The 121,313-nt window shown below is 47.3% G+C and overlaps 9 protein-coding genes and 2 long non-coding RNA genes across 16 annotated transcripts; 5 read left to right on the top strand and 6 right to left on the bottom strand.

Annotated features, from left to right (window-relative positions):
• Positions 1–3,372: 3,372 nt before the first annotated feature.
• On the bottom strand, positions 3,373–15,974 carry LOC120663653 (serine/threonine-protein kinase STY46-like). Its single transcript, XM_039942534.1, has 15 exons — positions 15,552–15,974; positions 14,474–14,588; positions 13,657–13,733; positions 7,296–7,368; positions 6,918–7,028; positions 6,316–6,366; positions 6,029–6,165; positions 5,841–5,948; positions 5,648–5,721; positions 5,212–5,387; positions 4,408–4,503; positions 4,153–4,233; positions 3,992–4,042; positions 3,776–3,916; positions 3,373–3,668 (listed from the first exon to the last, which is right to left on the bottom strand). The coding sequence occupies exons 1-15, from the start codon at positions 15,800–15,802 to the stop codon at positions 3,591–3,593; spliced, it is 1,620 nt and encodes a 539-aa protein (XP_039798468.1). The 5' UTR covers positions 15,803–15,974; the 3' UTR covers positions 3,373–3,590.
• A 13,304-nt stretch (positions 15,975–29,278) lies between these two features.
• On the bottom strand, positions 29,279–34,202 carry LOC120663651 (protein NODULATION SIGNALING PATHWAY 2-like). Its single transcript, XM_039942533.1, has 6 exons — positions 33,456–34,202; positions 33,266–33,308; positions 33,025–33,089; positions 32,050–32,179; positions 31,102–31,201; positions 29,279–30,977 (listed from the first exon to the last, which is right to left on the bottom strand). Exons 5-6 carry the CDS (start codon positions 31,120–31,122, stop codon positions 29,511–29,513), a joined length of 1,488 nt encoding a protein of 495 aa, XP_039798467.1. The 5' UTR covers positions 31,123–31,201; positions 32,050–32,179; positions 33,025–33,089; positions 33,266–33,308; positions 33,456–34,202; the 3' UTR covers positions 29,279–29,510.
• A 1,409-nt stretch (positions 34,203–35,611) lies between these two features.
• Positions 35,612–45,402, bottom strand: LOC120663650 (transcription factor VIP1-like). Its single transcript, XM_039942532.1, has 4 exons — positions 44,766–45,402; positions 44,339–44,471; positions 36,369–36,453; positions 35,612–36,159 (listed from the first exon to the last, which is right to left on the bottom strand). Exons 1-4 carry the CDS (start codon positions 45,266–45,268, stop codon positions 35,888–35,890), a joined length of 993 nt encoding a protein of 330 aa, XP_039798466.1. The 5' UTR covers positions 45,269–45,402; the 3' UTR covers positions 35,612–35,887.
• A 6,316-nt stretch (positions 45,403–51,718) lies between these two features.
• LOC120663649 (calcineurin B-like protein 6) lies at positions 51,719–55,774 on the top strand. The gene is made up of 9 exons (XM_039942531.1): positions 51,719–52,012; positions 52,088–52,253; positions 52,363–52,445; positions 52,559–52,618; positions 53,101–53,209; positions 53,749–53,801; positions 54,171–54,251; positions 54,344–54,456; positions 55,434–55,774. Exons 2-9 carry the CDS (start codon positions 52,139–52,141, stop codon positions 55,489–55,491), a joined length of 672 nt encoding a protein of 223 aa, XP_039798465.1. The 5' UTR covers positions 51,719–52,012; positions 52,088–52,138; the 3' UTR covers positions 55,492–55,774.
• A 1,846-nt stretch (positions 55,775–57,620) lies between these two features.
• LOC120663648 lies at positions 57,621–63,717 on the top strand. The gene is made up of 6 exons (XM_039942530.1): positions 57,621–57,962; positions 59,875–59,960; positions 60,035–61,465; positions 61,552–61,761; positions 61,840–61,964; positions 62,410–63,717. The coding sequence occupies exons 1-6, from the start codon at positions 57,960–57,962 to the stop codon at positions 63,348–63,350; spliced, it is 2,796 nt and encodes a 931-aa protein (XP_039798464.1). The 5' UTR covers positions 57,621–57,959; the 3' UTR covers positions 63,351–63,717.
• A 9,527-nt stretch (positions 63,718–73,244) lies between these two features.
• Positions 73,245–73,903, top strand: LOC120663645. The gene is made up of 2 exons (XR_005670555.1): positions 73,245–73,444; positions 73,511–73,903. It is a non-coding gene; the product is annotated as an uncharacterized LOC120663645 (long non-coding RNA).
• LOC120663644 lies at positions 73,433–74,435 on the bottom strand. Its single transcript, XR_005670554.1, has 2 exons — positions 74,081–74,435; positions 73,433–73,951 (listed from the first exon to the last, which is right to left on the bottom strand). It is a non-coding gene; the product is annotated as an uncharacterized LOC120663644 (long non-coding RNA).
• Positions 74,436–74,480: 45 nt separating this feature from the next.
• Positions 74,481–79,647, top strand: LOC120663643. Its single transcript, XM_039942528.1, has 6 exons — positions 74,481–74,635; positions 75,857–75,942; positions 76,184–77,905; positions 77,990–78,202; positions 78,283–78,407; positions 78,613–79,647. The coding sequence occupies exons 1-6, from the start codon at positions 74,633–74,635 to the stop codon at positions 79,431–79,433; spliced, it is 2,970 nt and encodes a 989-aa protein (XP_039798462.1). The 5' UTR covers positions 74,481–74,632; the 3' UTR covers positions 79,434–79,647.
• Positions 79,648–80,722: 1,075 nt separating this feature from the next.
• On the top strand, positions 80,723–88,763 carry LOC120663642. Of its 4 annotated transcripts, XM_039942526.1 has the most exons (5): positions 86,949–87,069; positions 87,160–87,179; positions 87,257–87,366; positions 87,447–87,571; positions 87,770–88,763. In XM_039942526.1, the coding sequence occupies exons 2-5, from the start codon at positions 87,177–87,179 to the stop codon at positions 88,360–88,362; spliced, it is 831 nt and encodes a 276-aa protein (XP_039798460.1). In that variant the 5' UTR covers positions 86,949–87,069; positions 87,160–87,176; the 3' UTR covers positions 88,363–88,763. The 4 variants fall into 4 exon arrangements, 3 of the variants coding, with proteins under 3 accessions (XP_039798461.1, XP_039798459.1, XP_039798460.1); XM_039942527.1 differs by lacking the exons at positions 86,949–87,069; positions 87,160–87,179 and adding an exon at positions 80,723–81,219; XR_005670553.1 differs by lacking the exon at positions 87,770–88,763 and having other exon boundaries at positions 82,169–87,069; positions 87,447–87,478.
• Positions 88,764–99,589: 10,826 nt separating this feature from the next.
• LOC120663640 (protein FAR1-RELATED SEQUENCE 9-like) lies at positions 99,590–103,782 on the bottom strand. 2 transcript variants are annotated; one of them, XM_039942521.1, is made up of 5 exons: positions 103,405–103,782; positions 100,773–102,950; positions 100,567–100,697; positions 100,401–100,481; positions 99,590–99,922 (listed from the first exon to the last, which is right to left on the bottom strand). In XM_039942521.1, exons 2-5 carry the CDS (start codon positions 102,946–102,948, stop codon positions 99,860–99,862), a joined length of 2,451 nt encoding a protein of 816 aa, XP_039798455.1. In that variant the 5' UTR covers positions 102,949–102,950; positions 103,405–103,782; the 3' UTR covers positions 99,590–99,859. The 2 variants fall into 2 exon arrangements, with proteins under 2 accessions (XP_039798455.1, XP_039798457.1); XM_039942523.1 differs by having other exon boundaries at positions 99,598–99,922; positions 100,773–102,892; positions 103,405–103,735.
• A 993-nt stretch (positions 103,783–104,775) lies between these two features.
• LOC120663639 (transcription factor LHW-like) lies at positions 104,776–117,282 on the bottom strand. 2 transcript variants are annotated; one of them, XM_039942520.1, is made up of 10 exons: positions 116,675–117,278; positions 116,089–116,235; positions 115,901–115,982; positions 115,373–115,414; positions 115,225–115,284; positions 106,240–107,955; positions 105,999–106,100; positions 105,763–105,900; positions 105,555–105,680; positions 104,776–105,378 (listed from the first exon to the last, which is right to left on the bottom strand). In XM_039942520.1, the coding sequence occupies exons 1-10, from the start codon at positions 116,764–116,766 to the stop codon at positions 105,217–105,219; spliced, it is 2,667 nt and encodes an 888-aa protein (XP_039798454.1). In that variant the 5' UTR covers positions 116,767–117,278; the 3' UTR covers positions 104,776–105,216. The 2 variants fall into 2 exon arrangements, 1 of the variants encoding a protein (XP_039798454.1); XR_005670552.1 differs by having other exon boundaries at positions 104,801–105,378; positions 105,999–106,095; positions 116,675–117,282.
• Between the last annotated feature and the right edge of the window lie 4,031 nt (positions 117,283–121,313).

The raw sequence follows: 121,313 nt of genomic DNA, 5'->3' as shown, positions 1-121,313 counted from the left end.
CATGCATGCAGGAAAATAGACTCAGTATGAGGGCAAGAACAACCCCACTCGAAACAACATACATACATTTCAATGGAGTAAAAATTGTTCAATGACTGACATAGACTAGCCAAATGGTGCAAATAATCTCCGAATCAGAATGTAGATTTAGCATAAGTTGCATACATGAAATCCAAAAAAATATCAGTAGGAACACATGAAAATGATAGAATCAGAATGCAAAAATGCTGAAGTAAAATGAATAAATTGCTTGATGATTCAGTGAAAGTTGCCAACATAATGAATCTGAGAGGGTACATGATACTGTCTACCAACATAATTTTCTTCCTTAGACATATGTTGGTTGAGACATGTATCTATTGCTCCTATACAAGATCCAAGCTCCCCACGATCAAGGCTAGCTGAATATTTCAGTATTGCGTTAATATTATTGAGAAAAAAAATATTATTGAGCATCCTAGTTGTAGTCTACACAGTATTGATTCCATTATGATAGCTGCAGAATATTGTTTCCATTATATGGCTTGCTATCCAGTAGTAATATTATTGAGCATCCCAATGGTACCAGTAGTGCAAGAGAAGGACATTTAAAATACTTAATGGGATATAGCTTAAATGCCTATAGGATATTATTGAAATACTTATAGTGATTTGATATTTGGAATTGAAGCGTACACATAGAAACTGAATTTGTTGGCATCCCAGTGTTAACCATCCTGGAGCAAGTGGAATTACGTAAGCAGGGACTCTTACACCACTACCCTCGCCATTCTTAGCATGAGCCTCATCCTCTAGCACCAAAAAACATGAATTGGCTGCATAATCAGATTGCGTGAGCTCCCCCTCTAGCACCAAACACTAAGCATGATTCAAAATCAGCAGAACAAAATGAGATCACAAATTGCTTGTTAATTTAGAAAAGAGTAGTCTACAAAAATGGCAAATCATCGAATACAGAAAAATGCTAAAAGTATAACACAAAAAATGCTGAACTAAAATGAATAAAATTCTTTCTGGTTTAGCATAAGTTGCCTAAGACAATGTTCTTGGTAGGAGTTGTAGGCATATTATAATGAAGTCAGGAGCAACTTAAAACAAATGAGCTGGCAAAAATAATTATTCAATGAAGTTGCCTAATGTAATATATGAATCTACCTTCTGCTGAAACAATTATTGCCTAATTCAGAAACACATAATAGCATGACATGTAAAAATGTTTTAGATATAAAAAATATTCAATGAAATTGCCTAATCTAATGCATGAATTTGCCTATGCTAAGAGGTATTATTGCCTAACAAAATATATGAATTTGCCTTCTGCTAAAAAACCAACATAAAAATGCATGAACATATTGGGGATGCACCAAGGTTGAACTCCGCCTCGTGTCGAGCTCCTCCGCGCCAGCCACCTCGATCATGCGGTCGTTCGCTCTATGGTTGTGCGATTGCTGCCTCACCGGTTCCCCTACCCCCGCACGCTACCGCTGCACGCCTGCACGCCGTCGCGCCGCCGCCTGCACAATATACTTGTCTACTTATTTTAATGAATATATTTGGCTACTTATTTCAATCATGAATAGAGCAGCTAAGGATGATGTTTAGAGCTGATAACAATATACTCGGCTACTTATACTCGCTCAAGAACTGTGTTGTGTCCTCCAACCTGCTTAAGGAAAAGAATCAATACATTCCCGCAAGAAAGAACCGAAACAAAGACTTTACACAAAGAGTGTAGATATTGAGACCTTGACATTGATTTTGAGCGCAACATTTTCCAGATATTGCTTGTTTGGTCTGCTAGCATGCTTTGGCGAGCAACATTAAGATACAAGCACTATGACCCAAGCCACAAATAAAAATATGATTCCAGAGTCATTTCTTGATGTTAGTATCATAAGCATTTTGATTAATGTTCCCTAGGCATTTTAGTAATATCAGTTAAGCATTTCATAAGTAGCATTCCATAAAGGTCTTGCCAGGGCGGAGGCCATGGCCAGCTAAACCCTTTTTGCTTATCTCACAAATAGTGGTACACTGTTAAATAACCCAACCTTGAGGCTTCTCGCTTGCTGAGGCCGGGGTGTCGACGTCCATGGCCTCCGAGGAGGAGGCCAAATTCAGTGAGGTCTCGAGATCGATGGGCTTGGCCGCCTCAGCGGTCTTGTCGGTGAAATCCTTGTGGCCCGTGCGCTTGGTGTGAAGGTCCACCTCCTGCACACATACATACTTGCCGGAATCAGCAAGCATGAGCCCACACACGATCAAAATCAGATCGAGGACACTGCCGAGGTGCGTCGGACTGGATAGGCCACCAAATCCGACAGGGGGAAATCGAGAGAGGAATTGCGGGAGGGCACGAGCTGGATCCTACGGTCTGGGAGAGGCATGGCTTGCCGCGGTCTGAGAAGACGAGGTTCAGGATGGCCTCGGTGGACTCGACGAAGTTGGCGTGGTTGGTGACCTCGGTGTGCGCCTATGCCTCCTCCACGCCGCGTAGCTGTGTGTCGCAACCACCGCACCAGAGCGACAGCCCCGCCTTTGCCGCCGCTGCTCTTATCGGCTCGTGTCTGCGTCCCCAGGCGCCGCCGTGGCCCCGCGCGCCGCGCAACAGGGGAGGGGTGGCGGGGAGAGGAGGGGATGATGCGGCGGCATGGGAGATGGGAGAAGGCTGCGACGGGGAGAGGAGGGTCCGCGCTGCGCCGCCGCATCCCCGCGCGCAAGCTTGCGCCGCCGTAGAGGGAGGCAGGGAGAGGTGGAGGCTTCGTCATCAAAGCAGCAGCGCCTGGGCTTCGAACGCGAGGCGCGGAGGCAGAGGCGGGAGGCGGCCTCGACGGCGAGCCAATGGCAGCAGGCGAGGGAGCAGCGCTTGCGGTCGCCGGAGCCAAGCAGGCCGAAGACGAGGCGACGTGCTCCTTGGGGAGGTCGGCGGTGCGGTCCTCCCCGCCGACGACCTCGGCGATGGAGGCGAGGATCTGCGGTGTCGTCGCGGCGAGGGCCGGCGAAGGGGACGGGCGGGGGCCTGCGGAAGCGCAGGCGTGGAGGGCGCGCAGGCCCTGGTGGCGGCAGCGGATCGGCCAAGGAAGGGGGCAGGAGAATGGAAGAGGCTTGGGTGGGTGGGGCAGTGGCCGGTGGGGAACGGGGAGCCTTCCAATTAAATGCTTCCTTGATGCTGGACGGGCTGAGCCGGCCGTTCCAATCAATAAGAATAGGGCCGTTTACAGAGAAGTCATTACCAAGACGTGGTGCCCTAATCCGTGTCGATGAAAATTGGAATGAACTCCATCTCAATTTATGTGGCTTGAGAAAACCTTTTGGAATCAGACAGACGAATGTCGCCACCAATCGCCACCAAAGGCCAATATAAGCTGGAGATGACGCATCCGAAACATCCAGTCCCATTATAAGCAGGTTGGCGAGCCAATTTCCTCTATATAAGAACAATGAGACCAAAAAAAATAGGCCCCAAGATGCTTGTTCAAATGTACACCAACGCAAAAACCAACCGAAAAAATGATATGCTACAAGCCTACATTCCTCATAATTAGTGACCCGAATCCTAAATACGCCAAATCTCCGAATTGAGAAAAATGTCAGGTATGTGCAGGGGGAGTCAATCTTCTTTTGTTCGAGTCATTAGCTGGATCTTGGACCGTCTTTCCTGAAGCTCCCTGTCCAAGGGGTGGAGAGACATTACAGTGTTACTATGAGTGAACTGGGTCAAGTTTCGTTAGGGTTTCTCTCTCGAGGAGGCAAATGCAAGTGCTTCTGGAGATACCTGAACATGTGACAGAAGATCCTCTAGCTCGGCTAGGATGTCTGGGAAAGCAGGCCGTTTAGATGGATCGGCTTCCCAACATCTCTGCATTAAGTCCAACAGCTTTGGATGTGCCTTTTTGGGGAGTCCTGGGCGCAATCCCTGATATGGCAGTACGTTTAGCAGATTTCACTGTGCACATAGAATGCTATAACAACTACTCCTTTCCTTACCCACCTGTCTAACACCTACAGCCGCCTGGAGCGGGGTCATTGTATCATATGGGATCTGGAAACACCAGAAATAAAAAATAAGAAGATTCAGCAATTGCAATGATAACCGCATCATTTGTGACAGGGAACTATAAGTAGTCATAGAAATAAGTGCAACAACAGTACCTTAGACGTTATCAGCTCCCAAAGAACAATAGCAAAGCTGAACACATCTGCTTTGTTATCATAGGGTTGATGATTTATAACCTAAGCATGTAGAAGATATATCAGAAAGGAATTCTCGAGCTAGGCAACATAGTGCATTTTGATATGAAAAAGCTTCTATCAGCAGCTTGTTTCTGAAACTTAATTCACAAGATCTGAATTTCTCTATCAGGTAAGTTTTAATATACAAAACTGCTCCAGCAAACAGAGCTGTACCTCGGGTGCCATCCATCTGTAAGTTCCAGTTTCAGCTGTCATGATACCTCCTTGATCCTGGAACCGAGCCACACCGAAATCAGCCACTTTAACAACCTAGAGGAACAACCAACAAAATTATTCATCAGTCAGAGTAACTTTATCACAAATTTTGCGATGCATGCACCCCCCCCCTCCCACACACACACACCCACCCACACCCACACAACAACAACATAGCCTTTTTTTCCCAAGCAAGTTGGGGTAGGCTAGAGATGAAACCCGAAAGAAATAAGTTCAAGGTTCAGGCACATTGATAGCTAGTCTCCAAGCGCTCCTATCCAAAGCTATCTCTTTAGAGATATTCCAATCATTAAGGTCTCTCTTAACCAACTCATCCCACATCAGTTTAGGTCTACCTCTACCCTCTTTACATTATCGACCCGCTCAAGAACACCATTACGCACCGGCGCCTCAGGAGGCCTTCGTTGGACATGTCCAAACCATCTCAGCCGATGCTGGGTAACCACACCCACACACACACTTTAAAAAAATGAGACACGGGTATAGGCAATGCCAATAAATCCACAAGTTTAACAACCAGTATTCTTTTCATACCATTTTTCTACCCTAAACATCTCCTTCGCAAATGAAATAGTTAAAAATCCATAGGTTCCAAATTATAAGTCGTTTTGGATTTTCTAGATGTATAGCTTTTGCTATGCACCTAGATATACGCTATGTCTACATGCATAGGGAAAAAATGTGTATCCAAAAAAGCCAAAACACCTATAATTTGGAACAGTAGTAGTTAATGCTACATACTCGATCTTTGTCCATTAGAAGGTTGGCAGTCTTTAAATCTCTATGGATGATACCCCTTTCGTGCAAGTAGCACATCCCTTGGCATACATCAACTGCGAACTTCAAGAGAGTTGTGAGGTTTAGAACATTATGCTGCTTGTGCACAAAGTCATACAGGCTTCCTCCAGACATGTATTCTGCAAGTTAACTAAGGACAGGTTAAAAGAGTATAACCAATTAACCAGAGAAAATTGCTAAAGCCTACAAGGGCATCAGTTAAGAAGCAAGGGTAAAATTTGGTTTCAGCAAGTAACTAGCAATCCTTGAAAACTGCAAGTTATGCTAGGCCAATGCTATGAAAAGGAGGGCTTTGCGTTGCATGTATTCAGGTCAGATTTTCTGTATGACAAACGATGCAGGTTCCAAATACATCCAGTAGATGCTTCATAAATCTCACCTGTAATTATGCAAAATTGCGGTGGTTTTGTGCATGCACCAATGAACCGCACAACATTTGTATGTTGAACTTCTCTGAAAAGTGTGGAAGGTGAAGGCATGACATACATCATTAACTTATTCCAACCAAATAGGACATAGGATATTCAAGTACAACACATAAGTTGTAAGTGGTCCCACGATATGTTAGATACCTTAGAATATATACTTCCTGCATGAACTCATTCCAAACATTCTTATTCAAATGCTCGGCCCTTAGAACTTTAACAGCTACATCCTCACCAAGGTAAGTCCCATGATACCTTCACATAAGCATAACACAATAAAAAGAAAGCACTACCGAATACAGCAACTAATTGTCAGAAGTATAAACTTGACTCACAAGTCCCCACAAGAACCAGAAGCAATCATCCCACCCATCTTAAGAAGTCGTTTGTCAATTTCCCATTCACCACCTTTAAGTTGGAAGGGCAGTGTTCTTTCAGCTGCTGAGGAATGAGATGAACCAGACCATGAACCCTGTGTTCAGAACACAGCACATGTGTTGTTAGCTTTGGACAACGGAACAAAATATATTGACTCCCGCATCAACCACAAGCAAGACAGGACCTGCCTGCCTAATACTGTCAATCATAAATTGTATCTTTATATGAATTGTTCAGAACTTACCTCATTTCTTAAAATGGATGCTTCCAGTGCTTTGTTCAAACCATCAGTGTCCTGATCATAAAATTATGAGTTTAGCATCATTGGAGGCAAATTCAAGTATGACCCCCTCGACTGATTCTGGTTTTGTTTATTTAAAAACTATGTGTACACCATGAGCTATGGAAGTTGGTTAAGTGGCAGATTTCAGATCAAACCCTTGCATCTTGTGCAACAGAACGTAACATGGATGCTAAGATGCTTCTATATGCACATGGATGTTCATAACTTACCTCATTTGTAAGTTGGATGTTGAGAAGGATTAATGCCTCAGGAAGTAATTGAAAAGGTCTAACTGGAAGTTTCATGAGGTTTGTTACTTCACAAAGTGATAATTTTGTATATTCAAAATAAACTATGTGCCAGTTAATGTGCACCAGTGAACATTGCTATGGCAGCCATAACTCAAGATGAATCTTATTACTGGCAGCGGACAGTGCTACCAAGAACAAGAAATCCTTTTAGCCTCAAGCAAGTTGGGGGCTAAGTCTAGGAACAACCCCAATGCATCAATCCCTAAACCCTCAACAATTCAATCATGCCATGATAAGGGCCTAACATGTTACCTCAATAGGCCAACCATCAACCACAAAAACATCAAGAGAATAGCCATCATGAGTTGAGAAAACGTGTGCTTCTCTGATGTTCAGTCCAATGTCAGACAGCAACGCAGAGAGCTGGCAAAACATGTTAGATGCTAAACTGTGAGCAAAATGACCAATCATGAACATCATAGAGTGTACAGTAATACATGGTTGAATGCCAAAAAATGTCCTATAAGATATCTTGAGTGTAAGCATGGATATAAATTAACCAAGTGATCCAACTAGATTCTAGATATCATTTATCAAACAACTAGACCATGTAGATTGATTGAAAAATGCTATTACTTTTAAAAATGTATCACGAGTTGAGGATAGATTAAGAGGTACATAACTGCTGACCTGACTGAGTAGCTTTGGCTTGTCAATTGTGGAGAAAACAATCTCATGAATGTGAGTATATTGTGTGTCTTGCCTGTGAAATATAGACAGTCAAAATTAGTGCATTAGAAAATAAAGTTGTATGTTAAATATGTGTCTTGGTCTCTTGGACATGTCATACTTGTTCATGCAATTGAAAATGCATGAGCAGTTTCAACTTTTCTTTTTGAAGAACTAGGAGCAGTTTTAACTTCAGCTCATTTATCTGACACACAGACTACAGAAGTGAACAAGTATTTTTAAACAAAGGTAAACATCCCTCTGTGTGACTCCAACAGTCAAAGCAAAGACAACTAAAATGCTAATGCACTTGTATTCAAAGGGTTGCAACCTTTAACATGCACTATTTAGAAGGGATGAAAAGAAAATGGATAACTATGTGACACAAAGGTTGCCATTGTAATGCTCATCCTCATCAGACAAAGTTAGCTGTTGTGCAAGGGTTTTTGAGTTGTACCTTTTTTGAGTTGTACCTTTTTACAGAGCTTGTATAATTAACTAAAAATACTTTTCTGTGCACAGACAAAAAAGAAAACAGAAAGTGATGCAGAGAATAATTGCTTGTATTCCTCAAAACCCTAGAAGGGTGGGATATATAGATCATATACATGAGCCTCTAGATGGGCCTCTATACATGGGCTCACATATACACCAACACCCCCCCCCCCCCCCCGGCAGTCTGAACTACCGATACAGCGGTGTTCACGACTGGACAACAAGAAAGCCAACACCCCCCGCAGTCTGAACAACCGGCGCAGCGGTGTTCAAGACTGGACAAGAAGAGAGTACAAAGAGAGTACAAAGAGCTAATACCCCCCGCAGCCACAACTAGCCACCGGCTACGTTGAGGCTGGAGCGAAACTCCGAGAAGGTCGAGGAGGGCAGCCCCTTGGTGAAGATGTCAGTAAACTGGGAGGTAGTCGGGACATGGAGTACCCGAACATCGCCGATGGCGACTCTATCGCGCACGAAGTGCAGGTCAATCTCCACATGCTTCGTCCGCTGATGCTGGACAGGGTTGGTGGAGAGATACACGGCGCTGACGTTGTCGCAGTAGACGAGCGTGCTCTTGGCGAGCGGGCTATGGAGCTCCGCCAAGAGCTGTCGTAGTCAGGACGCCTCCGCCACGCCGTTAGCGACAGCCCGATACTCCGCCTCAGCACTGGAGCGGGAGACAACTGGCTGCCGCTTGGACGACCAGGAGACCAGATTGCCGCCCAGGAAGACGGCGTAGCCAGAGGAGGAGCGACGAGTGTCCGGGCAGCCAGCCCAGTCAGCGTCGGTGTAGACCACCAACTCAGCAGAGGACGAGCGGTGAAGCACCAAGCCGAGGTCCACTGTGCCACGGACGTAGCGGAGGAGACGGTTCAGCGCAGCAAGGTGTGACTCCCGGGTATCATGCATATGGAGACAGACCTGCTGGACAGCGTAGGTAAGGTCCGGCCTGGTGAAGGTGAGGTACTGCAACGCGCCGGGCAGACTCCGGTAGGCAGTAGGATCAGCCAACGGATCACCCAGATCAGCAGACAGCTTCGCATAAGTGTCGACAGGAGTGGAGCAGGGCTTGCAATCAGTCATCCCAGCCCGCTCCAGGATATCAAGTGCGTACTGCCGCTAGTGAAGGAGAAGACCAGACGGGCGAGGCTCAATAGTGACGCCCAAGAAGTGGTGGAGCTGATCAAGATCCTTCATAGCGAACACCTGCTGCAGAGAGGAGATGACACTCTGAAGCAACTGATGACTGGAGGCTATGAGCACAATGTCATCGACATAGAACAGCAGATATGCAGCCTCATACCCACGGCGGTAGACGAAGAAAGACGTGTCAGACTTGGCCTCGGTGAACCCAAATGTCAGCAAGAACGTGGCGAACCGATAGTACCAAGCCCGAGGAGCCTGCTTCAGTCCATAGAGAGACTTGTTGAGCCGGCAGACCATATCCGGACGACTCGAGTCCACAAATCCCGCTGGCTGAGAGCAGTAGACAGTCTCTGACAGAATGCCGTGAAGAAACACATTCTTCATGTCCAGCTGGTGCACAGGCCAAGAGCGCGAGAGCGCAAGCGAGAGGACCGTGCGCACCGTAGCGGGCTTCACGACTGGGCTGAAGGTCTCATCATAGTCCACACCAGGCCGCTGAGTGAACCCCCGGAGAACCCAGCGAGCCTTGTAGCGCTCCAGTGTGCCATCAGCCCAACGCTTATGCGTCCAGATCCACTTGCCAGTCACCACATTGCAACCAGACGGACGCGGCACGAGGTCCCACGTCTGGTTGGCAAGAAGAGCCGTGTACTCCTCTTCCATCGCGCGACCCCAGTGAGGATCCGCCAAGGCGTCGCGGACAGAGGAGGGTACCGGAGAGACCCGAGGCTCTACCTCGATGGCGGAGAGTCGCGGCCTGAGACGCCATCCGCCGAGTCACCATGGGATGGATATGCCGAGGATCCCGATGGATGACTGGCGGGTGGTACACCTCCGGCTCGGCTCGAGAGGGAGCCGGAAGAGGCGACGACAGCGACGGCTCCGGTGTCGGCGTCGCAGGAGCCTCCAGAGCAGGAGGCGGCGCCGGTGTCAACGCCGAACGACGCCGGTACACCTGCACCGGCTCAGCGTACCGCTGCGGCGCCGGGGTCGGCGCCGAGCGACGCCGGTACACCTACACCGGCTGAGCGTACCGCGCAGATGCAGGGGAAGGCACCGGGGCCGCGCGTGGCGTAGCGGGAGACACCGGGTCCGCACGCGGCATGACCGGAGGTCCGGGGGCCGCGCGTGGCGCGACCGCGGCCACCGGGGCCGCGCTCGGCGCAGCAGGGATCACCGGAAGCGGTGCCGGTGTGCCGGGAAAACCTGCAGGAAAAGGACAGACAGGTAACGATGGCTGAACCACCGGGTCAGTCGGAAACATTTCCGACTCCAGCTCAGGGTCAGGAGAAGGTGTGGAGGAGGTGGAGTAGAGGAAATCCGACTCGTCAAAGACGACGTGTCGGGAGATCAGAACGCGGCGAGAGGTGAGGTCAAAGCATCGGTACCCCTTGTGGTCAGGGGAGTACCCGAGGAACACACGAGTCGAGCGCGGCGCCAGCTTGTGAGAAACGGTGGCGGAGGTGTTAGGGTAACATGCACACTCGAAGACCCGAAGGTGGTCATAGCGAGAAGGGGTACCGAAGAGAGCGTGGTGTGGAGTGGGAGCAGGAAAAGCAGTGGACGGAAGTCGGTTGAGCAGGTAGGTGGCAGTGTGGAGGCTCTCAGCCCAGAAGCGCGGGGGCAGAGAAGCCTGGATCAGAAGGGTGCGCATGACGTCGTTCGTCGTGCGAATCATCCGCTCAGCCTTGCCGTTCTGAGGAGAGGTATACGGACAAGACATACGCAGCTGAACACCCCGAGACAGGAAGAAGGACCGGGAGGTGGAGTTATCGAACTCCCGCCCGTTGTCACACTGGACGGCCTTAACGGTGAGGCCGAACTGAGTGGACACCCAAACAAAGAAGTGGAGGAGGGTGGGGAAGGTCTCAGACTTGGCGCGCAAAGGGAAAGTCCAAGAGTAATGAGAAAAATCATCAACAATGACCAGATAATATTTATAGCTAAACATGCTGAGTACAGGAAATGTCCACAGGTCACAGTGAATCAGATCAAAAGCATGCGCAGCATGCGAAGAAAAAGAAAACGAAAGTCTAACACGACGACCTAACTGGCACGCATGACAGAGGTGCTTAGCAGGAGCCCTAGTACATGGAACATCGGTACTACGGCTGAGCTGAGCCAAAACATCGCGGCCGGGGTGACCAAGCCGGCGGTGCCAGGTGGTGGAAGAAGGCGTCACGGCAAAAGCAGTAGACGAAGAAGCCGAAGGCGAGGCAGCGGAAGCAGGAAGCCGAAGAGTGTAAAGGGGCCCCGGGCTGTCACATCGGAGGAGCGGACGCCGGGAAGCCGAATACTTCACAGTAAGACCAGAGGAGTCAAATTCGATAGAACACGAGTTGTCAGCAGTAAACTGGCGAATAGAAAGAAGGTTGTGAACCATTTGAGGAGCAACAAAAACATTAGGAAGACGAGGAGCAGACCCCACGGCGGTGACAGGAAGGCAAGACCCATCACCAACCATGATAGAAGAAGGACAATAGGGGTGTGGGGGTCGGACAGAAGAGAGGATACCGGCATCAGGAGTGGTGTGGAACGAGGCACCCGAGTCGGCAATCCACTCGGTGCTGGTCGGCGGCGTCAGTCCCATGGTGCTGAAGGACTGCACCAGAGCGGCCTGGTCCCACCCCCCAGGCCAGGTCGGCTGCTGGCTGGGCTGAGCGGGCGGGGTCCAGGACGGCGCGAAGAGTAGAGCAGCGCCAGTGAACATGGCCGCCGGCTGGAGCTGAGGACGAGGCCCCCCGCCCGGACCCTGGAACGGCCACATCGAGTGCGCCCTGACCATGGGTTGCTGAAGGATGGCCAGAGCGTACCTCCAGGGGCAGGGGCAGGAGCGGGAGCCGGAGCCGGAGTCGGCGCGCCCCGACGGCCCCCACCGGTACCGGTACTCCCAGAAGCAGGGCCACCAGCGCGGTACTTGGCGTTGCCGAGGAACTGCCCCTCGAGCGCCACCCAGGCCTGCCGCGCGGTGCCGCCGTGGGTCCTGACGAGATCCTGAAAATCTAGGGAGATGGTCCCGAAGATCCAGGACATGGCGACGCTGTCGAGGCGCAACCACACCACGTCCAGCGCCTCGATCGGCGAGTCGACGAGGACGTGGTCGTCGAGGGCGTAGTGGCGGAGGGTGAGGAGGACCTGGTCCCGCCAGCGGCAGTAGGAGGACGCGGGGTCGAGGAGGACGGAGACCAGGGCCCTGATGTTCTGGACGCCGGCGGCCTGGAGGTGGAGCTGGGCGACCATGGGGTCGGTCGGGTCGTACCGGGCTCCAGATCCGGCGGGCGGGGCCTGGTGGGAGGAAGACGCGCCGTGCTCGGGGTCGACAGGCTGGCCGGAGGAAGCGCTCCGCCTCGGCGACCCGGAGAGCGAGGGCGTCAGCCGTGGCGCGCTCGCGCTCCCAGGCGAGGGCTGCCACGCGGACCCGCTCCTGGGCCGCCGAAGTCTCCGACTTGGTGGGCGAGGAGGGCCGCGGCAAGAGCGGCGTCGGCCTGCTGCCCTCGGAGAGCGGCGGCGGCGAGCGGCGCATCCGCGGGCGCCATCCCAAGTCCGGTCCACGCGGGCGCGGGTGCGGCAGGCTGCTTGCCAGCAGTGACGGCGGCGGCGGCAGCAGCGGCGGTGGCAGCAGCGGCGGGATCGACGGCAGGCGCCTGCAGCAGAGGCAAGGCGGCCGGATCCTGCACCTGCATCAGGGGCTGGGCGGCCGGATCGGCCGGATCGGCGGCGGCCACGGGGACCTGCTGCAGCGGCAGCCCGTGGGAGGAGGCCCAGGGGGCGGCGGTTCGTTGGGCGGCCCGCCAACGGCGCTCGCGGCCCCGCCCGCAGCGGTGGCGGCGGCGGCATCTGGGAGCTGGGCCAACGCCACTAGGGCTGCCGCGGGCAGATCCACGCCCCGCGGCGGCGGCAGCCCCTGCAGCCCTCGCGACGGCGGCGTAGGGCGGCCGAGCGGCCCAGGCGCCGGCGGGAGAGGTGGTCCAAGCGCCGGCCGGAACAGAGGACGCGTCGGCGCCGGATCTGAGCTGCAGAGCAGGGGAGGAGGAGAGGTAGGGGAAGGAGGAGAGGGAAGGGAAGGGAGGCGACGCCGTCTGCCGGCCAGCCATGGTGGCGGCGGCGGCTGGGAGGAGGGAGGAGAGGAGAGGAGAGGAGAGGAGCCTAACCTAGGCTAATGATACCATGATGAAGAGAATAATTGCTTGTATTCCTCCAAACCCTAGAAGGGTGGGATATATAGATCTTATACATGGGCCTCTATACATGGGCTCACATATACACCAACAGAAAAGGCTTTGATCCCTCCATGACATTGGGAACATCAAATTCAATGCAAATATGGAGCCTAACCTATAAGGAAAATTCTTATTTGCACCTCCTATTATTATTTACACATTCTACTTTTTTTTCATTGATTCTTTAGCATGTCTTCTGTTTCTTAGTTTCTTATGCATAGAATTGTCACTCAATAATATAGTGCACTACAATTCTCCAAGGATGTAAAGATACTCTATAAGATGTACAACCACTCAACCAGCATATGGAAGAATCATAAGCTTAGTGAAGACATGCAAGACATTTTTTTAGTACGGATTACAAAAGCAATGAGCCATATGTTACTGTGTTACTAGCCACGTAGCACCCAATTTTGGGATCGTCAAAACATATCGAAGCAGCACATATCATAGGCATCTACCTTACAGAGAGATCATCTCCATCATCATCCCCTTCTTCAGTTGCATCGGAGTCATATGCTTGATCGATATCTTCAATCTTTGATCAAAGTTTAGAGTCAATTCGACAACTCCAATTTCTATTGAGGATACTAAAGACAAGCAATCATTAATGCACTGAAAAAACACTTAGCTTGATAAGAGATAAAATCGCAAGATAACAGACCTCTTCCAAATCCCTAATATACTAGCCTGTGAAGATTCTTATTGTGTAAGCTAAAATCGCATGAAAAAAAGCAGGCAATAGGCTGGGCTCAGCTCAAGGTAGGTTTTGAGCCTGTATGAATATCAGCCAAAGCCAGTCATCCTCTCCCTTGTTCACACTTTGCAAGCAAGTTACATTACAGTTTAGCAGCAACAAAAAAACAAACAAGTTTACTCGGTTACTTATTAACTATCTAATTGTAGTTAATTTTCCACAAAATCATCCACACATAAGTTAACATTGGTAAGTATTGCTTTTTAATCCACTATCCTTCATTATGCATAAAACAACAACATGAATATACATCAAACATTCTATTCCACAAACAAGTTGTACCAAACGGGGAGTTATAGTTACTTCGAAGCAAGAATTCATTTAGCAAAAAATGGCTGCTACAAAGGGTAGTGTGTTTGACTGTTTCATCTAGATGTTCATCTAGAATGAGAAATATGGTTACCATTAACTAGCACATTAGTTTTTCCCAACTAACTTTGGCAGCAATAAATTAATTTGCAACACATATAGTTGCTTGCAGAACTGTCCAAACTCTCAACCAGAATAAGAAAGAGCTTTACCCTCAAGAAACGGACATGGAATGCGGGGCGCCTGTCAGGATCCTTTGCTTCTGCTAAGACGTTCTGGTGGACCAAGACATCGGTTGCTTTGTCAACATTGATATCCAGCTGATAGCTACAGCATGAGTAAACAAAAGAAAAGCCAATGTTAATTTATGATGACACAAACGAGACAATGAAAGGATTAATTGATTGGCTTAACAATGCTAATCCAAAAATGGTGACAGCAGCTATCAGCTTCCTTTGCAGACATGACTATCATAAAAAAGAACAAACCCACAAGCGAAGAATACAAAGGCAAACTACAAGACTAATGGACCAGTTTCTGACTACTGTGCTCAATACAAAGGCAAAGGGTTAGTTTGCAATTGTAGCGCCATGCAGCTCTGGAATCTATAACATTTGCTAATTTCAGAAAATTTTGCTGCCATAGATCTAAAATAGATGATTTCAACTAGCACAAAATTCAGCCAATTATGGCTCAACTCAATCCAAATATTTTCTTACAAAAGGAAAGCCAGAAGGATAATCATTCAATCGGAGGAAGCAAGAAGTAAGTGAAAGACTAATTCAGACAAAGGATCAGCAAGTGAAAGACTAATTCAGACAAAGGATCATATTTTTCCTTTTTGGAACATATGATCCCCCTTGCAAGTGAAATTAACAAAACCGTTCACTCCATTCACTTCCAGCCTTAGCATAATCACAGACCACTCTGGATCAAAATCGAGCAAGGCACAACTGCTAGGCACCATTCCGACACAAAAGTAGTGTAAATCCATCCAGACACCAAGCAAACAGTACCGAGTCAACTCCAATTCCATGGCCCAGTCAAACAACACTCACTTAGCTTATCAAGCACCAGTGGGAGCTAACTCAAAGGTCAAACATGCTACAAATTCACGCTAAGACGAAGCTCACCACTAAGCTTCGCGATGCCCACTTAGAAGCCCAAGCCTAAACGACCACGCTACCCTCCTTGACCGAAACAATGAGCATAGATTTCCACAACCACGAGCTCTAAACCACAGCAAACCTAAGATGCGGCAGCTGAAAGCAGGAGGAACTAATGGATCACCTGTGCGGAAGCCGCCCGAAATGGGCCACGAGCTTGTCTCGGAACTCGGAGTTGGACGCATCCGCGTGGCCGTCGGCGATGAGTCGCTCAAGCACCTGGCCGCAGATGTCGCGGGCACCTCCCCCGCCACCGCTCCCACCGGAGCCGGCAGGAACAGGGGCCGCGTCGCGGGGCGGGGACGAGCTCTCCCCAACGCCCTCCTCGACGCCCCCGCCGAGCCCACCCTCCGCCGCCGTCGCCGCAGCCACCATCCCCGCCTCCTACGCCGCGCTGCACGTCACCTGCCCCGCATCGCCGCCCCCGCCCTCCCCCTTAGCCTCGCCTCGCTGACAGGAGTCTCGCGCGCCCGCCAGCTCGCTCGCTTGTTCCAGAAGGTTCGAGGGGGAGGGGGGGGGGCAGTCGGAGGCGAGAAGGATAGGAGTGCGAGAAGACGAGGAGAGCTCTTAAGACAGGCACGAGGTATGAGGAAGAGAATACGAGGCCGCTGCAGGGGCAAAAGCGTCTTTCCGCGGCGCGCTGCGGCCTGCGGGCCGAGGATGTTGCGAAATGCGCGGCGGCGGGGCAGGATTTGGTTGTGCGCCGTGGGCGTGGTCCTTGCCTTGGAGTTTGAGTGGTCCCGAATGTCAGTCAAAATGAAACGGTGGACGTGGTGTATGGAGTGGTCAGATTGCGCCGACGTGGACGCGGGTTTTCTGAACGTGTGTGCGCTACGTGCACGCCACGAAGTTCTCTTGCAGATTCTGCTGAGCTGACAGGTGGACCCGTGTTCTTTTAGTCTGATGGGCATGTTTGGGTTCTAGAAATTATTTCCTGCTCACCAAATTTTAGCCTAAAATAATCTAAAATTCTCAAACATGATGGCTAGTTCTGTTGGAAATATGCCCTTGAGGCAATCATGTTTCTTTATATTCATGATTAATAAAGTGTTCCTTAAATATTCATGGATGACAACTTGCATTGATTAATGTTTATGTGAAGTATTTATGAAACTCTTTATTTTTATGAATATTCAAAGTGTTCCTAGTCGGAGTTCATGTGAGGATATACATGAATATTAGACTAGCACATGTATTAGTTGATTGACTACGTTTCACAAGTCATGGACATGGTGATGTCAAACTAATAATATGGGCTCATGCGAGACATGAGATTGAACTGACCCAACACGAGATGATGACTTCTCATTACACAATATGTACGATGTGTCCTAAGACCTGAGATCGTCGTATGTACTCAAGATGTGAACCGACTTACTTAGGAGCCATCAAACGCTGCACCGTAACAGGGTAGTCATAAAGGTGGTTTTCGGGTCTGTCAAGAAGCATGCTATGAGACATAGTCGGTCAAGATGAGATTTGCCCCTCTCTACAAGAGAGAGATATCTCTGGGGTCCTCGAGTGATTTGGATCAGGAAATGCATGGCCATGCTGGGGTTAAGAGTTAACCAAGGATTCCGAATCACAAGATCGAGAAAGAGTGGTCGGCTTTAAGCTAGACCAAATATCGTGAGGCAAAGGGAACAGCATGTATATGATATTGTGGCGGCTCGTCTGATATGATCTTTGTGTGCGTATAGGAGTTGACATGTCTTGCTAGAGGCCATTGTCTACTATTGGGCCGAGTAAGAGTACTCGGACTATGTCTATTCGCATGTGAGCCCATAGGGTTACACACTTAAGGAAAAGAAACCTGATAAGGATGAGATCCGAATTAGACTAGTCATAAGTGCACTAATGGGCCTTTTAGGCCCAAAAGGAGGCGCCCAAGGTGAGGCCTAAGGCAGCCCACCTAAGGGGCTATATAAATAGAGGGGGTGCCCAAAAACCCTAACCCTAGCTACTGTTCACGCATGTGAACAGTACCTGCTACAGTAGCCGCCCCCTTTTCTGTCCGCCCCTCCTGTGCGCCAAGCCCTAGGTCGCCCTCGCGGACCTAGCAGTCCGGATTGCGGCGCTTCTTCCCGTACGTGTGGACTTCGTGGAGGTGCTGCGCTTGCTGCACAAGGACGAGCCATTCGTGAGGTGGTTCACGCAACTGCACTGCCGGCTTCCATCTGCACTACACCGACGCGCTACAGAAGTTCCGCAACCGCACGTCTAGTGGTAATCCCGTGATCTATAACTGCAGTAATTCTGGTTTATGCGGTAGAAAATTTTTGTTTTTGCTACCACATATTCCTACAGCGGTATCAAGAGCCAGTGCTGTCTCATTATAGTGCTGTCTCATTATAGATTCGGATATGTGCATATGGGGATATGTGTAGTTTCAGATCGATCTATGACCCAATTTCTTAAACTAGCTGCGAAGTTTGTGCAACGACATACTCCTACCGGTCGGTTTTCCGCCATCGGAGTTAAGTGATGCACATAAACCCGGTCGCTGAGGTTGGAGATCAATGTGATTGGTCGAATCGAAACATTGAGCATAAGCCAGATGCATGAGATGCATAGGGCAGTAGATTGGATCTACTGCGAATTCCGTTTTGTTGCAAAAGCGTGTTTTACAGTAAAATAGTTATAACTTTTGCATACGAACTCGGATTTAGGTGAACTTTATATCGATTTGTATCTACAGAAAAAGTTAGACTTGGTTCAAAACAGACTTGCTGTTTCAGCGAAATTTAGATTTGCGAAATTCGGCCCAGAAGATAGAGTTTTCGGTGTTTTAAGTTCGGACGTCGGAATCACATAACTCTGTTTTGCAGGTTTTGTGATCGGTATGGCCTCTATGTATATGTGATGCATGTGTGTAATTGTTTCATGACCTGTGTGCCGTGATTATAACAATTCGGTGATCGCACTACACCGACGCACTACAGAAGTTCCGCAACCGCGCATCTAGTGGTAATCCCGTGATTTATAACTGCAATAATTCTGGTTTATGCGGTAGAAAATTTTTGTTTTTGCTACTCCATATTCCTATAAGTTCTTGGTTATTTATAAATAGTCTACCTTAAAAAACTATTATCACATTCAAATAGTGGTTATTAGGCTATTTTGAGTGGGACCCACCGCAATAGGAGAGGAAAAGAGGTTCCAATGATTAGAAAATTTTCTAGCCCTTGGATCCAAATATATGAAGAGCTATTTTATTAGATGACTATTTACTTGAGCTAAATAGCTCTAGTCCAAATAACTAAGAGATAGTTCTCCAAACACGCCAATAATGAGACGGGATAAGGACCATTGGAAGGGATCATTATAGTGCCGGCACTCTACTAGTACTTCCAGTACTAATTTAGCAGCAAGTAGATCAATCGACAAATCTCCAAGAGCGTCAGTGTTAGAGACTAAGTCAAGTCATTTTCGTAACCCATTTATTATAACCAAGATTTGTCAGTAACATATTATTTTTTTCTGCGAGGTCGATAATTTATCGTACTGCAAGAACACATTGAGCTGTGGCATCAATGTATTCATGCCTGACATAACCCAATTGAGGCAACCTGTAAGTAATATAAACAATTAACTTTAATTAGCAAGAAACCTAGCTTTCTGTGTAAGAATAAATTGATCGTGGAACCTATAATCACCGAAATTGAATTTAGATGCGGGCAACCAAATTAGAACAGGATATGTCTTAAAGTAGCCCTAAAGCAACTTGATCAAAGGGTCATCTCATGAGTTGCAAATAACCAATAGACTGATGATGAGAGATTACTAATCAACATTATTATAATGGTCTTTTTTTTGGAGTTTATGGGTACCAGGATCTCATCTGTCAAACCATTTTGATGAATGGTCCAGCCAAACATCAACATCTCAACATAAAATTGTTCAAGGATGATCCTAAGCATCATTCTTTGATCCAATCATACAACATTTTACTATTTTTAGGTAATTTAAACAATTTACTATATTGCAATAGTTGTGGAAAAACAACAAATGACACTAGCTACTTGCAACAAATATTTTCTTTTTATAATTGAATACTCAAGCCAAACTGTTCCCTTATTTTATTGAGAAATAACTAAAGTGAGATACATTAAAAAATAGTTGATCCCAATACAATTTGTATGAAAACTGAGATCAAATTATCCATTCAACATAGAAGAATGTGATTTGCATACTTGATTTTAGCAACTCTATCAAATGATTACCTCACATTTTAGATAAAAGGGTTACCAAAAGACTAGGACCATTAGGCCTATATGTTGAATTTTATATGATTAGCCTTTTTTCCATTCACGGGTGTGTCGGTGTTTTAGCACCATCTATCTCAGGATACTCTAAAGTAGAAGATCATTTGGTGAGAAATCGCCGTCTAGAACTTGAAGGTAAAAGCGAAGATATAAGACACGGATTTAGACAGGTTTGGGCTACCATAGTAGCGTAATACCTTATGTTATGTTCGGGCCTTCGGGGTTTTGTATATTTTGTCATGTGTGCTTGGGTGCTGTGTCGCCTTAGTTTAGACTTGAGTTGGATCTAATCTAATCTAATCTACTACAGATATGCCCTCCTTTATATACTCCAAGGGTAGTATACTATTTAGTTACAAGGTAGGAGTTATAGTAGAATTATAAGGGAGAGTCATATTAGAATTCCAACTTCTCCCTTCCTTGTGAGTGTCGGGAGATCTATCTCTAACAGGGTGTTATATGATAAATATTTGAACATTAATTTGGTAGTCTAAGCTAGATGGCCATCTACCACTTCACAACAACAACAACAACAACAACAACAACAACAACAACAACAACAACATAGCCTTTTGTCCCAAGCGAGTTAGGGTAGGCTAGAGATGAAACCCAAAAGACACAAAGGTCACGGTTCAAGCACGTTGATAGCTAGTCTCCAAGCGCTCCTGTCCAAAACTACCTCCTCAGAGATATCCCAATCTTTAAGGTCTATCTTAACCGACTCGTCCGATGTGGCGCGTCGCTAAGAGGGTTACGCCCCCAACGAGTTTCTTATGGGTTTCATATCCATTAGAGTGGCTATTTTTTACACTGGTTCGCCAAACATACCGCAACCCTCCTCCTTTACCCAGGCTTGGGACCGGCTATGTTGAGACAATTCGAGAAAGTCTTCCAGTCAACACGGGCGGAGTTATATTGTGTGTTCCTCGAAGTTGATCCTAAGCACATTCTTTGTTCTTCGAGTTAAGCTTGTAATATAATAGTAGTAAGATAACAACAAATTGGTATCAGCATAGAGGAGCCAAGTCCCAGCATTAGCTTAGTTGCATTGAGGCCCTAGTATATTCCATTTTCTCATGCTACCTTCATCACACACGACATGAAAATGTTCAGATGAAAGGACTAAACTAAGGAGGAGTCCTTAGACAAAGGAGACGTCCTTTCGTTGGTCGATGTGAATTTTGCAAGGAAATGACAAAGATGCCCTTGATGTTGATGGCTCTAAACCTTGTTCTTTGCCTTTATCCAAAATGTGGATTAGAACCGGGCCATAGTAGTGCTGGATGGAATCTGCTTAAAGTGGGAGGGAAGGGGAGAACCTGAGCTGATGGATCTCGCTTTGGGGTCCATGCTTATTCTCATGCAAGCATGTCACATCCCCTGTTCCATTCGTCACCTTAAGTGCACAAAGATTTGCACAAGTTTCAGTGATTCCGTAGATCTGCTTATTCCAACGTTTTCAACGATTATACAAATCTGCTTATTGTCACTTAAAAGGTAGTTAGGTTGCTAATAATTTTAGAGGGAGCTTTTGATCTATCAGTAATGCTTTACGGTGTTCTGCGGTTCATTGTAACTAATTTCTCGGTTCAGTAATACTTAGACAGGGTGCAAAAGACTGTCTCTGTTGAAGTGTTGATTGTAACTTCTTTTTTCTTTTGAGGAAAAGTTCATTGTAACTAGGGATTAGGCGTGCCATTCTTTCCCAATGTATGCATGTGTGGTCTAATTATATTTCTCTGTTAATCCCTCTCGGCATGGATTTGAGGGGATTGCCATCTATCTAAACAATGTCTAATAATGGGCACGGGTGAGGGGGTAGCGTCAATTGCAGCTAGCATGTCACGCGTGGCGGCTATCTATTCCGATCCCTTATTAGTCCTAATGGTGCTTCATTAGCATATGTTCTATTAATTTGATGTGCGGTGACATCATCAAGCATATATACTCTTAGCACCAAAGCAAGATCTCTTTTTGACAAATCGCATCAAAGCAAGATACTATATAGTCCATTACCGAAAGTGATGATTGCAGTTCAATGTGCAACCATCAGCTAATTAAAAAAAGCCAAATCTAATGTTCGTGGTTATCCCTTGCACAAGCACAACATATATAATTAAATAAGCACAAAGTGGAGGGTAGGGCAATAATTGTGACACAAAGTTACCACCTATCGCAAGCAAAGAATTGACTGCTGGGGCACAAAATTACCACCGATCGTTGCACCTGTTTACTCTAGTCTAGCTAGCTAGGTTATGAAGTACTTGCGATGAAGTGAGTGGATTGACTGCTTGGGCATAAAACTTTATTATTGGTACCGATCTCAAGCTGCCGCTTTAGATATGTGTTAGCATTAGCATGTGGTATTTTTTTTCTAGGATACTGTGTGTCGTGTGTGTGTGTGTGTGTGTGTGTGTGTGTGTGTGTGTGTGTGTGTGTGTGTGTGTGTGTGTGTGTGTGTGTGTGTGTGTGTGTGTGTGTGAAAAAGAAAAGTTGTCCTCTGAAGCCAATACAATTGGTCACATAATAAAACAGAGAAAATAATGCAGCATTGGCATCATCTACAGCATGCGGGATAACACCGCATAGATCAAATTTGCCTGGATTGGGGCATCTTTTGACGGGTGAAATTAACCATATTATTACAGAGTGCAGCGCAACATTAGGTCAGGCTTACGGCTGCAGAGAATAGAAATGGATTGGATAGACGCACACATCACGTTGCCGATGAAAATTTGCTCAAAAAAAGAAGAGTAAGCTCGATCGCGAGGTTGCTGATGGCTGGGTAGTAGGCTACGTAAGCCTGGAACTCAAAGGGCACTGCTGTCGGCCATTAGTTGATTCACTTCGTTCCGTTTCCTATTCATTCCTTCCTTTTTAGCCCCTTGGGCAAAAAGGGTGCCACCCTTCTTGGTGTGCACTTGAGGGGCAGCCATTTTCTTGGAGAAGTGGAGTCTTCATACTATTACTTTTTGTAGGGAAAGAGATCTCATATCATGGGAGTAGAAGTAAAAGGATTGGATAGGGAAGTTGAAAACTAGTTCTATTTTTTGTATTTTTCAGCAACCGAAGCGAAACATCGATTACACCTTGCAAAAAGATCAAGAGGTAGCACTATCGTAGTCAATATATATAACTCATTCTCTCGTGCCCAGTGGCGGATCCCCATGGGGGCTGAGGGGGCTTCAGCCCCCCCCCCCCATTTCCATGAAGTCCATGGAGCACCCCCACCCCCCCTCCCCCTACAATTTCCATCCATAATTGAAGCCCCCCCCCATTTCCATGAAGTCCATGGAGCACCCCCCCCCTCCCCCTACAATTTCCATCCATAATTGAAGGGGAGAAGGAAGAAAAGGAGGAAGAAGGAAGGGAAGATAAGCCTCTCTAATATTTAGCTTCTGGATCCGCCCCTCCTCGCCCCCACATATAGAACCGATGCCTAATAGCCTTGTCACAGGGTAGAACCTCAAATGTTTCAAAAAGAGTTTCTTTCAATCTTTCCCTACCAAGGTTCAAAAGACTTTGAATAAAACATCTTCGGTGCAAATTAATAAATATCAGAAATTGTTTGAATTCAAATATTTATTTTTACTTTATTGGACTATTTTCGCACATGTGAATATTGACATCTAATTGTTAGTATCCTTATAAAAAATTTCAACATTCGCATGCGAGCCAATATAATACCCAAAAACCTATAATCTGTGTACTCAGCTCATTTTGATATCCAGATTTTGTTGAACAACATATTGAATCCAACTTGAATGTCTTGGAGTTATCCAAGCTATTCACACCTCTGCATATTATTGCAGAAAACATGTATCCCTCATAGATGGTGAAGTCCAGATCCTCCTTATTTTCGTGGCACATCACATGATGGATATAAAACTTATAAAATATCATATATTAACGGTCAACGGCGCAACGCTGATAATGTTTGGTTATATTTTTCAATGGAAGGTCATGTTAAACGAGGATAAATTAAACAGATGTCTGCAAGAAACTCTTTTGAAAGACATCGTGTTCTTGATAAGGCGGATTGGTATTATAGTATCAACCTTATCCACAAGGTGTAGGAATGCCAAGTACACAAGGGTCTTCTGAGAAATCATCAAAGGAACAGCACGAAGTTCAGACATCATTGCCTTGCCGTAGCTGCAAGGCACTTGCGATGCGAGAAGCTGTGCATGAAAGCTGCTGAATGCTACAAAAGTCTTTCCGAAGCCTTTCCCTTTCATTGGTAAAGGTAAAAGGTTCGGGCATGTGGTTTTGTTGAGTGAGGCAACAGGTGTTGCTGGTACATTTTCAATCTAGTGGAGTGCTGGTCCTACCCGGCGGGTCACAGTATATATATGCAAAGAAATGTGTAGAGCAGAGTGCTTGTCATCCATAGTTATCCATTTGCGCAGAGAAGGCTTAAAAGATTGGGAGTTGGGAAAAGCTTGGAATTTTTAAGGGTTCTTATGGAGATGGAAGTAGCTTTCCAAGGGTTGAGGGGTGTTTGTGTGATGCCTGTTTCCCTCCAGTCAACTTGCATAATCATGGGCAGCCTTTTCTAGTTCTACCCTCCACGTTTTTTGGTCTAATCTTTGGTTGGCCCCAAGAAACACTCTTCCTTTCTGCAAAAATTAATCAAGATCGTACATATGGACCAAAGTTGTTTATGATCCATGATCGAGAAGAAATAATTGTGATCGTACGCTTCCCACTCAGCTTTGCCTATCCCAACTCTTGTTTGGACTACTGGAGCACAAACTCAGTGGTAAATCATTTATTTTTTGCTGATGATTCTCTGATTTTAATGAAAGCTAGGGAGGCTGATGCTCTTTTTCTCAAGCAGATGCTTAGAACATATGAGTTGGCCTCAGGTCAAGTCATTAATAAAGACAAATCATCAGTTTTATTTAGCCCAAATACCAGTAACTACACAAGACAGCAAATGAGAGCAATCCTTTCAATTAATCAAGAAGCAAAGAGCGAGAAATATCTTGGGCTACCAGTGACTGTGGGCAGATCTAGGAAAAAAACTTTTGAATATATCAAGCAAAGGATCTGGGTGCGTATTCAAGGATGGCAGGAGAAGCTACTCTCAAAGGCGGGAAAGGAAATTTTAGTGAAAGCAGTGGCACAAGCTATCCCGACATATGCGATGTCCTGCTTTGACTTGACAAAAGGTTTATGTGATGAGCTGAATTCCATTATTGGCCGATATTGGTGGAGTCAGCAAGACAAAGTGAACAAGATTCATTGGCTTGCCTGGGAGCTGTTAACTAGATCAAAGAAAAAAGGAGGTTGGGGCTTTCGTGATTTGCACCTTTTTAATCTGGCAATGCTTGCTCGTCAGGCTTGGCGGTTGTTAATGGACACAAATAATCTTTGTGCTCAAGTTCTGAAAGCGAAGTATTTTCCAAATTCTAGTATATTGCAATGTAAAGCGCGAGGGGGAATTTCCTACTCTTGGAGGAGCATTTTGAAGGGTGTCCAGCTACTCAAGAAAGGAATAATTTGGCGTATTGGAAGTGGTACTGCTACATATATTTGGAAAGATCCATGGATTCCCCGAGGATATACAAGAAGACCTATTACGCCCAAAGGTTCATCATTGCTAATCAGAGTTTCAGAACTAATTGATCCTGCCACTGGAACATGGGATGAACTGCTGATAAGGGATACTTTCTGGCCGGAGGATGCGGAAGTGATATTGACAATCCCTACAAATGAGGACTTTAAGGATATGCCAGCTTGGCATTTTGATTCCAAAGGAATCTTTTCAGTGAAGTCAGCATACAAGCTTGCGGTGCAAATCCGAGATCAAGAATTAGGCCAAGATGCCTCCCCTTCATCAGTATGTCCTGATGCTATTTTCAAATGCCAAAAAATATGGCAACTGAAGCTTCCTCATAAGATTAATATGTTTATTTGGCGAATGGCTCATAACAGTTTGCCTGTCAAACGGAATATTGTTAGAAGAGGAATAAAGATTGATACGCTTTGTCCTGTGTGCAAACGGTTTGATGAAGATTGTGGCCATTTGTTTTTCAAGTGCAAAAAAGCGAAGGAGTGTTGGCAGGCTATGAATCTAGAGCATGTAAGGGCTGAGCTGGAGCTTTGTAGTTCTGGTGAAGAAACAATCATGAAAATTCTGAACCTCCAACAGAGTGTGCAAAATAGAGTTTTTATTTGGCTCTGGAGATGGTGGTCTGCAAGAAATAAAGCTAATGCTGGTGAGAAGATGGCCACAATAGCTGAAATCAATAGCTCTGTATCCTTCCACCTCATGGAAATAGAGAAGCTGGTCACTACATGCATGAACAATTCAAAAAATACCTCTGTTAAATGGAAGCCTCCACCATCAGAGTTTTACAAGATCAATGTTGATGCCTCTTTTTATGAAAATTCAAACCAGGGTGGATGGGGCTTCGTGGTGCGGGATTGCGATGGAACGTTTCTGGAAGGTGGAGCAGGAAGAATCTTTCGGGCCGCTAGTGCCTTGCAAGCTGAAGCCTTGGGGATTTTGAAGAGCCTTGTGCGTGTTGCTGATCTGGGAATGACTAGGATTATTCTTGAGACAGATTCAACTATTGCCGGGAAGGCTATCACATCTAATGATTTCGACAGAAGTATAAATGGATTTCTGTTTATGCAGATTAGGGAGTTCATGGCATCTAACTTTGTTCATTGTATTGTTAATGTATGCCCTAGATCATGTAATGCTGTAGCGGACAGTTTGGCTGGCTTCGGTTGTACTTTAGAGGGAGATTCATGCATATATATGAGTCACCCTCCAGACTTTGTATCTGTACTGGTTTCCGGTGAACAACCTGAAACCAGGGTTTAATGAATCATGTTATTACCTGGTCAAAAAAAAAAAACTCTTGTTTGGACTGTGCTTACATGCATGTGAATACTGAATAGCATGCATGAGGATAGGATCATATACAGGAAGGACATGCAACTTCTTTCTTAACCATACATACAGCCATACCTAAGTGACTAGTTTACAAGAGGAGGAAAGCTCTACAGTTTGAGTTGTTGCAGCTGAACCACCGGCCACCAATAGATTAGGTTTGTTAGTGGACCACAACCTACCACATATGACCTAACAACAGTGTCATTTCACGTGCTATAATAATCCATCATCCATGTCTATGTCAAGAAATGTTCCAACCTGTCCACGGCTGAGCACAGCACGGGAGGCGTTTGGTTTGAGAAATCAGCTCATCGTGAAAGTGACCATCTACTTACAGTTCATCAAGCTGAAACTGAAATAGGCATCAGCAGGAGGTGTGACTTTCATAAAGGAAGCAGGGTCATGTCGTGGTTGCCATCTAGCACAGATTTCTGTGGAGAAGCGATTTCCGTACAGAAAGCTGAGTAGATGATGCATCAAGGGAGAGATGACTAAAAGCTTGAGAATATGGGAACAAATCGTTGGAAGCACAGATCAGTGTCTGTCAAGAGTCAGGCTGGATTCTGGAAGCCCCAGCAATCTGGGCCCAAAATATGTAGAATAATCTTTTGGTGGTTGGTTTGCTTATGGGCCGACGAATAATCTTTTTTCTTTTTTCTCTCTCTCTTCAAGAGTACCGAGTACTGCTCAGTGCTCACTGTACCAAACAAATTCTGCAAAGATGATTTATTTTTTTATTAAAAAATTGCAAGCTGTGGCATTGGTGTTGCATGGACTCCTGACAGACAGAATAGTAATCTTGTCCTTTTCTCTTGTCAGGAACCTCCCTCCTGCAATTCTACGTGCCACTTGCAACTGCAACGTGTCGATCGACAGATCATATAAAATCATCAGGCCAATACAATTCCATTACAGGTCAGCAGCTGCATATTATGCAGAAAAAGAGTATGCCAGAAGCAAGGAGGGGTTGCCTTTTCGGTATCGCACATGTCGTTTCCTTGTATGCTCTGTTCATGCCACCTGAACGTCACATAGCACTTGCAGGAATTAAAGAACCCCCAAAATACCACCACCGATGACCCATCGGATCCTTTAAAGGGGCCAGAAACGAGAGCTCCAAATCGTATTGGAATCACCTGAAAAACCATGGCTTGGCTTCAAGAAACTTCTGCGTCAGCCGGAGCCTGACAGCCTGACACGTGGCTCAAATCAGAGGAAGACAAACACCAAGATCTGATGCGGCGGTAAAATCATCTTACCTCATGCACGTAACCAGCCGGCTGTGGTTGATTTTTTTTTCTTTTTTGATGAACAATGCCGGCTGTGGTTGATCGAGTCTATGCATCCATGCACGAAACTTTCTCTGGTGAAATTGACGCCTGAAGAAAGTTACAACGGATGCCCAGTCATGGATAGGGAAACAAAGTCTCACTACTGTTTTACTCAAGTGTTTCTTCTAGCCTCCACGACCAAATTTTGGGTACCCGGTCATTGCTCCAACAGTACAATTCGTGAGATGATACTTTCTTCTGTCTTCTCCACTTCTTGCGAGGCTCTACTGTGGTTAAGATTGGAGATTTGTTTGGATTAATTTTGGGTAATGGGAAAAGGTTTAGAGGAATGGTCGAGGTGGCAGCATGGCTAGATTGATCGAGGCAGTGTGTCTGGCTGCAAATTGGAAATGCACGTCATAGTTTGGCGGTGCAAAACAGTTGCAATGTCGGGGGCAATAATAGAGAAGACATGGTGAAGATAATTGGTAAGAGCATCATTCGAGTAGGGCGGTCAGGGAAGAAAGAATGGGAAAAACGGAAAAAGTCTAGTTTACACCTTTGAACTATCGGAAAAGTCCAATTTTCAATCTTAAACTATAAAACCGGATAACTAGACCATCCAACTATCGAAATCGGTAAATTTGGCCTTTAGGTGGTTTTGAAGGTGGTTTTCTATTTTATGAAATTAAAAAATATTCAAATTTAAACTAAAAAATTTATAAGTAATCCATTTTTTTAAAAAAAATAAAGTGGGTATCAAATTTTTTCAAAAAATGTAACCTATCTATTGACACTGTACTTGTCATTTATTTGAGTCCATTTTTTATGTTCATAGTATTTTGTTGTTTGTAGTTCTGCCTATTATTTTTGAATAAATAAGATTCAAATAGAGCAATAATAGATAGATTACATTTTTAGAAATATTTTGATACTAGTTTCATATTTTCCTATTTTAAAATAAATTAATTTTGGTTTTATAGATCTCATTAGAATTTTTTAGTTTTTTCTTAAAAATACAAAACCATCCTAAAGGCCGAATTTGCCTGGTTTCGATAGTTGAATGGTCTATCTTATCTGGTTTTGTAGTTTAAGATTGAAAATCAAAATTTTCCAATACTTCAAGGGTGTAAATTGGATTTTTCTTGGGAAAAAAGATGGTTGTTAGACTTAGATCAAATGGGGAAAAAATTCAGGTGTGGCTATGATGGCCGGTGGCGACCATACCGTCCATGCACCAGGCACCTTCGGTAGCTGACGCCACCTTTATTCATCCAATCATCCTCCACGAACAGACGAACTACTAATTCGGTTGCTTGGTGAGTCATGTGAGTTGGTGCTGACGCCATTCGCTTTGTTCGTTTGGCTTGTCAGCCAACTAGCCAACAATATTGTTCTCTCATACTAAATCAGCACCAGCCACCAACTACCAATCAGTCAGCTGTACTATTCTCTCATAACAAATTAGCACCAGCCACCAGCCACAGCCAAACGAACACATCGTCTTTTGTAAAAATGCCTAGATGTGATGTAGCCACGCAAAAAAAGAAAAATTTATAACAACTCAACTCCAATCCAAGAACGTAACAAAGCACACGCTGACCAAGTGACCAGTGACCGACTCCTATCTTTTGTGTTCACATGGGACTCCAAACAGAGACTGAGGTCAAGGGCCTAGAGTTCCAGCACAGTGCAAGCCTGCCCTCCTCTTGGACGACCCCAAACCCTCTGCTGAAGAGCCCAGCCAACATCTTGCCCTGAGCAAAGTTGAAGCTGCTGAGCTCACGAGCCCTGAAACCCTCCAGCTCAGCACCGGCCCCACCTGCCACAGGCTCATACTGCCTCACGGCGTCCTCTATCATTGGGCCCAGCGTCTCCTTCTCCACGGGCCCCAGGCACGCGCCGTAGCCGCCGTCGCGGAAGCAGCTCTCCAAGGACTCCCGCGTGGCGGCGAAGTGCTGCAGCACTTCGCAGAAGAACTCGGCTAATGGAGCGAGACTCCGGTCGATCCTGAACGGCTCTTGTTCGACTAGGATCACCAGCTTGGGCCGGAGGATCTTGACACTGCCGAGAAGCTGCATCTGCAACCTGATCAGGGAGCTGTAAGGTTTATCCGTCGTGTCGTAGGAGACGATCACTGAGCCGCCGCCGTTGCCGCTCGTGGTGAAGCCACGCAGGTCCTCCTCGCTGCGCAGGTGGAGGGAGCTGTACCGGAAGGGGAGGTTCAGCGACCCCGCGAACTCCGAGAGCCACCGTGCGGCGGCGGCGGGGCCCGCGTCGTCGTCGGCCGTGACTACGGCCGTGAGGTGGAACGGCTTGCCACCATGGCGGGCGAGGTCTGACATGAGTGACGCCCACTGGACGCCCTCGCCGACGTTGAGGTCGACGACGTGGACGCCCGGGTCGTCCGCGGTGGCTTCTAGGATGGCCTGGTTGGCGGTGAAGTGCGCGAACTTGATGAACGGCGACAGCTCTTGCAGCATCCGGTACGCCGGCATCCGGTTCTCCGGTGCTGCTGCTGCAGCCGGATGGCATTCGGCGCGCGCGCCGGAGATCCGGGACCGCAGGCCTCTGGCGAAGTAGCAGGCCAGATGGTCAGATGAGCAGGCCGCTGCATGGTGACAGCTTCTGCAAGGCACACCGGGGATGAGGTCGTCGAGCCTCGACAAGATGGCCGAGGCCCTGATTGAGTCCTGTGCCTCAACCGCCCTGGCGCCGGCGACGAGGAGGTCGCTTAAACTGCTCTCCTCAATGAACTCTTCTTGGACTGCCAACAGGCTGCCATTTTCTTGCCCTTCCAGCCTCTGATCAAAACCGCTCAATAATGGATCACCATTGGAGAGGTCATCTTGAAGCAGCAAGCGGTTGGCTTCTTGGATCATGATGTCCATGAACTCATGATCTTGCTGCTGCTGATCAGGGGAAGGATCGGCATCGCCGTCGCACATGTTGCCATTCTCAAAGGGGATCACTACTTGAGGAGACCACAGGAGATAGCTGCTCTCTTCATGCTGTGTGGGAAAGGGGATGATAGGGGAGCAAGGATATGACATGGTCTCCATCTGGATGATGTCCTCAGAGAGAACGAACTGCCTGCTGGGAACCTGTGGTTTCATTTCATACAGCTTATGTACACAATGAGGAGGCGAGAGGGGCTAGGACCATTTCTCAAGAGGATGGAATTTTATATGTGGACCTTCATGGATTGTGTAAGCTAAATTGTCTTACCTTGGAGCCTCGATTGGGCATTCATCTAGCAGAAGATGTATCATTTTTGTACAGTTCTCTACCAACTTCAGAGGATATGATGTGGCACTGTGTCATTTTCCTGCTCAATCAGAGTTGACAGAAATAAGTGAGAGCATGGCAGAGCATATTCCTGGTGTCAGCATGGCAGCATGTGATCAGGTTCTGAATCATATGGCACAATGCATCCCATGCATCTTTTAACATCCCTGACATGTGGCAATGTTGAAAATTGCACAAGTTGTAATCATAAGAAGAGAATTGTGCTATAGGTAATATCCTTCTATACCGTTGCAGATTTCCTAGCCCCATATCTGCCTAGACCTGTGTCATGACATGTGAGTCTGTAGATGTGCAGGGGTGCAGGCTCATTTGAAAAAAAAAACTAGTGATGAGTATTTAAGGGCATTAATTTGACTTCCTAATTTGCAATGGCATGATTCTGAGCACAGGAGACGGTACAGTAATTCATGGTCTCTTGTGGCTAATTATGTTCTTCATTCAGCTCCAGAATTAGTGTTGGAAGACAACAAATTTACTTAAGACCAGATCTTTAAGAAAAAAATTACTTAAGACCGGGCCAAGTACAGTTACTTTCTTTATTCATCTGTGGCTCTGTGTGCCCAATTTTATAATATAGTATGCGGCTCTGTGTGCCTAATTTTATAATGATTGCCCAATAAGCTTAAGACACGGACCAGCTGCCATCTCCAATTCTTTTATGTGCAATATATTACCAGCCGTACGGTACTAATGTTGCATATGAATATTAAACTCTTTGCAGTTTCATAATGTAGCTGGTACAGCATTGATTCTAACACCACATCAATTTTTAAGAGAGATGCATGAGAGGTAACCAATAGAATGTAACTGGAAGAGAACAATGCTTCTTGTCCGAAGGCGTAGAGTTGATGCAGAAAGGGGACTCACATAGAACAAATGTGGGCCACTGAGATATTCTCGGTTCCAATCGACCTCTTATTTTTCATCTCGACTTGTACTGAGACTCTTCTCTCTGTGGTAATTTAAAATTACAGTTGGCTAAAACAGGATTGAAAATCTGCAATATAATATTGAATAATGTTGAGATCGTGAGAAGTATATTGAAGCAAGATCTTGAATAAAGCAGCTCAGATGGTAAAAAAATCACAAATATTGGCCAAATGTTGAGACCGTGTTTAGATGATTTGATCAAAATTTTTGGAAAGAGAATCTTGCTAATTTGGAGTATTAAATAAAATCTATTTATAAATCTTTTGCACAGATGGGTTGTAAATCGCGAGACGAATTTAATGAGCCTAATTAATTCATGATTAATTTATAATTAGCGGACGGTTACTATAACATCACTGTTGCAACACACATGGATTAAGTAGGCTCATTAGATCATCTCACGATTTACAACCCATTCGTGCAAAAAGTTTTGTAAATAGATTTTATTTAATACTTCATGCATGTATCCAAATATTTGATGTGATGTTTTCAGGTGTAAAATTTTGGAATCTAAACACAGCCATTATGCTTTGATTTATAAGCTTTAAGCAGTAGTAACTGTAAACTGGAACAAATAGAAGAGACAAATTTGTTGATCACTTGCCAAGCGGCACATAAATTATATGGTATTAGAGGACAAGCTTAGATGTCACCATCCACACGCTAACAAGGGGTATCTTGTGATTAGCCCAGTGTCAGTACTCCCATGCAATGTTTACTGCAACTATTAATTTTTGTCGTCATTAACCAAAAAAAAGGGGACATCAAAGTAGAATAAAACAAGCTTGCACAGTTGGAAAGTGAAGTATTTATTCTTTTACAACAAAAGATTCTTGGCAGCTTGGAACACATGCAAGCTACGCACATGAATTCAGAGTTCGTTTTGTCAGCGAAAAGGGGTAAGAAGCCTACCGTGATCATCGCAACCATGAGGCAAACCAGGATGAAATCTATATATATGACACAAGTGGGCAGACCTGTAAATATGAAGGAAACTATAATAGCCACAACTCAAACTTTCATGGTGCCATCATATATAGAGTTTAATTGCAATTATTTTGAAACGAACAAGGAAGTGACCACATAGTCAACATATATAGTATTGTTTGGATGTGTTGTCATGCTTATGGAGGACTCTACCACAATGACGTACATCAAATGAGTCAAGGCCGGCCGATGAAGACCTTGGTGTCATCCTAATCGCACCAGAGAAAGAAGCGAAGCATTACATTAGATAAACAAATCACAAATGCAGCACTGGGCCAATGATTCCATCAGGCCAATGATTCTGGTTGAAAGTCAGGGAATCAGCATATTGAAACAATTCTATAGGACATGCATACCTTAGTTGTTTGTTCTTGGCGGATCTGCCCAAGAGATGTAGGGGGGCTGACGTCTTCTTCCCTCCTCTCTCTATTGTTTTTCTCCTCTCTTCTCTTTCCCTAGCTTCCCCTTGCTTCTAATGAATGTTGTAGCCAGTAGGGGGGCTGAAGCCCCCTCAGCGCCCCTACTGGATCCGCCCCAATTGTTCTCCAGGGTAGGTGTCAACATGATGATCACATAATCAAATAACCATTCTAATACACATTCTAGACTGAAAAAAAACATGACTTGTTTTCGTTCAACTTTTTTTTAAAAAAAAATCGTTCGAAAAGAAACATGACTTGATATGGCTATTCAAGCACTTGTCAAAATGTGAATGGCAGACAATTTTTTTCAGTCGAAAACGTTCAGTTCTTGAGGAGAAATGTAGGATGCGCCTTGTACTTGTAGCTATAGAAGGAAAAAAAGGTGACAGCATACTAATTATTATAATAACCTGCTGTTTTCTATTTGAAATAGCTAGGCAGGCTCGAGTCTAAGGAATATTCCCTCTGTCCCGAGCAACACTTATTTAGTGACGAAGGGAGTACCTACGGCGCTCATCTCCTTGCTAGAACTTCTGTCAAGTGTCAACAGACCAGATTTTGAGCCCTTGGACAGCTTGGTGCCTGTCTCCTTGTTGAGTTAGCACCACAGTTTGCAGTCAATCTCTCAAAACCAGGAAGCCCAAAAGAATACCTGAACCCTAAACAGAAGCATAATGTAGTAACCTGCATGCCAATCTGGCACTGTAAGATATCCGTATCACTGATATGAAGAGGAGGCACTAAAAGACGCAAATTATTGGGTAACAGGTAAGTTGGCGTAGAAAACAGTAGAAGCATAATGAGCTCTGAAAGCGAAAGGTAGCACTAAACACTCCTTATATCCATTTCTATGAACTATACAGCCTACAAGTCGAAAAACTAGCAAGCTGCTGAAAATCTCCCTCTCTCCCTCTCTCTTTTTCTTTTTTTTTAATCGAACCAGAGCAACCTGCTCCTTGTCAAGAAAACACAAGGTGGCAGTGCTAGCGCTATACTTGAATGCTACTCCCTCCGTTCCAAATTATAGGTCATTCCAAGAATCTTGGAGGGTCAAACCATCTCAATATTTGACCAAAATTATAGAGAGAAATACAAAGATTTATGACATCAAATAGGTATACTATGAAAATATTACTAACAAAGAATCTAATGATACTTAATTGTTATCGTAAATGTTATTATTTTGTTGTATAAATTTGGTCAAACTTAAAAAAATTTGACTCTTCAAAATTCTTGGAATGACTTATAATTTGGAACGGAGGGAGTACTAGAGTTGTGGCTTTTTAGTTACTACTTACTAGCTGAGATTAGAACAATCAACAAGTTCTACACGTTCCTCTTAATTTTTTACTATGAAACTTTATGCAAAAACCATCAAAGATTGTCAATGATACTTTTCACACAAAATTAGGTGCAGTCATCAAGCTGAGCACTTTGGCAATGCATGCACCAAAAGCCTTAAACATATATTTATGCTATCTGCAGCAAGTGTTTAGAATCTGGCCCTCTGGGCATGTCCTTTTTATAAAAAACGCAGGTGCCATCAATCTTGTTGAAGCGGATATTTTTGTCCAAATAAATGGTTAATATTAGGTTAAAGGGGTGGGGGGTGGGGGGGGGGGGAGGTGAGATATGATAAGGGTGCATCACCACCTGATTTGCTGCCATCCCCCAGTCTGATTTGTCAAATGACTTGAGAAGTTGAGAGAGACGAACCACCTGCCTGTCTGGCCGGTGAGGTCCAGATAAAGCATGTTCTAGCCTTCAAGGACAGCTAGTAAATCTCAAATTCAAGTAGGTTTATTATCTTGCTTTTGAACTAATATATAGCCTTAAAGGCTTAAACTATATGATGGTTTAGAATGCTCAAAGTTTTTAAAATCTAGTCATCAATAATTTAAAAGGTGATTCAAATGGAGACATAATCTATATGGACTAGCCCAAATTCATAATTTACCAATCACAATACAAAGCTGTTTTGCAGGTAATTCCAGACAACGTGTCTTTTGCCACAATTATTTGATTAAGATCTGAGATGCTAGCGCTCATTTGATGCACATTGACGCCTTGCTAACCAACAGAATGGAGCAGAGCAGAAAACTGACAGATAACTAGATACTTCCACTGGTACGAAAACATGTACAGAAACTGTTAAGGGTAGTTAATTCAGTCTAGCACATTACTCCAGAAACCAACAAAGTTACAAAGATTAAAAAAGAGATTATGTCATACAGGAATTACTTGCTGATTAATGATACAAGAGCTAACTACCCTACCAATGATGCATATGCATACATTGTACATTAGCTATCTTTACAATCCTGAACTGCAGTTGGTATGTGATAACATTTGCCATGATATTGTCCTCAAATGAAATCCATGGAGTCGTTTAGGGACTGACCACTCAGCGACTGGCCCCCATTCGATGGACTCTGGTGATGATGGTTTTGATTGTGATGCTGAGCCTGGTGGCCACCAAAGTACGACATCTGCTGCTGCTGCTGCTGCTGCTGCTGCACGAAATAGGATGATATCTGCTGCTGGAGTCCACCATTGAAGGGGTTCCCGTTCAAGTTCACGGCTTGCCCTGCAGCTATCTTAAGTCGCTGAACTTCTTCTCTCAGGGCTTCGTTCAGAGCTGTAGAGGTACAAAATGGAACATGTCAATGTGCTGATTCCCTAAATAACTAAGAAACTAGAATTGCTCTCTCTCGTTTTACCAACAGATCAATCAATTTGTCAGTAAAATCACAGATGATCTTGTAGCACAGAAAGTTTGTGTTTAAGAACATGCGATGGTTACTACCAGGAGGTCAGAAATAGTTTCAAAGGAAGATCAGAGCATACCATCCCGCAGTTTAGCTTGCTCTTCCATGGACTGCAATCGAAGTTTGAGCTCTCTGTTCTCAGCGGTTAAACCAGTTGTGTCCCTCTGGGTTTGAAGTAAATTGCAATACATCAGACATGAGGAACAAAAGATATTGTTGCATAATAAAATGTTAAACAGCATATTCGCACAAGGGGTGGAAAGGAAAATAAAACTGCTGGCTTAAACCCATTCCACAACAATCCCTATAAAAAATTCTCAGACGTACAAAAAGTAGCAGTGTATTTAATAACAATCAGTATTAAGTAAAGCACATAGTTTATTAAGATAAAACCATGATAACTTCCGTTATTGTGAAAACGTATCTATTATCGGAGGCCCTACCAGTATAGAAATAAAAAAGTTGTTTAGAAGTTTAAGTGGTACATGAAATTGCAAATTACCAAGATGAATTGAACTTAGCCATCTCATCATAAATTATCTTATTTCTTTCTTTAGAGCATAGTGTTACTCCTGGACTGTAGGTTGCCGGCCTTGCCTAACCAAATGGTGGGTTACTACCCAAGTTTTTCTTGACAGCAAAATATTTTCTATCTGTGACCACTTAATCTTCAGCAAAACCATAAACATCTGATTCTATCCACTTCATTCAAATCATAATTGCAATCGAGCATCAGTAGGCCATTTGTAATGACCTATCGGGCCCCTACCTCTAAAAGTACTAGGCACATTGAATCCCACCTAACTCCTTTTCCCATGCCATTTACAATTCCATAGGCAGAACAGTATTGAGTAAAGGAAATAAATGTTTAAGCTCTGACTAGATTTTTAATATCAATATATACACAAGCTGCCCCCATGCACCCCCACTCTAAAACACCGTGCAACTTGTCATACAGGTTCCAGAAAAGATATGAGAATCTTAATAGGAAACCAATTTACCATGTCTTTCTAATTTGCCACGAAGGCACAAACAGATTTAATTTCAGTGCATACTCATGTCACGATTTATTTTCTATCAGCATGTCTATAATTGAAACAGATTCCAGTTTCCCACTGACTACTGTGCCAAACATGTAAAATCCCTTTGTCACAAACAATGCCTAACATTCAAATACTAGGTGCACATGTATATACTGACATACATAAACATTAGCTTTTCACAATATGGAGAAAGTAATATTTTCAGCATGTAACTACATCTGCATTCTTATTGGCTTGGCCAATCATTTAGAAATATTTAATAATTAGGTACACACAGCTGTTCATTTTTCAGTTTGAAAAATCTCACCTCCTAGTGTTTTGCAGCTAAGAGCTCCGTATGCAAACTGAAGGGCTGTGTTATTATCCAAAAAAGTACCAACTGCCCAATCCCAGTGTCAATACACATTACATGGCATGCTAAATTCCTTAAAAACTTCTGGGTTCTGTCGAAAGTGGCAACAATAAGCTACTCCAAATTATTCTTTGGTGAAAAAGTCATTCAGTAGTATATGGATTTGATTCTAAAAATGCAATTATCCTATAGCATAAACCAGCTACTTGACTCCACAGAGCAATAAAAAACTGTAGTCCCACCTGTAGAAGAGAATAATGGTTTGTATTCCTCCAAACTCTAGAAGTGTGGGATATATATATCCTATACATGGGTCTCTAGATGGGCCTCTATACATGGGCTCACATATACACCAACACCCCCCGCAGTCTGAACTACCAGCGCAGCGGTGTTCAAGACTGGACAACAAGAAAGCCAACACCACCCCGCAGTCTGAACTACCGGCGCAGCGGTGTTCAAGACTGGACAAGAAGAGAGTACAAAGGGCAAATACCCCCCCAGCCACAAGTAGCCACCTGCTACGTTGAGGCTGGAGCGAAACTCCGAGAAGGTCGAGGAGGGTAGTCACTTGGTGAAGATGTCAGCAAACTGGAAGGTGGTCGGAACATGGAGTACTCGAACATCGCCGACGGCGACTCTGTCGCGCACGAAGTGCAGGTCGATCTCCACATGCTTCGTCCGCTGATGCTGGACGGGGTTGGTGGAGAGATACACGGCGCTGACGTTGTCGCAGTAGACGAGCGTGCTCTTGGCGAGCGGGCTGTGGAGCTCCGCCAAGAGCTGTCGGAGCCAAAACGCCTCCACCACGCCGTTAACGACAGTCCGGTACTCCGCCTCAGCACTAGAGCGGGAGACAACCGGCTGCCGCTTGGATGACCAGGAGACAAGGTTGCCGCCCAGGAAGACGGCGTAGCCAGAAGTGGAGCAGCGAGTGTCCGGGCAGCCAGCCCAGTCAGCGTCAGTGTAAACCACCAGCTCAGAGGTGGGAGAGCAGTGAAGAACCAAGCCGAAGCCAACAGTGCCACGGACGTAGCGGAGGAGACGCTTCAGTGCAGCAAGGTGAGACTCCCGGAGATCATGCATGTGAAGACAGACCTGCAGAACGGCATAGGTGAGATCCGGCCGGGTGAAGGTCAGGTACTGCAAGGCACCGGCGAAGCTCCGGTAGGCAGTAGGATCAACCACGGGATCACCCAGATCAGCAGACAGCTTCGCCTGAGTATCGACAGGAGTGGAGCATAGCTTGCAATCAGTCATCCCAGCCCGCTCCAGAATGTCGAGTGCATACTACCGCTGGTGAAGGAACAGGCCAGACGGGCGAGTCTCAACAGTAACGCCCAAGAAGTGGTGGAGCTGACCAAGATCCTTCATAGCAAACTCCCGCTGCAGAAAGGAGATGACGCGCTCAAGCAACTGCTGACCGGAGGTGGTGAGCACAATATCATCAACATAGAGCAGCAGGTAGGCAATCTCATCCCCACAGCGGTAGATGAACAGAGAAGGGTCAGCCTTGGCCTCGGTGAACCCCAAAGTCAGCAAGAACGTGGCGAACCGAGAGTACCAAGCCCGAGGAACCTGCTTCAGACCATAGAGGGACTTGTTGAGCCGGCAGACCATATCCGGACGACTCGAGTTCACAAATCCCGCTGGCTGAGAGCAGTAGACAGTCTCTGATATAGTGCCGTGAAGAAACGCATTCTTCACATCCAGCTGGTGCACAGGTCAGGAGCGAGAGAGCGCAAGCGTGCGCATCGTAGCGGGCTTCACCACTGGACTAAAGGTCTCATCATAGTCCACACCAGGCCGCTGGGTGAAACCCCGGAGAACCCAGCGAGCCTTGTAGCGCTCCAGTGTGCCGTCAGCCCAACGCTTATGCGTCCAGATCCACTTGCCTGTGACCACATTGCCACCAGACGGACGCGGCACGAGATCCCACGTCTGGTTGGCGAGAAGAGCCGCGTACTCCTCTTTCATCGCGCGACGCCAGTGAGGGTCCGCCAAGGCGTCGCGGACAGAGGAGGGTACCGGAGAGACCCGCGGCTCCCCCTCGGTGGCGGAGAGAGTCGCGGCTTGAGACGCCATCCGCCGAGTCACCATGAGATGGATATGCCGAGGATCCCGATGGACGACTGACGGGTGGTACACCTCCAGCTCGACTCGAGAGCGAGTCGGCGGAGGCGGCGGCAGCGACGGCGACGGCTCCGGTGTTGGCGTCGCAGGAGCCTCCGGAGCCGGAGGCGGCGCCAGTGTCGGCGTCGAACGACACCAGTACACCTGCACCGGCTGAGCGTACCGCGGCGGCGCCGATGTTGGCGCCGAACGACGCTGGTACACCTACACCGCCTGAGCGTACCGCGCAGGTGCAGGAGGAGGCACCGGGGCCGCGCGTGGCACAGCAGGAGACCCCGGGGCCGCGCACAGCACGACAGAAGGTCCTGGGGCCGCGCGTGGCGCGACGGCGGGCACCAGGGCCGGGCTGGGCGCAGCAGGGATCACCGGAAGCGGTGCCGGTGCACCGGGAAAACCTGCAAGGAAAGGACATACAGGTAAGGTGGCTGAACCACCGGGTCAGTCGAAAACAGCGACTCCAACTCGGGGTCAGGAGAAGATGTGGAGGAGGTGGAGTAGGGGAAGTCCGAATCGTCAAACACGCCGTGTCGGGAGATCAGGACGCGGCGAGAGGTGAGGTCAAAGCACGAGTCGAGCAAGGCGCCAGCTTGTGAGGAGCAGTGACAGAGGTGTTAGGGTAACACACACACCCGAAGACCCGAAGGTGGTCGTAGCGAGGAGGGGTACCGAAGAGAGTGTGGTGTGGAGTGGGAGCAGAAGAAGCAGTGGACGGAAGACGGTTAATCAAGTAGGTGGCGGTGTGGAGGCCCTCGGCCCAGAAGCGCGGGGGCAGAGAGGTCTGGATCAGAAGGGTGCGCACGACGTCGTTCGTCGTGCGAATCATCCACTCAGCCTTGCCGTTCTTGGGAGAGGTATACGGACAAGACATACGCAGCTGAACACCCCGAGAGAGGAAGAAAGAACGGGAGGTGGAGTTGTCGAACTCACGCCCGTTGTCACACTGGACGGCCTTAATGGTGAGGCCGAACTGAGTGGACACCCAGGCAAAGAAGTGGAGGAGGGTAGGGAAGGTCTCAGACTTGGCGCGCAAAGGGAAAGTCCAAGAGTAGTGTGAGAAATCATCGACCACCACCAGATAGTATTTGTAGCCAGAGAGGCTGAGAACAGGAGAGGTCTACAGGTCACAGTGAACAAAATCGAAGGCATGCGTCGCATGCGAAGAAGAAGAGGAAAAAGGAAGCCGAACATGACGACCAAGCTGGCACGCATGGCAGAGGTGCTCAGCAAGAGTCCTAGTACCAGGAACATCGGTACTACAACTGAGCTGAGCTAGAACATCGCGGCCAGGGTGACCAAGACGGCGGTGCCAGGTGGTGGAAGACGGCGTCGCGGCAAAAGCGGCAGACGAAGAAGGCAAGAGTGGTGCAGCGGAAAACGGAAGGCGAAGGGTGTAAAGGGGCCCCGTGCTGTCACACCGGAAGAGCGGACGCCGGGAGGCCGAATCCTTTACAGTGAGGCCAGAAGAGTCAAACTCGATGGAACAAGAGTTGTCAGCTGTAAACTGGCGAATGGAAAGAAGGTTATGAACCATCCGAGGAGAAACAAGGACATTGGGAAGACGAAAAGAACCAGAAACGGAACCGACGGCGGTGACAAGAAGGCAAGACCCATCACCAACCATGATGAAAGTAGGACAAGAGAGGTGTGGGGGTCAGACAGAAGAGAGGATACCGGCATCAGGGGTGGTGTGGAAAGAGGCACCCGAGTCAGCGATCCACTCGGTGCTGACCGGCGGCGTCAGCCCCATGGCGCTGAAGAACTGCGCCAGTGCGGCCGGGTCCCACCCCCAGGCCAAGTCGGCTGCTGGTAGGGGGTAAAGATGGCAACGGGTACGAAATACCCGCAAATCCGCGGATACCCGACCCGCTGGGCGCGGATTCGGGTCTGGATTTGTACCCGCGGGTACGACTCTAAACCCGACGGGTATTTTATAACGGATTTGAAAATTTGATATCCGAACCCGCAAACCCAAAACCCGCTGACATGTGGACCCCATACCCTTTATATATATCAGATCTTTTGGGTTTCATTCATTCCTCCGGACTCCCAGTCCCAGTCCAGTCCCAGGCTCCCAGCGGCCCAGCCGCCATCCCAGCACCCTCCCGAGCCCCTGCCCCCAACCCAGCGCCGCGCCGCCCCCACGACCCAGCGTCGCGAGTCCGCGACCCCCCCCTCCCCCGGCGCGCGGTCGCGCCCCCAGCGGAGCGGCCCCCTCCGAGCGCCGCCAGGGCCGTCCGCTCCCCCAACCCCCTCCTCGACTCCACCGCCGCGAGGGACTCACCGCCCTGGACGGGCAGCCGCCGGGGGGCCTCGCTGCACCTGGACGGGCCGCCGCCGGGGGGGTGGGGTGGGGGGGCTCGCTGCCCCTGGACGGGCCGCCGCCGCGAGGGGGATGGCCATCGGGGGGGAGCGGGGAGGGGCTCGCCGCCCCTGGACCGGCCGCCGCGACGAGGGTACTCGCCGCCCCTGGCGGGCACACGGGCATGCCCGCGGGCAAGGGATGCCCGCGGATAGCAGGCGCGGGCAGAGGATGCCGCCCGTGGCAGGCGGCGGGCGCGGGCACGGGCATGGAATTTTGGTCGCGGGTGCAGGCACGAGACACTGGTATCCGCGGGCATTCTACCCGTTGCCATCTTGAGTAGGGGGGCATACCGAACGCAGGCGCGGGCGCGAGCAGGGGCGCCATGGCCAGCGTGGCCGTCGCGGGCGCAAGCAGGGGCGGCACAGCAGGTGCGTGCACGGGAAGTCTGGCAGCAGGGGCGGCGCCAGGGGACCCAGGGAAGGAGGATCCGGTGGTCAGGGCGGCGGCGGCGCCCTGGGGCAGCCACGCGCCGGGGGCGGCGGCCTGCGCGGCGGCGAGGGAGGCGGCGGCCTGCGCGGCATGCGCCCACGCGGCCTGGACGAGCTTGGCCTTAAGGTCCTGCAGTATCTCTTGCGCGCGCTCGTAGGCCTTGAGGTGCGAGTCGGCGCCGCGCAGGTCGTCGACCGCGGCCCCCGCGCCCTGGGCTGCGGCGACAGCGGCGCGGAGGGCGGCGGCGGATGGCGCCATAGTCACAAAGTCCATGGGTCGACTGGGTCGAGGAACGGGGTCGAGGGTCGTCACTTTTTAAAATTGTGGTACGAAAGGGGTATATATCTATGGAACGATAAATTATTATGTGGAACGCGACCCTGATTCATCGGGGTCGATATCTTCGGATCGTTGTCTTTATAAAGACAAAAACTATATATGTGCTACTAATGAAGAAACTAATCTGCATAAGCATATAAGTAACGTATAAAAGAGTACATTTAGACCATGCTACACGTACTCAGTTCATTGTCTAACAAAAATCATACCAATCCACAGTCCTTAACCTCCTTAGCCCAATTAAATCTGCTAGCAATGGGGCTGCGACCCCTTTCAAACCGGGACACGATCCAACCTTGAATGGAACACTGACCCTCTTCGACCCCGACCCTCGAATCGGAACGGCGTTCCCGGGTCGAGGGACGAGGCATCGACCCCGAATCCTGTGACTATGGATGGCGCGCCCGCGCCTGCGGTCCACACGCCCTTGGCAGCGGCGGCGGCGGTGTCGTTGGGCGCATCGACGGCAGTGGCACCGGGGTTGGGATGGAGGAGGACGGGCCACTCGGGCGGCAGCGACGGTGGAGGTCGCGAGGCAGGGTCGCGCGGGCCGCTTGGGTGCGGAGTCTGGTCGTGGGAGAGGGCGATGCGGCGTTGCGTTGTGCCTGGCCGGTGCTCGTCGGAGTCGGCGTCGCGGGGCTCCTGCGCCACGTCCGCTCCTCCTCCCGCACGACGCGCCTCGGCCTCCGCCTGCGCGCGCAGCTCAGCCCCGTCGCGCCGCACCATGGCCCGCCCGGATCCGGCGGCAGGGGTCGCGGGGCCGGCCGCGCCCACACCTGCACGAGCGGCAGGGGTAGCAGCGGCGTCCTGGGGGCGGATCCGGCGGCGGTGGTCGCAGGGCCCGCCGCGACGACGGCCCCCGCGGGCAGAGGAGCGAGGGCGGCGGCCACAGGGGGCCTGGCCGCGCCCCCCGCGCCAGTCGCGCCTGCGCGGGCGGCCTGGGCCCGCCGGCCGCACCTGCCACGGCGGCGTAGGGTGGCCGGACGGCGGCGCCCTGGGCAGGGAAGAAGGCGGCGGCTCCCAGAACATGGGAGACAGGGGAGGCGGCGCCCAGAGCAGAAACAGAGGAGGAGAAGGGAGGGAAGGAGAGAAGCCCCAGCGGCGGCGGCGGCCAGCCGGCCATGGTGCCGGCGGCGGCGGCTAGAGGAGGAAGAGAAGGCTAGCTGATACAATGTAGGAGAGAATAATGGCTTGTATTCCTCCAAACCCTAGAAGGGTGGGATATATAGATCCTATACATGGGCTTCTAGATGGGCCTCTATACATGGGCTCACATATACACCAACACCACCAAACATAAACCAAGCTACTGTACAGAACCCAGCAACATGTTATTACCCAACATACCAATTCATCAACCAGTTTAACTGATTTTAGCAAATATAACCCTATACCTGGAGAAGAGTGAGCTGCGCTGACAGCGTAGTGGCCTCGGTCTGCAGAGTCTGGACCTTCCTCTCCAGTTCGCTAGTATACTTGATCTTCCTCTCCTTAGACCTTGCTGCTGACTGCCTGTTCGCCAGAATCCTACGCAACAGGACCAGCACAAGCTTAACATAATTTGGTGATAAACTGATCATGATATCTATAACCCTAAAATCTCGCAACTATTGTTACTGAAATGATGCAGACAGCTCAGCTTCCATAACAGATAGCACACTAACACTAGCAGCAAGCCAGCAAATCGCTACTAAACTGAGGACTCAACGTACATACATGCCAAATTACAGTATTGGATAAGAAGGCAACATCCGGATCTGGGAAGCACCAAATATCGATTGACGGGGATAAAAAGGGGGGAGCAGGCCAAAATTTCCCAACCTCTTCGCGCGCTTGGGGTCGAGGAGCGCGAGCTCGGCGATCCTCTCGGCGGGCATGGCCTTCTTGGCGTAGTCCGGCAGGCCGGTCGAGAGCGCCGACTCGCCCTCGAACGACGAGCTGGCCCCATCCATGGACCCGCTCCTCTTGTGTCCAGCCCCACCTCCTCCGCTTCCCGTGCCTTGCAAGGCGAGTCCCTCGAAGAAAGCGGCGTCGAGAGAGAGGCTCCGCGTGTGGGACCCTCCAGGCGGGCGGGGCGCGGGCGCCGGGGCCGCCTGCGGCGGCGGCGGGGGCGGGGTGGGGTCGGAGACGGCCGGGGAGTCGTCGGAGAGCGAGGGGAAGTCGAGGTCGGAGAAGGAGAAGTCGCCGTCCGGGTCGAGGAGGAGGTCCGCGTCGGGGAAGCGGAGGAACGTCTCCGAGTGGGCGCGCCGGTGGTGCCCCCGGGGCGGGGCGCCACCGCCCGAGGACGGCGCCGGCGCGGCCGGCAGCGGGAAGCGCGGGTCCATGTCGGCTGGCGACGGCGTCGAGGTCCTCAGCTAGCTCACACCCTCGCGGCGGCGGCGGCGGCGTTCCAGCGCGTAGCCGGTCTCGCGTGGGGCTGCGAGGGGGGAGAGTTTGTCCGCGTGAGGGCAGTGGGTCGGGTTGGTGGGCTGGCGTACGCGTGAGTAGAAGGGCGGAGGACGCGGGGCTTGCCGCCGCTGCCCACCGCGTGGTCGCGGTTCACGGAGTGGGGGCGCCGTCACACGGATCTCGAGGTGGATGGAACGGTGGAGGCGGCCTGGCCGTGTTTGGTTGCAGTATGTAAAATTTTTGAAAAAACATATTTTTATATTTGAAGTACTAAATATAGACTAATTATAAAAATAATTACAGTACTCGTCTGTAAATCGCGAGACGAATCTAATGAGCCTAATTAATCCGTCATTAGATGTTATTTACTGTAGTATTACTGTAGCAATTTAGCATCTAATTACAGTCTAATTAGGTTCATTAGATTCGTCTCGCCATTTACAGACAGCAGTCGCAATGCGTTTTTTATTTCATCTAGATTTAAGTCTTCATGTAAGTGCCGAAAAAAAATTTGAAATTGGAACTTTGGAACTAAACACGGCCCTGGTCGGTAGGGAGGGTTCAGGGAGCCTGGGGAATCTTGGCGTGGAGTAAAATGGTGCGGACGCGAGGTGTCTGCGGGGTGTACGTGGTCCGGGTCTACGCGAGTCAGGATGCAAGGAGGGTAAAAGCGTCATTCGGCTGGGGGAGAATGCCTTTCCGCGTTGTTCCTACTCCAGCAGCAGACGCGAGCGGGCCCGGGCGACTGTTTGCCGGTGGCCTCCGCAGCCGCTCAATGACGCGTGGGTCCCGAACCGCGTGGTCCCACATGCCCCCCTGTGTCGTGTCAGTTGGATGGCAGTTGGCTCTTGCGGTTTGGAGAGTGTGGGGCCAGCACGTAGAGGTAGGAGGCTGTTGAACTGGTAGAATGAATAGTACGTAGTTGGTAAAATAAATAGTATTGTGTGAGAGAAAATAAATTGAAATAAACCAAACCGCATTGTTGATCAGATCAACTAAACAGGCTCCTGATTGGCTGGGTCCTGCTGGAAAGTGTGGGTGGGGCTGGGGGAGGACGACGACCAGCCAACACGCCGGCAGCACAGTTGGCAAGCCATGGCGGTGGAGCTGTGAGGAAGGTCCATGAACTTGTATCCCAGCGGCCAGCGCCCGTGGGAAGCTTGCTATCTCTATCTGGTGGGTCGTGAAGCTCACAGACTGTTTACCATAGGGCTCCGTGTGTGTGTTATTTTTTTTGAAACGAATAAGAAGTATGTTTCACCCCCTGCTCACCGAAAAAACTCTCCACGATTTGTGTTGAGATTTGCATTTTCACCCATAGTGATCAATGGGCCACGTCGACGAATGCGTTCAAGTGTATGTATAAATCAATAGATAGATGTTTTACGAGATACATGAGATATCACTAAGTTTGTCTGATGATTTGGTCTGATCACTTCAGTAAACCTTGTCGTGGTGTTGTAAACCACGGCCGGGTGGCGGAAGGCACCCGCCCTAGCCCAGAGGGTGTGTACTCAGGGGGTAGCTAGTCTTAGATCGATCTCCCTCCAGAACACAAGAAACACAGCAGGATTTAGAGTGGTTCGGGCCGCCGGAGCGTAATACCCTACATCCACTGTGTGTTGTATTGCCTTCCCACAAGCGTGAGGAGGTGCGAGAGCTTGAGTCTGTATGGATGTGTCCTGTGCACAGCGAGCGCCTCCCTTTTATATCTCAAGGGGGCGCGTACACAGTCGTTGGATCCCCGACAGGTGGGTCCAACGATGTAGTATAACCTAACGCACTGTTCATGCATTATGGCGTCGCAGGCAAAGGAGATCTTTCTCTTGGATTCCCTCGCCTGCTCCCGGAGCCCTTCGTCCATCATGTCCTAGCGTCGTCTTGTCAGGTCGGGCCCGTCGCAGCTAGTGACACCGCCCGTCACATTGCTTAAGCGGGCGGTGTAGCTTGCGGCGTAGGCGGCATGATGGAAAAGTGCCGTGCTGTCGTATCCGTTTAATGCTACAGGCGGGCTCTGCGCGGGCGCGGCTCAGGCGGCTGCACTGTGCTCCTTGGTAATACGCGATCAATAGTGTGGACTGACAAAAGCTGCCCCGTCCCCAGAGGCAGCAGAGCCCACCTCAACCACTCACACTTAATGCGGGTGGGTGAGGGAGCTTCCAGCAGAAGGCTTGCGCCCGCGCCCGCGTGACACGTGGCGACTCCGGACCCCTCCCGAGCAGCTAGCTGAGCCGAGAGCTCACGGGGGTCCGGATAGGCACGTGGAGGTCCAGGACCCATCTGCGGGAGTCCGGATGGCACGTGGAGGTCCCGGACCCACCTACAGGGGTCCGGATGGCACGTGGAGGTCCCGGACCCTCCTGCGGGGGTCCGGGTCCGCGGCCACAGGTACTGAGTATTTCCACCTCTAGGACACGTGGTGACACCGGACCCGTCCCCGAGCGGGAAGCGGGTCCGGGACCGTTGGTCCGGTGAGATGGAGTCGGACCCCAGGGGTCCAGCTGCTCAGCTCCTTAGGGCGTAGTTACGGATAACTACGCGAGTCTTGGCACAGTAGGAGTGGGTACCCCAGTTGCAGGGTACCGACAGAGGCCCCCGGGCCCGCCTCGGGAGAGGCAACGAACCCGCAGGTGGGGCCACTACTGTGAGCAACTTGGCTGCTTCTGGCGCCCAGCGGTGCGCGCCGCAAGGGTCTTGCCCCGCGTCGTCCATCCTTTGGGTCACCTGCTGCATCATCACGTTTGGACCTGCACATGACTCAAGGTAGATGCTTAGTAGCGTGCCCACGGGTCCCAAATCCTGTTGGCTGTAATCCTTTGAGATAGACAGCTAGGTTCAGTGAACGGAGCTCAAGGGGCCGGCCTTTAGGTTAAGAGTAAGTCCGGACCTCCAGGTTCCCAGTCCTAGGTACTACGGCACTCATTCACAGGAGGTGGTGCGTGCAGGCTTAGGGTACGGAACCAGGCTAAGCGGCTACACGGCTCCGGACCTCCCAGGAGAATGAGTGCGCTTCCCTGAACCTCCAGGTTCCCAGGAGTCCGAACCCCTCTCTTCCATGAGGGGTCTCGAGCTAAGTCACTAACTAGCCAACTCAATTCGGACCACAATCACCGCACAAGAGTAAGAAGCCACGTGGGGGTTAGCGCAAACAGAATGCGTAGATCGAAATTGGAATGTAACATCCTTAGAGGCGAACTGAGAATAAACTTTTCCTTTATAACTAGATGTACATGAAATGTGCGATGTAAGCCAGAACACGGGTTTATGAGTCCGGAGCTGTCCGGACCTACGGGCCCCCAGTCTTAGGTACTACGGTACTCACCCTAGGGAGGTAGAGCATGCAGGCTTAGGGTACGGAACTAGGCTAAGCGGCTACACGGCTCCGGACCTCCCCGGAGGGTGAATACGCTTCCCTGAACCTGGTTCGCAGAGGTTCGGACCCCTCCACGGGGGAGGCTCACCGGACTGGACCACACGGAAGTACTACATAGTTACAAAGGAAAAGATTTTATTCCCTGCTGGGCCTCTAAGAGTAGAACTTACAGAGATGTAGAGTCGGGGGTACGACCGGAGTCGGCTTTCCGCTGGAGAGAGCCACTAGAGCCGGCTTTCCGCCGGAGCGGGCTTGGTGCGACCGGAGTCGGCTTTCCGCCGGAGCGGCTTGGTGCGACCGGAGTCGGCTTTCCGCCGGAGCGGGCTTTCTCACATGAGTGAGGTATGCTGCGAGCTGGGATTTGTCGCTCCGCCGCTCGCAGCTTGTGAGGGGGCCCTTGACGGGCGCCCTGACTCTTGCCGATGTGCAGCGCGCGCCGCTGCCGACGGTGGCTGCTCCACGGGCACGGCTGCCCCTGGCGCAGGAAGGCGAGAGGCATGTGGTGCGGATGACGCCACACCCTCCATCATCTCCAAATGTCGTCGTGGTGGGAGTGCTCAACCATCCGAGCCATGGAGATGAGCAAGAGATGAACTAAAACTAGCTAAAGCGCCCCTACCTGGCGCGCCAAATGTCGTGGTGTTGCAAACCACGGCCGGGTGGCGGAAGGCACCCGCCCTAGCCCAGAGGGTGTGTACTCAGGGGGTAGCTAGTCTTAGATCGATCTCCCTCCAGAACACAAGAAACACAGCAGGATTTAGAGTGGTTCGGGCCGCCGGAGCGTAATACCCTACATCCACTGTGTGTTGTATTGCCTTCCCACAAGCGTGAGGAGGTGCGAGAGCTTGAGTCTGTATGGATGTGTCCTGTGCACAGCGAGCGCCTCCCTTTTATATCTCAATGGGGCGCGTACACAGTCGTTGGATCCCCGACAGGTGGGTCCAACGATGTAGTATAACCTAACGCACTGTTCATGCATTATGGCGTCGCAGGCAAAGGAGATCTTTCTCTTGGATTCCCTCGCCTGCTCCCGGAGCCCTTCGTCCATCATGTCCTAGCGTCGTCTTGTCAGGTCGGGCCCGTCGCAGCTAGTGACACCGCCCGTCACATTGCTTAAGCGGGCGGTGTAGCTTGCGGCGTAGGCGGCATGATGGAAAAGTGCCGTGCTGTCGTATCCGTTTAATGCTACAGGCGGGCTCTGCGCGGGCGCGGCTCAGGCGGCTGCACTGTGCTCCTTGGTAATACGCGATCAATAGTGTGGACTGACAAAAGCTGCCCCGTCCCCAGAGGCAGCAGAGCCCACCTCAACCACTCACACTTAATGCGGGTGGGTGAGGGAGCTTCCAGCAGAAGGCTTGCGCCCGCGCCCGCGTGACACGTGGCGACTCCGGACCCCTCCCGAGCAGCTAGCTGAGCCGAGAGCTCACGGGGGTCCGGATAGGCACGTGGAGGTCCAGGACCCATCTGCGGGAGTCCGGATGGCACGTGGAGGTCCCGGACCCACCTACAGGGGTCCGGATGGCACGTGGAGGTCCCGGACCCTCCTGCGGGGGTCCGGGTCCGCGGCCACAGGTACTGAGTATTTCCACCTCTAGGACACGTGGTGACACCGGACCCGTCCCCGAGCGGGAAGCGGGTCCGGGACCGTTGGTCCGGTGAGATGGAGTCGGACCCCAGGGGTCCAGCTGCTCAGCTCCTTAGGGCGTAGTTACGGATAACTACGCGAGTCTTGGCACAGTAGGAGTGGATACCCCAGTTGCAGGGTACCGACAAACCTATAGTATTTCTTGTCTCATATTGAAACAACAATGTTTTTTTGAAGCCTCTCATCTGGATTCATGCAGCTGTACCTCTCATCTGGATTCATGCAGCTGTAGTATCTGTTCGTACATGCTTGTACACACTCATACCGCACCACACACGTACAAACAAACCTACATCTACAATCAGATCAGAAACGCGTCCTTCTTGAAATCACCGGAAGACTCCGTAGACGACGGGCATGTCGCAATACCCTTGTGGCTCCACGCGCGAGAGGCAACGACAGCAAGACGACCAGCAGGCCACCACAACTCCTGTATAAGACCTCACAGACCCGACGCCGGCACCGGAGCACACGCCGACGAAGGAGAGAGAAGTCTGGAGTACCTTATTCCACGAATCCACGAAGACGACGCTGTCTCCCCCCAAACAAGCGCCGTCGGGAAAACAAGCCTTGTGTTGTTGCCGCCGACGATACCGGAGAAGATGAACCCACTCCATCAACCGCCGAGCCCACCGCAGCACAAGAGAACCAGTCTCACCAACAAACCCGGAAGGGCCATCGGGAGCAAAAGAATCCGCCGCAGCCGCTCGCAGAGATAGGAAAACCGCCATGGATGACTTAGAAGGCCGCGCGCGATACTGGATCTGGCCTCTCCGCATCCACGCCGTCGTCTCCTGCAAGAACCGCAGCAGCCACAGACGGCGGGATTACCTAACTTCCAAGGAAAGCCACCTGAGCTCGCGCCATCGACAGCGCCAGCACCGGAACCCGCCTGTTGGAGAAAGAGCAGCCGTGGAAGCCACGCCGTCGCCGCCGCAGCACGGACGACACCGACCTTGCCTCCACCTAAAAAACCTAGACTACTACACAAAAAACTAGCCTATATACAGGACGACGCCCGCATCCCGCACCGATTCCCAACCCTCCCGACGCCGGCGAGGCCGTCGGAGAGGAGGAATCGGCAAGGCCGTCGGAGAGGAGGAATCGCCGCATCCTGTAGCTTGGGGAAAGAGGAAGAGTCGAGAAGTAGACAGCGCGCACGACGACAAACAACAACGTTTTGCTTCGAGATAATGTGCAGATTCAATGATCCGGCTGAGATGGGCCTAGGCCCACTGGGCCATGGCCCAAATAACCTCCTTTTCATCTTCCAACAAGTATTTCTGTAAAGTGGCTGGCCCCTAGGCGTCGGTGGCCCAAACTCCGTTCCCAGCCCAGCAACTCGCCTGTCCCCGTCGACCTGCTTGCGTCCGAGTCGACGACGCGACGAGAGAGAACCAGGGAGGAATCGGCCGCGTCTCCCGTCTCGCCTCTCTGCGCGCCCGACCCGCGACCCCTCCCCTTCGATCGGCGCTCGCCAACCCTAGCTAGCGGCGGCGCGCAGCAGGCAGCCTGAGCCCGCAGCCACCTCCCGGCTCCCGGGGACCTGGATCGACGAATCTCCAAACCGCAAGGCCGGAGGGCGGAGGCGACGCGCCGACGAGACCGGGCCGGCGCCTAGACCTAGAGCTGGACCGCTGCGGTCATGGGGTCCTACACTGGGTCCGCCCCTGCCGTCATCGTAATTGCTCCACTACTGTGGTCGTGGGGTCCTCACCCATTCGTTGGTTTTTGCAGCTGTGAACCGCGTTGATTTGGGGATTTGGATCGCCGTTGGTAGGGAGTGAAATGGTGGACTTTCTGCGGCGCCTTGCTACTGGCCTGCTCAAGTGCTGCGATCTTGACATACCCAATCGGCCAAAGGGCCTTGAGGAGCCCGAGCGTCTGGCCAGGGAGACAGTTTGTATGTTCTCTTTCACTCTTGCTTGCTTCCACGGAATCGGTCTTTATGTTCAGATGCTTGTTTCATATTTGTCGCCTTTTATTCACCAGCAAATATCATGTATTTGCAGTTAATGTAAATGAAATCGAGGCTTTGTACGAGCTGTTCAAGAAGATTAGCAGTGCCGTGGTTGATGATGGCTTGATTAATAAGGTTTGTAAGTCCTGCTAATTTCTTTGAGTGTGAAGTGGCAGCGAATGGTAATTCTGTTACACCTGAACCATGATGCCTGATCTCGCTTGAGGCTTTGACTGTCTTATCTGCAGGAAGAATTCCAATTAGCACTGTTTAAGACAAACAGAAAGGATAGCATGTTTGCTGATCGGGTATGTCCACTGGAACCTTGTACCTCTAGTTAGTGAAAATTTGTCATGAAATGAAAGTTCGCTGTTGCTCAGTTCATCATGGTGTACTGGTGTTCAGTCTATTACTTCTCAATTGTTGTGTCCTTTGCGCTTTGGGTCACTTTTTTTTTTGCATTTGTGTAATTACAAAAAGAATCAATGGTACACCATGTGTTTTGTGAACACTGGCATTATGCCAAGCTATCTAAAACAGTGATAGGATGGCATGAACACTGAGCTTTTTCAACCTTCAATAATGTGCTCATGCGTGGAAATGTATATTTCAATGTCTCTGCTTGTGTAATCACCCACCTGCAATCATCCTGGTGGAGAACCAAGTGTGAACCCTCTGTTTTTTTGGGGGGTTACAATTTTGTTTAATTTCTGAAACTTGCATATGTACACTTCTTTTGGGTTGGCCTGAAATCAACACTAAGGTATCCTGTTTTCAATCATTGACTTAGGTATTTGACTTGTTCGACACCAAGCATAATGGAATTCTTGAATTTGAGGAATTTGCTCGAGCTCTTTCTGTGTTCCATCCGAATGCACCAATTGATGACAAAATTGATTGTAAGCCTTGATGCTTCACTTTATTTATCCATTTATGTATCCTTGATAATGCCACATAAGTGGCCGAGTATCAAGTTAAGTTTTTCTATTTGATAATATTTCATGGTAAAATGTTGAATCATTACTGCTTACTAAATATCCATGAAAAGGCTGTTGGCTGTTGGCTGTTGGATTCCTTGGGATATCCCATGTGTATGTGGACATGATAGGTAGCTGGAACTGCTATGCATATTATGTTCTACAATTTTACTAAAGCTTGAACATTTTTAAAAACGGGACAGACATTCATCCCCCCTTCACAAGTCAAAATGGACTGCCACCAAGTCCTATTTGTTGCAACTGGGAATAGTTTCTTTTGATTTGATTACCTGTTGAGGCTCTGTAGGTAGGGAGATGCTTGTAGAGTATGTTAGTGCAAGGCCTGCATCTTTGTTTCAAAGAATATACCAAATCTTTAGTATTGGAACTTTTCTGTTATGAACTATTTAGAATGACTTTATAAAGTTAACCAATTCAGCTGATTCTACGTGAACTTGCAGTTGCTTTCAAACTGTATGATCTCAAGCAACAAGGCTTCATTGAAAAGCAGGAGGTACCTTCTGTTTGCCTTTTTTTAAATAAACAATTTGTTCTGTGCTATATGCATTAGTGCATATGTTTGGTTTGCATATATTTTCCCAATATGTGCTATAATACCTCGTACATGAGTACCATTATTCATCCTTTCAAGTCATGTTCCAAGTTTAGCATATGATTTACCATCATTGAAATTTGGAGTGGTTATTTCTCAAGTTGAACCGAACAAAATTGATGATGTTAAACATTATGAGCTCCAAGGCCCTCATACACTACACCTTTTTATGGATTGTTCTTAAATTTGCTTGGAAGAAGCATATCCAATTTGACAACAAATGCAGCCAGCAACACTGAAAATGTTGTGTTGCACCTTCTTGATTGCCAGGTCAAGCAAATGGTCGTTGCAACACTTGCTGAATCAGGAATGAATCTTTCAGATGATATTATTGAAGGCATTATTGACAAGGTATGTCTGAGTACATGTTTTTCTGTATAGGGTATATGTCGAATTTATGCTTAGTTGCTTACTCAGCAAATCCTCATTTTTGATATTACTAGACATTTGAGGAAGCAGATACAAAACATGATGGGAAAATTGACAAGGAGGAATGGCGGAACCTTGTCTTGAGGCATCCATCTTTGTTGAAAAATATGACTCTCCCATATCTCCGGTCAGTACTCTTGATGAGTTGCCCTTTTCTTGACAATTTGAGTTTACTTCCTTGGGTTCCTATGGATATATTTGAAGCTCAACATCTTAGATCATAACAGTTTGTCATGCTATTGTTAATCACAAAGGGGACATAGGCCATCTGCTCCCAACATTTCTCGACATCTTTCCATGGCCTCAAGATAGGCTGTTTCAAATTCATTGTCCCTCAGTGCGCGAAAACTATGGTGTTTTATTATGACTTTTCGGTTTCATGTTATGACGTGCATGATACGCATAGGAGACTTGCTGTTTCCAACAAGCTTCAGTGTAAACTGTGCCCTTTGCTTTACCCTGCGTAATAAGTCTTTTTAATATCTTCGTAATAGCGAAGATATTAAATTGCCTTGTTTACGTTGAAGCAAAAGGCCACACTATGCATTGGGTGTTTGTTGGATAGAACAGAAATATCCTGTGATTCTCGTGAGGATTGTAAGAGGAAAAAAAAACAAGAAAGCACCATCATTTCCACCCTTGGTCAGATATGTTGTCACGTTGAAGTAGATACTCCTGATGTTTGGACATGTATAGTGAAATGGAGGGAATACATATTCATTCAACTCTTGCTTGCTACAGATTGCTTGTTCTTGTCCAAAAAAATTAGATGGGAAGGGGCAGACTCCTTAAAACGCCGTCCTTTCGACCCTTGGCCCTGCTTTGATTTGAGAAAGAACGCCAGACTCGAACCTGGCCACCCTTTGCCTGAGAGTGTGCTAGGCTTGCTTGATCTCTTCCTTTAGATCCTTATCCGCTATTCTGTGCTAATCATGCACATTATGATTGCTAATTGGAACTGTTGGAGAAAAACACTTGCATGAAAATGATGTTTTGTTTTATCCCTTTTTGTTTTTTGCTTTTTTAGCTTAACCATTGCATGTTAGATCAGCTAATTGAGTTTGTCGAAATATATCATTCTTATTATTGATTAATTTTGAACAGGGATATTACAACAACATTTCCAAGTTTTGTATTCAACTCTCAAGTAGAGGACGCATGAGATCCCAAAGACACCATTCAAGCCTCTGGGGCCACCAACATAACAGATTCTGCAAGGGGGCACTTGTATGCTTTTATTTCCTTAAAAATGTAAATTTTGTGTGGTGGCAATGCCCGTCTGAGGGTTCGTTCTTTTGTATAGTTGAAGTGTTGAGTATATTCTACCCAAGATTTCAGTATGAACAATCTCTTGTCATGTGTTTATAAGATGTTCTTCAGATATATTGTTTAATTAAACAAGTTGCACCTGCTGGGATGAAAAATGTCGAAGTGAGAAATGGGTCCGCATGTGAGTTTGTGATTATTTCCTCGATCTCGGATGGTGCTTGTACCGTGCCTTGTATGTGATTAGCACGGTCAGATATGATCCCTGATTCCCTGTAACTGGGCATGATACGGATCAGACGGCTGAAACCATTTCAATCGCGCGGCTCTGTGTTCAGGAAGTATTTTTGCCTCGTGTTTTTTTTTCTAAAAAACTTCAAGCGGCGATCGATGAGCTCACCGGCCCAGCACGAGCTTTCCTTTTCTCTACAAGCATCTGCGTCTGTGGCCACAAATGCATCGGATCGAAACAATTCAGTTTCTTTCTTTTAAAAAAAGAATAATTCAGTTTCATCGTCATGGCCTATCGCCCTATACTTATCTTCAGGATGGCACCAACACGGCATCAGCACGGTCCACCTCCCTCCCGTCCACTAATTTCCCCTGCAACAGATATCTGCAAGAGAAAAATTGTAGCTTATATACTGTACGAACTGATGAGACGTAGGAGTACAAAAATTCCCTGTTTAGTTCTAAAAAAAATTTGTTCCAGTACCCGTCACATCGAATCTTTGAACACATGCATGAAGTATTAAATGGATTTGAAAAAATTACTAATTACACAGTCTAACTGATTAGCACGAAATGAATCTTTTAAGCTTAATTAGTCTATAATTAAATATTATTTGTCAAATAACAACGAAATGTGTCTAGTACCAAAATCCAAACTTTTTCACCAACTAAACACAGTTTTTGAACCGATGATCACTCTCCAATGTGCTTGTAGCCTTGTACCAATTGAGCAAGATGCCACTGCAGTCTGCAGGCAGGTACAAAGGCCCCTGTTTAGTTCCAAAAAATCGGACACATACATAGAGTATTAAATACAGTTTAAAAAATAACTAACTACACAGTTCAACTGGAAATGATGAGATGAATCTTTCAAACTTAATTAGTCTATAATTGAATATTAATTACCAAATAACAACGAAAGTGCTACGGTACCCAAACTCAAAAGTTTTCATGAACTAAACACAGCCAAAAGTTGGAAGTACATGTGGGACCGTTTTGCTCAAATGCTGAAAAAGAACAGCCTCAAACCCATGCGATTATTCTGCTAAAAAAAATCTAGTAGAAAGCAACCGAGACAGACACAGATTGACTTGAGTAAGAAAGTGGACAGGAATACGTACGTCTCAAGGAACAAGAACGCTGTCACGCAAGGAACAAGAGAATCGTTTGACTATTATTCCGAGCTATACGTGTTGATGATGGTCACACTCACAGAGGCGCGATGAACCAACGGATGGGACAGCAGCTCAGACCAGGTCGCACGTACACAAAAGCCTAGCCACAGGCTGCTTTTTCCCGGAGATGAGCTCTAAAAGCAAAAGGGATCTACAGAAAGCTCAGGCCGCCCAACCGCTCATGATCATGCTGCAAGAAAGCCACGAGCCCACGCTCCGTCGCGCACTTGCCTAATCGGGATGGTCGGGGACCGCTTCACAGAGCTTAATCATTCCCAAAGCAGCCAAAGATGATCTAATACGAAACGTATTTTCGCTGTAATGTACTATAAAATTATAATTCTAGCGCAAAGTGCGTACTCCACCATCAGATTCCGAATCTTGGCCTCGGCCCAAATTCAATTGAGGACGGAAGCCAACCTGGGCCACACATCCCCAAGGCAGTGACCTCATGAAAAAAAAATGAATCAGATGGGTCGTGGCGGGCCCCACATTGGCCAAATGCAGTTACCCAACGCTGACCACACCGTCCACAGCGGATCCAACGGCGCCCCCAAACCACACGGTCCCACACTCCTCTCTCTGCCCCGCCTTCTTCGCTAATCCCCGATCAATCCGTCCCCTGAAACCCGCCATTCCAGGGGGAGGAACGCCATCATTACCTTACTGGCTTCCCCTCCTCTCTCATCGTTTCGTCTGCTTCCCGTTCTCTCGGCCATCACCCGTAAATCCCCTAATCACCCGCTTCATCCTCCCATTTCTTTCTCGCCATCCTGAGGAGGGAGTGGGGTTTGTTGGCTCCTTCAAAATCCATACTGGGAGGTTTCGGAAGCAGAGGGTTTTATGCCTTGGGTTCCTGGCCTCCTGGGTGTGTGTCGGTTCTTCTTCTTGGAGGATTTGTATCAGTCTGAGTTCCTGAGGTTGGGCGGTTCTTGGAGATAAACTTGGCTAGGCTAAAATGGTATGTTTCCCATATCTTCTCCCGCGGTTTCTTGCGTGTCTTTATTGGTTCTTAGCGGAAGAAGTGTGGGCTGAATCGATTCGGTAGGCAATGCGCCAAGAAAGATGAGTTCTTGGCTACCGATTGCGCGTGGACAGGGGGAGCATTTGATCTTGGCCCCGGCCTTGATCTGGATGGCCCCCCACTGTGCACCAAGCTTGGGGGCATTACTGTTGCGAACTGCATTTGTTGTGGTGTCCTATTCGTTTGATTTCGTAATCTGATATTCATCAGTCCGGATCAAAATTCGTCCCTGAAAGTTCAACCCTTTTCAACTGCTCCGGCAGGATATTCTCTTGCTCGGGCTGATTGATGACCAAAGCTTAAGCTGGTTCTTTGTGTAGAAGCTAAATCCAGATCAGTCTGAAGTGGGGACTGCTCAATGGCTTCTGTATCTAATGCTGCACAAGCTACCCCGGATTCGGTGTAGCTGCATCAGGCCTGTTGATTACCTGATTACCTACCAATGCAACCTTTGGCTTTTTAGATTATAGCGCATGCGTGATGGCGTGACGTGTGGCCTCACTGAGCGTGACACTCACTTCTCGTCGATGTACTAGAGTGGGCACTGAGATTTGATCCTTGAGTAGCAGGGTATCCATGTCTCCTGTCCCCCATGGCACCAGCCTACAGATAGATCATTGGGCACATAGAGCATGAGTGCTCGCAACCTCACTCGTTAGTACCTAGGTTGGAAATGAACAAGGCATGGTCTAATTAATGCATATAGCTCATGGTAAGAAATGAAGTACAAAACAACATAGCTACAAACTTATGGCAAAAGTAATGGTGGACAAAACGTGAATGTTTGCTTCTTTAGGGGGTCAGCTTTGAATTTGACCTGCAATGGAATTCTACGAAGCGGTTTTAGTTTGGAATTTTGGAAAGTGTCAAATTGGGCTAGTTCACTCTCTGAAATTTATCTTTTTTGTTTTTCCTTGTACGACTTGTGTTTTAGTTTTAAATTTTGTGGGATTTGACCTGACGTAGTGACCTATTACAAAAATACATCCACTTTTTCATGATTCTTTTTTAGGTCGGGTATCTAACATGGGTTTAACCATTGTAAACCAAAATGCATGAAATAACTCATAAAGGGCTCTTAAAGAATGTTTCTAAATAGGGCATGATATAATTCATCAGCTTACAGAATTGGAGCTTAAAACTGAACTTTTTTAGGGAGAACAAAAAAAATGACAAATTTTGAAGTATTCGTTTGTCAGTTATTAATGTCATGAGGTAGTGATACAGTGGTGGAATGATCACGTAACCAGTAACAAACAACGCCTTATTTTCTGGTCAGGGAGACAACTTGACCATCGAAGTTTGTGTTCGATAAATAGAGGTGGCTCACCATCAGCATGGCACATAAACCTGCAAATAACCTTTTATGATCCAGGACTCAAGTGCCTTAACTTAATTCCTTCTACTTGTACATCATAAGTGAGGGTGTATCATGATCAGGTATTCAGGTCAGGGCAGATAACCATGCATTGGTGCACAGTACAGCAGGCGTTTCGAATTTCGATTTTGGCAATGCCAAGGATGATGGCAGTACTTGTAATGTATGGGTTAGGCGCAATGCAGTGAAGGAAAAGCAGACATGAGGTCAAGTAGCAAGGCAGGAGATGAAATGATGAATGCATCGCGAGAAATATATTTCAATCCCTTGCATATCAAATAATTATGTTTGAACCTTTTGTACCGTTTTGTAGCAAGTTTAATATTTTGAGTAGTTATTAATGATTTAATGCACGCAAACATTGACATTGTACTAGATAATATGCGAATATCATCAGGCTGTTTTATGATGTTATCGTGCAGTACTTCTATAGTTGATTGTTTATATAACTAAACACTCACATTTATGCAGAACAATGTGTGTGAAGTGTGTGGAGATATTGGCTTCAAACATCTTCTTTTGTGTTGCATCGACTGCAAGAGGGCTTCCACACACCAGTATGTTTTCCTTTTTCGGATTTGAGAAAAGTAATGCCCTGCCTTTTTCTTATTACAATTCATCATTGATGCAGATATTGTTTGGACAAAGTTCTATATGATGCATCATTAGTAGACTGGGTGTGCGATGAATGCCATCAAAGGCATACTGAAGGTTCTTACAGCAGGTCTCTAGGGAAGGTGTCAAGTGAAAGGTCACCAAATCACACCCACTTTGGCTCTACATCACAGCAACCAATTACCAATAGAGTGGAGTCAGCTAGAGTTTTTGGTTCATGGGGACAACGAAAAAGTAAGTCCTACACAGCTAAAAGTGCATATCTGAAGAAAATCAATTCTTCTGAGATGAATTCTTTGCGCAAGAAGGGCATTAGAAATAAATCAAATATGAGAGGCATGAGCATCAAGAGAAGAGGATGCAGGGATGCAAGTACTGCCTGCACCGGTGGGAAGGCATCACATTCTTGTGAGAGCATCAGGGCAGAAACAACTGAGAACAAGGATGGGAATTGGCAGGTTGCCAATGAAAACTCTGTTCAAACTTTGAAGTTGAACAATGATGTTGGTTCAAATCATTTGACACCAGGATTAAAACAAATCAATCACCTAAAACAACATGATGAGAGATCAAAGTGCATGAAGGAAATGAAAATTGTTGCTTCAACATTGAATAATTCCAATGAATCAGAGCCTTCTAATATGAATGAATGCTCTGTTACTCATGAAGTTAATTCGAAGGCAGGAAATAAACCATCAGATGAACTCTTGGTCCATCAAGTTGAGGATAGACGAGGGGAATTGACTATTGCTTCACCTCAGAACACATCAAGAGGTGATGTCCATTTTACTCGTCGTTATCCGAATAAGCAAAATAACTGTCTGCCATCTATGCGCATTGAAAGTGATAATCTGAAGAAAAACCACAGTGGGCCATCAAAGCTATTGGATAAGGATAATTCATGTTCATCTTTAGAGATCTCTTCAAAAGCAATTGTTATTAAGGCTAGTGGTACAGAAGTAGAGATTTCCGATACTCTTGAAAACTTTGGCAAGGTCACCCCAAGAAAGCGACGGCGACTCATTCTCAATGATGATGATGAAGTTGAGGAAAAGAAGGCTGAAGATGCGCGGAATGAAAATGCCAATCCTCAGCCTCCTAAGTGTGATGAACCAATGACAAAGCATAGGGTAAACACTGAATATTGTGTGGAGGAGGCTGCACGGACTGGTGAATTAAATGATCAAAATCTTATGAATGTTACGCCTGTGAAGAGAAGGAGAAGATACATAGCTCAAAACGAAGATGAAGAGGATATTTTATGTTCTGCAAATGCTGAGTGTGCTCTGAATGAGGCTACAAATCGGTCTCTAAATGATGGTGCAAATTTGGTGCCACAAACTTCTGTTGCAACAGATCATTCCCAACAATGCAGACCATCTCGTTCAGAATCTGACGATCAACAATATTACATTTACTCGCAAGCCCTTGATGAGCCTGTTTGGAGGTATGTTTAATGATATTTTTCTATCTTTGAATAAAAGAAAATTCTTTTGTATAAAACGGTGATGTATTCTATCTTTTTGTCAACAGTGGAGTCTTTAAGATAGACACTGAAGTGCTTATGTTGGATGCCCACTTGTCCACGAAAGCATGTCAGAGAGTAAGGGATCTGTCAACATCGTTACAACCAGTAGTTGAATTAAACAAGCTCCCACGGTCACAAGCCTGGCCAAAGAGTTGGAACTCTTTTGGACCTACTGATGACAACATCGGGTTGTTTTTCTTCCCACATAGTTTGAGGTGTGTTTGCATCTCTTATTGCTTGCTTTTCTCCTGCTTGATGTGATTTGATTTACTCATCTTCTTATCATATCCCAGGCAAAATGAAGTGGCAAACAGACTAGTTAACAACTTGATCAATAGTGATTGTGCCTTAAAAGTTACAGTTGGTATCGCGGAGCTACTAATCTTCCCCTCTTCTTTATTGCCGGAACAATACCACTGTAAGTTTCCAATTGGATATTTTCTCTTATTTTCTTTTTGCCTCTGTGTCCCGGACAATGCATGCAGCCATGCACCCATTTAGGATGTGGAAACAGATTATGTCCAGCTGTTATGATTTTTCTACTTTAAATTTTTCCATGTGAACCAGTGTTTCTTTTGATATTTGTTTGTGCGGGCAGTGGGAGAAGAGTGGCCTCTCTAGTGCACTGCTGGAGCTAGGGACCTCCAGAATTTGCTGGCAGGATAGTGTAGAATCTGTTGTCTTTTTTATTACTTTTTTTTTTTTGGTATGGAGCCTATGTTCTAAGAGTTGTTCAGAGGGTGGGACTCGGTGTCACATATCCTTTTCCCTTTATATAATGAATGATACACAACCTTGTCTTATATTGTATCACAATATTTTCTCCACTTTTCCAGTTACTGATCAAATTATCTTGAACTTAGTTTTCCAGGGGAATCACTACCTATGGGGAGTGTTTAGGCAAAAGAAAGATATGGCTGATGAAACTGTCCTAGTCAAAGAGCAATATGGTTCAGTGAAACATGCCATAGAGCAAGGGCAACAACAAGAACAAGATCTTTTGGACCAGCAAGATGAAGCATTGTATGAGTCATCAGACCAAGAAACTTTTGCTGTGAAGCATGTTGTGCATATTGAGAATCAGCTACTGGTGGAGTTCGACCATGAGGCGAAAAAGGAGGTTGTGGAAGCTGCCACAAGAGAAGGCACTAACTCACCTGGCAGGAATTGGTCCTCCGCTAAGACGTATTCTGCAAAAGTTGGATCAAACTGCTCTGTGGAGCCAAGAGATGATAGTAAATTGGATGCGCTTGGAGACTTGGACCAGCAAGAAGGGTTCACCCCTTTGCCTGAGTCGAATGCCTCAAGTGTTACTGAACAATCAAGTAACTCTGGACATGCTACAGCTAGTACCAAACTGATCAAACCTGTTGAGCACGGTCATGGACAACCCCACTCAGGTTCAGAACCGTCGACAAGAAAGCTGTTTGGATTTGTCACTGCACAGACACCAAGATCTCAGCAACTAATCCAGGAGATGGTCAGTGAAGGTGCACTGGTGTTCCCAGTGGCAGAGATTGTGACTAATGATTCCATCACAGGCCACAGCACTGGAGTTATATCTTCTGGAATGAACCCTGTCATTGAGCGTCCACATCTGCTGCGTGATCCCCCTCAGGCCTTTGACTTCATATCCATGGGACACGGTCCGCCTGGTGCAGATTCTGAAGCCTGCCTGGATCTGTTCCCGGTGCAACGGGAACATATTGGATTGGCTCCCAGGGTGCAAGTTAGCAGGGAAGTGGACCTCGACCTGAACCTTGGCAAGGGGTCGCAAGCACCCTCCGTGCCACCGCTGCTCTGAAGCTCACTGCAGAGTTTCTGCTGTACAGGACTCCTGGTCGAGCTCGATTTTGTTCAGAATCGTAATGGTCGTTGCTTCTTTAGGTTGCTGCCAGCGCCTGTAAGTTTTGTAAAGCAGTGCAAGTGTTTTCCTTGTGATGAGTTAGTTCTTTTTTTTTTTGTGATGTGGATCCTAGAAAGTAGGGGTAGTACTGAAGAGCTAACCAGAATGTTGTTGGCAAAGGGCGTTCATTGGTATATTTGCATTCAGAGCCTGTAACTAGGTCAATTCTGTTTGTTGTATGCCCTTTTCGGATGACAGGATGTAGGGTTTGAGCTTGAGCGAAAGGTTTGTTAACTTTGTATGGAGAGGTTGATGCGTTTGATTAGAGCTTGACAAGCAAAAGTCATTGCTGGAAGCTGCAGCATGGCTTCACAAGTCGTGAGTATTTTTACAGATTTACAGGAGCAAGCCGACCCTTTTGCCTTCACCACGGTCACAACGTATGTGACTTTGTATGGTGTTTTGGAAAACGGAATCCGTAATCAGCACTCGATTATTTTCTATTTTGTCACCAGTCAAATTTCGATGCCCATCAGCCTATAGATGGCCAACGGGCCAGCCCGGCCCGGCATGACATCGGGCCGGCCCAGCCCGGAAGTGGTCGGGCCGACACGGGCTGCTAGGCCTTACGGGCTGTGCCGGTGCGTGCTTCATGCCTGGCCTTTGGCCCAGGCACGGCACGCTGTGTCATTGGTCCAGCCCGAAGCACGACAGGCTAACGGGCCGCCCGAGGCACAAAGTGGCCGTGTGGCCTGCTTCCAATGCCCCGCCGCCCCCCGCTGTCTGCTAGCTCACTGGCGCCGCAATCCGCTCGTCGGACTTCCCCGGCATGCCGCCGATGCAGGTTCTGCGCGCGCCGCGACCATGCCGATGCAGACCCTGCGCCGCTTAGAAGCTGCCGCCCAAGTCGCTGCCGGCGTCGTTCCGCGGTGCAGGATGACGAGGAGGGAGGGGGCACCGGCCGCCGGGAGGACGAGGAGGAGGGAGGGGGCGCCGCCGCGCCGGGCGGGCTGGATCTGAGGCCGAGGGAGGAGAGGACGCGGCGCCACGGCGGCCACCACCGGCGTTTTCTAGCACACTTCTGCTTCAGCCTGGTGGTCTTACAGCCCTTCCTAATTCACTAATTTGTAGGAAGATACAGCGCGTCGGGCTACAATCGGACAATTCCATCGTGCCAATGGGTTAGGATCTGAGGAAGCTTAGTTTGGATGATGGAATATTCGCAGTTCTGATTGTTGAGATACTGCAAATCCACTAATCCAACAATTTCAGTCCATTTTCCTACTTTTTCTTTTTCACTTTCACTTAGGCCCGGGCCAAGTCAGTGGGGGACAAAACACCACCGTCTGTTCCTAAAAAAAAACCCCTTAGCGCCCCGGGACGGGAGTGGGGGACGGCCCTACGCAGACAGCAGCAACACCGGCTTATTGGATTTGTTGTGAGCGCTGGTCCTATGGGTCCAATAGAAGTAAGTAGATGGGCTTAAATGAATAGCCATCGCTGTTAAGAACAACCGATGCCTTAAAGCAAACCAAAATGCGCAACAGCTTTCGCGCTAGTTGCTCCATCCGTTGCTTGTTTGGTTTCGACAAATGATATCTATGAAAAAAATCACCCATACTTTCACAGCTTAGGCATTTAACCCCATTAACCGCTCGGGCATCGACCCAGGAAGAATTTTTTCTAGGCTTTTTAATAATCTATGATTAACCTCTTTTTATAATACTCCCTACGGGGCTATTTTGCCGAGTTCCTTAGAGAGAGTTGTCCCGCGCCCCTAGGTATTCTCTACCTACCCACCTGTGTCGGTTTCGGGTACAGGTACCCCAAAATCCCTACTTACTTGACTGGTTTCCGGGTCTCAGAAACGGCGGCTGGCGTGACGAGGAGGAGGGAGGGGGCGCCGGAGGATGAGGAGGAGGGAGGGGGCACGGCCGCCGGGAGGACGAGGAGGGAGGGGGCGCCGGGAGTGTGGCAGAACCGCCCAAATTAATCCGGCTCAAGTGCGCTAACCATCACCCTAAAGGTACTCCCGGCTAACACGCACTTCAAACGGAGTAATCCGGCAGTGCTGTCGGGTAAAGTCCCGAAGAATCCACCTGAGCGTCAATCGAACCCAAAGCTGTAACGGCCCAGGTTTTTAAATAGCCAATTTAGGGAATTAGAACCAAATCATGCATCATATGCTTGAATTGCTTGAAAAAGAATCTTTTTGTAAATATAAAAGGTTATATGTGTAATTATGATTTTATGCAAGGTCCTTTCTGCAGTTATGTTTGATTTGGGTGTGCAATTATAGCTTTTGTGGAGGGTGTTTTTGCAAAATTCAGTGCATTTATTGCTTGGCAGCAAAATTTGCTTTTAAGTGTAAGTTTAAAGTGAATTTGCTTTGAAAAAGACAAAATTCCTGGAATTCAAAATCCCTCTTATGTTTTAAAAATTTGCTCTTGAATCTTTGATCAAATAAATTTTTGCACAACATCAAAGTTGTAGATCTTGAAACATTGAACAACTTTCATGTTGGGCACTTTTTCATTTGAGCCCTTTATTAAAAGTTATCACTGGTTTACATTCAGGTCCTTGGAATTTTTGGATATTGCAAACAGGCCCCCTTTCTCCTTTCTCCCTGCTCCCCTGCTTCCCGCGCCGCTGAACCGCGCCGCGCCGCCGCCGCCTCCCCGGCCAACTCCAACTTCGCCTTTGCTTCGCGCTGGCACCCACGCGTCACCCCGGAGCCGCCCCACCGCCCTCCTTCCTCGCGCTGGAGCCTCCCCGGCCGTGCCACGCACCCCCGCCGCTTCTAGAGCCGCCAAGGCGGCCGCCACCGCGACGCCGTCGTGGAGCGCTTGCTGCAGAGCCCCGGCCCTCGATTCCTCGCGCGCAGCCGCACTACAAGTACCCCAGAAAGCTTCTCCACTCGCCTTTTCGCTTACTCCCCACTCCCACACTCCAGAACACGCCGCCGCTCCGCCCCGAACGCCGGCGAGCCCCGGCCGCCGTCGAACCCCCTCCTCCGCCCTTCCCCGCCCTCAATCGACCCCACCAGTAGCCTTGCCTTGACCTCGCGCAGCTCTCAGGCCTAATCCCGCCCTCAGACCTCCACCGGAGCCCCCTCGCCGTCGTAGCCGAGCTTCGCCGCTGCTCTGGCCGCCGCGGACAGCCCGCTACGGGCTAACCCGACCCCGATTTCGGGCACCTTCTGGTGCGCCTGGAGCCGCTCTACCTCCCTAGCCCCATGCCCCCCTTTACGCCTCATCGGAGCGCCGCCTCCGCCATCTCCGACCACCACCGCCCGCCGGAGCACGCGGACCCGCCGCCATAGGCCACCCCGAGCCATCCCGAAGCCACCTAGAGGTGCGCCGTGGTCCCCTCTAGCTCCCTGACCTCTCCCTTCTCGCCGCCGACGCCTCCCTTCGCCGGTAAAGGCCGGTCAAACCCCGCGCCCCTCTCTGACCTCGGCAAGGACCTCCCTGCTAGAATTCAAGAAATGCCAGGGGATTATTTGAATAGCTCAAGACACATTTGAATAGTGCTCTAGGGACTTCCTTGTGATATTTTTCAGTGATCTTTGAAATTCAATATCAATTCGTAGAAAATTCGTAAAATAGAAAATCTTGTTGTTTTGGAATACTCTTGAAGTGCTCTATACAGTAGAACCATAATATGTTAGGCTTTAGTTGCAAGTTTTTGCTGTAGAATTTGATTTGTGTTACTAGTGCTTAAATAATAGTTGATTTTATCTTTTTCTTAACTACTGTTTGAAAGTTTGTATTGCAGTGAAACTTTTATGGTAGTTTGTTCTTATAACACTAGTTTTTCTATAAAAATTTCATGATCAGTTCTCTGGTGTATCTGTTTAATTGATTTAATCCTTGTTTAGTAGACTTTATTTATGGTAAATAGTTTCTCTTCGTAATAAATCATGAAAATATTTCTGCATGTTCTTCTTGAGTATCTTAGCTTGTCCATGACGTTTGAGAATGAGTTCATGAATATAACAGGATCTAAAAATGAATCTTGCTAAACTGATATCTGTTTTGTTTATTTTCTCAGAATTAATTCAGTGTAGATAAAATCATGAAAAATTCACAGTAGCTAATTAATCCCTGTTTAGATCTACTGTTAAATTTTGAGCTTCTTATTTGCTCTAGTTTGATCTGTATAATTTAAGATTGCTCTAGGTGTTATCTGAATGAATGAATTGTTGTGAGTAATTTGCTACATGTCTTGGCATGGTTTTTACAGGATAGCTTAATCTGTTCATATTCTATTTAGGGTAATTTTTGCTAAATTTATTTCTATTTGTGCTTTGAGTTGTTTAATTATTAGCAAACCATGACTTATTTGGAATAGGAAATCACCCATACTTGTTTATGAAGTTAGTAAACTTCATTTGTGCTGTTGATCTTGATGCCTTGTGTAGTTAAATTTGTTATTTAACTACTCTATAAACGATTGCCCATGTGTGTTTTTAATGTTGTTCTTGCATTACATATAGATACGACTACTTTGTCGGACGGGACGTACGAGCTGATTCCGGAATCTGACGGAGGTGATCTCGAAGCTCAAGTAAACACTGCTGAACTAACTGAAGCCCCGGACCAAAGTTCGGAAGAGCCTAGGGCTGAAATAGTTAGCAACTACCGAGAAGGCAAGCCCCGGACATAACCCATATTTCAAATCATTATCATTTACTGTATTACTTACTTGTGCATTTACAGTACTTAGGATTTGAATTGAAACCCTAGATGCATGATCATAGGAACCTATGTACTGAACACTAGACTTGAGTTCGACTACTTGCTAAGCTTATAGGACCGGTAAAAGTCGAGTGATTGCCTGTCACTCACGAGCTTTATAGGAATTGCCTGTTTACTTTCTGTTATCAATATAAGGACGACGGACGGGGTTGTGATCGATATCATGACTTTATGTGAGACCCCGTCTGTGTTGATGAACTTGCTAAGGTCGCGGTGTGTGGTAGTGCTGGTTAAGTTTTTGAAAGTACTAGCCACATGCTGTAAATATGGTACGCGGCAAGCCTAGTAGCCATTTGGACCGGGGAGTGGATATACCTCCCACTCTCTCTTAGGGATAGGTTTTATTTTTATGTTGCGCAACCCTACGACTTCAAGGGACAAGGTTCGGCCTTGGAGCCCTGTAGTCGGGGAGAGTGGCACTATCCATGAGCCGGAAAGAAAGGTCAACGGTTGTTTGGGAATGACCCGACGGTGTTCCAGACGTGTGTGCTAGGTTATCCTTGCAAGGTTGAATTTCGATTCAGAATCGTCCGCCTCTCACGATGAAATGAGACTGCTTGATCAATTTGCCACACAGAGTAATAAGAGCAACAATATTATGATCAATCTTGTTGTTTGCTTAGAAGTTCTACCATGATTGGATAGTAGTTGCTTACATAGAATGGTTAATCAACTAGAATCTTGAGAGCTAAAACTTGAAAGTAAGGATCTACTCTTTATTGCTTTTCAGCAAAGGAAAACCAGAGCCTCACAAAACTTTGCATAGTCTAGTTAAGGTGGGCTACTTATACCCGTTGACGGTTAAGTCTTGCTGAGTATTAGAATACTCAGCCTTGCTGTTGAAACCCTTTTTCAGGTATGAGTTTTGAGGATCAGATCGCTAGCTTGACCTATCCTTGCTCGTTGCCTCCTGGCTGGTCCGTAGAGTGGGATACGTCTTCGACCGGCAATGACTATGACGAGTGATACCATGCTTGGGCTAGCCTGGTATCCTTTTTACGACGTGTTGTAGCCGTCGTGTTTTATCTTCCGCTGTTTAAACTTTGAAGCTTTACACTTATGGCTTGTATAACTATTTTACTTAAGTTGGCTTTGTAATAATGGTTTGAACTGGTTTGTAATCATTACTATGCCTGTGTTGTAAAATTGTGGTTGTAATATCTCTAGACTCGCCTTCGTGCGGGGTATGCTTGTTCGATCCGAGAACCGGTGGTTGTATCGGGACGTTACCTGACAGACCAAGAATTGTTCCGTTTGAAGTGCGTTTGAGCTGATGTTGCCTTTATGGTGATGGCCTGCGCACTTGAGCCGGGATAATTTAGGCGGTTCTGCCACAAAAGCTTACTTGCAACTCACACGAAGGTGAGTCCAGAGAGTACAACATTTCACAAATATATTACAGAGTCTTAACATAATTATTACAAACCAAGTTTGGAATCTTAGAAAAGTACTTGAAATTCCAAATTAAAGTAGTTCAGAGTTCAACTGTAGCGGAAAATAAAGCGAGTTCTAAACGACGATACAAGATGTCATGATGAAGCTCGTACATGACATCACTCGGCATTGCCATCGTTGGCCGGAGTCATATCCCACTCCACCGACCAACCAGGAGGTAAGTACATGGCCAAGTTAGGCTAGCTATCTGATCTTCAAACGTATCACTTGAAAACAAAGTTGAGCCACAAGCAAGGCTGAGTATACTAATACTCAGTAAGGCTTACCCGACTATGGGTATACTTAGCCCACTACCTAGACATGCAAGACTTTTGGCTGGAGGGGTTTGTTTCTCCGAAAAGCAACTAAGAGTGAATCCTTAATTTCAAATTTTAGCTAAAAAAAATTCTAGTTCGATTGACCATTCTAAGTGAGCATCTATCCAATGTCGAGGTTGGAAAAGTAGGATAAAGCTAGGGCGTCCTCAAATGACATGGAGACGAGAGAAGAACAGCATGTCGAGGTTGGAAAAGTAGGATAAAGAGAAAAGATAAAGAGATAAAATATGTGTTTTTGATAGGTTCGATTGGGTTGTATCCTCAATCGACCGTGATCCTTTATATTTATAGGGTGGGGAAGACTTACCCCGCAAGAAATCCTGTTTACAGATCTAAATATATTAAGAACTCTAATTACAGTCGGATTCCTCATAGACCGGTCAGAACGGTCGGACCCACCGGTCAGACCGGTCGGGCTCCTGCCGGATCAGTTACAGCGCCAGACCGGTCAGACCAGTTGATGCCAATTTTGACTATCAACATATGCCCCCCTATTTTTTGGTAAAGCTTGCTTGCCAAAAAATATTCTTCTGAATCAAAATTATCTAAGGGCGACGATTAGCAATGCATCGGGCATATATTATCTTTAAACATGCTAAAATAGCCGAAATAAGAGAACTAGCAAATGTAACAATTTCGAGCTTAAGATCAGCAAACTATTTCGGCTTTTTATTCCTTAGCATGTTCAATAACAAAAGTTTTGAGACAGCCAATGCGATCGATTATACAAATCATAGCTCCTTGGTGAAGTATAAAACTAATAGTCATAATATGGCAGCCAAAGATTATGATCAAATTATGGATTAAACACACCTGAATATACAGTCCATGGTGCGTGCATCGACGGCATAAATGATGATGTCCAATAAGATGACCGATGATGCTTTCTTGATCTTGGTGGTGAAGAACTCCTTCGTTTGCCTTCCAATTGATTGCTTTGTTTTTGCGCAGATATCTTCTTGTATTTATCCAGAAGCTCCTCAAATGTCAGTTTGGTTCTATTTTTGCACCACCAGACTTCTTAGGTTCAGACCGGTGTAACGAACAGATCAGACCGGTCCTGTCAGAACCGATATGGTTGCTCTTATCTTGCCCCCCGGCCGAACTTGAACATTGTTCGACTACATTGTTTGAGTCAGGATCATCATTGGGGACAATTTTACTAATTGAGCTATCCGATTGCTCTTCAACAACCGGCTTTTCTTTATCTAGTGTCAAATCTAAAATTTTTTTAATCATTCATCTTTTTTGACACGATAAACTTTCTTGATTACCTTGCATTTTTTTCTGTATAGACCGATCTTTTTCATCAAAACGGTCATTAATGGTAGGTGATAGTTTACTAATTACCGGCTCCCTATAGGTAATATAATCTGGATACAAATATCTAGGAAGAGACGGCATACATAAATTATAATACCATGACGGATAAAAACAAGGCATGTTATAATAAGATCTGAATGGCATATGTATAGACGATCTATGTGATGAAACTGGCATTGAATTAGGAAAATTATTCGGCTGTCAATTCCGATCATGGAATTGTTGTCTTGGAGTAGATCTTAAGTGTTTTGGATGTTTTGACCGACTAGCATCATTATTTTGTTTTTTGGATTTAGCCGGAAGATCTCCAAAAACAGGCTTCGGCTTCTCCTTTTGATGCTTGTTACAGCCTTTGGATTTAACGGTTTTCCAAACACCAATCTCGAATTTTTTGGGCTTAACCATCTTAGGTTTTGATTTTTTTTTTGAAAAACCCTAGATGAGCCGGTTAGACCAGTCTTCGAACCGGTCAAACCGGTTGCAGTGCAACCAGCATCTTTGCCTTTATTTTCTTGCCCCCCGAGCGTTGAAGTACTAGATTTAGTCTCTGTGCTCTGGCTAGGGGATTTTGGTTCAACAATTTTGGCTTGGGACGGCCGAATTGTATCTTGACAAGCAACATCAGGCAATTTTTTGCAAGAATTATTAGTTGGTTTTTCAATAGCCGACTTTTGAATAATAGGAACTGGAATTGAACTATCTTCTTGATCAATCAAATACTGGACAAGATCAGATAGAGCATCGGATAAAGTATCTGAAGATTGTACCTCTTTTAATAGATCAATCATGGATGGTGGCTTCCACTCCTTTATCTTGATGACGCCTCGTTCTTTTTTACGATAACAGGATAGAAGCAACCTTTCATCCGCTTGATCGCACTCTCGCCGATACTCTTGAAGTAGTTCGTCATGTGACGATATATTGCTAGGGTTTGACGGATCGGTCATCATAGCCTGATTCTCGTCCCCAGCGGAATCGCAAATTTGTGTTGACGCCTTTTACGGGCCAACACACGATCGCGCTAGGTCGCGCGGCGCGAGGAAGGGCTCCTTACAGCGCCTCCTGCGTGGAACGGTCAGACCGGTTATCTGAACCGGTCAGACCGGTCGCCGTGTAGAACGACGACGATCCGACGAACGCTCGCCCGGGAGGGATCCCGTCGGGGCAAGCACGCGTAGGATTGCCCTAGACTCGGCAGGCCAGGTAGGGCGTCCTCAAACACCATGAAGACAAGAGAAGAACAACATGTTGAGGTTGGAAAAGTAGGATAAAGAAAAAAGGTAAAGAGATAAAAAGATGTGTTTTTGATAGGTTCGATTGGGTTGTATCCTCAATCGGCCGTGACCCTTTATATTTATAGGGTGGGGAAGACTTACTCTGCAAAAAATTTTGTTTATAGATCTAAATCTATTAAGAACTCTAATTATAGTCGGATTCCTCCTAGACCGGTCAGACCGGTCGGGCTGCTGCCGGATCAGCTACAGCTCCAGACCGGTCAGACCGCTTAGTCAGACCGGTTGATGTCAATTTTGACTGTCAACAGAGATGTAAGCTGACGGAGAAAAACAAATTGTTTTTTTATTTTATTTTATTTTTTGCACTTTTTTTGGATCCTACAAAATATCCCTAACCTAATTCAAGAATAATCCAACACATAGGTTGAGCTATAAATCCTCATATCAACAAAAGATTCTCAAATAGGTTTGGTGATTAAAAGGATGACAGGTGGGACCTGCATATGGCTGTTGCTAAGTGTGTGAAATTGGGATCCATACCATTATTATCATTTTTTCTCTAAATTCTTCTAACCAACATTTAAAGAAAAATCTCTCTACCAAGTGAAAAATTATGCTGGACCCAACCAAACATCAGATAGGTTGAACCCAATCTGATGACCAAAAAATATCGTGGTGGACCCATCTGGCCGCTACGATCTCTAACCTCCCTGAGGGCCCGGGGGAGGGTGAGGGGAGGCCCCGTCTCCATCGACAAGTTAAGTTACCCGGATACGGATACGCGTATCGGTATCGAGGCCGATATGGATACGCCGATACGGCACTCTCCCAAAAAACTCTGATACGTGGATACGTTTCAATTTTTTTAATAAAATTAAATAAAGACAATGCATATCAAAGTTGACAACAATAAGAAATCGATGTTCAACATAGAGATAGCAGTCAATACAAATACATAACAGGTGCTTCATGGTTCGATGTTTAACATAGGTAAATAGTTTATAGCAGTCAATACAAATACATAACAGGCGCTTCATGGTTTAATTTTTCTTGACAGCTTGGAGTTCAATGCTTCATAGTTTATTCTTCTACATCCTCAACAGGTGCTTCATTCTCTTCCAGGCTGACAATCTCAAGACCAAAGGACACAGCTTGCAATTCAGGCTCATCAAGGGAGAGTTCAGCCACTTCAAGAAGACCTACACCAGCCATAGTGTCAAAAGAATCTCCTCCCACATCCCACATTCTTGTCTCTCCTGTCTTGTATGCATCTGTTTTTCTTGACATATGCCTCAGATTTGAGTGCACAAATACCAAATCTTCAGCCCTCTCTGGAGTTAAGGCATTTCTTTTGACACTATGTATGAAGCTATATGTACTCCAATTGCGTTCACAGCAAGAAGATGATGCTGGTTGGTTAATCAAGTAGCACTAGCATTGCTCGATGTAGCCATCTACGGTCTACAGAACTACAGAAGAAAGCAAGAACATGCCTGAGGTAGTGAGGTCTAGATCTGGGAGGAGAAAATCAGAGAGGGAAAAGGTGGGAAGAAGAAATCAATCCTAAGGCTAGAGGACGACGGGAATGGGAAACTCACCGGAGATTGTAGCCGACAGTCCTCCTCGCCGGCGGGCGGCGGCTCGTCGCCGGCGACGGCGAGCGGCGGCGCTCGTACGCTGCGGGCGGGCGGGCGCTTGCGTGCTAGCTGCTTCCGTCGAGTGCTGGCTGCTCCGTGAGTGCTGGCTGCTGGCTGCCGTGACGGGCTAGGCCAGCACTTGATGAGTGCTTCGTGGGCTGTTTAGGTGGGCTGGGCCGTATCCAAAAATGTCCAGATACGTGTCCGGCCCGCGTATCCGTTTATTTGCCATTTATTTTTATCCCAATACTCCGCGGACATGTATCGGCGCCGTATCCGCGGCGTATCCGTGTCCGGCGCGTATCGGACACGCGATACGTGGCCTGTGCGGCATGTCCGTGTCCGGGTAACAGAGTCGACAAGGAGGAGAAGGCAGTCCCATCTCGCACGTTGTGCGGTGGGCCGTTCCGCCGGGGTCGGGATGGGATTGATGGGTTTGCGTCGTTGAGGCCGAGGCATTTCTTGTTTGGTGAAGCGGAAGTTTTGGTCGGCGTCAGAAATCACAAGTAACATATGGTACGAGCTCTCTCTCTCTCTCTCTCTCCTGATGCAAGGGATGTGGCCGGAATGAGTTTACCTGCCAAAGTGCCTGGGTTCCAGTCTTCCGGATGTATGCGCGAGCCCGACCGGTCGGTCGAGCGCAGTGATCATTGCTGTTCTTCATCTGGACACCCACATTGCTCCACAGGATTGCAGCATTACTACTGTCAGGAGTTAATTTGTTGTTGTGCACCGTTAGTTTGGTTTTGGTGCTCTGGTACTATTCTATCTGGATGGAATCTGTCTTCGAGGCACTGCAATCCATTCTAACAAATTTTCTAGTGTTTGCAACTGTAAAAATGATAGCCTGAATAGTTGGATGCGGCGCCTCCTTTCTTTCATGACCTCAGAAACACAAAACCAAATTGTTGTTTGATCAGCATATATAGTTAGGTTTCCAATCTTATTTAGATGTGTGTATGGAAATACCCATGTGTGTGTGTGTGTGTGTGTACAGGGATGGAGCTAGGGAAATGCTGATAGGGGCCTTGACACTCTCGGCATACACCCTTGCTTCTTGATGTTGACTATATAAATATAGTGTACCAAAGATTGTTTTGCCCCCCTTAAACACAATGGCGTTGGTTAGCTCCCCGGGAGAGATTCCTGCCTCCGTCCCTGGCATAAGTATGGTGATCTGAGTGTGTGACGCACTGGCATGGGTGTATGTGGCAGTGAGTATGGCGTGTCACAATTATAGGATTTCATAGTTGTCATTGGCTTTTCAGGTGCAATGAGTTGGAATTACTTGTAAGAAAAGTATATTGGTAGTCATATAGAACAACAACATAGCCTTTCGTCCCAAGCAAGTTAGGGTAGGCTAGAGATGAAATCACAAAATAAACCATGATATATTGGTAGTCATATAAATATAGCAAAACTTTATCCTCACCAGATGCGACTGCACTAACCACCTCGTTGCCCTTGTTGCTTGCCTCTCTGCCGAATTTGCCTGGCACCTACCTCATTGCCCAAGTCGCCTGCTGAATGCTGATTGCCACCTCCTCCCACCTTGTCACGCCCGTCCTGCTACACAGTTGCTGCTTGTCTACCAAATTGAACAATGTTCCTTGCACAAGCTATTAGCAAACACCAGATCACAATATGACAATATTGCTATGCAGTTTGGTGACCTTATCATGGAATACCTTCTACATATGATAATTTCTTAAGAAACCTTTCTGCAATTTTATGCAGAGAACTGTGTGTGAAGTGTGCGGGGATATTGGATTTGAACACCTCATGGTATGTTGCAGTGACTGCAAAGGATCTTCTACACACCGGTATGCTTTCTTTTCTCCCTAATGATTCTTATTGTATTAAATATGTGAAAATACTTGGCTACACCTTCTTCAAATCTAGCTGTCTGTTATGCTCGTTATTGGGCACGGCCTAAACTAATTTTGTTTCCTTATAAAAAAATCATCACAAATTACACCATGTATGCTATCTTTCATAGTTCAATTATGATTTCAAGAGAGAATTGACTGTTATCATTTCTTATCATGATTCGTGATTCTGTAGATACTGTTCGGACAAAGTTCTTTTTGATGGAGCATTAGCAGACTGCTGGTTCTGTTATGACTGCCAACAAAAGCATGGTGAAGATCCTTGCAGCGGATCTATAGATAAGGTGTCTAGTGAAAAGAAGCCAGGTTATGCTCATTTTTGTGATTTAGAGAACCAGCCAATTACCAAAAGATCAGGGTCAGCAAGGGATGATGCAGCGGCAGGGAGAAACGGAAAAAGCAATCCATACATGAAAAAAATTAAGTCTCTCAGAAAAATATATTCTCCAGAAAAGAATTCTCCATGGAAGAAAAGCACTGAAAAGAAGTCCAGTGTGCGACCAATGGGCAACTGCACCAATAGAAAAGGGCGCAATGCTACAAGTATTGGGCGTACAAGTGAAAAGGTATTACCTTGTGAAACTATTGGGACTGAGTCAGCTAAGAGCAACAATGGTGAGAACTCGCAGATCAACAATGAAGACTACTCTGTTCACCCATGGAACAATGTTAAGCAGCCTTACCCTGTGATTGTGAATTGCTTGGGTTTTAAATTAGGAGATATTGATCTCTTGAAAATGAGGAGAGGTCGCAAACCGAAGATCTCCCAATCAGTAACAGCACCACTCAAAGGATTTGCTGTCATGGAGAAGAATTCTATTTTAGGATCAAAGAATCGAAAGCCTTCAAGTCCCACATCTGGGCGTGGAAACTCAGCTAATGAGAAAAGTGGAGACAAATTGAATTGTATGGACAGTGGTGCAGACTCCTCTTTCAAGCCCAGAGATCATGATGATCTGACAGATCACCCTGATCCACTTGGATGCAAGAATACAAAAGTTAATTCTGTAGAGGATAATAGAAATTCAGGTGGTGAACATCAAAACACATATCAGGCAGCGTCGTTACCGTTACCGACGAATAACAAGTGTCAAGTGCATGGTGGTAATAGAAATGTCATAGATTACGTGGCGCTAGAAAGAGAAGATGAAGAGATCAGGCCCCAACAGGATTGTAGGGTTAGCACTGAGTTGCAACAGAGAATCATCACTGCGAATGTAACACAGCCTTCCAGTCTGGAAAATGGTGTTGCGGACAAAGTCACACTGCATTCATCAAACATGGGTGTGTTGCCCGAACGAAACAACTGCACGCCATCTGAGCACATTGAAAATGAAAATCAAATGGAATATCAGAGCGAGAAATCAAAGCTATTGGATCCGGCAAAATCTATTCTTGCAAACACTGCTACAGAAGAGGAAATTTCCAATCCTGTTCAAAACTTTGGCAAGAAAAAACCAAGGAAACGAAGAAAACTCATTCTGCTGAATGATGATGACAATGAAGAGAAGAATGTAGATGTGCAGTTGGAAAATGTTAGTCCTCGATCTCTTAAGAATGATGGACCAATGATGAAGCATAGAGTCGCCAATGAGTATCATGTGGAAGCAGCTGCACTGACGGGAGACTTCAGGAATCAAAATCCCAATAATGGTAGACCTGTGAAGAAACAAAGAGGGTACATAAATTTCAACAAAGATGAAGATGCTGTTGTCGGTGCTGCAAATTCAGATTTTGCTCTGGATGATGTTACAAACTATGCTCTAAATGATGGCACAAACATGGCATTAGAAAATGTTGTTGCAAATGATCATTGCCTACAATCTAGAATGATATCAAATTCAGAATCTACTGATCTGTATATTTACTCACAACCTGCTGATGAACCTATTAGGAGGTATGCTGGGTGCTCTTTTCCTTTTGAGTAACAAAGTAACACTCTTTGTATAAAATGGTGACGTATTCATTTCTTTGTCAATAGTGTAGTCTTGATGGTAAACAGTGACGTGTCTGTTAAGATGGATGTACACTTATCAAATAAAGCATGTCAGAAAGTGTGGGAATTTTCAAAGTCATTGCAACAGGTACTTGAAGTAGAGAAGGTCCCTTCGTTGCAAGTTCGGCCAAAGAGATGGAGGTCTTCAGGACCTACTCATGACTGCATCGGATTGTTTTTCTTCCCACATAGTTTTAGGTATGTTTGCCTTTTTCTCATTACTTCTTTTTCTTCTACTTGTTGGATTCTGAAGTACTAATTGTGTTAATGCATTTCAGGCCAGACGAAGTATCAAACAAACTCATGAGGGAAATAATAGAGAGTGATAGTGCGTTAAAATCTACAGTTGGTGTTGCTGATCTATTGATCTTCCCCTCTACCATATTGCCAGAACAAAATCACTGTAAGTTGTTCAGTTTGAGAATTCATTTTCCCCTTTCTTATTTCTTTCTGTGCAACACAGGCAAACACTTGGTTGATACACAGGCAATTTTTTTGTTGTTGTCTGATATAGGATCTTTCTTGTGAACCAGAGTTGTTTTTTATATGTAGCCTAGTTCTGTAATTTATCACCACTTACCAGTTTCTGATCAAATCTTGTTCTTCAGTGTACCAGGGGAAGCACTACCTTTGGGGAACGTTCGAACGAAGGAAAGACATGTCTGACAAAGGTGTTGTAGCTAGAGAACAAGATGGTTCAACATGTGCTGAAGAGGAATGTAGACAACAAGAACATAAATTTTTCGACCAACAAGATGGTTCAAGGGAACTACAGGAACAACACAAGCCTTCAGACCAAGACACTACTGTTGTGAATCATGTAGAGAGTCAGCAGCTGGTGGTGAAGTTCGATTCTGAGGCACAAATGGAGGCTATGAAGATTCCCATAGTGGGATCAAACAGCTCAATGCATTCTGAACAAACGAACCAGCATGAAGGCATCACCTCTTCACCGGAATTTAATGCCCCAAATGCCGCCCAACCATCTGCTGAGGGTGATCACAGACAATCCTGCTCTGGCTCAGATCCTCCCACCACGAAACTGTTTGGCATCCTCATTGCTGAGACACCAAGAGCTCGGCTATTGTTCCAAGAGATGGCTAGTGAAGGCACACTAGTATTCCCCGTGCAGGAAGAGACTGTGATTGCTGATTATACCAGCACATGCAGCATTGCTGGAATTGGATCTGGACTGAACCCTGACTATCAGCATCTGCTTGAGCGTTCTCAACCCTTTGATTTCATTTCGACAGGCCTCAATGAGCCTCCTCAGGCTGATGTGGTGGCTTCTGATGGCTGTCTGGAGCTGTTCCCCGTTCGGAAGGAGCAGATTGGATGGGCTCCCGGGGCAGAAGCCAGGAGCATGGAAGTAGACCTTGAGCTGAGCCTTTCCGTGCCCTCGCAGCCGACCCCCGTGTTTCAGGTCTAAAGAAGCTTTGATCCAGAGTTTTTTGGGAATGTTACAAGGTTCATTGATATTATAGTGGTTTCCATAGGTCACATATGACTGCTTTCTTTTGCCAATGCAAGTTTTGTAGTGCAGGCTTTCTTTTGCGTAGTGGGTAAGGCTATCTACGAGAAGTTTTGGATTGGACATTGAGTATGATTTTCTATTCATAAATCGTAGGTACATGTTTGGTTAATTTCTGTGATGTTTGGCCTTTTGGTAGTGCTGACCCAAAAGGAAAAGTTTTGCTAAGGTGAGTTTGGGGGAAAAAGTGGACGGTAGTTTGATCACAAGAACCACTAATGGTGTTTTAGTATATGCTTTGGTAGTGGATTCTGTTAAATCATCAGCTTTTGGCAATGAAGACCACAAGGACTTTGTTTTATGACACTGGAGGCTAGCTCGTCCTACTACTCATTTGTTGCTCGGAGCCTCGGACCTATCTCCAACTCATTTGTTGTTGGATGGCTATGCAATGCTTGGAATCATGGTGGTTGAACTTTCATGCAGTCCTGTAACAACATTGCTGTGTGCTCTTGTCTGTAGTGGCTTTCAGGACAAATTTTTCTGCCACCTTGTATCACTTCATCTGTCATCAGTAACATGCGAGCCTACATATGGCACCTGAATGCTCTGGAGGTTTTGTGTATGATACCTGAATGAATGATTTGGAGCATCACCACACATTCTCTTCTTGCTTGGGTGAAATTGAATCGCGCTGATGGAAATTTGACAGATAAAATGAAATTTAATTAACGTGCTAAAGGCGACGTGTTCACGCGCCGTGTTTGACAACCGGATCAGAAACCACGGCCGGGGGATGTCGAGTGATGAACGCCGGGGGATCTCGATGGATGGAAACTGTTGACAGAATCTGAAACAGAAGCACGGGCTGACCGCTGACGGGCAGGAAGGAGCATGGCCAGCGGCGTCTGAACGGCCGGAGAGGAAGGCGAGTGCCAGCCCAGCTCAGCTCAGCGGCGTCTTACCTTTTATTAAGGATTGTAGATGCAATAAGTTTAAGGGCAGTAATACCGTCGAGAACGTGCATGGAGGGTGGAGCATCGGAATGGAATGTTGTGTTCAGAAGGGCAGTATGTTCAGTTAACCACAGCAAGAACTCGGTCCAACGGAGGAACCCAGCTGTCCAGCACCCAAAGACCATGTCACGTTTCCTGCTAGAGCCGTGACAACCCACGCAGCAAGGGGTGCCAGCCACCACAGAAACTGAAACCGCGAGGCACAACCCACACAGCAAGGGCTGCCAGCCACCAAAGAAACTGAAACCGCGAGGCCCGACCTCCGATGTGTGAGGTCGTGCTCACACCGTGGTAACTGAAGTTGACTGCGAATTCGAAATTCGAAGGGAACGGAATGGGCGAACTCCGTTCAGGCGGCAAACGGAGGCGTAGGCCGCGCCTGCTGGGTTTCCAACTCTCTCCATCCACGTTTCCGCCGTTCCGTTCCCACCTGCTGGCTGCGCTCTCCCACCGTCCCACGGCAAAAGGCACAGGACCGAGCATATAAACGGAGGCAGCTTGGGGTTTGGGGCTTTGGCGTTTCGCTTCGCTCCTTTCTCCCTCCTCACGCTCCGGTGGGGTTTTCGCCCGCCTCACACCGCCGCCACGGCCGGGTCTGGGGCTTCCGGCGCCCAGGACCCTAGCACGCTCTGTCGGTGCGCGGTGGGGGATTGCTGAGAGGAGTGGTTGGTCCTCTGCGCCTCCACTTCGGATTCCTCGGCCGGCGTAGAGGGGATCAGACGCCTAAGGTACCATACAGCCCCCATCGCCGTTCTTCCGCTTCGTAGGATTGTGCTGCTCGGATGAGTACCTATTGTTGTGAGTTGTGACTGTGCCGCCTGGGATTGTGTATGAGCGCCTTCCATGTTTGTTTGATGGATTGATGTTTGGTGTGGTCGGGTCGATGCTTGCCCGTAAATTTGCTACCTTTATCTAGAAATTCGTAGAGATTTGTCGGCTGGTTTCTGTGGCTGTCTGGTTCCAGTTTTTGGGTGGCGTTCGGCTGTGGCTGTGTGCAGTCATTGAAGATTGGAATTTTGCCACGATCGGATGACCATGATTCGGGTTCTTGAGGGGCAAGTGGAATTGAAAGTCTCGTTTGTGACTTGATCGTAGAGTTCCTTATGCCGTGGGTTCAATTTGGTAATTTTTCTTCTTTTTCCTAAAATGCCAATTTTATGGCAATCTGGTGATTGCGACTTTGATTCTTTAGGGGCAAGACGAATTGGAAGCCTAGTTTTTTTTTATCGAGTCAAGTACTGTGGTTGCTGGCATCGTACAGATTGATTTCGAGCAGAGAAGGGGACGATTTTAAGGATATTGATGCGTGTAACTGCACGGATACGGATACGGATACGTGTATCGGTATCGGAAGGATACGGATACGCGTATACGGCAATTTTTTAAAAAACCCGATACGCGGATATGTTTACTATTTAAAAAATAAAATAAAAATAATAATAATGCAGCGCCACAAAGTATTTCCTCCACCAATAATAATAATGGCTTCTCCAGAATGGAGCCAATTCATATTAGTACCTAGGTATTTCATAAGAAATATGGCACCAACATATCAACTACTAACTGCGGGTCCCACATATCATACACTTCATTTTTTATTCACCCACTCCCCCACCCGTCGCACTCCACTCTCTCTCTCTCTCTCCTTCCTTCACTCTCCCCAGGACGGCGGCGGCGCTCCTCCGGCCTCCCTCGCCGGCACCGGGCTAGACGGCGGCAGGCGCGGCAGGTGCGGCGGGCGGCCACCGGATCTGGTCGACGGCGGGGGCGCGGTGGCCCTCCTCCCTCGTCGTGCTGGATCCCCCTCCCTCCTCCCTGCTCCCTCCCTCGGCGGCCATGGCGGCCGCGGCGCGGGGCGGAGGCGCGGTTCGTGGTGTAGCGGAGGCGCGGGATGGCCCTTCTCCCTCCTCTTCCCTCGATTTGGGGCGGCGGACGGCCCTGCTCCCTCCTCCCTCGATTTGGGGCGGCGGCGGCCGGAGCCCCTCTCTGGCTCTCTCTCCCCGGCGGGCGACCTCGGCGTGCGACGAGCTCGGCGGCCTCGACGGTCTCGGCGGGCGGCGAGCTCGGCTCGGCTCCGGTGCCCCGCACCTCCATCCTCCCTCCCCCTCCCGCGGCGGCGGATCTCGAGCTCGCGCGCTCCTCTCTCTGCTCTCCGATACGGCAACAGATACGTATCCAAACCTGAGTTTCAAGGCCCATTGCGGCCCAGTACGCCGATACGCGATGGATACGTATCCCCGGAGTATCCCTGGCGTATCCGTATCCGATACGTATCGGATACGGGATACGTGGTCTCCTGGACGTATCGGGGGTAATGGAGTGTAACTATATATATAATCCCAGCGGATGATTTGAATGCCTGCTCAGGCACGTTCGTGAAAATTTGAATGCCTGCTATGCAGTACTCTTGTGGTTGCTTGAAGCAGGATTTCCTGCAGGCTGCTGTAGCATGTAAGCTGTGTTTCTCCCGCCAAATCTGTGGTTCATGGGATGTTAGGATCGTGGGTACGGTGCTTTATACCATATGAGATCATCCGTAGGTGGCATATTGCATTATGCCATGTGCGGCCGATATATATAGCATTTAAGTTTAAAAAGATGGCACCTTGATGCACTTCCAGTTCTAGAGTTTCGTTTCATTTCACTTCATTCCATTCCATTTGGATGGTTTGAACGAGTTAATAGAAGCCTAGAGGGTAGCACATGTTTATGCTTTTGTGTTGTTATTCATGTCACTTGTTACCTTCAAAAATTGGTAACTGGATGGATCACTTATTTTATGAGCGCCTTGTCAAGCAAAGCTTGGCCTTTTATAAAACATTTTTAGAGGAGGCTAAAAAACTTATTTTTATATTGTTATTTTCCATATATAGTATTCACGTCAACCTTGTTTTTTTTTCTAACACATTGGTTTAGAGGATATTCGCTATTGTTAGTTCCATCTTCCTCCAAACTTTTGTTCATGTGCCCTCTTCGTATCTTTTCTTCGTTGAGGCACTATGGGTGCTTTGGCATTATTCCATTCTTGCAATTAGTGTTGACATAAACTGTAATCTTGCCATGGGACGAGTGAGGAGATGGGGCATGATGTGCTGGCCCAAGGACGAAGTCGGCGGCCCAAGCATGGCATGATGGCGGCCTGTCCCGCTTAGCCCCACGGCCCGTTCTTGACCGGAAGCATAGACACATTGTTCACATTTCACATATCATAATTCATCAATGCATATTGCATTGGAAAGAATAAAATTCCATCGAACAGGCGAATCTATTCATCTTTCAAGATAGAAACATATGCATCCAAGATAGAAATTAGAGATGGAAAGGACAAGAGTTTGCCGTTCATCTTCATGAAAGCCGTCTGTAGGTGGGTCCACCTTGCCACCATAGCCAAGCAAGAGGTTGGATCCCGCAGGAGGACGCTCCACGTCGTAGGAGCGCGATAGGGCGCACTTTGCCGCCGTCAATGAATAGGATCTCAAGGCGGGATCCGACCCGAATGTGGCAAGGACTGGGGCCTAATTTCACATTTGGGGAAATGTGGTGCTGCCTGAAACAAAAATGAGGTGGGGTGGGAAAGAGGGTGTTGTGTTTGGAGGGGGGGGGGGGTGAAATTAGGGAGAGCCAGGTGGTAGAGTTTGAGGGCTTATTTATGAGGGTTATTTAATTTATTGCCATCTTTCCGAATGGCACTCCTTCAATTGCCATCCTTAAAATGGCTTATATGTATTTGCCATCAGAATTGCCATTTTTGCTAACGTGGTGCTCCATGTCGTCGTGCCAGCGTGCACTAAGGATAGGAAATGACCTCTATACCCCGTTCTTCTTCCTCCCTCCTTCCTGCTAAAAAATGGAGGAGCCGTAGAAGAGGATGTCAGCACTGCTATCAGAGTCATCCATCCTTGCCGCGCCCGGGTCGTCACGGAATAGGGTTGGGGAGGTCGGTGCCATGGCGGCGCTCGTGAAGCTGCTCAACGAGGGGCAGGGGCGGACCTAGGATTCACCAAAGACTAGGGCCATTACATTAGACATCAGCTATTTGTGCTTGGCTATAGAAAAAAAGTAGTATTCTATCCACTGTAATTAAGGGCTATGACTACGACCATAGCCCTATAGTGGCCCTAGTGCTGGGTCCGCCATTGATGAGGGGTGCGACGGCAGCATCGGCGGCAAGCGGGTAGGCGAGCTTGCGGCGGTGGTGATCAACCATGGGTGCGGTTGCGCAGAAGGCCGCCAGGAGCTGGTGGCGCACCCGGCGGGCCTGGCGGTTGTGGCGAAGGTGGCGACGTAGCTGTCCCCCATGGGCACCGAGAGCACAGTGCACGCGCTGCACGCGGTGGCCTGACACTCTGCGACCCCTGCGGTGCTGCAGGAGATACTGGCCGTTGGAGTGGTGGTGAGGCTGTAGTGAGGCTGCTGTACCTGGTGCAGGCTGGCGCCGCCAGCGAGCGGTCGAGAGAGAGGGCGAGGAAGATGTTCAAGTTGCACGCTAGGGTGTAGAGGGGCTCGCCATGCTTTGCGTCGCACCTGGCGTCGTCCTATGCTGATCCATATCGCATGACGTGGCTGAGCTGGTTCAGGTGGCCCTGCGCCGGGAACGGCACTGTCACGACAGCCACACCAGAGTCGAATTCCATGGCCGGGCTGCGGTTTCACTTGGGGAACAGAGGATAATAGCCGAGACATGGTGAGGTCAGGGAGCGTGCTCGTTTAGCAATCCTTTAATGATTCTTTATTCGAAAGATAAATCTTTACCAAACACTTCGTAGTTATGACATGGCCAGCTCGACAATCCATTGATATGTGACACCCAGCTCGACACTCCATTGATGTGTGACGAGCGGATTAAAGTGTATGTACATATGTGCGGATTTGTTTGTACCTGTAGATGTTATACTAGTCTTTATATATGTTCTCTTTGTAGATATTTCCTGGATGCAATCATTGTGAACAATGAATTTTGATTTGACCTCAAAGATGAATGATCAAAGCCAACCAGGCCGATCCAACTTTGGTCCGCGGTTGAAGTTGGTAGATCAATTGCCTTTGAGGAAATCAAAAGGTAGGTTTAGATCCAAGCCTATGTTGAAAATTGATAAGGATTGCCAGAACTATCAAGCAAATTTGAAATATATGAATATATGCAAGCGCAAGCGCAATGCGCATGATCAACGAGCAAACGTTGCGAAACAACTAACCAAAAAAAATCCTCCCAAAGATAGAGAAGTTGGGCCATGGAATGCTTTGGTACCAAAGAATTGCGAATCAAAGCATTCAAGGCAACTGACTACCTTAAGCCTAGAGAATAGCTTGAATCTTTCTCGAATGGATTTCAAGTGCTCCAAGACCTCTAGAGATCAAAATATAGCTTCGAAAAAAATGAAGATGGCGGCCCTTCCGAAGTCAAAGAATGACTCAAACGCCACATCGGGGTGTTTGGAGCAATCTCACCATATGGATAGTTCATTTCCAACTCAGTTGAAGGTGATAGCAGGTTTAGTTCACAATGCAAACAATGTTGAGACATCAAATCTAAACAATAGTGCCTTGGTTTCACGGTCCGAGGGTCGATCAAATCCTTATCAAGGAGAATACATCAAAGTTGGGATGGATGGCACAAAAAAATTGAATCATGTAAAGAAGAGAAGAGTTTCAAGAAAATCAAACACCCCAATGGCAAGTAGGTTTTTTGTTGTTGACAGCAATGGCTCAAACAAGGAGAAGGGAAGTCAACATGAAGTTATGACCAAAGAAAAGGGAATGATAGGCCGTACAAGTGAAGCCACTAGCAATGGTCATAAGCAGACAGGCACAACAAAGAAAAATGAAGTTCCGAATTCAAGCTCATTGTTGGTTGGCAAGAAACGCGTGCAAGGCTTCGGGGATAATTTCGGAGATAATGTTAAGAATCATTCTAGACTCCAAAGCAATAATGCATCATTCATGGAAGGTCGCAATTATGCAATAGTTTCTTCCAAACATATGCTTCCGAATGAGTTTACAAAAACAAACTTGAAGTTGCCTAATAGGAACAAACTTGTTGGAGGCAATGGGAAGACTAATGACAACAAGTGTAGGAGGAAACAACCATTGTTAGAAGAAATGCTTGATGCACATGGTGGTATTGGTAGTGATGGAGCCGTACAACATGATCTAACTTGTAGGTCAATGAAGAGGTGGAGATGCATTGAAGACAATGAAGATGAAGAAGATAGTGGCGGTGATCAATGTGCCATGGTTTTTGAACATGTCGAAGGTGTCCACCTGGAGAATTTGACTGCAGTGTCAATTATGAAGCAGAGAAGATGTACAGAAACAAATGAAGGCAAAGTTGATAGTGGTTATCAAAACCCATTTGACGTTGAAAATGATTGTGAAGGAGTTCAGCGATCGGGGACTTATAAGTCGAAGAAGAAACGGAGAAAATACATTGAAACAAGCGAATATGAAGATGAGATGTGTGACCAGCATCAAGTGTGTGTTGAAGGTGGTACCAATGAGTTGACACAAGCTGATATTTCAAAGCATTGTGTCCAGCAAAGCCATTGTTGCTCAAAGCCTATTGACAAACCTAGATGGAGGTGTAGTAAATGTTGTGGATTTTCTTTTTACATTCTGAAACATTATTGTATTCTTCTTATGCTAATTTTTTTTCTGTTTCATGTGAACAGTGGAATCTTTAAGATAGATGGTAAGGAATGCATATCATTGACTGGATATTTCTCAACCAAGTCATGTGAGAAAGTGCGGAAATTGTTATTGCCGCAGGTGGTTCAAGTGACAAAGGTTCCTAGATTGGCAGCATGGCCCAAGATATGGAAGGCATCAAAACCCACTGGTGACAGCATTGGATTGTATTTCTTCCCTCATGAAATGAGGTGCTTTTGCCTTTCTTTCCATTTCCGGTACTGTCGTTTCCATGTGAATAATTGTCTAATCATCTTGTATCTATTCCTAGGCATGATGAAGAACTAGATCAACTAGTTAAGGAAGTCATTAATAAAGATTTGGTCTTGCGAGCTGTTATTGATGAAGCCGAGATGCTGATATTCCCATCTGTTCTACTACCTGAACGACATCAGAGTATGTGTCTTGTTCCCTTGAAAATATGACCTCATCTTGCAATAGACAACATATCTGGTGCACCTGATTTCCTATTTCATCAACCAGATTCAAAAGTAGCACTGTATGCTGCTACTGAGAAATACTTTTAGCTCTTCCAAACCAACATTTGTTCAGAACAGGGCTGTTCTTTACATTGTACTGTTTATATAATTGCAGCATTGCAAACAAAACACTACCTATGGGCGGCATTCAAGGCAAAGGAGGATAAAGGTGCTGTACCTGTAGAACAGGAAGAAGACAAGGAAAAACATGTTTCAATCCAGCTAGCTGACGTACAATCTGAAGAGTCAGATCAAGAAACGATTTTGATGAAATGTGACAAACCGTTGGTGAACCAGCAGTTGCCTGCTAATATCATTCAAGAAGTTGAAACTTGCTGCATTCAAAGGCCAACCAACCTGCACCTTGGACGTGAAGCTCCTGAAGAAAAGAGACTGATGAGAGAATCATCTTATGGTTTCGGCACCAGTGCAGCTACTTCTGTTGCTACTGATGCCACCACAGTTGCTAATGCTGCTACCTTTCCCTCTGAAGCTACTTCGTTTGCTACTAATACATCTCCCGTTCCTGCAAATCATGGACCCATCAGTCCAAGCATGGAAGCTCTCCCGTGCAGCAGCAGTGTCTTCCATATTGTTGTCCGACAAACTCAGGATCCTGAGCCAAAAGTCCAGCAATTTATCCAGGATATGGAACGTGAAGGTTTACTGGTAGCTGTTATGCAGGGAGAGGTAATTGGTCCCGGCTAGTGGCCAAGCAATATCACAACCGCCATGCTGTAGCTGTAGGGAGTAGAGAGCACGCCATGATCAAGCTGCTCACTGGGGATAGCAGATCAGCCAAGGTCCCATGTCAGCATGAGCAGGCAAGGTGACTGGTGAAGCAGCTTGCAAATGTGCTTGGCTTTCTGGGGTGGAGGTAGTCAGTCAGGTAGTGTTCTTAGATACTAGCTTTTGTTTAGTTTATGGTAAGGTGCATGCTTAAAGGGCACCGCCTGTTTGTAAGGTTCAGATGCTTGTAGCGGAGAGCGTTGTTAGTCTAGTCGAATGTATGTTTGGTCGTGCAAATAATTTCTCTAGTGAGACATACCTGAGCACCTGTGTTCTGAATGCTTGCCATTTCCTTTAGAGAGAACCCGAGTTATGTCAAACCCATGATGATTTACCTTAATTGCAGCTGTGTCTGCATAGCATCTGGTTGCTTTCTCGTCTCTTATATTGCGTTTTTCGTTTCTGCATACAAAATGTTTGGCTGGTCTACTAGTGTTGGCTTGTAATTGCTACTTGAACATTACCGTTCTTGCCAAATACACTTATTATTTTAGTGTTATAGACACCATCTTACATGAAGGAATGAGAATAACAATAGGTTTGAAACTTTCTAAAACAATACACTTATTTTGAAACAAACATTGTGTTCGCTTGGCTTGTTAGCTAACCAGCCAACAGTACTTGTTGACACCAGAATTTGGTAATTCTATTGTCAATGAACTATGTTGGACACGAGCACTTGTTTCATTGGGCAAAGCAGATATGGGGGATGGCTAGCTACGTGTGGTCCATGCATGAAGGAAAGAGAAATTTATTAACTCCTGGCTGCTTACGTGGTGAGAGTGCAAGATGAGGTCACGCATACGTGCATAATTCCAGACACGAAACCTGTGTACACGGGAGTATTGGCCGGCGCTAATGCACATGATTATTTGGGCCGTCGTCGATTGGAAAAGGAAGGTATTTGCAGGTCAAGACATGTTATGGCCCAGGATGAGCAAGAAAAGGAGGCGTGACGGAGTTGGGCCTAATGATAGATCTACGTGTGGCCAAGCTAATTAGGGATTAGAATATAATTGTTATATCTGTACCTGTAAAAGAGTCTGGACTCTCCGTCCGCCGCCAAAGACCGTAGCATGTCCATGTATAAATACTGGGTGCACGGCAGATTGTAAACTTGCCACACGACCAATCAACAAACTCTATTTTTTTCCTTACAATTTACTTTTCTGTCGGTGGCTTCGCTATTTTCTTTTTCTGCGAGTTCTTTCGAGTTGATCAAGGACGCCTCACATTCGAGCGACTTGATCTGCTGGTAAGTTTTCGTTCACCGAGTAAATCTGAGCTTTAGCTTCCGGGCGCATCGCTGTTGCTTCGTTCAGATCTATTCAAAAGTTATCGAATTCATCTAGACTTTGATCTCTGGTGCATCGCTGTTTTCTCTTCTAGATTTATTCACAATTTACCCTGCTTAGCAATCTGTTTAATCGGCTATCAGTTCCTTTGTTGTAGCATTAGATCTTGAAAAGCTGATTAGATCGGTTGTAAGCTTAGCTTTGCTCAGATCCATACATTCGTGAGTTTGTGCATTGTTATCTGGCATGTGTCGGCTTTAGATATAGCCGTCTGTTGCTACCTATATCGGCAGCTTCTTGCCGATCTCCCGCAGACCGCTTTTAATACTTATTTATCCCGTTCGATCTGTCGTTTTCTGTATCGGCAGCTCCTTGCCGATACACTGCGTGAGGATTATTCGGAAATCCAGCCAATACACCCTCGAATTTAACGTTTACCCTGTTTTCTTGTCAATCAACAGGTCAGATTGACTGGCACGCTTGGTTTGCATTCTGAAGCTTGGCGAACAGTGCCTTCAGATTCCAGTGTGTTGATTTTTGCGTCAACACATCTTTTGGCACGCTCAGTGGGACATGACAGTGGAATTATCATCATGGATTTTCCAATGGATGCAACTAAGTTACAAGAGACGATTGATCAAGCTATGAAACAAGCAATGATCAACTGGACTAAAAGTCTGACAAGAACGGCGAATAATACAGTCAAAGGTGTGGATGCTGGTAAAACTGTTCATCAGTTTGATTGTCATACCTCACAGCCGATGGTTTTTCAACATCAAACATCGGCTCAGACAGACAATTATCAATATTATACATCGGCTCCGCAGCCGATGGCTTGTCTACAACCATGGTTAATAGTTCAACAGCCACAGCCTATGGTTCAGCAACTGCGGTCGATAGTTTATCGGTTACAATAGCCAACAAGCTATCAGCTACAGATGTTGACCCCTTCACTGATGACTTATCAATCACAACAGTCAGGTGGTTACCAACCACAGGCATCGGCTTATCAGCCGATGAGTATCAACGAAGGTTTATTTCCGTCCAGCATGGCCAAAGTGGACAACGAAGATAAATGTGTCGAGTCTGAAAATTTGAATTCCCGAATGATTGATAAATCAGGAGACATGGATTATAAAGTACAAAATTTGATTAACAAATTCAAAGACGAAGACCAATGCGGAGAAGAACATAGTTTTGAAAAGCCTCACGAAGAGGAAGCTTCAGCCGTTGAGAAGGAAGAGGCCGAAATTTGCTTGACTGAATGGGTAAAGAATATAAAGCTGACCTCATGCCCATACGTCAAAGAAGAACCTGAGAGGTCTGGATCAATGGAAATTGCTATGCTTGATGGAAGTCTGCCAAGAGTGGCCAATATTTTGTTCTTCCAGCCTGAAGTAGCCGATGAATGGATGGAGGTTGCAGAGGCAGGGAAGAAGATGGTTTCTTGGAATAATTACTGCCCACCTCCCAGAGATATTATTCAGGAATATCGGCTGCTTGGGATTTATTTTCCATAGAAGCCAGGTGATCAAGAATAAAAAATTATTGCTCAGAATTATTGGTTACTTGGAGATTATTTTCTCTGGGATCTAGGTGGATAACTGCATGCGGACATCTAAAATAAGATATATGCAAGAGTAAACAATGGATATCCAAAGCCTCAGTTCGAATAGCATTGGATAATATGGCCGATAGAGGTACAGCCGACAGGATGTATAAGCAGGTCATCGGCTCTTGTACAGTCAATATATGCTTATCGGCTCTTAGCCCCTGAAAAAAATTGTATTGGCTTATTAATCAGCCGGTGGAGCACTTTCACGTCGGTTAATTGTCTTTCCGATTATCTTATTGCAAAGGTCAGAGCAACTTTCAACAATAAATTTCCATCGGATGCTAGTATGCTGCATGCACATGAACGTGGATTAGCCCACCCATGTTGCTCAATCATTTGTTTGATTATGGGATTTATCGGCTAATGGTTAGTTGAACTTAATAGCCGATAGAGCAAACTGACGAGGATTTCTGGTAGCTTGTGGACCGGGCTGAAAGGCGCGAACATCACCACGGTGCCGTACGCCGCCGCCGTCAATCGTCCCTCTGGTGCTTCTGGGGCCGAAGCATTTCACCATGTCACCGACGACTTTTTCGCGCTCTCCGATGCCGGCACTATTACCAAGTTGAGTCCTTCAGCATGCTCGAGCACAAGTTAACGACTAATATGATTGGAATCCGATTCTATGCCATATATTGCGTATTGGAAGCTTGGCAACCGAAGAGTTCAGGCAACTATGTTTCATCAAGGGAAGACTCAGTCGGCTATATGACTATATAAACATTTAAAAAAAATGAAGCTGATGGCCGGATGTGTGGTCCTACAGCAGATGCCGACGGAGTAGGTACTCTGCCGATCGGATACAGTTACTATCTAGAGCATCTCTTGCTTTGATCAGATGGAAAAAGGCATATGAGCAGGTATTCCAGCCGATTCAATACATCCACTGGTTCTATAAAAGATAGCCAATGTATCTGTCGGCTCTAGAGGGTGAGACGCGATTGATGCTGTTATAATGGTTAAGGCTCCAAACAAAATGACAACAGTTACTTTGTTGCTTGGCCGATGATATCTGGGAGATAAGTCTCAAATCCTGCACGTTGGAGACACAAATGAGTATTTATTAATGGAGCCGATGGATAAGGCCAATGCAATGGATCTTAGTGCATCGTTAATCTGTGGAAGCTCTGTTGCCGATCACGGAAGGAAGTAGAGGAGCAATGTATTTATGGGATTTTTGTACTTTGCCGATCGCTGGTGATTCTGTTGCCCAGTAAAAAGGTGGAAAGCAAAACCAATCGGCTATATACTTGGTCTATGGCAAAGAAACCGGTCAAGATTTCTTTTAATACAAAAGTGTGTTAGCCGATGAAAAAAAAGGGACTTGAGTAAGAAGGCCAGCAAGATTCACAGCCATCAAATATCTGATGAACTCCTTCACGTTGGCTGCTTATCTATGTCATGAGAGATATTAAATCATTCCACCGTCGGCTTGCAGTTAGCAGATATGCATTACTGGTTTGCACCAGGCAAATGAAGGGTCGATAACAGTTTCTCAAGAGGCAAGTTACAAACTGGGATGTCACTGTTACATAAGCATTGTCTCAATAGCTGAAAGAATTATTCAGAGATGGGAATTTGCAGATCGTATAATCGGCAACGATGTACTAGCTACATTTATCGATCGTGCACTGCCGATATATGAATTGGCCGATGGAAACGGTTACGAGACGTCGATGCCATGAACAGCGGAACCATTGGTGTCAGCAATGATCGATATTGCTGAGGGAAGTGCAGCTGCTCAAGAGCTCCGACCATACGCTCGTACAAAACCCAATTGGAGATTACAGAAGGAATGTTGATCCCATTGGTTTCCGATGAAGGAATGAGAGGACAAGTTCCAGAGTTTCTCCTGTTAAAAGCCAATTCATGGGACTCAAAACTAGAACAGCAAGATTTCATAGCCGATAGAGATGCTGCCGACGAAGGCAATTGACCGGTCAAACTGTGATGGTGCCGTGCCATCATGCAACCCACACACATGCCGCAGCCAGTGGTGCTCAATATGCGAACATGACCAACATCCTACGGCATGCACGCAAGCAAGAAAGATTAACATCGTTCAGCAGGCATGAAAAGCAAGAAGACCATAAAGCCATGTACGCGTGTGCATATGGATTACATCTTGATGGCAGCTGACATTCAACCCGCAAGTAAGAAAGATCGACGTGGTTCCACATGCGTCCAAGATGCTAGCAAGAAGAATAATATCCACCAACATGCATGGAAGTGAGAAGCTCCCAAGGCCATGCACGCACGTATGTATGTGGAGATAATCGATAAGCCAGAAAAGAAATAAGCTTGCAATTGGCTCATATGCCGTGTCGATCTGCATCAGTCAGAAAGGGCAGGGTGTCATGCAACCAGTGGCGAATCCAGAAATTCTTAAAGGGGGCTGATTTCTTCTTTCCTCTCTTCTTCCTCTCCTTCCTCATCTTTTCTTCTCCAAAATGAAGGGGGCTAAGGGGGGCTCCATGGTGTTTTTGGATCTAGGGGGCTGGAGCCCCCTAGACCCACTGCTGCCTTCGCCCCTGCATGCAACAGAGATTGTCTGAAAGCGATCGGGTGCTCTAGCCTAAGAGAGGGAGGGTGTGAATTAAACAATATAAAAACCTTAATCTATGGCTCCAACTAATTTGCACAAAACTTAAACTAAAACAAACTATTTAGATGTGCAACTACGGATCACCTTAGTGTGAAACCCTCAACCCAAAAGAGTTTTGCAACCTATAACCAATCCTAGCAAGATACTACACTAAGAAAGTAAAGGCACACACGTTGCAATAAGAAATGCGGAAGCTTAAATAGAGGGATGAGAGAAAGCGAACTCTCGACACGAGGATTTATCCCGTGGTTCGGATTGCCACAAAGGCGCCCCTACGTCCACGTTATTGAAGCACTCACGAAGAGTATCGCTTCCCGGCAATCAAGTCTCTTCCGTGAACACAATCACGGTCACCTTGATCCCGATCTTCACTAAGGGAGATTGCCCACGAAGGAGGGGTCTCCGTCCCCCGCACAATATCGTTGACGCCGCTCCACACCAAGCCGGAGGGTCGTTGACTTGCCGGCGAGCCACCAAATCTCCAAGGATGGCCGACGCACCAAGATACAAGGATGGTTCACTTTAGAACCACAGCACAAGGATCTAAACCTTGCTTGATCACTGTTGTCGGTCGAAACCCACCGGCGAGCAGCGACAGGCAACACGAAGAGCCGGGAGGTCGCCGGGACGCTGGCAGGCACTGCTCCCTCGTCGACGGCCCGCAATTCCAGCAACGCGCCACGGCTTGTGAAGACGCAGGGTGTGCCACCTGACCTATACCCGATCAGGAAGGTGCGGACGTGCTTGCAATGATTTGCCTGCATACACAAACACGTGGAAATATAAGTCCGAGTCGTGGTCAGCTCCCCGGGACGACTCTTGCATCGGCTTTAAAGAGCCGATCGAGTCCCGGTGTCAGATGGGATCTATTTGCATCCGGATATTGGTGATTAAAGCGAATAACGGTAAAGTTGCTTCAATTAAATCTAATTGATCTAATCCACAATGGTAAAGGCTTCACTGCTAGATCGGAACATCCTACACGTGATTGGGCCTAATAAACGTAACAGATAACTAAACCATAACCAAAACAGAGGCCTAAGAACTAGCAAGAGCCGATTTTTAGTCGATTGTGCATGGAAAAACAATACTTTTAAGTTTGTCTTTTTATAAAATAAAAAACGCCTTATATTTCGTTGTGTTCGTTTGGCAGTGGTTGGTGACTGGTACTGATTTGTTACGAGAGAACCGTACTGCTGGCTGGTGTTGATTTAATATGAGAGAACAATACTGCTGGCTGGTTGACTGACAAGCCAAACAAACAGAGCGCGATAGATGGAGTGTACGAATGAAACAAATTGAACTCAGGAAGGCGAGTCCTACTTAACGTAAACAAGTGATAAACATGTGCGTTATGGCGTCTAGCTGGACGAGCCATTCAGGCTGTTTGTGAATTCCCCATGCGTGGATTTGAGGCAGCGAAAAACAGTTCCGCAAGTGAAGTACTCCATTGTTCCAACTTCCAGATTATAATTTGTTTGACTTTTTTAACCTTAAATTTAATCACTTATTTTATTCAACAGTTTGTGCAAAATACCATTTTTTCGTTTGTTGTGCCATGTTTTATTAAAACTAGGCAGGTTGGCGCGCTTTGCGCGCCTGTAGCAAAAGATTTGATGTAAAATAATAATAAAAATATATTATCGTATATTACAGTTAAAGCAATATCGTGTTGATATATTTTGGCAACGTGTTGATGTATTGAATGAAGTGTGATAGGTATAGTTGATAGATTGTCATATAATTATATTTTGCGAGTTTATGAAGTGGAATTAAAATCCAATAAGTAGTAGGGGCTAGCACGTGTAGACGTAGTGTATGAAATATGGTTATTGTTTTCATATAAATAAATAATTAAATATATTTTGTGGGTGGATTCCAATTGAATATTATGTGGGTAACACCTAAATAACACACAGGGCCTACATGGGCCCTGTATAAATAGTACATAGAAGAATTTATTTTGTGTATGTTAGTAGATATAATTGATGGATTATCTTACACTAATTATTAATTTTGGTAGAAAAAATGATAGGGTTAGAAATGAATGTATGATTCAATTATATTTTGCGAGTTCACAAAGTGAAAATAAAATCCAATATATAATAGAGGTAAATGTAGTATATAATTTTTTTCATAAAAAACTAAACATTTAAACACATGGGGGCCACTTTTTAATTTTTTTATTTTTAATTTCGAATTATATTTTTTTATTATGAACAGTACCCGGGGGCCACATGAAGAGTACCTTTTTATTATTTTTTATTATGAACAGTACCCCCGGCCCCACATGAACAGTGCATTTTATTATTTTTAAATGATGAACAGTACCCCCGGGCCCACGTGGGGCCGCGACGCATGAGCGCGCGCCAATTCCTGGCGCGTTAGTATAGTACTCAACAAGTTCTTCAAGAATAATTTAAATTTTCCTATCTTTGTATACATTTGTTAAATAAAATGAGCGGTTAAATTTGAGATAAAATGAAACATATTATAATTTCAAACAGAGGGAGTATAAGCATTTTTTTCCGTCGTAGATCGAAGCTCTTGCTCACATATTATAGTTTGACGACGTAACAAAGTTTACTCTCCCTTGAGACGTTTCAACAGCCGTATTTTTCGCATTGTACTACGTGCTCCAAGCCATGAAACACATGCGTCAGTCTGTCCTTAATTAAGATGGAGTAACCAGGGGCAATGAAGCATCCATACGTGCAAGATTGCGACGCCTGTGACTCCATCTCATCAGGTCTGGAAGAGAAGATGGATCATGGATCCTTGTTGTCAAAATCATGACGTGGACGCAATGAAGAGGGACATGGGAACCGACCCGTTTAAATGATGTGCGCGTTCTTTGACCGGGCGACGCTAGAAATTTTGACCGGGCATCTGGTTGGTTGACCGGCCGGGCGCCGGTGGCCAGCCGCTTTGCAGGCTCAGGCAGGCGCTCCGCCCGTCAGCCTCGCCGCGCGTACGTCCGCCGCCGCCGCCGGGGCAAGAAGACCGCCGGCGCAGCGGTCGTCGCGGAGACCGCACACTTTTTGGGTCGTGTCCAGCCCAACAAGCACGGCGGAGTGGACGGGCTAGGCTTCTGCCTGCTCTCCACTCTACTAGAGTACTGCTCCCTCCGTTCTTAATTATATAACATCATTGATTTTTTTCTTCATTTGACTATTCGTCTTTTTTAATAAATATTTATGTAAATAACTAAATTTTTAATAGACGTAAAGTTACTCATTTTCCGTCTCCAACATGCAGTAGTTCCCGTCTCCAACATGTCCACATGGAGAGGCTTCGTTGCCTTTCAGTCAACTTGACTAGACAAAGGGGTAGTTTTTTCGATGTTAGCAAATTAACATCGGTTTGCCTTCAGTAAATGCCTCCACACACACCACATTCATTTTCCGCCAGAAAGAACATTTGACCTTGACTCTCCCCAAGGACCAACTACTTGCAAATATTGCAAATAGTGTTTTCTGTATGTATACAACAAACTACTAGTGAAAGATTTCCTGCCACCATCTATTGCACAATCAAATCAACACAAAATTGTCCCAGCACTACTATATATGCATCTCCAACAACACAAGCTTGCAGCTTATTGCCGTTCTATAGAACTGCTATAGGCTGGATTTTTTATGTACCTTGATTGATTTCATTGATGCCCTAACCTCATGTACATGTTCATCAACAGAGTATTGTAGCCATAGTGCTATGGTTTCAACTCAAGCAAATTCTCTGCTGCCCAAATTGTGCTAATTCAATGTTTTCATGTACTGTATACGGCAAGACCGAAGCAGTGTTCCCCAAACATCAGAATTACCACGAAATGGCATGTTTCTGATTATTTCAGAAGATTCAGACAGTTGACCAGCACGCCCAAGATCTACCAAGATCAGATGTGCTGTGGCTTAATATTTCGAGCAATCATCTGACTGAAGTACTTTTCTGTCTCTCAACGAGGCATCCATGGCTACAGACTGACAACACTGCAATGTAGGATACATGATCATAGTCGACACCATCATCCTTCATCCCCAATTCCCCATATCCCAAGATCATAGTGTTCCATGAAGCAACATCCTTTTGTGTAATCCTATTGATCCAAGATCTTTGAGTCTGTATCCAGCATTCGCCATTTAGTGTACAAGTCCAGTAAAGAATTAGCTAGACAGGGTGGAGTACTTAACAATCTCCTCGTTCAAACACCATGAATTTATTTGCCTTGCTTAAATGCAGATAGATTAGCACATGCAGACAGGCAGCAGATGAAGGAAACAGCATCATACTCAACTCCGGCAGACCTCATCTGCTCAACCAGATGAAGAGATTTGAAACAACATGAGCTCTGCGAGTAACCCACAATCAAAGTGGTGTACGACACGTCGTCCTTATCAGACCTGTCAAGAACATTTCGCGCCAAGCTCAGTTGCTCACACTTGGCATATGCATCATTCAGAAAATTTGATACAAACAAATCAGACATCAAGCTTCTGCGGAATGACCATGCATGTATCTGCTTACCCATCTCGCCCTTGAGCAGACTGGAAGCAGATTCACTATGGTGAATGCATTTGGGCATTCGCGTGTTGCCCGCGAAGACTTCCGCGAGGAGGCCGCGGCGTGGAGCTCGAGGCCCTTGTCCGGTCGCTCCTCGGCGGCAACGGCGGCGGCGTAAAGGGCGCGAAGGGGAAGGTGCGGTCGTCGGGGTCACGCCGAAGCGCTGAGCGCACCACCATGCGGTTGTACACCCGCAGGGCCTCGGCGGGGAGAGGGAGTTCCAGAGGAAGGCGGAGCGGGTGGCGGCGGAGGACGAGGCGCGCCGAGGGGACGTCGCGGAGCGCGGCGTTGGAGGGGCCGCCGCATTGGTGGGCGCGAAACGGACGGCCATGTGCAGCTGTTCACTGGAAATCCTGAGGGAAAAATCCAATTTTCGGTAGGTTTTCAGTGGTAACTGAGTGCTCGGTCATTTGTACCCCATCAGGAAAACTTTGCTGCATACTGAAGAACAATTGTGTGCATTACTGCTGGTTGGATTACCCTACCAAAACCCATCCACTTCCCTCTAGATGCAGGGTGGTTGCAAAGCATCCCCTATCCATGGTTGGATTTGGCAGGCTAACATTTTTGCTCCCCTTATCTCAGTGCACCTGATGTTTCATGGGTGGTATTATGGTTGGTTTTAGTAATCCGTATGACTGAAAAGTGCTGTATACACATACACTCTACGAAGCATCAATCATCCATTTGGTGCCTGAGCTTCTTGCACCGTGGTGATCACAGTGTCACCGCAGGGAGGGTGTCCTGGGTACTGTCTGTCGTTGAGGGAGTCGAAGACAAGGCATTCCTCGAGCTCCAGACGCGCGCGAGGAAGATGAAAGCCCGTGGGAACTTTCCTATATACGGGAGCTTTTCATGACTCAGTTTTGTTTCCCAATCCAAACTTCTTAACAATCACGGAATCAGAGAATTTGACATCCATAAACTATGGAATTTATTGAACTGGGGATAATTTACCAAAAATATTTAAGCTCATTAAAACCACACTTCAGTGAATGGGCTTCCAACAGCATGAACAATTGAAGAACTACTTGATGGTTGAATTTGATGTGATCATTAGCAAGACGCGGAGAGGTCAATTATATCACATCAGTGGTACTGATATTTCCACTTTAGTTTACTATAACACAATGTTTCCATTCCATACAAGTGAACAACAGATTTACAACTAGTACATCAATTAGCAAATTCACAAAAAAGTAAGAGAGAAACCTATTTCTGCTGTTGCTAGGTTGATGCCTACTGCCTAAGTAGGAGGTTCAATAAATGATGCACATACAAGATACAACAATCAGTAGAAAGGATACAACAAGATATTTACACATCAATGGTACTGCATCTTCAGAAATTTCTTTCACCACCAAATTGTGATGATGGCTGAACTGCAGCATATGTTGAATAGTCCTGCCACATTTTACAACACTGAACTTACTAAAGTAATAAAGTTTGAAGAGTTGAAGCAACTATGGTGAGATCAGTACAACAAGGGAACAGAAATAAAGGTCAATCCCCCTAACTGAAGAAGTGAGGAAGCAAGTATATGTACACTCTGATAAAGACAGGAATACCTAGAAACTAGACCAAGGTAGCCTAAGAAACACCAAAAATAGCCCTGTTGTCATATGTCCAACCTTGTTGTCATGATGAAATAAACTATTTAGAAGCAGATTTTGTGTATGTTTTGGAAGTTTGAAGGTAGAATAAAAGAATTGGCTAATATGCAAGATTAGCTTATTGCATGTATTCATTTGCTTAATGTTAAAATGGTCAGGTTAATTGTATTTCACCACGAATGGTTTGCAACCTCCAATCATATCTACTTCTTAACACTTGAAACCCTCAATTATGACAAGACATAGGCTAAAAAGCTCATTTTAAGTACCTGCGATGCACACTGAGGCACTGATTGCATATTTGTATGCCCTTGAATCTGACTTGTTGAAACACCAGTTGTAGGATATGCCTAAAAAGCATAAAAGGTGCATTCAGTAAACTGGAATCAGTTAATAAAACAACATTTTCATAAAGAAACACAATAGAACCACTACCTGGTAGTAGAAAGTTCTACCAATAGATGAGTTCGATGCAATGTCTTCCGCTGCATAATATTGATCTTGATTCGGTGGATCGACAAAAACCGAGCCAGCTGGCTGGGGCAAAACCACTTGTTTTACATTTCCTATGAAACAATTTTATAAAATCAAACTTAATCGTTGCATAAGCAAGATTGAATGCAAAGTGAAAGAGGATATACTTGAATGTTTCTCTTGTTTAGTTGATTTTTTCTTCCTCTTTTCAACCCTACTTCCATCTTTCTCTTTTCCCAAGGGATGCATATGCAATCTTTTGAGTTCACACACACTTTCCAGCGATTTTTCTCCACTCTCAAGCACATCCAGAATTAGTTTTCTGGTATTTTGATGACTTTTGCTCTTCATCAATAGATCATAAACAAACCTCATAGCTCTGTTACGATACATAAGCGCATAGCTGCGATCTTGTTCTGCAAATCCATCAACTGGAAACGGATATGTTTCTTTTCTGACATATTTTGTCCATCGCTTTAAAATATACTTTTCAGGAATCCTATCGACATTCTTGAGACCGAGTGCATTTAGAGCATGTGAACAAAGTACACCCATTGTCTCAAATTTTTTGCAACTACAGCTCAAGTCCAGAGTTGAGGTGTTAAGGAAAACTACCCAAACTTTTGGACCGCTTCTTTGCAGAATGAACTCAAACCTATACAATGTTTCATCACACTGAACTTCCTGATACGAAGTTGCACCACATCCATCTAGAAAATCTTTTTCAAGAGACTTATAGACCTTGTGCGTGTAAACTTCAGCAGCATGTTGCAAAATTCTGCTATGCTTGACTATACACTCCGGAGCAGCCTGGTTGCACTGAATGTCCTCTAGAGACTCATTTTTACGCCAAATACCTACAGTTTTATCCAGCTTGTGAACAAAGGTGGCGAGTGAAGTTGATTCATCGTCAATGCTGCTCAGAACATTGTTTGAACCCTCATTCCTATCCAATGATTCAATGCCACCATCAAATGCATCCTTATGAAGAGCTGTACACCATTTATGCCTCTGCTGATACAGATCGCTAAGCCACTGGTGTTTTTGCATGTTATATTCATGGTGCATCATGGCCCATGCTTCATCGAACTCTGCTTCTGACTCACATTCTCTCATGCACTTTGAAAGCATGCTGTGGAATGTTCCAGAATCATTGATAGTGCCTAAATGGGATTGCAGGTTCTTTTCAATGAACCGCTGACAAAGACAATGCCGTGTCCCAGGAAGAACATCTTCAATTGCCTTGGAGATTGATTCATTCTGATCAGTAAATATTGTTTTTGGAGGACGACCACCCATTGCCTCTAAGAATGACTTAAACAACCATTCATAGGATGCTGGCGATTCATCCAACAAAAAAGCACATCCAAACATGACATTTTGCCGGTGGTGGTTCACACCAACAAATGGGGCACATATCATATTGTATTTGTTGGTACGATGTGATGTATCAAACATCACAACATCTCCGAAACTGTCATAGTCAACCCGGCTTCTCCCATCCCTCCAAAAGAAATTAGCCATTCTACCTTCTTGATCTACTTGTACATCCCAATAGAACATACCTTGTTCATTTGCTCTGCGCTTGAAATATCCAACAAGGGCCTCACAGTCCTCTGGTTCAAGCAGTGTGTAACTACGGATGCTAAGCTGGCTGTGACATTCTGCACCATCTTCGTTTATATGCAAACTATCATGCATTGCTTGGATTTCCGCATTCACCATTGCACTCAGCACACCAGATTTTGGGACTGAAAGGGTCCTCACTGATCTCAGTAAGTGTATCTCTTCCGGCCTAACCAACTCATGATTGTGTTCAGGAATTATCTGAATAACTCGCCATTGACCTTCAGAATCAACTCTAAAACGGACCATCGCTTTGCAATTAGTTCTGGTCTCTGGTTTGTTAAAGTTTGCCTCAGTAAGCTGCTCGTCATCCTTCAAACCTTCTTTTGAGCAGTAATAATCTTTTGTACGGATGGTTTTGGTTCCTGTAAAGTAGTATTGCTTTCCCTTTCGAACACTAAAGCCCATACGGTGCCCATAGTCACAGTACAGCCTGTAAGCTTCTTCCTCACTATATGCAACTTTATTCCGCAATTCTTCGGTTAACTCTTCACGGCTTGGGATTATAGAACTATGTTCCCTATCCTCTTCATTTCCTGTGGGCTCTTCTTCCCTTCCCTGCTCTTGGTTGTCAAAGGCCACTTGCTCCCCATTTTCAGCACTGTAAATTATTTGCTCCATCTCTCCATTCTCCTGAGCTTCTTGTTCATCATCTCCGACACTGTCAAGACAGATGGCCTCACCATCAATCTCGATAGCAATGCTAGTACCTTCCATCACTACATCATGAAAGGCAATGTATTGGTTCAAATGCCAAGAAAGTGTGCGAATAGACCTACCAAACAATACAAAAGCATGATTGATGCAACAAAGGAAACAGATACACTAGAATCAGAAGCAATATTTGCAAGCCCAACCCACCCCCAGCACACACACATACACACGACTATTTGAAGATGAAACCTACTTGCCAACTTGCCATTGTCTTAAATTATCCACACGACTATTTGAAGATGAAACCTACTTGCCATTATCTTAAATTTTCAGGCTTCTATAGGAGTAGTCAGTCAACAAATCCGAGTAAACCCTATGTCAATTGCTAAACTGCAATAAACCAATGGATGTGACAAGTGACGACCTCCGCAAAGCTTGTTATTTTGAGACTCAAATAGAACGAAGATGCCAAAATCTCGGGCTGAATCTAAACTCGAATTGAGTAGAAATTTGGCGAACCTTTGGGCGAGCACTTCAGCCCTCAGCAGCGGCTGAACAACCGAGGAGATGCCCACCGGGAGTGAAACCGAGCCGGCCGCCTGACGGCAGGAAGAGGAGCGGCGGCAGGCCGGCCGACTGCTGCAACGATACCGGGACGAGGGAGAGAGAGGAGCGGAGGCCGGCCGATAGCTGCAGGGATACCAGGAGGAGGGAGCCGGGAGTGGAGGGCGGGAGAGCAGCGGTGGTTTGGCTGCTGCTCATGTGCACGCGGCTGGCAACTTCCCTCCGTTCCGGTGGTGGCGCCGACGCGTACGACGCCCTAGCTTGCCGTCGCCGCCGCCTGGGCTGGGTCGGGGGGGGGGGCTCGAGTTGGGACTAGGGAGAGTGGCTTGGATGGGTCGGGGGACCCGCTCGGCTGCACCAGGCCGAGAACCACAGGCCCACAGCCCTCAGAGAGGTTTTTTTGAAAGGCAGCCCTCAGAGAGGGTTTTTTTTAAGGCAGCCCTCAGAGAGGTTGTTTGGCCCGGTGAAAAAAAAAATAACTAGAGGTAAAATCGTAAAGGAGATTTTTTAACCTCATGGTCAAACAACAGATGCTCCATGTTTGTACATGTCAAATATTGGGTCAGACTTGAGGGCATCCAACCCAAAATTCTACTCGTAGTTTCTATACATGCTATGTCACGTAAACACGGCTTCTAGAAGTTATATTCCTAATGGATGATTTCTTCAAAATAAATTACTATCCAATTATATCTCTTTTCTCTTTTCTCCCTCCAATCCTCTCTTTTTTTATCTTGGTTTTCATGTAGATATGGTTTCATGCATTAGGCACGGTTTCTTCATATTTTTCTTCTCTCCTTATTAACTCTTCTGTCACCTTAACTTTTTGTTTACATGGTAATGTATTTAATGCTACAGAAATCAGTTGAGTTTGAGGGTTGGGACTGCCCTGAGAGGGGCAGAGTTGCAAATGATAAAATGGCAAATTTAACCTTGAGGAGAGCACCAGCTCCGTACCCTGGGCTGAGAAAGGTACAATGGGACAAGTGACAGGCAGACAAACGCTGGGGAAGCAGCTTGGGGTCATTGTTTTTTGGGTAATTGGAATCTATACTTTTTTATAAAAAAATAAAATTGGGATCTATACTTCTGTAGCTTCATCCTTTTATCGGGGAATACCGGAATAGATACACATCAATCATCTGATGCAATACTAGAAGAATAGCTCTCTTTTTACCAACTGGTACAACAATGCATACCCTTTATTTCATGATGTCTCGATGGTATGAAGGTCAACCACGATTTAGTATAGCGGTGCCAAGAATTGCTTCTTGAACGGAACCCATGAATCCTCTTGATGTAGATTAGTACAGGAGAACTTGGGAGGAAAAAAGAAATATCTCATGAGTTAAAAGAGAAACTAGTCTCCCATGAGCAACCAACCACACGGGAATACTGAAAAAGGACAGCTCTGACCTGAGTCAGTACCAGAACAAGGCCTACAAATCAACTCAGAATTTCCATTCACTAGATGAACATCACAAAATTCACTAATATGCAGAACAAAAAGCATCAGCAACAACAGAAACTAGGATTATACAACCAAAACATCGATCGCCTAATGGTCATCTGCCGAACCAAACTATCCTCCTCTCGTACACGTCTACTGTTAAGCTTTCCAATTGCACACTGCAGGGGCGATGCGCTGCATGTCAGAGATTCCAGCTTGTCGTGAATTGACAATGCTAGTCATAGCAGAAGTGGGTGGAACTCCCGCTCTTAGCATTTCAAAGATGCCTCTGGTGACATTTGTGCTCGCTGGCTTGCTCATCTAAGATGCCCTGTCGCAGGGATAACGGGATATTGCACAACTCCAAGAGGCATTTTTGCGTTGTTAGGGTTCTCTCCTGCTCCGCCGCCATCACAGCTAGGTTCCAGCAAGCGCATTAGGGAGAGGAAGATTTCCATTCTAGTCACATCCCTGTTAGCCTGAATAAGCATGACAAAGTAAGAACTACTACCAAAATGGCACAGCAAAGGAAACAACATGAAATTAAATCCATGTAAAAAAAAGAAAATATGCAGCATGCTCTGAGGGGAAGCTAATATTGGCTTGTGAGTTCTCAGCAAACCTAGTGACCTTCTTAACGCACTGAACTGCTCACCTCAACAGTGAAACGTGCCCAGATTTTATTTTTGCGCGCTTCCATCACACCCCTCAAGATGGTTAATCCTAGTCCTTTGATAAAGTCAGCTATCTCCAAGAAGATACCCCTATCCTCACAAAGCATCTGCAGAGACACCAATGTCAGCAATGGAAATAACAATTGAGAACGACAGAATAGAAACAGCTTGCATAGCAGGATCATTTACCTCCACAAGCATCTGACGAGGCCGCTCAAGATCCTCAACAATGATCGGGCAAGTCATAGATTGACTACCAACATCAAAGGCCCAAGTTGCACCACCTTCGAAGTAGTCTTTAAGCGGACCATTCTCACCACCAAGTATCTGTTTGGGGTTTATCGATAGTGTCACAAAGGATTCATGAGTTTCAGCATCATCTTATCAAATAGGCTGCACATAGAGGATCAAAGTATATGCAGTACCTTAGATTCATTAGAGTCCTTGAGGTTGTCCGCATGCTTCGTCACACTTTGCAAGAAAAGCATGTGCTTAATGGTCTTCTCTAATAACGCATCGATGCTACACTGTTGACAACAAACAACGTGAGAATAACATTGATGGCAATACAAGGATATGGAAAGTTTGAACCAAGTCAAGTGCAATTGAAATCTTAAATAACCATAATAGACATTTAAAATGTGCCAAGTCAACAAAAGAGGATACCTTTGCCCCATTAGGTACAAGTTCCCGGAGCTCCTTTATACGATCCTGAATAAGCTGACGGTCCTTCGGTCGTGGCTTAGGATTCTCTCCTGGCCGAGATCTCTTCCGACTTGCCTTGCTTGACGTATCAACGCCCTTGCTGTTTGAGGCTGAAGCACTTTCACATTTCATGTTCTGTCCACTCTCAATCCAAAGGCGTATCTGAGATTTATGCATTCCATTATTTTGGGAAAGACAACCATCCTCTTCGTTCTCTAGGAAAGATGGCTGTTTAACCAAATTTGAAACAGTCAACTCATTCTTGATTAGCGAAGGAGCACCAGATGATTCACAGTGCTTTGGATCTTTTGAGCGACAATACGAACTGCTAGGAATATCTGTCACCGAAGTCTTGCAGGAGGCACTGTCACCAGAGATCTGCTTGCCACCAGGATTGACATTGGAAATAACCGCATCCAATAGTTGGTCGGTATCAGTAAGGGAGAAGATCCCAGAATAAGGGAACTCGCCATCCACTGAATCAAAGGCTGGAGATGTATCGACATGAACAGAGGACTCAGGTGCACCTCTATTTGAACTCTCAGGTTTCGCAGCTTTCCCGGTAAGATCATTATCCACATTGTGGTACAAGTGATGAAATTCAGAACCGAACATATCAAACAAATCACTTTCTGCAATAGGATCCATAAGGAGCGACGGTACTTTCTCATTAGAGATGTCTGGGAGCTTGCGTCGATCCATATTCTTGACAGCTTGAACAATTGCATCAGCAGGATCATGTACTTCATTAGCCTTTTTTGGGCCACCAAGATCCGAACTACTAATATGCTTCTCTTGAGAAATGGCTGTTTTCAAGCTACTAGAAAGATTAGAGCCAGATGACACAGCTGCAGAAGCTTGAAAGGTCTCTCCCTTGTGACTCTCCATTTTCATAACAACTTGAGCAGATTGGGGTATTTTATATGAAATAGCTGATTTATGCCCTGCACTCCCAGAAGTAGAATTGCATCTTTGTTCTAGATTTTGATTTGCAGTGCTGGCATACAGGTTACCCTTGACTACCCTAGTACCTTCTGGGAGAAAATCAAAACCCCCATGACTATTAACAAAATCTGACACCTGGCTTCTGCCATGCAACAGAGTCATGTTTGTGTTTTCATGGACTAAAGGGTTCCGATATGCAAGAGACTTCAAGAGAAAATTTCTGGGATCTGACTGCTCACCCATGTTTCCTTGTTCTAACTGTCTACTGCTAGTCATCAACAATGGATGTTTTTCCATTGACGTTGAGATAGATGAGATAAAATCAGAGCTCACGACACTACTTTGAGAGTTACTTTCAACTCTCCTGTCACAGTATGGGTTTTGGGGTCTGAACCTCATGTCAGGAGCATATATAATGTGCTCTTTAACCGATTGACCATTTCTTTGTGCAACCATAAGCAACGAAGCATTACTACCTGTGTTTGCCAACGTACTACTAGACACAGTTGTGGCATCCAGGCCATAGCATTGTTGATATGTTACTGGGGATCCACCAAAAATATTTGAGCGTGCATCTGCAGAGTAGATACTTGGGGGAGCATTCAAAGGGCGCGACTGGACCTTCTGGTTCGATTCCTTTTTAACAGATGACGATGAAGCCATACTTGATCGATTATTTAGCTGAGAACACAGCTTCTTATATTGGAGCACAAGGTTAGTATCTTCCACTACCTGCCAGAACGTAAGCATTTGTAAGCTCTAGCATATCAAAAGAATGGTTAGCAGAGTCTATGATGGAGAGAATAATGGATGTATTCCTCCAACCCTAGAAGGGTGGGTATATATAAATCCTATACATGGGCCTCTAGATGGACCTCTATACACATGGGCTCAATATACACCAACACCCCCCCGCAGTCTGAACTACCGACACAGCGGTGTTCAAGACTGGGCAACAAGAAAGCCAACACCCCCCCCCCACACACAGTCTGAACAACCGGCGCAGCAGTGTTCAAGACTGGACAAGAAGAGAGTACAAAGGGCTAATACCCCCTGCAGCCACAACTAGCCACCGGCTACGTTGAGGCTGGAGCGAAACTCCGAAAAGGTCGAGGAAAGCAGCCCCTTGGTGAAGATGTCAGCAAACTGGGAGGTAGTCGGGACATAGAGTACCCGAACATCGCCGATGGCGACTCTATCGCGCACGAAGTGCAGGTCAATCTCCACATGCTTCGTCCGTTGATGCTGGACGGGGTTGGTGGAGAGATACACGGTGTTGACATTGTCGCAGTAGACGAGCGTGCTCTTGGCGAGCGGGCTGTGGAGCTCCGCCAAGAGCTGTCGTAGACAGGACGCCTCCGCCACGCCGTTAGCGACAGCCCGGTACTCCGCCTCAGCACTGGAACGGGAGAGAACTGGCTGCCGCTTGGACGACCAGGAGACCAGATTGCCGCCCAAGAAGACGGCGTATCCGGAGGTGGAGCGACGAGTGTCCGAGCAGCCAGCCCAGTCAGCGTCGGTGTAGACCACCAGCTCAGCAGAGGATAAGGATGGATTCGGATGTCTATTCGAATGTCAGATTTTTGGTCATTTTTCTTTGATTATGAACAAATAAGATGTAGAATTTACTATGTAAATTCATAGCCTTGTACTTAACATTGATCTTGTAAAGATTCAAAAAAACTAAACCTCAAATTTATCATATATATTCTCAAATAATAGATATAAAAATTCGAATACGGATCGGATACGGATACGAATCTTTTTTCACCTTTTTAATTGTAGGGAGCAAATAATACATAAAAAAATTTATACAAAATTTTATTCTTATGTGTAATAATATGCTTGATATTATAAAAAAAGATTAGCATAAAATTTTAAGCATATCTATTTTAAAATATCAAATTTGTTCTAAGAATTCGGATGTTTAGATCCATCCCTAGCAGAGGACGAGCGGTGAAGCACCAGACCGAGGTCCACTGTGCCATGGACGTAGCGGAGGAGACGCTTCAGCGCAGCAAGGTGTGACTCCCGGGGATCATGCATATGGAGACAGACCTGCTGGACAGCGTAGGTGAGGTCCGGCCTGGTGAAGGTGAGGTACTGCAACGCGCCGGCCAGACTCCGGTAGGCCGTAGGATCAGCCACCGGATCACCCAGATTAACAAACAGCTTCGCCTGAGTGTCGACAGGAGTGGAACAGGGCTTGCAATCAGTCATCCCAGACCGCTCCAGGATATCAAGTGCGTACTGCCGCTGGTGAAAGAGAAGACCAGACGGGCGAGGCTCAACAGTGACACCCAAGAAGTGGTGGAGCTGACCAAGATCCTTCATAGAGAACTCCTGCTGCAGAGAGGAGATGGCACTCTGAAGTAACTGCTGACTGGAGGCTGTGAGCACAATGTCAGCGACATAGAGCAGCAAATATGCAGCCTCATCCCCACGGCGTTAGACGAAGAGAGACGTGTCAGACTTGGCCTCGGTGAACCCCAATGTCAGCAAGAACGTGGCGAACCAAGAGTACCAAGCCCGAGAAGCCTGCTTCAGTCCATAGAAAGACTTGTTGAGCCGGCAGACCATATCCGGACGACTCGAGTCCACAAATCCCGCTGGCTGATAGCAGTAGACAGTCTCTGACAGAGTGCCGTGAAGAAACACATTCTTCACGTCCAGCTGGTGCACAGGCCAAGAGCGCGAGAGCGCAAGCGAGAGGACCGTGCGCACTGTAGCGGGCTTCACGACTGGGCTGAAGGCCTCATCATAGTCCACAACAAGCCGCTGAGTGAACCCGGAGAACCCAGCGAGCCTTGTAGCGCTCCAGTGTGCCATCAGCCCGACGCTTATGCGTCCAGATCCACTTGCCAGTCACCACATTGCAACCAGACGGACGCGGCACGAGGTCCCACGTCTGGTTGGCAAGAAGAGCCGCGTACTCCTCTTCCATCGCGCGACGCCAGTGAGGATCCGCCAAGGCGTCACGGACAGAGGAGGGTACCGAAGAGATCCGCGGCTCTCCCTCGGTGGCGGAGAGAGTCGCGGCCTGAGACGCCATCCGCCGAGTCACCATGGGATGGATATGCCGAGGATCCCGATGGATGACTGGCGGGTGGTACACCTCCGGCTCTGCTCGAGAGGGAGCCAGAGGCGGCGGCGGCGACAACGACTCCGGCGGCGGCGGCGCAGGAGCCTCCGGAGCAGGAGGAGGCGTCGGTGTTGACGCCGAACGACGCCGGTACACCTGCACCGGCTCAGCGTACCGCTGCGGTGCCGGGGTCGGCGCCGAGCGACGCCGGTACACCTGCACCGGCTGAGCGTACCGCGCAGGTGCAGGGGAAGGCACCGAGGCAGCGCGTGGCGCGACCGCGGGCACCGGGGCCGCGCTCGGCGCAGTAGGGATCACCGGAACGGTGTTGGTGTGCCGGAAAAACCTACAGGAAAAGGACAGACTGGTAACGGTGGTTGAACCACCGGGTCAGTCGAAAACAGAGACTCCCGCTCGGGGTCAGGAGAAGGTGTGAAGGTGGAGTAGGGGAAATCCGACTCGTCAAAGACGACGTGTCGGGAGATCAGAACGCAGCGAGAGGTGAGGTCAAAGCATTGGTACCCCTTGTGGTCAGTAGAGTACCCGAGGAACACACAACGAGTCGAGCGGGACGCCAGCTTGTGAGAAGCGGTGGCGGAGGTGTTAGGGTAACACGCACACCCGAAGACCCGAAGGTGGCTGCAGCGAGGAGGGGTTCCGAAGAGAGCGTGGTGTGGAGTGGGAGCAGGGGAAGTAGTGGACGGAAGGCGGTTGAGCAGGTAGGTGGCGGTGTGGAGGCTCTCAGCCCAGAAGCGCGGGGGCAGATAAGCCTGGATCAGAAGGGTGTGCACGACGTCGTTCGTCGTGCGAATCATCCGCTCAGCCTTGCCGTTCTGAGGAGAGGTATACGGACAAGACATACGCAGCTGAACACCCCGAGAGAGGAAGAAAGAGCGGGAGGTGGAGTTATCGAACTCCCGCCCGTTGTCACACTGGACGGCCTTAACGGTGAGGCCGAACTGAGTAGACACCTAGGCAAAGAAGTGGAGGAGGGTGGGGAAGGTCTCAGACTTGGCGCACAAAGGGAAAGTCCAAGAGTAATGAGAAAAATCATCAACAATGACCAGATAATATTTATAGGCAGACATGCTGAGTACAGGAGATGTCCACAGGGCACAGTGAATCAGATCAAAAGCATGTGCAGCATGCGAAGAAGAAAAAGAAAGTCGAACATGACGACCTAACTGGCACGCATGACAGAGGTGCTCAGCAGGAGTCTTAGTACATGGAACATCGGTACTACGGCTGAGCTGAGCCAAAACGTCGCGACCGGGGTGACCAAGCCGGCGGTGCCAGGTGGTGGAAGAAGGCGTCACGGCAAAAACAGGTTACGAAGAAGCCGAAGGCGAGGAAGCGGAAGCAGGAAGCCAAAGAGTGTAAAGGGCCCCCGGGCTGTCACATCGGAGGAGCGGACGCCGGGAAGCCGAATCCTTCACAGTAAGACCATAAGAGTCAAATTCGACAGAACAGGAGTTGTCAGCAGTAAACTGGTGAATAGAAAGAAGGTTGTGAACCATTTGAGGAGCAACAAGAACATTAGGAAGACGAGGAGCAGAACCCACGGCGGTGACAGGAAGACAAGATCCATCACCAACCATGATAGAAGGAAAAGAGAAGTGTGGGGGTCGGACAGAAGAGAGATGCCGGCATCAGGAGTGGTGTGGAACGAGACACCCGAGTCGGCGATCCACTCGGTGCTGGCCGGCGGCGTCAGTCCCATGGTCAATGTTCTTAAGGCGTTGAGGCGAGCTGTGGCGCTCTACCCCCGCCACAACGCCTAGGCGACGCCTCACCTCGCCTAGGCGACGCCATAGTCAGGGAAAACAAATGAGAAAAGAAAAAGAAAAGAGAGAAAAGGGCAAGGAGAAGGTAAGGCCCAGCCCACTAACAAGCCCATGACCACCTTATCTGTGTTTACCCCATCCTCCCCGTAACCCTACATCCAAAACTGCCGTCGTTTCTCCCTCACAGCAGCGCCACTCCTCTCTTCCTCCCTCGCAACAGTGTCGCCGCTCCTCCCTTCCGCCCCGCATGCCTCTCCTCCCTTCCGCCGGCGCTCCCCTGCACATCGACTGTAGCCGTAGCAGACCCGCGCAGCAATGAACCCCGGCATCCCCTCCAGCTGCTCAAATGGGGCACCGCAGCCGCTCCCCCTTCAAGTCCTCGCACCTCCCCAATTTCTTGGGGGCCAGATCTCGCCGGCGCCCTGTGCCGTCGAGGATGAGGAAGGCAGAGGTCGGCGCCTGCTAGTTCTGGTAACCTTCTTGCTCCTCCTTTCATCTCCGGGTCGCTCCTTCCCCTTGCTCTTCCTCTCTTCAAGCTGGGCGTCGGCGACGCCTTGGCCTCCCTGAGCGCCTTGACGCCTTGGCGTCGCCTAGGCGACGCCTTAAGAACATTGCCCATGATGCTGAAGGACTGCGCCAGAGCAGCCTGGTCCCACCCCCCAGGCCAAGTCGGCTGCTAGCTGGGCTGAGCGGGTGGGGTCCAGGACGGCGCGAAGAGTCGAGCAGCGCTAGTGAACATGGCCGCCGGCTGGAGCTGAGGACGAGGCCCCCCTCCCGGACCCTGAAACGGCCACATCGAGGTGCGCCCTGACCATGGGTTGCTGAAGGATGGCCAGGGCGTACCTCCAGGGGCAGGGGCGGGAGCCGGAGCACCCCAACGGCCCCCACCGGTACCGGTACCCCCAGAAGCAGGGCCACCAGTGCCGCCACCACCACCACGCCCCCCCCCCCCCCCCCCGGCGACGTCCACGGCCAACCCCACCTCCGGTCTGCCCGGCGGGAGCAGCACCAAGGAGGGAGGTGGCAGGAGCAGCAACGAGGGCGGCGGGGGTGGGCGAGGACGATCCGGGCATGAGACCCCTGGTGATCTCCTCGAGGGCGAGGTCGTCCCGGACCTACAGGAAAGTGGGGAAGGGCCTCTGGCGGGACATTGAGCACCAAGACCCGATCGGACACCGGATCACCGAGGTCGTGAAGAGCATCGGCCATGCCCTTCATCCGCCGGCAGTACTCACCGACGGATAGGCCCCCCTGCACGAAGGTGCGGAAGGTGGCGTCGAGCTGGAGGGCGTGGTACTCGGCGTTGCCGAGGAACTGCCCCTGGAGCGCCACCCAAGCCTGCAGCGCGGTGCCGCCGTGGGTCCTGACGAGGTCCTGAAGATCTAGGGAGATGGTCCCGAAGTTCCAGAACATGGCGACGCTGTCGAGGCGCAGCCACGCCACGTCCTGCGCCTCGATCGGCGTGTCGAGGAGGACGTGGTCGTCGAGGGCGTAGCGGCGAAGGGCGAGCAGGACCTGGTCCCGCCAGCGTCCGTAGGAGGAGGACGTCAGGTCGAGGGTGACCAGAGCCCTGATGTTCTGGACGCCGGCGGCCTGGAGGTGGAACTGGGCGACCATGAGGTCGGTCGGGTCGTACCGGGCTCCAGATCCAGCGAGCGAGGCCTGGTGGGAGGAAGAGACGCCGGGCTCGGGGTCGACGGGCCGGCCGGAGGAGACAAGGAGGAAGTGCTCCGCCTCAGCGACCCGGAGAGCGGAGGCGTCGGTCGCGACACATTCACGCTCCCAGGCGAGGGCAGTCGCGCGGACCCGCTCCTGGGCCGCCGAATCCTCCGACTTGGCGGCGAGGAGGGCCGCGGCGCGAGCTGCGTCGGCCTGCTGCCCACGGAGGGCGGCGGCGGCGAGTGGCGCATCCTCGGGCGCCATCCCGAGGCCAGACCATGCGGCACCGGGTGCTGCATCGACGACGGGCTGCTTGCCCGCAGCGACAGCGGCGCGTTGGGCCGCTGCGGCGCGGCTGGATCGGCGCCCGCGGCCTGCAGCAGCCGCGCTGCGGCCTGCAGGGCGGCCGGATCGGCGCCTCGCGGCCTGCAACAGCTGCGCTCGCGGCCCGCAGGGCCGGCCGGAATCGGCCGAGAGCATGCTGCTGGGCCCCGCAGCCCCAGCGCCCGTACGCCAGCAGCTGCGGCTAAGCAGCCGGCGTCGGGCGCAGGGGCCCAGTGGCGGCAGGGTGGATGCTGCCGCGGCCCCTGCGCCGGCGGCCTGGCCCCTGCGCTGTGCCGGGGGCGGCCAACGGGCCCCTGTGGCGGCGGCCCTGCGGCGCCTGGAAGCCAGAGGCCAGCCGCGGCGCCTGCGCCCGCGGCAGCGTCCGCGACCGGCACCCCCTCGAGGAGGACTAGCGCGGCGGCTGGGGAGGCCCAGGGTCGAGCGGCGGCGGCGGGAAAGCCGAGCGGCGGCGGCCGGGCGGCGGCGGCCCATGCGCCCAGATCTGCGCGAGCGGGAGCGGGAGCAGAGGAGGGAGAGGAAGAGGAGAGGGGAGGGAAGGAGGAGAGGTGCAGCGGCGGCACCGGTGGCCGGCCGGCCATGGCGCCGCCGGTGGCTGGTGGTGCTGGCTGCTAGATGTTGGAGGGGAGAAAGGAACCCTAACACTAGGCTAATGATACTATGATGGAGAGAATAATGGATGTATTCCTCCAACCCTAGAAGGGTGGGTATATATAAATCATATACATGAGCCTCTAGATGGGCCTCTATACACATGGGCTCAATATACACCAACAGTCTACATAATGAGAAATCATAGTAAGATAATAATAAAATTCCCATTGATAGTCCTCTGAGAATCTTTTTCCGTATTTCTTTCACAGTAATCCCAATTGCTAAAATAGAGCAGAATCACAAGTTGTTCTGTTTTTCAGGTTTCCACTACCATCCACGAGATTTTGTCTTCCTCGAATCTCACCACAATATAGTTTATACAGATATCAAGAGAACAGAACATTTGACCGGTCAACAATGTACATAGTCTCATAGTCATAAAGAAGTACATCATGGCCCATATTGTAATGACAGAGAACAACTTCCAGACATGTAGAATGATATATTGTAATCCCAATTGCTAAAGCTAGGATAACTTACCACATTTGTAGAGCCTAGCTGCAGGACACCACGTGGTAACACAGGAATAATTGCAATAGTCTGCACAAACAATAACTTATTAAGCGTTCAGAAGCAGATACTGTGTCAGTGAATAATCTAGCATGCAAGAGCAAACGATCATACTAACCCGAATACCAGCAACAAATTGATGATTTATCTCAGCAGAAACCTATCATCATGAGAAGAAATTAATTATTTACAGAAGCCAGTACTGCCATCCAAATTTCCAAAACAAATAAACATCTCTGCTTAGGCAATAAGTAAGCCTGAGATCAAAGATAATGAGGAAATCCACATGGAGCGAGCATGAAAAAAAGGGACATAACAACATGGTTGATTTCAGCCCTAGGGCAAACCATACAAGCAAGAACCTCAAAATATGTTTCCACTTCTCCCGCATGTCTATTTGTTTTCTTTCGCAGCTACCTTATCACAATGACCACTTGTTCACAGAATAATTGACAAATTTCACTACATGCCAAAATTTCAAGACGTAGAACAAATACTTGAGGACAAAAAAAACCCACAAGGACTTCTGCAGTGGTATAAATCCCTTGGCCTCACGCTTTAAATAAGGTGGCAGCAAAATGGACCACGGAAAACTGGAAATGGGCTACATTAATATCAGTTCACAGGGAAAAAGGAGGAATTGTACCTCGGATCTGAGACTGTGATCATTGGCAGGATCGTGGATGATCCATTGATGGTTTCCGGTAAAAGCAGCACGGCCAATTGTACTAACAAATATGAACACAGCAGACATACATCAGTACAACTCGAACTTCTCCAATAACGCCATCAGTACAAAGAGCATTGCAAGCTGCAAATGCCATCCTTGCTTACCCTTCGCCAACGACATGAATTTGAGATGCCATAATCTTCCTAACAAGCGTGCACACGCTACTGCCTGGTTCGCACCCAGCGTCAGGAGCCTCAGATCCAGCGGAGCACGATGCGTGGCCACAGAAGCCGTCCTCCCAGACCAAATGCCTGCACATCACCGAGAAGCACATGATGAAGCTAGCATTACACAGGATCACAAGAGCATTTCGCGCATTCACGCCCTTGCACACCCCCAAGTACTAAAAAACATTCGCGCCAATTCTTTGGGTACATGTTCCAGTAAATTTGAGGCACCGCCAAAAGTTTCAGACACTAGTTTCTCCAACGGCAGAGCTCCCTTATTAGGAAGGATGCCTAGGAATATGCCCATCCGAATCTTCCCCACGCGCGTTTCACTTGTCTATAGGCAAATCTAGCTGAAACAGACGGAATGTGCACAGAATTCCAGAGCCCAAACCGGCAAATAAGAAGCGGAATATAAACGTGCCCAGAAAATGAGATGGGATTTCTCGCAAGATGGAGCTTAAGATCCAAAGAAAAAATCACGCCAAAAAAAAACAGAAAAGGACTGAAGGGAAAGGCTTACACAGGGTCCGCGGCGCCGATGGCCTTCCAGAAGACGGCGTAGGACCAGCCGACCTCCTCGCAGAGCCGCCGAAGCGCGTCCCCAACCGCCATCCCCGCGACGCAGAGCGAGAGAGAACCCTAACAACCCTAGCTCCTCGGGAGGCCGCAGCCGCCTCCAGCGCCCCTCTGAGCAGGACGGACGAACGGGACCGCCGCCTCCCTAGGCGCCGCGTCAGCTGGCGCGCCCGGCCTGCTTCGCGCGGAGCCCGCCGGCCCTCCTCGTCCTCACGCTTCCCCTCGCCGCCGGCGCGCAGGCGCCCATCAGGGGGGCGGGCCCACTCCTAGCCTCCCAGCAGGCGCGGGTCCCAGCGTCAGCGTCACGGTAGGGCCGCTTCGCTTCACGGGGTGAGGTAGCCGGCGGCGGCGAGCGAGCCTGCCTCCGTGCTGGAGCTCAGGGGGGAGAGTGGATTCGCTGCTGGGTGCTGGGATGATGCTGCGGCTCGTCAATGTCTTTGTGTGTCTTCCTCCTCGCTTTGGCTTTGGCCTCTTTGGGTTCTCACTTCACTTGCTGTTGCTGCTCTCTCTCTCCCTCTCGCTCTTGCTGTGTGTTTTGGCTCTCTTTCTTGTTGCTTTGCTGTGCTCGCCCTTTTGCCTTCTTTCTTTTTTTCCTTTCTTTTTTCCTTCGCAGCTCCCGAGGCAGGCATCATTCTCTCCACAGGGGGGGCAAAACGGGGATGCTAATGATAACCCTCTTCCTATGTTTTCAGATTGGCTGCGTGGTGTTGTGTGTGGTGCGGTAGTACTACCATGTGACAGTAATTTTGTTTAGAGCAACTCCAGCAACTCCTATTTGAATGATTAAAATCATATTTTAGTCATTTTGTTCAAATTTTCATCTCCAGCAGGGTCCCTACTTGGGTGAGTAAAATGAGGGGGTGACTAAATTTCCTCTCCTACCCCCTCAATTTGGTCACCCTCTACTTAGGCTACTAAAATTAGGGCCCACCATTTTCTTTTCCTTTTAATCTATTTAGAAGTCTATTTAGTCGGTGCTGCTGGAGTAGAGACTACATTTTGTGTGACTAAATTTGTAAAGTGGATGACTAAAATGAGTTTTAGTCACTCAAATTTAGTCACTCAAATTTAGTCACTCCACAGGAATTGCTACCCCCAACCCCAACCCAATTGGCGATGTGGGGATTTTCTCACCGAGCAAATTTAGCTCTAGCTTTTGAATGTCTCTGTGGAAATTTTCAAGGTTTGAAGGGATCCTTAATGCCTTTGATTAATTAGCTTTTGAATGAGATATTCTTGCTTTACAGTCAAAGATGTACCCTTTTGATTTGATCATATGGTGTGCAAACAGTCTCAGTCTCTCAGAGGTGGCTGGTTATTTTGTCTGCCAAGACAGAGATTCTCGCTAACAACTCGTTCAGAAGGTAACCCATAAAAAAAAGAAACTCATTTGAGAAGGTATGGAGTATGGATGCAGAAAATTATTTTGTTTACCAAAAAAGTATAGGCAATTTTGAACCAAGGCAACCCTAATTATTGTTCTTCATGATATAACAGAGCTTTCCTCACATTATGCCAAGTAGCATTATTTTTTACAATCGTACCAAGCAGGAATTCCTTTTGAAAGCTTTACGTACAATATTCAGAACCCGTCTAAAGAAGACAAACAGGATAATGTAAGCTAATCCAACAAATCGAATGTCGTGTATTTAATCCGTAATGACAGATATGCCCTCGAGGTTGCTGGACAATTAACAGCCATGCCAATATGGGCCTTCAAAAGGTGGGCATGGAGTACAATTATGTGGTCGTGTATTCTTTTGAGGGAGTGGTGGGGTAATTTTAAATTAACAAGCATATTAAAAAAAATTACAGAGGGAGGCAAAAGGCACAGCCTAAGCAATCAGATGGCAGAGGCTGTCCTCATAGCCTAATAGAAACATTTTCCAATGGCTCTGTTAGCTTCAATCTGCAAACGGTTAGTTTAAAATAATCATGCGGCCTTCTTTCACTGTCAAGGTTGGACATGTCCTGATCCCAACAGGCACTGGTGGGTGGGCCTGCAATATTCTGTCTGCACTAGGACCCGTTGTCAGTTAGCATGGCTGCATCAGACGTGTACTCTTAGCAGCTCGTTTTGTTTTTTGTTGCTATCTTTTTGCAGGGGCATTTCATAATGAGGTGCTTTGTGAGATCTTAGTTGTTTTTGAATGGAAGTCTGACTGACCCTGCTTTTTGTTAGAAAGATATGCTATTATATCACAGTTGTTTGATCTTGGCTTTTCGTTCTGAAAAAATGATCTGGCCTTAGCTGTTTGATTTTGAGATCTTGGTGTTGTTCTCCTGCTGATAAATCAAAGGAACCTCTTTTTCTATTCCATTTATCTGATGCGATTCTCTACTCGTAATAAATGTGGTCAAAGGATTATCCTATGTTACATAATATCTAAAGGAAAACATTCCTACATTCTAGACTAGTACGCTCTATGTCCATTCAGAGTTTCAGACTGAACACAGGGTCTGGAAAAACTAGAAAAAGTTGCAAACAGGGAGCACTGTCCGTGCTGGAGTTCACAGCTACACACAGTGTTACTCGAGCCCCGGTCCAAGTTTGTTGCTTCTCCATTTCACAGTCAGAAAGCCAAAAGCCCCAGGACAAAAAAAGAACCAGCTTTTAAACTGCCAAAATATATTAGTCTAAGTCCCATTTCACACCCATTTTTTAACAGTTTGGAAGCCTCAAAACCAAAGCCCTTTAACCTGTCCATCCTTTTTGTGCAACGGAAATTAAACATATCCTTCCTTGAACGTGTGGCATTCCATTTGCATTTGTTTATTGAGAGGTGGCCAAATCCCAGAGATAAACGAACCATTAATCCAAAGACTATGCTGACTCATTAGTGGAGGCTTGCAGACTAATCCTACCCCTCTTCTTGATGTGGATATATGGATGAATGTGTCGTTTCTGGAAGTGCTCCACTAGAGCACAAACGGGGGCGTTTATTTGAGTTTAGTCACATCATGAAACAGGCCAAAGCTGCTTTTGGCTGGAATGGCTCAGTTTCATACGTGTCAGATTATCATTCAGTTGATCCAAGGTAGAGCCAAATTAGATGGTCACTTCATTCTTTGGCGTCATGAGGTTTGGGTGCCTGAAGTAGGATAATCAGCAACTCATTTAGGTGATGCCACTGGAAGATTAACAGTGCTGAACATGAGATGAGGTCATGGGACAAATACCTAAAAGGCCATAGAGAAAAGAGTGACATCAGCTCAGAAGAAAAGGTAGAAAACATGGGACGAGTGATGCATATTTGCGTACCAGGACAAAAGGGTTGAGCATTTGTGACCTGAAAAACCTTGCCCTCTATGCGGTGTCCAAATTCAACTGAGGATCCGTTTGGACGTACAAAAAAATTAAACACAGATCGATGCCCTTTTGTTTGACAGCTAAATTAGCACAAACGCCCTGCCGTTTAGAAAAACAAATGTTCATAATTACGAAGGCAGCAGATACAGCACCAAGTTTGTGCAGGAGGGATTTGGAGTGAGACGAATAATGGAGAAAGGCACCAACCCACTACAGGACACAATCCGTATGAGAATCTTGACCTTGGCGTCTTGCAATTAATACTACTTGTAAGAACCCTAGGCAAGACGGCAACAGTTCCTTTGATTTGAAGTGATTTGTTTGCTTTGCCCCCACACTGATTCTGATTGTGCTACTAGCATGGGTATTGGGCCTCAAGAAAGGAGCACACATGGATCAGCAGTGGTATCAGGGAAAATGGGTCCCCTGATGTCTGTTTGCTTTTCTAAATACCATTGTTTGCGTATTTATACAAATTACTAATTCATTATGGCTAGATATTCTCGTGGCACGCCATGTTTTAAGTTGTTAATGTCTATGCGCTGCCTGAATCTATTTACTCTGACTCTGTTCAAGGTGATAATTTCCATTCAAAACAATGGCGGCATAGTGACATGATTCCTACTAACCAAAAACTGCCCTATGATATATGGGGGCAGGTTTCATGAACTATGAAGTATGAACCATCATAAGGCTTTCGCAAATGATAACCGCAAAACCCTAGCTAAGCTCTAGGTAGAAATGAAATGTAAGGAAAAAAGAAAGATGGGGCAAGAAGGAGCATACAGTTCCTGGGCATGACGGATCCATGTGGCATGTGCCCACATAGCCAGTGTGGTCTCCGTGGTGCTCGGTGACGGCGATTGTGATGTGTCCCCTCCTCTTTGTTTTTGTTTGCTACCCTCATCGATTAAAGCCCTAATCATGGACGGCAAGAAAGGTGCCCATGGCACAAAGGCACCACGGCACGGCAGGGTGAAAGACAAGAGTGAGGGATCGGACTCGGAGGACAGCAGGCATTGCATTGCAGGCTTGCAGCTGGTAGGTACCAGTACCAGCTAAGCTATATACGTTCCCCAATCAAGCACTGCTCCACAGTTCTGCTCCTCTACAACTTTTTTCTCCTCTCTTGTCTTTTGATTCTTTCCCTTTACATTCTACTTTTGTCAATGCTTCCGTATCCATAATTTCTCTCTAGGAGAAGTAGGCATGGCAATCTGTTTGTGTGTGTGTGTGTGTGGGTGGGTGGGGGGATATTCAGTTAATTTTGTGT

The sequence above is a fragment of the Panicum virgatum genome, chromosome 3N (genome assembly GCF_016808335.1).
Source record: "Panicum virgatum strain AP13 chromosome 3N, P.virgatum_v5, whole genome shotgun sequence".
In the NCBI taxonomy this organism is placed as follows: Eukaryota; Viridiplantae; Streptophyta; class Magnoliopsida; order Poales; family Poaceae; genus Panicum; species Panicum virgatum.
Note: the sequence above shows the minus strand (reverse complement) of the source record. Positions and strands in the feature narration are given on the sequence as shown.

Coding starts and splice junctions, on each gene's coding strand:
- LOC120663653 (XM_039942534.1), bottom strand. CDS start 15,802: ATGGTGGCTGCGGCGACGGCGGCGGAGGGTGGGCTCGGCGGGGGCGTC. Junction 6,367..6,917: donor TTGATGGTTGGCCTATTGAG/GTAACATGTTAG, acceptor TTTTATGATCAG/GACACTGATGGTTTGAACAA. Junction 5,722..5,840: donor CAGGAAGTATATATTCTAAG/GTATCTAACATA, acceptor CACACTTTTCAG/AGAAGTTCAACATACAAATG.
- LOC120663651 (XM_039942533.1), bottom strand. CDS start 31,122: ATGCCCAATCGAGGCTCCAAG. Junction 30,978..31,101: donor TGCCCAATCGAGGCTCCAAG/GTAAGACAATTT, acceptor ATGAAACCACAG/GTTCCCAGCAGGCAGTTCGT.
- LOC120663650 (XM_039942532.1), bottom strand. CDS start 45,268: ATGGACCCGCGCTTCCCGCTGCCGGCCGCGCCGGCGCCGTCCTCGGGC. Junction 44,472..44,765: donor GACCCCAAGCGCGCGAAGAG/GTTGGGAAATTT, acceptor CCTGTTGCGTAG/GATTCTGGCGAACAGGCAGT. Junction 36,160..36,368: donor GCAAGCTAAACTGCGGGATG/GTATGCTCTGAT, acceptor GTACCTCTACAG/CTCTGAACGAAGCCCTGAGA.
- LOC120663649 (XM_039942531.1), top strand. CDS start 52,139: ATGGTGGACTTTCTGCGGCGCCTTGCTACTGGCCTGCTCAAGTGCTGC. Junction 52,254..52,362: donor TCTGGCCAGGGAGACAGTTT/GTATGTTCTCTT, acceptor ATGTATTTGCAG/TTAATGTAAATGAAATCGAG. Junction 54,457..55,433: donor ATGACTCTCCCATATCTCCG/GTCAGTACTCTT, acceptor AATTTTGAACAG/GGATATTACAACAACATTTC.
- LOC120663648 (XM_039942530.1), top strand. Junction 61,762..61,839: donor TTCTTCCCACATAGTTTGAG/GTGTGTTTGCAT, acceptor ATCATATCCCAG/GCAAAATGAAGTGGCAAACA. Junction 61,965..62,409: donor ATTGCCGGAACAATACCACT/GTAAGTTTCCAA, acceptor TCTTGAACTTAG/TTTTCCAGGGGAATCACTAC.
- LOC120663643 (XM_039942528.1), top strand. Junction 75,943..76,183: donor AAAGGATCTTCTACACACCG/GTATGCTTTCTT, acceptor GTGATTCTGTAG/ATACTGTTCGGACAAAGTTC. Junction 77,906..77,989: donor GCTGATGAACCTATTAGGAG/GTATGCTGGGTG, acceptor CTTTGTCAATAG/TGTAGTCTTGATGGTAAACA.
- LOC120663642 (XM_039942525.1), top strand. CDS start 85,442: ATGAATTTTGATTTGACCTCAAAGATGAATGATCAAAGCCAACCAGGC. Junction 87,070..87,159: donor ATTGACAAACCTAGATGGAG/GTGTAGTAAATG, acceptor TCATGTGAACAG/TGGAATCTTTAAGATAGATG. Junction 87,367..87,446: donor TTCTTCCCTCATGAAATGAG/GTGCTTTTGCCT, acceptor ATCTATTCCTAG/GCATGATGAAGAACTAGATC.
- LOC120663640 (XM_039942521.1), bottom strand. CDS start 102,948: ATGGAAGGTACTAGCATTGCTATCGAGATTGATGGTGAGGCCATCTGT. Junction 100,698..100,772: donor TAAACAAGAGAAACATTCAA/GTATATCCTCTT, acceptor ATTGTTTCATAG/GAAATGTAAAACAAGTGGTT. Junction 100,482..100,566: donor GTAGAACTTTCTACTACCAG/GTAGTGGTTCTA, acceptor TATGCTTTTTAG/GCATATCCTACAACTGGTGT.
- LOC120663639 (XM_039942520.1), bottom strand. CDS start 116,766: ATGGCGGTTGGGGACGCGCTTCGGCGGCTCTGCGAGGAGGTCGGCTGG. Junction 115,415..115,900: donor ATCACAGTCTCAGATCCGAG/GTACAATTCCTC, acceptor TCATGATGATAG/GTTTCTGCTGAGATAAATCA. Junction 115,285..115,372: donor AATTTGTTGCTGGTATTCGG/GTTAGTATGATC, acceptor TTGTTTGTGCAG/ACTATTGCAATTATTCCTGT.